Source organism: Notamacropus eugenii, chromosome 6 (genome assembly GCF_028372415.1).
Source record: "Notamacropus eugenii isolate mMacEug1 chromosome 6, mMacEug1.pri_v2, whole genome shotgun sequence".
Taxonomy (NCBI): Eukaryota; Metazoa; Chordata; class Mammalia; order Diprotodontia; family Macropodidae; genus Notamacropus; species Notamacropus eugenii.
In genome coordinates this window covers 17,993,086-18,137,264 of record NC_092877.1, presented here as the reverse complement: position 1 = coordinate 18,137,264, position 144,179 = coordinate 17,993,086, and the positions used below count along the sequence as shown (strand labels likewise).

General features: G+C 37.7%; 1 protein-coding gene and 1 pseudogene across 14 annotated transcripts; both read left to right on the top strand.

Moving 5' to 3' along the window:
* The first annotated feature begins 32,496 nt into the window (after nucleotides 1-32,496).
* Nucleotides 32,497-130,577, top strand: HIPK3 (homeodomain interacting protein kinase 3). 14 transcript variants are annotated; one of them, XM_072619210.1, is made up of 19 exons: nucleotides 37,755-37,952; nucleotides 48,266-48,307; nucleotides 69,694-70,768; nucleotides 97,649-97,772; nucleotides 106,030-106,149; nucleotides 107,022-107,108; nucleotides 108,023-108,207; nucleotides 109,769-109,928; nucleotides 110,252-110,351; nucleotides 120,072-120,167; nucleotides 121,872-121,993; nucleotides 122,221-122,348; nucleotides 122,436-122,597; nucleotides 122,745-122,807; nucleotides 123,104-123,397; nucleotides 124,097-124,237; nucleotides 125,485-125,705; nucleotides 125,987-126,114; nucleotides 128,745-130,577. In XM_072619210.1, exons 3-19 carry the CDS (start codon nucleotides 69,696-69,698, stop codon nucleotides 129,219-129,221), a joined length of 3,681 nt encoding a protein of 1,226 aa, XP_072475311.1. In that variant the 5' UTR covers nucleotides 37,755-37,952; nucleotides 48,266-48,307; nucleotides 69,694-69,695; the 3' UTR covers nucleotides 129,222-130,577. The 14 variants fall into 14 exon arrangements, with proteins under 14 accessions (XP_072475316.1, XP_072475310.1, XP_072475317.1 ...); XM_072619213.1 differs by having other exon boundaries at nucleotides 37,938-37,978; XM_072619215.1 differs by lacking the exons at nucleotides 37,755-37,952; nucleotides 48,266-48,307 and adding an exon at nucleotides 32,497-32,520.
* Nucleotides 130,578-137,045: 6,468 nt separating this feature from the next.
* On the top strand, nucleotides 137,046-137,860 carry LOC140511139 (cytidine deaminase pseudogene; annotated as a pseudogene).
* The last annotated feature ends 6,319 nt before the right edge of the window (nucleotides 137,861-144,179 follow it).

Here is a 144,179-nt window from a genome sequence, read left to right as displayed (position 1 = left end):
CGGCTGACCCAATCCCATCAGAGAGAAGAACCTTCATTACATAGGATATCAGCATGAGATCAGCTAGGGGAGGAATGGTAGGAATCAAGAGCGAAGACATCTCATGCTGTCCTACCAGTAGTTGCTCTGTCCATTGTAAACTCAGCCAGATCACTCCCTATCCCTGTCTTCCTCTGAGCTCCTGTTCAAACATATCCCTTCCACTATTGATATATACCAGAAAGATCCCTGAATTTAGTCAGACAGCTGAGTATAAATCTTAGGTCTGCCTTCTACTTTCTAAGGCCTCAATTTCTTCTAAATATAGCATCTGATCTCTATTCCAAAAGAGATAAAAAACAAACAAAGAAGAGGAAATGACCTATATGTACAAAAGTATTTATAACAACTTTTTTCTGGGGGCAAAGAATTAGAAACTGAGGTGATGCCCATCAATTAGGGAATGACTGAACAAATTGTGGTATGTAATTATGATGAGATAGTATTGTACTGTAAAAAATGATGAGCAGGATGCTCTCAGAGAAACCTGGAAAGACTTATATGAGCTGATGCAAAGTAAAACAAAGGACGAACACAACCTGAGTACAACAAGCTGCCTGAGTGGGGACCCAACTAGCTGGGTGACTCAGCTCATCCTCTCCCTTCTGTCTCCCTCTCCCCTTCCTTTGAGGTTTACTGGCTAGATGTCCCTTCCTTCCTTCCTTCCTTCCTTCCTTCCTTCCTTCCTTCCTTCCTTCCTTCCTTCCTTCCTTCCTTCCTTCCTTCTTTCCTTCCTCCCTTCCTTCCTCCCTCCCTCCCTCCCTCTCTTCTTTCCTTCCTTTTCACAAAACCTTAAACCCAGTGTACTCTGAAGCCCATAGGCTGGACTGCAGTAAGTCCCTGCTCAGGCTCCACTTAATGGATGGCTTAGAGTGATTATCATTAGTAACACTTTCAGCTGATTTAGTTATTTTTTCTGGGTTTATTAAAAGAGCTGTTCTCTGACTACTTCTTAAAGAGGCCTATTCACTCAATGACCATTACCTCCCTCTAAGCGAGTACCTGAAAAGGCCAGCCTAAAAAGGCCAAGGTCTCCCATTGCATCCTGGTCCATCTCCAGTCATTCTGATGCATATCTGGTCATTGGATTCAGATGGCTCTGGAGGAGAAGTGAGGCTGGTGACCCGGACAGCCCTCGCTCCTTCAAAACGAAGTCAAGTGCCAGTCATGTCAATTTCTCTGGTGGCATGGTGCCAAGCCTAGAGGCCTGTATTGGGCTACCCGAGTCTTTCTTACCTGTCCCAGGTCTTCGGTTGGCCAAACCGGATAAACGTATGAGAGAAAGGACGTTCCAGAGTCAAACAGGGGTTGAGCTTTATTTCAGGGTCCGGGTTACAAATGCAGGAGGGTCTTCCTTAGGAGGAAGAGGGGGAGATTTCCTAAGGAGGCTAAGCTTAAGGGATTGGAAGTAGAAGTACAAGCGGGGAGAGAGGGGGAGGGGAGAGAGGAAAGAAAAGAAGCGGAGCCCTACTTTTCTCTTTGGCTCCACACATGCTAAGAGAGAGCTTTCTGGCTTCCTCAATCCTACTTAATCTTCAGCCACACAGTTTGCATTTCAATACCATGCTGTTAGGTAACTAGGTGTGCTCCAATCCGGGACGACCTCGAGGGTAGGGAGACTCCACCCATCAGGTATCTCCGGGGGAGAGGCGGAAATACCCGAGCTAGCCGAGCTAGCTCAGTCTGACCTTCTTGAACCCCCGCTGTTCATGGAGGGCCTCGTAAGACTCTAAGATTTAGAAGTCCCACTTTTACCCGCCCGAGACCGTCCACACGGAATTGAGCTTCCAGTCCCAACAGCATGGTCTTCTTCAAAAACGAAGGCACGAACACAACAACAATAAAAAATGTACTGTGTACAAAGCAATAGCAACATGGTAAGATGATCGGCTCTAAACGACTCAATGTTTCTTAGCAATACCACGATCTGAGACAACTCTGAAGGATTTAGGATGAAAAATGCTCTCCATTCCCAGAGAAAGGACTGATGGTGTCTGAATGCAGATGGAAGCATACTTTTCTCTTTGAAGTTGTTTATGTCCATGTTTTCTTTCACATGACTACACATGTATAACTTGTATCAAATCGCTTGTCTTCTCAATGAAGAGGGGGAAGTGAGGTGGGAGGAAGGGAGAGAATTTGGAATTCAGAGTTTTAAAAATGAATATTATAAGTTGTTTTTGCATGTAACTGGGGAAAAAATACTAAACAAATTAAAAAAGGAAAAAAATGTAGCATCTGGGGTTCATTTGTGGGGCCCCAAGAAAATCCAACCCAGGTTCAAGCTATTCTAAAATTACGGTTTGTAAGTCCCTACTAATGGTTTCTTTTACTTGTCATCCAGAGGAAATGACTAGTTAAAAAACAAAGGTATTTAATGAAACATCGGTGTAAGGTAAACAGTATTAAATTATTCCTGTTCCCCTGTAAACTTGAGGCACAGTCTCCTACAAGCGTATATGTGTCATACATGGCTGCACCTAGAAAACATTTATATGATACACATGTAAAATTCCATGTAGTAAGGAACAGAAACAGAGGGTATGTGTGGCTAAGATACATATTTAAAGGGGACTACTTATGATTTCTTTGCTCTCTGGTAACTAATTTCTTCTAGTCATGTCATCATTCTACCCATTCTGGCCTGCTCCCTGATAATCAGGGCTATAATTTCTACTGGAAGTACTACCCCCTCGTAGTTCCCCTGCGCCCCAGCAGAGATTCCTTGTTTGGTCTTGTGGTTGCTTCTAGTTCTGATGGTTAACATGGTTGGAGTCTTCAGGACTACCTGCCAATCAGCTCAATTCCCATCTGCTAAGGAAAACTTCCCTGATAAAGGCAGATTGACATCTCTTTAGCCATAGCTAAAGACTATGAGCCATTGTACCCAGCCCAAAGGGCCTACTGAACAAAAAATCCAATATGACATTCTTAGGTTTAGGTTAAGTCCTTTCTTTTAAGTTCTTAATCTGGGGCTGAATTTCAGTTCTTTATTCTAGATAAAAAAATGATTTAGGGTTAGAAATTCACCAGTCCCTCTCCAGTTTGGCATGCAAATGAATTTGAGTAGAAAATAAGCAAAGTGAAATAGGTAAAGTCATCCTCTACACATCTGGCCTACATTTCTGCCTTTATTAGTGTAGCAAGAGCTGTCCCTACCCCATATAGCATAGGGCTGCCAGTATTTGGTTCAAAAAGAGGTAGAAAAGACATCTCTAGCTTCTTCTCCCTCCAGCCTTCTCCAAAGGAAACTTTAATTCCTTCCAGGAGGATAAGCAAGAGACTGGGATCTGAAGCCTGGCCAATCTGATCTTATAGAGAGGGGGTACCAGACTAGAATTACATATATCTGCTTCCTCAAACATTGTTAGTCTAGAGGATGCAATTTTCAGGTTTAAGCTAAACTTCTAATCACTGTTTCATTAATTGAGAGGAAGCAAGACCCAAGCTTTATGTCCCAGGCTGACCCCTTTCCCATCAAAAACAATTTCTACAATGAACAACACATGAAGCAATTAACAAAAAATCCATTTATCCAAATTAATAAAATCAGAAGAAGTAGACACAGGAGAATATGTCAGACAATACAGAGTGAAGGAGTTCTCCCATTTAGAACTGGTAACTCAAATCAACCAAGAGAGAGTCCTAGATTTCACCTAAGGGGAAGTTCTATTAAGTCTCTAGTGTAACAAGCTGGGGATAGGGACATGATGGAAACTGCCAATTCCTCTCATTTCCTCCCAGAGTCTTTTTCTTCAGTCACCTGAAGTGGGGTTGGAATTTTCCATTGTCTTGCTTGAAGCTGGAAGCCAGAAAGCACTGGAAGGGACAGCAGAGCCTCAAAGAACCTGGAGCTTTCCTCTCTCCCTCTTGCCAATTCCACCCTACCATCATACAGGTATGAGGGATTGGTCTTCATCAGGGAGGAGAGAGTCCTGTACCAATGGGCTGCTATACATTAGTTATAAATGACTGATAATAAGCCTCTCAGGCTCTGAATTGCCCTACGTGTAGAAAGAGGGGCAGTTAGGAGGCACAATGAAGAGAGTGCTGGGCCTGGAGTCAGGAAGACTTATTTTCATGAATTTAAATGTGAGCTCAGACGCTTACTAGCTGTGTGACCCTGGGCAAGCCACTTAACCTTATTTGCCTCAGTTTCTTCATCTATAAAATGATCTGTACAAGGAAATGGCAAACTACTCCAGGATCTCTGCCAAGAAAACCCCCAATAGGGTCATGAAGAGTCAGATAGGACTGAAAAGCAATTGAACAATAACAAATGAGCATAAAGAAGAGATAGGAGCACATGACCTCGAAGGTCTTAGTTTTGGTTCTAAATCTGTGATTTTATACCCTAGGCCTAGTGTCCCATTTTTCCACTTTTTGGTCCTCATTAAATTTCACTCTGTCCTGTCCAAGTCTTTATAGCCTTCCAGGTCACTGAATCCTTCTGGTAAGATCAGTACCTGATTCATAGTCTTTGCTCCAACCTTTGTCACCTTTGAAAATTCTGGCCTTCCAGGTTTCTGATTGTTTTTAACCATCATGACCTCTATCTCCAATCTACCTCAACCATGTACAGAAGGGGCTGTTCTTTAGACACTCCATCAATCACTGCTCCCTGTCCCACAGAACTGGTCCAAGAGTTCAAATTCTTAGTTATGATTCTGAGTCAGAGAACAAGGGTTTGACATCATACTAGCTCTATAACATTAGACAACTCGTATTGCCTCTCTAAGCTCCAGTTTCTCTGTGTATAAAATGAGGGGCTTAGCCTAGATGACTTTTAAGTTTTATTCCAGTTTAAAATCCATTTTTCATTCCTCTTACTTTTTAAATTTCTGCTGGGTCTATTCTCCCAGGAGATTCAGTATTCAGTTTAATGAAAGCAATAGATTTATCTCTAAAAGAACTTTCAAAAGTCTGCAAATTCCTGCTTTCTGATAAAGACTGAAAATTGCTGCTTCAGAAAAGTGGGGGTTCTATCTCAATCTATTTTTCCATAAATAACCTCCCAGTGTATTTTCCATTTTAGCATCTGATAACATCAACAGGAGAGGAGACAAGTCTATTTAGAGGTTGCAGTTTGTCAGAAGTCATGTTGGAAGTTTCAGAATTTGTCATTAAAAAAAAAGTCATAAGATTCCAGAAATGTGGTTAACCACAAATACAAATAAGAAGGCAAAAAAACAAAACAAAACAAACCTCAGGCCCAGTAGTTTTCAAACACTCTTTAAAATATTTCCCCAATCTGTTTACTTTCCTGAAATGAATGAAGACAACAACTTAGTCCAACACTGCAGAATGAATGTAAACAGAGGCAGTATTTCCTCCTCCTTCCCTTATCAGCAGAAAATGGCACTAGGATGTTTCAAGGCTATTCTATCCTCTCCTTTTCCTTCTCAGAGCTGTACCTATTCTGGCTGGATTTGTCCTATGTGTTTTTTCTGTTTTCTGAGGGGGAAATGCTCTTAATGTAAGTAATTACAGATGCATTTGTGTCTTAAGGGAACATTTTACAGTGCTTAAGAACCATATTTTGGATAGCTAACAATTTTCTTCAAATGTTAGAGAAGACATAAGAAAATTGAGACACTAATGCACTTTTGGTAGAGTTGTGAACTGACCCAACCATTCTGGAAAGCAATTTGAAACTATGCCCAAAGGGCTTTAAAATTGTGTATACACTTTGACACAGCAATGCAACTACTAGGTCTGTATCCCAAAGCAATTTTTAAAAATAGGAAAGGACCTATGTGAACAAAAACATTCTTCTTGTGGTGGCAAAAAATTAGAAATTGAGGGGATGCTCATAATTGGGGAATGGATGAACATGTTGTGGTATATGATTGTAATGGAATACTATTGTGCTGTAAGAAATAATGAGCAGGATGCCTTCAGAAAAATTAGCAAAGTCTTCCATGAACTGATGCAAAATGAAGTAAGCAGAACCAGGAGAACACCGTAACACAGTAAGCTGCAATATTGTATGATAATCAGCTGTGAATGACTTAGCTATTCTAATTGATGCAAAGATCCAAGACAATTCTGAAGGACTTTTGATGAAAAATGCTATCTACTTCTTTTTTTTCTTATTTATTTATTTAACTTTTAACATTCATTTTCACAAAATTTTGGGTTCCAAATTTTCTCCCCTTTTGTCCCCTCACCCCATCCCAAAACACCGAGCGTTCTAATTGCCCCTGTCTGCCAATCTGCCCTCTCTTCTATCATCCCTCTCTGCCCTTGTCTCCATCCTATACCCCTTTACCTGTATTTCTTATTTCCTAGTGGCAAGAACAGTACTTGACAGTTGTTCCTAAAAATCTGAGTTCCAACTTCTCTTCCTCCCTCCCTCCCCACCCCTTCCCTTTGGAAGGCAAGCAATTCAATATAGGCCAAATCTGTGTAGTTTTGCAAATGACTTCCATAATAGTAGTGTTGTGTAAGAACTAATTATATTTCCCTCCATCCTATCCTGTCCCCCATTACTTTTGTTCTCTCTTTTGATCCTGTCCCTCCCCATGAGTGTTGACCTCAAATTGCTCCCTCCTCCCCATGCTCTCCCTTCCATCATCCCCCCCACCCTGCTTATCCCCTTATCCCCCACTTTCCTGTATTGCAAGATAGGTTTTCATACCAAAATGAGTGTGCATTTTATTTCTTCCTTTAGTGGAATGTGATGAGAGTAAACTTCATGTTTTTCTCTCACCTCCCCTCTTTATCCCTCCATTAATAAGTCTTTTGCTTGTCTCTTTTATGAGAGATATTCCATTTCTTCCTTTCTCCTCCCAATATATTTCTCTCTCACTGCTTGATATTTCTCTCTCACTGCTTGATTTCATTTTTTTAAGATATGATCCCATCCTCTTCAATTCACTCTGTGCACTCTGTCTCTATGTGTGTGTGCGTGTGCATGTGCATGTGTGTGTGTGTAATCCCACCCAGTACCCAGATACTGAATAGTTTCAAGAGTTACAAATATTGTCTTTCCATGTAGGAATGTAAACAGTTCAACTTTAGTAGAGTCCCTTATGACTTCTCTTTGCTATTTACTTTTTCATGCTTCTCTTCATTCTTGTGTTTGAAAGTCAAATTTTCTTTTCAGCTCTGGTTTTTTCATCAAGAATGCTTGAAAGTCCTCTATTTCATTGAAAGACCAATTTTTCCCTTGAAGTATTATACTCAGTTTTGCTGGGTAGGTGATTCTTGGTTTTAGTCCTAGTTCCTTTGACTTCTGGAATATCCTATTCCATGCCCTTTGATCCCTTAATGTAGAAGCTGCTAGATCTTGTGTTATCCTGATTGTATTTCCACAATACTTGAATTGTTTCTTTTTAGCTGCTTGCAATATTTTCTCCTTGACCTGGGAACTCTGGAATTTGGCCACAATGTTCCTAGGAGTTTCTCTTTTTGGATCTCTTTCATGCGGTGATCGGTGGATTCCTTGAATACTTATTTTGCCCTCTGGTTCTAGAATCTCAGGGCAGTTTTCCTTGACAATTTCATGAAAGATGATGTCTAGGCTCTTTTTTTGATCATGGCTTTCAGGTAGTCCCATAATTTTTAAATTGTCTCTCCTGGATCTATTCTCCAGGTCAGCTGTTTTTCCAATGAGATATTTCACATTATCTTCCATTTTTTCATTCTTTTGGTTTTGTTTTGTGATTTCTTGGTTTCTCATAAAGTCCTTAGCCTCCATCTGTTCCATTCTAATTTTGAAAGAACTATTTTCTTCAGTGAGCTTTTGAATCTCCTTTTCCATTTGGCTAATCCTGCTTTTGAAAGCATTCTTCTCCTCATTGGCTTTTTGAACCTCTTTTGCCAATTGAGTTAGCCTATTTTTCAAGGTGTTATTTTCTTCGGCATTTTTTTGGGTCTCCTTTAGCAGGGTGTTTACTTGTTTTTCATGTTTTGCTTGCATGTCACTCATTTCTCTTCCCAGTTTTTCCTTCACCTCTCTAACTTGATTTTCAAAATCCTTTTTGAGCTCTTCCATGGCCTGAGCCCATTGAGTGGGCTGGGATACAGAAGCCTTGACTTCTGCGTTTTTCCCTGATGGTAAGCATTGTTCTTCCTCATCAGAAAGGAAGGGAGGAAATGCTTGTTCACCAAGAAAGTAACCTTCTATAGTCTTATTTTTTTTTCCCTTTTCTGGGCATTTTCCTAGCCAGTGACTTGACTTCTGAGTGTCCTCTCCACCCCCACTTTGCCTCCATATCCACCCAGCCAGCACTTGGGGTCTGAGATTCAAATGCTGCTTCCCAGTCTCAGGGCTTTGGGCAGGGGCAGGGCTGCTGTTCGGTGTGAGATTAAGTTCAGGTGCTCAGGTCAGGGCAGGGCCGCCTCACGGGCTCCGTTCCCTCAGGGGGTTTATGCAGAGACCTTCAATAATGGATCTGGGCTCCTGCCTGCTTTGGGAGCCCCGGTCTGCTCCCGCCTCCGCTGCTGCCTCCCGAGGGGGCCTGAGTTATGGGGCCTCCCCACTCCCCTCTCAACCTGCCAAAGAGACCCTCTCACCGACCCTTGTCACCTGTGGGTGGAGGGACCCGCGCGGCTGCTGGAGATTTTGTCCCTGAAGCCTACTCGGATCTGTTCCTTTTGGCACTGCGCCGCCGAGGCAAGGTTTGGCTCTGCTCCGGGTCCGGGCGCAAGGGACCTTTTGGAGAGGTTTTCAGGCTCTCTGGAGCAGAAATCTCGTCCGCTCCATTCTGTGGCTTCTGTTGCTCCAGAACTCACCGGTGGTTCTTTTTTTTACAGGTATTTTATGGGCAGTGGGTTTGGAGGTAGTGTATGTGCGTCTTTCTACTCTGCCATCTTGGCTCTGCCCCCGCTATCTACTTCTAAAGAAAGAACTGATGGACTCTGAATGCAGGTCAAAATATACATTTATTTACTTTATTTCCATTGGTTTTAGTTCTAGTTTTTGATTTGTGATTTCTTTCACAACACAATTAATATGCAAATATGTTTTTGCATGACTGCACGTATACACCGTATCACTTGCCTTTTCAGTGAGGGAAGAAGGGAAAGAGGAAGTGAAATTGGAACTCAAAATAAAAAAAATGTTAAGAACTGTTTTTACATGTAATTTTTTTAAATTAAAAAAAACAGTCTTCTTCCATTGATCTAGGTGTTGGGGCACTTTAAACTCAAAGCTACAAGGATAGACTTGAAGTCACCAAGACTTGGGTTCATGTGCTACCTTGGACACATTGTTAAACAAGTTACTTAACTTTTCAGTGCCCCAGGGAATTCCCTACAACTATAAATGGCAGAGAGTTGTCCACTGTATTCTGGTCCCTCCAGTGATGAAACCAGGACCCCCAAATCCCAAAGTTTATTCCTAACAATGGATGTCCTGTTACTCATTGCATTAACTTGCGGCCCATGGCCTTATTTCCTTTGAAAAAGAAATCACAGAGTTAATGATCTTGGAACAAGGACAGTACAACCAATAGAAAAGACCCAGAGGTCACTTTTACAACATTTCTCAACATTTTAAGAACAGTAATAACAGATTCTAATTTCTCGTAATCCTTCACTATTTTCTTCAGCAAAACGTACTGTCACTTCAAAGGAAAAACTTTTTTGCAAATTGAACATCTTGGTTTCATAACTTTTAAAATGAAACAATAGTTCATTTTGTTGCTATGTTTTGCTGGAAATAGTAAGATGTGATGTCCATTTGTAATGGAGTATTCCAAAAAGGATTTAGGATTCTTAAATGTCCATTTTCACAGGTTAAAATTTAATTTTTTTTTTTGGTTGTGACCTATAATTTTATGGGAGTTGTAAACTATAGTGCCTTTAGAATCAGAGGACCTGGGTTTACATCTTACCTCTGCTGTTTACCACTTTTGTGATCTTGGGCAAGGCATTTAATTTCCATGAGCCTCAGTTTCCTCATCTATAAAGTGAGGGAATTGGACTAGATGACTTCTGAGATTCCTTCAAGTTCTAGGACTATTATCCTATGAACTCCTAGGATGAAAATTTCCTCCACTAAAACTCCTTTCCTTTTAAAACTAAATGGAAAAAAATTCTGCCCATCTGTCTATCCACCCATCCATCTGTCCATCTATTTAAATCTCATGTGCTATGACACTGGCAACCTTGTAGTGGTTGGAAAAGAAAAAGAATAAATAAGTCTATGAATAGCTAAAGATGTTTGCCTTGTATCTTGCGATTCAAAACAGGGATGAAAAAAGATACATTCTGTCAGACACTATCCAGCTGGAAAGGTTTTGAATACAGGTCTAGAGATGGATCATATGCCCATTTTTGGACAGCTATGTTGGCAAGACTTGGAAAAACTCAAGACCATGTTCACTTCAGGGGCTGAATTATTTGGCCCTCTTCTAGAAGACCATCCATCTCCTATGTTGTGGTGGTACTGTCACCTGGATTGCTGCAGGAAACTCTTACAAAAATGAAATTTGGTTCCCTGGAGTAGTGATTTCTACTTTCATAGGAAAGGTCCTCAGGAAGTATAATATTCTAATCCATAATGCAAAACATGGGACTCTGTCTTTCAACCTGCTTTTCCCGCCTCCTTTTCCTTTGTACTAGATCTTAGGATTTGGAGCTAGAAGGGACCTCAGAAATCATATAGCTGTGGAAGAAAAGCAACTAATCCTTGGCTCTTTGGCTAAAATCCTTCAGAGACACTTTTTAATTAAATGTACAAACTAGAAGTTTGAGTTAGAGGGGGATAGAGCTACATGGTTCTTGAATTATTCATCAAAGTGGATGATGGAAAAGTGGGCATACCCTTGGGAAAGTTCTGCCCTCAGAAAACTAAAGCTCTAGTCACCACTAAACTAAGGCTACTCCTTATATTGATGTAGTTATGGCCATAATACCAATGTGCAATACTGGCAATGGCCAAATGCAATAAGCATTTATTAAGCACCTACTGTGTGCAAATAAGAAAAAAAGATAGTCCATTCCCTCAAGGAGCTTATAATCTAAAGGGGGAGGACACACAAAAGGATGTTGAAAGGATGGGGGCACTAGGGTATTCATGAAGTGGAAACCGAGTAGAACTCAAATGGAGAATTAGCTGGAAGGTTTCAAGCCCACTTTAAAGGAAGGCTTTGAGAGGAGTTTGTTGCTCCACTCTCTAGCCCTCCAATCAGAGGTGAGAGGCAACTGGGAGAGTTGAGGAGGAGTGAAGTATCAAAAACTGATTCAGTCTGCATGGTGATGAGATTTTAAGTGAATCCTGGAGGGAATGATGATGTTTTGTGGAGTGTAAACCAAATAGGGCTGCTAGTGAAAGATGGAGAGTTATCTGGAAAGTCCTGAGTCTTGACTTTTCTGGGAGTAAGAATCTATCTTGATTAGGCCCTCCATTCAAGGGAAACCAAGGGAGATACAAGATACCATGACCAAGTATGTCATGATAGCATGATTTTTTATTTTTTACAAGAGGAATCTTAGTGCTATAGACTTCCATTTCTCTACCTCCTCCAATTCACTAGATGAGATAACTAAAGCCTAGAAAGAAGCATCTTAGCCACGGAATTAAAAAAAAAACTTGGGTTTTGTTTTCTCATCTTAGTTCTGATTTTTCAGGTTTTCTTGGAAATTTTAGTTTGTGTTACTAAGTGTTAATGATAGTTAGGTGGCATAGTGAAGCCAGGAAAATCTGAGTTCTAATCCTGCCTCAGGATTGTGTGACCCTGGACAAGTCACTTAACCTCCATGAACACACCTACAAAACATGTAGAGGGCACACATATGAAAACTAACCTCAGTTTCCTCATCTGTAAAATATGGATTAGTAATGACACCACCTACCTCCAAGGATTGTTGTGAGGATCAAATGAGATAGCATTTGTAAAACACTTAGGATAGTGCCAGCATATAGTAGGTTATAAATGTTAGTTATTATTCTTAATGGAGACTTTTCTTACCTAGATGCAAGTTCTCCAATATAGAAAGGTTGGAATTCATTGTGACTCATTCCAGATTGAAATAGGGTTAAGGAGAGCTTCTCCTCCTTCTCCTTCTGCTCTTCCTCCTCTTCTTTCTCCTCCTGTTGGAGTAGTAGAAGACAAATTTTTATGGCATATATAGTATTTTAGGAGAGACATTTTAGTTTTAGCAGATAGTGGGCTGACTCTTGAATTAGGAAGTTCAAGGTTCGTATTGATTCCATTGCCCTGGGCAAATCACTTAACACTTTAGTGCCAGAGTGAACTCTCCAAGACCATACATTGCAAAATGACCATTGATCTGTATTAATGGAGGGGATTTCATCAGAGTTCCCTACACTGATGAGATCACTGATTCAGAAGGAGGCAAAAACTCATAGTTCATAAAATTTTGGAGCTGGCAGAAACCTTAGAGACTGTTTTGTCTGGGGCTTTTATTTCATAGATCAAGAGACTAAGACAAGAGAGATTTAATGACTTGTCCAAAGTTATGCAAGCTAGGGAACAAGATTAAGATCCAGGTATGGTTCTGAAAATGTGCTGTTGCACTTCAACATTTTTTAAAGCACTTTACAGAATATTGGTTGAATCATATTATGGAAGTACAAAGAGCAAGCAACATTATTGGATAGATTTAGACTTTCCACTCAGGATATCAGGATATCACTTTTAGCCCCTTCATCTCTCAGTCTCCAGCCATTTTCTCTGGCTGCACTCATGCCCGAAATGTTCTCCCTCCTCATCTCTACCTAATGGCTTCCCTGACTTCCTTTAAGCCTCAACCACAATTCCCCCTTCTACAATTCTTCCTTCCCAAACTTTCTTATGTCTAGTGCATTCTCTATCTTAATTATTTCTTTTTATTTTGTATTTAGCTTGTTTGTATTTATTAATTTGTGGTCTCTTTATCAGATTGTGAGTTCCTTGAAGACAAGAATTGTCCTTTATAGCTTTTGGTATCCCCAGCACTTCCACAGTGCCTGGCACATAGTAGGCCCTTAATAAATCTATATTGATTGATTGATTTTAAACTGGCTTAATAGATCCTGCCATTGTTCTTCTGTCTAGACTGAAATATAGACCATATTGAAGGAGAACACTGTAACATCCCTCATGGGATAGAAGGGGACAGGAAAGTAGTGATGAAACAGGTGTCTTGAACAAGCTGACTGCAATCGACTTTACTTGTTTGATCTTCAAGATGTGCTATGTTGCTATATGCCCTGGCTTTCTGGGGTTCATGAGGATTTCCATCAAAGAGGATCACTCACAATTCCCTACTATTCTCCGCTTTTCAGTGTCAGTAACTCTCATTGTCTCTTCCCTCCTTGACCTTTTTCAGAAGTCATAAGAAATGAAAAGGCTGAGGAACTCTAATTTTAAAAATTCTTTCACAGAGCACACTTGAATTTTTCCTGTATTATTTTAAATATTTGTTGCATTTGAATTTAATTGTATCTAACTGAATTATCCCTACATTTCTTACATTACAGTTGTATAATTCAAATCCTGCCTTAGACATTTACTAGCTGTATGACTATAGGCAAGTTACTTAATTTCTGTCTGCCTCAGTTTTCCCATCTCTATCCATAGGTTTCATCAGAGTTACTATAGAGGTCTATAATACAAAAAAGTTACAAATCCCTGTTTTTTTTAAGTTCATTTATTTATTTTTAGTTTTTAACGTTCACTTACATAAGTTTTAAATTTTCTTTCCCTCCTTCCCCTTCCCCTTTCCCAAGATGGCATGCAATTTGAATAGGCTCTCCATATACATTCCTATTAAACATATTTTTACATTAGTCATGTTGTATAGATGAATTAGAACAAATGAGAGGAACCATGAGAAAGAAAAAAGCAAAACAAAAAAAGAAAGAAAATAGTGCTTTGCTCTGCATTCAGACCCCATAGTTCTTTTTCTGGGTGTGGATGGCATTTTCCATCGTGAGTCCTTTGGAATTGTTTTAGATCCTTGCATTGTTGAGAAGGGCTAAGTCTATCAAAGTCACCACACACTGTGGCTGTTACTGTGTACTCCTGCTTCTGTTCACTTCACTCAGCCTCAGTTCATTTAAGTCCAAAGCCTTATGTTATACAGAATTAGGTGGACTTAAATCTAGGTCTCTTGATTGAGAGGCTTTTGTTTTAATTCATTAAGATGATTCTTACTCAACAAGCAGTAACTAAGGAATTTTCAAATAAAGTATTTTGCACGGATTGCCTTAGAATAGATGATAATACCTTTGTATCTGGTCTGGTGCTATCATGCCAGGAGGCCTGTCGTTCTGAAATATACTGTTATCTTTAGATGTTGGCTTTAATAGCATAAGTAACTTTAAGAACTTTGAAACGTGGAAACAAAGTGAAACAGACAAAAGTAAAAGTTAGCCCCTGTTATAACATGACTGCTGAAGACATATGCAAACCAGGAACACAATTTCCACAGTGTTTCAGCGGCTGCTAGAAATACTCTGTAACACTTGGCCAAAAGCCCAACCTTTGCTGAACTATGAATATTCTTGTTGGGTTTTTCAGCAGTTACAGTCTACAAAGTTTCAAAACAAACATTCTTGCCTTCCCCCCAACTCCAAAAAACATCTTTTAAAAATTAGATAATGTCCCAGAAGCTAGTTTAGTCTTGAGCCAAAGACTCAAAATAAGAATTAAAAATAAAAACCCTTAGTGTTTACAAATTCATTCAGACGCCTTTCTTTTTCTGAATATTACTCTGTTGCTTACAAGAAGGGAATGAAAGGAATGTTATATTCTGAGTAGTGCCAACTTGCTGTAATGTCAGTTTGGGAAAATTTTCCAAAAGAACATTAGCCCTTAGCAAGATGTTTATCTACTAGAAAGGAACACTGTGCCCAAGAGATTTTTTTAAAACACAATTCTCTAATTTATTGGATATTTATCACATGTTCTGTATGCACACACGCACACACAATTACTCATCATCCTTCCAAAAGAGCTCACTGTGAAGAGAAGGCCAGCAGTTCTGTATGAGCCCAAAATGATGCCTTTGACTTTTAGAAATATCTGGTTAAAATATATCCTTTTATATGTCATGAATTTCCTCATTTCAAAGATGAAATACCACTAGGCTGTGCTTCAAGAATCACTGGATATTTGTGTGTGAGTGTGTTTAAATACAGGAAAAACCCAACTCATTGGTTTCATAATTCATTCTGGGAGGTGCTGGGAGTTGCCCATATGTTTTTTAATTACATTGCCTCAAAGTGGATACAACCATGCCAATGACGACATGAGGATACATTCTTCTGCATGCTATATCTGAAGGGGAGTGGTGGTGAGGGAGTAGGAAGATCAATGTTACAGCTAATTCCTGGAGAAAAACTGGAACGCTTTATTCAGGAGGTGGTTGGGAACACTAAAGAGGTCATTAAAAGCCAGGCCATCCTCTGTAAGAAAAAGTCATGAAATCCCAGAATTAAACATAGTCCCAGAAACCCACTAGTCCTACCTGAAGACCTTCACAATGTGCTGTGCAACATACTCTGTGAACAATCTCTGTGCCTTTGTTTGAAGACCTCCTCTGAGGAGAGAAAAGGGTCTGTTCCACTTATGGATTGTGCTAATTATGGAAGTTTTTCCTCACCTTGAAGCTAGATTTCACACTGTGAAACTTCCGCACTTTCCCCTTTAGTTCTTTGGGATAGCACAGTGAAAGTAATCCCTCTTCACAGGACAGGCTTTCAAATACTTGCAGAGACCTGTCATTTTCTTCCTATGATTTTCTTCTAGCTAAACACCCACAGTTCCTTTAGCTAATCTGCACATGGTCATGGACCTTCATCATCCTTGCTGCCCTCCTCTGGACACTCTTCCATTCATCACTTTTCTTTCCAAAATGTGGCACCTGGAACTGAACATAATGCCATACACATACTGCGAACTGGAAAGAGCATAGTGATTTGATCTTGGTCGGACCAACATAACCTCATTTCTCCTTTTGATCAGGGAGAATGTCATGGAGATACTAAGCCTGGACTTTAGCAAAATAGTTGATGAAATCTTTCATGATTTCCTTGTGGGTGTCATGTGTTGTCATGACTTTATTCATATGAAAATGTTTTATAATTATGTTTATGTAGTTCCTGGGTTTATCTTGGTAGGTAGACTCCCAGGTATTTTATGCTGTCTATAGTTATTTTAAATGGAGTATATCCTCCTATCTCTTCTTGTAGGATTTTGTTAGTGATGTATAGAAATGCTGATGGTCTATGCAGGTTTATTTCATACCGTGCTAGTTTACTAAAATTATTGTTTCAATTAACTTTTTCATTGAATCTCTAGGATTTTCCAAGTATATCAATCAGCATATTGTCTTCAAAAAGAGGTAGTTTCATTAACTCACTGTCTATTCTGATTCCTTCAATTTCTTTTCCTTCTTATTGCTATTGATAGCATTCTAAGACAATATTGAGTAATATTGGGCAATAATAATGGGCATCTTTGTTTCACTCCTGATTTTATTGGGAAGGTTTCTAGCTTTTCTTCATCACAAATTATGCTTGCTGATGGCTTTAGGTAGATGCTTCTTATCATTTTAAGGAAAAATCCATTTATGCCTATGCTTTTAAGTGTTTTTTATAGGAAGAAGAGTTGTATTTTATCAAAAGCTTTTTCTGCATCTATTGATAAAACCATATGACTTTTATTACTTTGTTATTGATATAATCAATTATGTTAATAGTTTTCCTTATGTTAAACCATCTCTGAATTCCTGGTATAAATTCCATTTGGTCACAATGTATAATCTTTGTGACATGTTGTTGTATTTTCCTACCTTGTGTTTTCTTTAGTATTATTAAACTCATATTCATTAGTGAAAGTGGTCTATAATTCTGCTTTTCTTTGTTTAGATATCAGCACCATATTTGTTTCATAAAAGGGTTTTGGTAGGATTCCTTCTTTGCCTGCTATTGCAAACAATTTATTCAATGTTGGAATTTGTTGATATTTAAATTTTTGGTGGAAATCACTTGTAAATTCATCTGATCCTGATGCTTTTTTCTTCTATTTTTCCCTTTCTTCTTCCAATATATTCCTCTCTCACCCCTTAATTTTATTTTTTTAGATATCATCCCTTCCTATTCAACTCACCCTGTGCCCTCTGTCTATATGTATATAATCCCTCCAACTACCCAAATACTGAGAAAAGTCTCAAGAGTTACAGATATTATCTTTTCATGTAAGAATGGAAACAGTTTAACTTTAGTAAGTCCCTTATGATTTCTCCTTCCTGCTTACCTTTTCTTGATTTTCTTGATTCTTTTGTTTGAAAGTCAAATTTTCTATTCAGCTCTGGTTTTTTCATCAAGAATGCTTGAAAGTCCTCTATTTCACTGAATGACTATTTTCCCCCCTGAAGTATTATATTCAGTTTGCTGGGTTGGTGATTCTTGGTTTAACTTCTGGAATGTCATATTCCAAGCCCTTCAATCCCTTAATGTAGAAGCTGCTAGATCTTGTGTTATCCTGATTGTATTTCCACAATACTTGAATTGTTTCTTTCTGGCTGCTTGCAATATTTTCTCCTTGCCTTGGGAACTCTGGAATCTGGCTATAATATTCCTAGGAGATTTTCTTTTGGGATCTCTTTCAGGAGCTGATCTGTGGATTCTGTCAATATTTATTTTACCCTCTGGTTCTAGAATATTAGAGCAGTTTTCTTTTATAATTTCATGAAAGATGATGTCTAGGCTCTTTTTTTTATCATGGCTTTCAGGTAGCCCCATAATTTTTAAATTGTCTCTCCTGGATCTATTTTCCAGGTCAGTTGTTTGTCCAATGGGATATTTCACATTGTCTTCAATTTTTTCATTCTTTTGATTTTGTTTTATAATTTATTGGTTTCTCATAAAATCATTAGCTTCCATCTGCTCCATTCTAATTTTTAAAGAACTATTTTCTTCAGTGAGTTTTTGAACCTCCTTTACCATTGGGCTAATTCTGCTTTTTAAAGCATTTTTCTTCTCATTGGCTTTTTGGACCTCTTTTGCCATTTGGGTTAGTCTATTTTTAAAGGTGTTATTTTCTTCAGCATTTTTTTGGGTCTCCTTTAGCAAGTTGTTGACCTACTTTTCATGATTTTCTTGCATCACTCTTATTTCTCTTTCCAATTTTTCCTCCAACTCTCTTACTTGACTCCAAGTCCTCTATCTATGTATGCTCTTTCAAATTACCCTAGTAATGAAAACATTCTCTAATGGTATGCTTTGTTCTTCCTCCTCTGACAGGATGGAGGAAAATACCTGTTCACCAAGAAAGTAACCTTCTATAGTCTTATTTTTTTTCCCTTTTTTGGGTATTTTCCCAGTCAGTTACTTGACTTTTGAGTCCTTTGTCAAGTGGAGGGTATACTCTAAGGACCTATAAGTTCTCAGTTCCTCCAAGGTGGCACAATCAAGGGAGAGGAGTTTACTCCTCTCCTGGTCTGCACTCTGGTCTGGGAGCAACCACCAGCTTTTCTGCCCAGGATCTGTGAGTAGGATTCCCTCTCCACAACTGCCTTTAGCTCCACCACGTCAGTGCTCCCCCTCACCCCAGGGCCGCCACTCAGAGCTGAGATTTGGATCAGCCACTTGATTCCCCCAGGGTCTTTAGGCCAAGGGCTCTAAAAATGAATGCTGCAGCCACGTGGGGCCAGGGTGAGGGCAGGATCCTGCTCCCTTCTCATCCAAGTGAAAGAGCTTTCTCACTGACCTTTGAAGCTGTCTTTGGCATTAGTGGGTTAAAGAATCTGGGAACCACAGCTGCTGCCCAGGATTCTGTGCCCTGAAGCCTGCTCCAGTCCTGTCTGTGCTGCACCACCAAGACTGGACTGCACTCCTCTCTGAGCCCAGCACAGTAGACCTTTACTGTTGGTCTTCCAGGCTGCCTTGGGCTGGAAATTTCTTTCACTCTGTCGTTTTGTGGCTTCTGTTGCTCTATAATTTGTTTAGAGTCATTTTTACAGGCATTTTATGAGCTTCAAGGGGGAGAGCTACAGCAGGTCTGTCTTTCTATTCTGCCATTTTGGGTCTGCCTAAATGTGTTTCTTGTAAAGAACGTGTTGTTAGATTCTGATTTTTAATTCATTCTACTGCTTATTCTTTGTGGGTGAACTCATTGCATTCACATTCAAAATTATAATCACCAGGGCATTTTCTGCCATCCTATTTTTCCTCACTGTTTATCCTTTTCTACCTCTCTTTTTACCCTATCATTCCTCAGGCACCTAATTTACTTCTGACCAGGGCCTCCCTAATCCTCCTCTTTCTAAGAATCCCTCCCTTATCCTCTCCCCTTGCCCTCCTTTTCCTTAATCTACTCACCCTTCTAACAGTCCCTCCCTTATCCTATCCTCTCACCCTCTTATTTCTCTGTAAGTTATGAAAACTTTTATACCTTTCTAGGTATATATACTATTCTCTCTTTAACCTAGTTCTGATGAGAATAAGATTCTAGTACTACCTGCCCTCCATTCCCTCCTCTCCTCCACACTAACCATTCTTCCATTCATGCCTTGTTTGTATTAGAAAATTTCTCCATTTTGCCTCTCCCTACCCAGTTTTGTTGTTTAGGATTATCCCATCATACTCAACTCAACTCCAAGTCTTCTATCTATGTATGCTCTTTCAAATTACCCTAGTAATAAAAACATTCTCTTATTTCAGAAGTCATCTTGCTTTCATTTTTAATAATATTTTATTTTCCTAATTATATGTCAAGATATTTTTTAGCATTCATTTTTACAAGATTTTGAGTTCCAGATTCTTCTCCCTCTCCCTTTCCTAAAATCAATTATATATTTCCTTCTTAGTCTAGAGTTGAATTCATCAAAGTCAGCTGTATGTTCTTTTATGATCTCCCTACCTATGTTGAGTTTCAAATGCCCATTAGTTATTTTTCTTTTTTCCATTCCAGTCCAAAAATTATTCTCTTTGGAAGAGAAAATGGTAGTCAATTATATATGTGCAATTATGTAAAATACATTTCCTTATTAGTCACAGTTGTGAAAGAAGAAACAGATCAAAAGGAAAAAACCACACACAAAAATAAAGGAAAAAAAGTGTGCTTCAATCTACATTCAGAGTCCATCAGTTCTTGATCTGTATGTGTATAGCATTTTTCATCGTGAGTTCTTTGTACTTGTCTTGGATCATTGCATTGCTGAGAAGAGCTAAGTCATTTATCACATAATCAGGGCAGCTGATTGTTACTAATAAGTAACTGCTTTTTTTCTTTTTCTTTTTCTTGGTAGGTTCACCCAGATTCTGCCTTTGGTCTAAGGATATTTACACACCCACAAATCAAAAAGTTTTTGGCTGAGCCCTCATTTACCTAGTCCTTCCCTATTTCTCTTCCTGGTTGTCAGTAAAAAGCTTCTGAAGAAAATATAATTACTTTTCTAAATAACTTAATTGGATTTAGCTAAAAGCACATTAAAATGAGTATATATTATTTTTCTGATTCTGCTTATCCCATTTTGCATCAGTTCATGCAAGTTTTCCCATTGTTTCTCTGAATTCCTCATATTCATTGCTTCTCACAGTACAATAGCATTCCATGGCATTTATGTACCAAAATTTCTTTAGTCATTACCTAATTAGGCTGCCATTTTGCTTCTAGTTTTTTTTTTTTTTTACTACCATCAAAGTTTTTAATAGTTTACTATATGTGGTACCTTCATTTCTTCTTTGGGATTAATACTCAGTAATGGGATCTCTAGGTCAAAGAGGATGAACAATTTCATCCCTTCTTTGTATAATAACAACTTCTTTTCCAGAATAGGTGAACCAGTTCACAAATTCATGAAGAGTGTGTTTGTATGTCTACATGACCTATTCTCAATAAAGCCATGTTGTTTCTTTGTAATCACCACTTTCTTTTTTCATGTATTTATCTTTAATGCCTCTAATAATGCATCCTAAAATTGTTTCAAGAATCTAAATCAAAAGCCCTTGTCTGTAATTTGTAGACTCCCTTCTCTTCCATTTAAAAAAAATTGGGATGACATTTGTCCTTCTCCAGTGGCATAGCACCATTCTTTCAGTTAATACTGTCAATGGTTACATAAAGATATCTCCTACATTTTTAGACAGAAGTATTTAATCTGGGTCTAGAGTTGAATCCATCAATGTCAGCTTTATGTTCTTTTATGATCTCTCTACTTATGTTGGATTTCCAATGCCCATTAGTTATTTTTCTTTTTTCCATTCTAGTCCAAAGGTTATTCTCTTTGGAAGAGAAAATAAAGGTAAAATAAGGATTGAGTAATTCTGCTTTCTCTTAAACATCCATGCCCATCATTGTCTCATTTATCTCAAGTGGCATCCCCTCTCCTTGATTTTATTCTTATCTTTTCCGTAGTATAGATAAAATCTCTATTTTCATTGTTCAAATTATTGATTGTCTGCCTCAGCTCCTTCTTAATTTTAGTTATTCTGGTGCTCCTACTATAGGACCCTGCTGCTGTTTTGTATTCATCCTCTGTTAACTGTCCTTGTTTCTATTTTTAAAAAACTTAATGTTTAGTTTAAGTTCCAAATTCTCTCCCTCCTTTTATCTTCTCTCCCACTTAGTGAGAAGGCAAGGAATATAATATTAATGATGCATGTGAAGTGATGCAAAATATTTTTCCACATTAGCCATGTTCTGAAAAAAAAACCAAGAAAAATTAAGCAAAAAATACACTTCAATCTGTACTCTGAGTCAATCAGTTCTCTATCTAGAAGTGGATAGCATGTTGTATCATGAGTCATTTGCAGTTGTGGTGGATCATTCTATTGATCAGAGTTACTAAGTCTTTCACAGTTGATTATTTTTATTGCTGTTACCATGTATACAGTTCCCCTGGTTCTGCTCATTTCACTTTGCATCAGTTCATTTAAGTCTTCTTGGTTTTTTCTGAAACCATCCCCTTCATCCTTTCTTACAGGACAATAGTACTAAATCACATTCTTTTACCATAAACTCTTCAGTCATTTCCCCAACTGATGAGCTCCCCTTAGTATCTAATTCTTTCCAACCACAGAAAGAGCCGCTATAAATATTTTTGTTCATATGGATTTTTTTTCCTTTTTCTTTCCTCATTGTGGTACAGATCTAGTATTGGTATTGCTGAGTCAAAGGGTATGCACATAGTTCCACTTTGTCCTCCAGAATGGTTGGACTAGTGCACAACTTCACCAAAAGTATACATATAAAATTTGAAAATCTAAGTTGGTGAATGAGTTTTCTGTGCAATTTTATTAGTTTTTTAAAATAACTCCCCCTTTCCTTCTCATTGGAATTGTTTCTTTTTGTATCCCTTTTGGGCTAACTTCCTGGCATTTTCCATGTTTCTCCAATGTTTGTTTGTTTGCTTTTGTAGTAGGGATAAATTGAGAAAAATCATAGATGATATATCTGGAAGAGATTCTTTGCTTTCTAAATCTCCCAGGACTAAAGTCTTTATTGCTACCTTCAAATAATCAGATAATATAATTGCAGCATCCATTCTGAGTTTCTCCCCTCGCTTCCTCTACCCTCCCCTGTCCTCTTCTCCCTTCCCCTCCTTTCCTATTCTCTCCTCTCCCTCCTTGCCTGGGGTGCTTTGCCCAGGGGATGGTCAAAATCTGCCTTTTTTTCCTTTGAGTTTACTGGCTAGATTTCTTGCTCCAAGATCAAGCCTTAAGCCCAATTCACTCTGGAGCTCATAGTTAGACAACAGGTCCCTGCTCTTCTAGCACAAAGTGAACATAAATACTAAATAGTAACTGTTTCTCTTTTATTCAGGAATCTGGTTCTTTCCTCCCAGTTTGATTTTTTTTTTATTAAAAGGACCATCTCTTGAGTAACTACTTAAAGTGGCCTATTCACTGAAGGGGTGTATCTCACTCAAAGTGAGAATCTGATAAGACCTTAACCTAAAATGGCCAGGGTCTCCCATTGTATCCAGTTGTCCCTGATGAATATCTGGTCATTCATTGGACCTAGATGGCTCTGGAGGAAAAAGTGAGGCTGGTGACCTTGCACAGCCCTCCCTCATTCAAATCAAAGTCAACTGCAAGTCATGTCATCATCTTGATGTCATGGTCCTCTTTGAGAATGAAAGACAAACACAACCTCCCCATTGGTTACCAGCCAACCATACTTCTTTAACTTTTAGAAAGGGTCATTCTAAAATATGGTAGATCAAGAATTGTTACAAAAACATTCTCCCAGAAGACTGTGAGTCCATACAGAGTCCATACAGAGTCATTTGGAAAGTAGACTGAAGCTTAGAGCACATGGGACAAAGCACAATTCACAGCTCTTGGTAGAGTCCTGCAGCTGTATTTCTCTTTGCCTCCAAATAGATCATGCTCCCTAAAGGCATCTTTACTCAGTTTTTCTAGTTTGTCTTCTCTTAGTTCCTACCTGGATGTATCATCTATAATTGGTTCAGTCTTTCCCATGAGAAAGACAATGACTGAAGGCTAAGGGAGACTTCAACTCTCCCTCTGAGCTCAATTTCTTCTCTTTCCCTGCCCCCCCATCCCTTTTTGTCATCTGGATTTGGGCTCAGAGGCATGTCTGTTTCTTTCAATTAATCCCAAAATATTTGTCATACAATTTCATCTAATGGCTGGGAGCATTTCAATCCTTGAACCTAGTTTACACCTTTGATTGACTTGTTGATTCAATAGAGGTGGCTAGGAATTGTTCACACCTAATTTGCAGGTTGATCCATTCTGTAACTTGATGAAAGAAGTATTTTCTACTGATAAAGGTATCAGAATGTAGAGAAGCTTGTTAATTGCATTAGTCAGGTTGGGAGGAGTGTGTGCGAAACACCTCTCTTGCAGTGGTTGGACTGTGTTTTTTTAATGGTCATGGAATGGGTTGTAAGACTTCTGTTTGCTATACGAAAAGTATTCAGTGAAAAAAGAAGGCAATGGGTCAGACATCTCTAGACAGCTTTTCAAAGGGACTCTGGCCATCCAAATCATTGGCAAGATGGCCTTTTAAATTGTAATGAGACAAAGCAAAAATTATATTGTGAATTAGATGTTTATTATTAGCATATTTGTTTTAGATAGGTTGTATTTATAATACAGTAGTTGTGTCTTCATGAATCTTTTATACACTTTGTGGTATACAGAAGCGTTTCGTACAATCAATGAACATAGTACTTTCATATTCATTTTTAAGTGCTTTTACAATAGAGGGAAGTGTGATATTAAAAAAAAAACATTAAATTTGAAATCAGGTTGTATTACAGATATACTGAGATATAGCAATATGACTTTGGACAAGTCAATTAACCTGTGTGGGCCTCAGCTCGATTTGTCATATGAGAGACTTGGGAAAGGATCATTGTTAGGACTTGGAGCATAGTAACTTCACATAGCTGTCATGACTATTTTGGTGACATGTTACTGATACATCTATGATTGATTTGATGCTGAATCTTCAATTAGAATTTTAACCTACAATTATGGCATTATTCTTGTAGGGAAATATGATCATTACAATCTAATGTTTCCAGAAATGAACTGTGGTAATCAATTAGCACGCTGTTTTTACAATGGGTATGACAGCTGTGGCTGAGGGGTAGAAGCAGTTAATCTATACTAAAGGGTGACAGCTTTCATTCTAATAAAAATTTTCTTCACATTCAATTAAACTCTTCCCCTTTACAATGATAAATTACAGATGATCAGCATGATTGCTTGGTATGCCAGTTGTAAAATTTTGGGTTCAGCAACAATGGAAGAAACATTTATTATGTACCTATAATGTGCAAAAGGGTGACTAGGTGGTTCAGTGGATGTAGTTTTGGACCTGGAGTCAAGAAGACCTGAATTCAAATTAGGCTTCAGACACGTATTAGCTGTGTGACCCTAGGCAAGTCACTTAACCTCTATTTGCCTCTGGAGAAGAAAATGGCAAATCATTCCAGTATCTTTGCCAAGAAAACCTCATGGACAATATTGGCATGATATGGTCCATGGGATCATGAAAAATTGGTCATGTCTGAATGCCTCAACAACAACAATATAGGAAGTACTGTGCTAAGAGATCGGGATAGTAGGGGCAGCTAGGTGGTACAGTGGATACAGCAACAGCCCTGGAGTCAGGAGGACCTGAGTCAGATACTTAATAGCTGTGTGACCCTGGGGAAGTCACTTAAGCCAGATTGCCTCAACTTCTCCCCCCAAAAAAGAAAAAAAAACTCCAGGGACAGGAAGACAAAAGCCAGTGATAGTCCAGCCCTGAGATGAGAAAAGATTTAATGCTAATAGTAGAAGTGGAAGTTTAAAGGAAGAGGTGGATCTGAGAAATATATGAGATGGATATTTCTTATTTCAGGCAGTTCCCTTCTCCTTCTTTGGACAATTTTTGGTATATAAAAGAACTTTCAAAATTCAGACTTTTTCTTTTCATTTTCCCCCCTTCAATATTTCTAAACAGGTGGGACTTTATAGGTATGAGTAATCCTTTCATACCCTAGTTGAAAGTCTTCATGAGTTGCTGTGTCAAAAATAACCTATCAGTTGATGGCCAAACTTTTGGAAATGAGCCTTTCTAAACTTAGCTTGGTTAGTCGTCAGTTGACAGACAAACAATCCATCACTGCCCCTATACTCCCTGGTTTGTTAGGACCTGCCAGGGTTCAGACCTTATTAAGTATGGGTGAATTCAAGGTCATCTCCATGGCATGGTGAGGCAACAGGATAAGATTTTGGTGGAGGTTGGGTGGGATTCAAAGATTGATAAGAACAAGTTTCTGCCTTCTTGGAGTTTGAGATCTAGTAGGCAAAATAAGGCACAAAGATGAGAATTTGCAAAACATCAGTGTTTTCCTAAGTATTGGGAGCTCCTTCCAGCAATGTAGAAGGCAGTGTAAACTTAATTACTAGGGGGTTGCTTAAGGCACACAGAAGTTAGATGATTTACAACTAGTAATTGGTTGAAGTCCAGAACTCTATCCACTACCTTATTTTGCCTCCAAGAACTGTACATGGATAATGATTATTCACTCATTCAGCAAACACAGGCTCTTACTATGTGCCAGGCACTATGTTAGAGGTGCAGAAATGAAGAACAGTTCCTCATCTCAAGCTTTTTATAATCTATTGGGGGAAGGTATTCAATAAATATTCTTTAAAAGAATCATTAATAAACTAATTAGTGTTGAGCAAAGGTATCACACTTGCTCTCTGAAATAATCCCATATGTAGCCCAAAGAAGATTAAAATGTAGTGGGGATCTATTTAACAAAATAAGTAAAAGTACAGTATAACATAGATAATGTTAATAGATAATTTTCTAAGTCAATATGACCTGCAAGGATCCTTATGTACAGTTCAGTGACCCTAGTTTCTGTTTGAGTCTGTCAGTACTGGTGTAGAATTTGGATTCCAGGCTGGGGGTCTCAAAGGAGAATTAATGAAAAAGGCTTTGAAGAAAGGTTAAAGTCTTAGATGAATATGGTGAGGTGAGTGATCGAGTAGGGGGTGGTTACTGCCAAGATGAAAGGAATGACAGCAGCTAGGAAAACATCAAGTCTGTGTGCCCATTGGGAAATAAACTATCTTGGCTAGAGCGTAGAGTAACTTACAGGGGAGTGGTAAGAGACAAAGCTAAAAAGGTAGGCTAGGGTCAGATGGCAACTGGCCTTGTATGCCAAGCTAAAGAAACTGGACTTTTTCCAGTAAGATCTGGGGAAGACTCTTGAGCAGGAGAGCACAGAGATCAAAGGGAGATGAATTTGGCAATAGTATGCAGGATGGATTGGAGTGCCCTGTACTAAAGTGGGGGTGGAGACATCTGGAAGGAGGGCAGAGCCTAGGAAACCAGTTATAGTAGAGTCCTAATAACCTTAATTAAGATGGTAGCAGTGGAGACACAATCAAACATGGGAAACATCTGAGATAATTCTACCTCTCATTTTTTACTTCTTCCCCTTTTAAGAGATGACTTCATCTAAAAGTTGAACAATATGACAAGTATAGTGCATGGATCCCTCCTTCTAAAGATCTCTTATCCCTAGAGAATTAGTCTGAAGAGGCCTGAGAGTTGGAAGTATGTAGAGAACATATTTTCTGTTGTTCTGGGGGTGAGTTTTTTGCTGCCATGTTAACCTTTTCTCCTTTAAATTATTTATCCTTTTTTGGTACTTTCTACTCCTCAGCTATTTCAACCAAAAGCCACCAGAAGTTAAAGGAAAAGAATGCTTTACATTCTGTATCTCATCCAGCCTAGGTGCAATTTTGTTTATCCATTTTGGAGGTGCCTTCTTGTCTTTATATTTATTAATTTGGAAGAGTCAGATATTTTTAAGAAGCCTAAATTTTTATTTCCAATTGATGAAGAACCTACGATTCTTCCCCCCATCCCCCTTTTAAAGGCATCACCTAAAATCCTCTTGTCATAGGTTGGGAAGCAGCAAGTAATAAAAATTTCTTGTTGAGCATACAATGGTTTTCTCTTCTCCCTTAGTCCTGCCCTAGTTACAATAGTGATAAATGTGAGGAGATGATCATTCTGCAAGTTTTATTTCTCTTTGGGAAAACAGTGAGAGATATGATGGGTAGAAAAGATGCTGGACACAGGATCAGGAGACTTGGACTCAAATTCTACCTCAGACTCTTATTAACTAAGTGACCATTAGCATGAGCCTCCATCTTCCCATCCGCAAAATGGGGATAGTAACACATTAAACAGCACAGAGTGGTGGAAAATTGCTTTGCAAACCTTAAAGTATTGTAACATGGTGAATGGTTATTAATGGGAACTTTTCCATTCTGAAGAATTCAACTAAGTTAATAGTTATTAAGCGCCTACCTTGGGCCAGTCATTGTCTCAGGGACTGAAGGTACAGACAGAAAATAGAGCAGTCTCTGCCCTTGATGAGCATACTTTTTATTGGGGAGGTGAGGAAAATAATATGTTTGTGTAGCAGCCTTTCTGTGTTTCCTTTTTTTTTTTTTTAAACACAGGTTTATGTTGGTGGGTTAGATACCTAGAAGAGCAGGGAATTGCTCTTCTCAGGATTTTACAGGTAATCCTGAGTGGCTACAAGTTTCTTTTTTTTCTTTTTAAAATTTATTTAGTATTTTATTTTTCCCCATTACACATAAAAACAATTTCCAATATTTGTTTTTAAAACTTTGAGTTCTAAATTCTCACAGTTCCTCCTGCCTCTTCCCCCTGCCTCCCCTCCATTGAGAAGGCAAGCAATTCCATATAGGTTATGCATGTGTAGTCATGGAAAATATATCCATAATAGTCATGTCATAAAAGAAAACATAGACAAAAAAAAAAAAACTCAAGAAAAATAAAGTAAAAAAAAAATCTGCTTCAATCTGTGTTGACACCATCAGTTTTTTCTCTGGGGATGGATAGTATTTTTCATCATAAGTTGTCTTGGATCATTGTATTGCTGAGAACAACTGAGTCATCCACAGCTGATCATCTTACAATATTACTATTACTTTGTACATAGCACATTTCACTTTATATCAGCTCATGTAAGTCTTTCTAGGTATTTCTGAGAGCATCCTGCTCATCATTTCTTATAGTACAATAGTATCCCATCATAATCACATAACACAACTTGTTCAGCCATTCCCCAGTTGATGTGCATCCCCTCAATTTCTAATTCTTTGCCCCTGAAAAAGAACTGTTATAAATATTTTTGTACATATAGGTCCTTTTCCTTTTTGTTTTTATTTCTTTTGGGATACAGGCCTAGTAGTGGTATTGCTAGGTCAAAGGGTATGGATGGTTTTATCACCCTTTGGGCATAGTTCCAATTTGCTCTACAGAATAGTTGAATCAGTTCACAACTCCACCAACAATGCATTAATGTCTTATTTTCCCCACAATCCCTCCAACATTTGTCCTTCTATTAGGCAATCTAATACATATGAGGTAGAACTTCAGAATTTGTTTTAATGTGCATTTCTCCAATCAATAGTGAGAATATTTTTTCATATGGCTATGTGTAGCTTTGATTATTTTATCTGAAAACTGATCATTTTTTCTGATCATTTATCTATTGAGGAATGACTCTTATTTTCATAAATTTCACCCAGTTCTCTACATGTTTGAAAAATGAAGCCTTTATAAGAGAAGCTTGCTTCAGATTTTTTTTTCCAGTTACTATTGCTAACTATATTTCCCTCTCCTCTAGCTTCAAGTTTCTTGAATTGTTGCTTATGAACCCCTACTGGTATGCTTCTACTTGATTATCAATCAAACAATTATTTTTAGAAAGATTACTTACTAGGTAGGTATGTTAGGACAATTGTACAGAAATATCACCCATCCCCTAAACAGGGGCAAACCCTCTCCTTGTACACCCATGATTCCTAGGAAGAATAGGCATAAATTTAGAAAGTACATGTGACCAAAGAGTAAATTCACAGTTAGTTCCTGGTTTTTGGGAATCATCATCTTACTTTGTGGGGACCTTACGAAATTTTTATCAGATGGCGCTATAAGTATCAGTGTCTTTGTTGAATCCTGAAGCTGCCTTTCCTTGGTTTGTCTTATTTGTCCTTGTATCTCTTAGCTGTCGTTGCTTTGGGGGCATTGTTACCAATATGAATAGGAACTCCAGCTCTTCTGACCATTTGAAGTTCACAAAGATGTCATCAGGTCAATAGGGAGAAGGAGAAAAAGGATATTCTGTTTCAGGAGTCCTTCATCACTGCTGGATATGACTATCACTCAACTGGCCTACAACTGGAATGTTTGAAATTCAGGATGGTTTTGCTGTTTGAGTCATGGCCTCAAAGACCATGATTAATTCTTTTTAATCCATCACAAGACATTTCCAGGGTGAGTGGCATCATCCTCTAATGGAAAGAAGAGTGGCTCTGGAGACCTTGTGACCTTGGGCAAAAAACAGTTAAGCTCACTTGATGAGCATCAGTTTCCTTAAAAATGAATTGGGGTGCAGGTAGGAGGAAATAAGCATTTATGAAGCACCTATTATGTGCCAGGGAGTAAGCTAAGTGCTTTTACAAATATTATCTCATTTGTTCTTAACAACAATGCTACCAGATAGAGACTGTTGTTGTGACCATTTTACAGTTGAGGAAACTGAGGCAATCAGAACTTAAATAACATGCCCAGGGGCACATAGCTAGTAAATGTTTGAGGCCAGATATAAACTTGAGTCTTCTTGACGCTAGGCCCAGAGATGTATCCACTGAACCACCTGTCTCTAAAGCATTTTAGGTCTAAATCTATGAGCATATCCGATTTCATCCAATGACCTGAAGCCCCTATGATTCTTTCAAATAAGGGATTTCTTCATAGTTGTTTTACTTTTGGTTGATTTATTGAATTGAGATGTCTAGGTTTTCATGATTCATTGGGCTAGAGTGAACATTAATAAGTAAGTATGAAGTATATCCAAAATGTTTGAGTGGGAGAAGAATCAGAAAAGCTTTCTTGTAGGAGATGACTCTGGAGGTGAGCCTTGACAGGAACTTCAGGTTTCGAGGGGAGGAGATGAGGAGGGAGTCAATTCCAGTCACGGGGGACACCTTGTCCCTGGAGATGAGAGATTTATACCAGGAAGAGCAAGCAGGTAAGTTTGTCTGGAACTAGAGTTCTGGGGCGGGGGTGGGGAGGAAGTAATGTATAATCATCCTGGAAAGAAAAGCTGGAACCACTTTTGGGAAGTGGAAGGGAAATACAAATATTCCTCCAGGCGAGAGGACCAGAGAGAAAAGTGTTTCAGTTCTCAAATAAAGACTGCAAGCGTCAGTGGAAGTTACCAACTGGGAATGAGGAGATTTGGGTTATCATTTTTTTTTTCTGCTACTAACTATAGCGTTATGACATTGAGCAAGGCTCTTTATCTCTGGAAGCCTCAGTTTCCTCATCTGTAAAATGGGGATGATAATACCTGAAGAACTTAACTCCCAAGGTTGTAATAGATGAGATAGAGCAGGCACAGTGCTCCAGCTATTATCATCAGCATGTGCTATGCTCAGTGTTTTTCACAACAACCCTGGGAGGTAGGTAATATTATTTTATAATTGAGAAAACGGAGGCAGAAAGCTGAAATGGCTTGCCAAGGGTGAGGCAGCTAATAAGTGCCTGAGGCCAGATGTGGACTCTGATATTTCTGACTACAGGCCCAGTGCTCTATCCATTGTGCCATCTAGCTGCCTAGATGAAGACAGGGAACTTATTTCCTACTAAGGAAGAAAAAAGGATATAGTACAAATAAATATGTAGGATGTTTGCTGTGTAAAAAGTATCTGTCCACATGAATTGTCTAAATTCTACTTCTGGGAAAGCATGAATATCTTTGGAATATTACACACCCCTCTCCAAGGGAGATTTTGATTTCTGTCTATAGTGGACTGAAGAATGGGCTATGATTAAAGAATGAGAGAGAGGATGGGGGGCAAGGATAAAGACTAAAAATTTTATGTCTATCCTTCCCATCCCCCATCCGCAAATATTTCTAGGCTAGGGAAATGATTTTTTTTAAGGTTCAAATAATTTCCCTTGTTGTTATCCCTTAAAGGGATATTAAAGGGCTTGACTCCCCACTAAATGCTAGTTATACCAAAGACCATCTCAAATTGTGAATAACACACAAAGCCATTTACATAAGACAACAAACAGAAATGAAAGAAGTTACCCAAATTAGAATATACCAGAGAATATACAGAGTGAATGAGCTCTTTAGACAGGAGCAAGCTTTTTCAGATCTACCCAAACCCTGACGTTTTGGGGAAGATAAACTGGAAATCAGAGATGTTTTGATGTCCAGTTCTGCCTCTGCCAGTTCCCCAAATCCTTTTTTTTCCTCTCCATGGGTGTGGTAGGAACAAACTTCTAACGCATGCTACCATGCAAGTTGGACTAGTTTCTCCTTAAAACTTACTGAGAATATCCTTAGGACTTGGTTAGCTAAGGGAACAAAAGGCCCAGGCAGTTGTCATGACTTTCTGATTAACTACAAAACAAGAAAACCCCTAAGGCGGGGTGGGGAACCTTCGGCCTTGTGGCCACATGCAGCCTTCTAGGTCCTCAAGTGCAGTCCTTTGACTGAATCCAAATCCAAGAAAGTTTGGGTTCAGTCAAAGGGATGCACTTGAGGACCTAGAGGGCCACATGTGGCCTCAGGTTCCCCACCCCTGCTGTAAGACCTCTAATACTGAGCTTTTGGAAAATGATGGACAACTCAGGCAAGTCATTTAGCTTGGCTCAGTGGAATCAATCTGGTGTTCTCCATGATTATCTTTGTTGACTATCTCTCCCCCTCCCAAAGGGCTAAGTAAATCTTTTGCTGTCGAAAGATCTGAGTGTCGCATTGGATTCCCGCATTGAATCCAAACTCCCAGAGCACCAACCAGAACAGTGAGTCCGTCCCAAGCGAGAACCTGGAGCCACATACGTCTCTCTCTCTCCTCCACAGCTCTCGTGCCAACTTGTTTCCTCATACACTCTTTGTACCAACTGGATATCACACCTCAACGTCAGCATGAAAAGCCCTAAGCTTGGGAGCAGGTTACAAAGTAAATACAAGGTAATTTCAGGAGGAAGGGAACCTTAGCTGGGGGATAAGTGGGGGGCACTTTCTGAGGTAGGTGCCTTCTGGGCTGAACCCTGAAAGATCGGAATTCAGAGAGGCAGAGCTGAGGAGGGAGCAAATTCCAGGCGTGCTGACGGCTGGTACAAGGCGGTAGGAAATGGAACGGAGAAGGCTGGGACTGCTAAGGAAGGTCTTGGATATCGCAGTTCAAATCCAAGGGTTCAAGGTTCCTCGGAGCAGGGGGGCCGCTGCAGCCTCTGGTCTAACCCCCAGGACCTTCCTAACCCGGCTCGGTAACCATCACACATTGCTTCTAAGTGTCCGGTGCAGGACACAGCCAGAGGTGCCATCTTACCACCCCACTAATTTCCCTGCGTTCCCGAGCTGAGAAGGGTTCCTAAACGTGACCCAAGCCCGGCCCGCGGGAAGGACCGGAACAGCGTCTGCGCTGGTTCCGTCTCCAAGAAACAGCGGGATGGAAGGACTGCCAACGTCTTTCACTCGTGGACAGCAGCCGGGCGGCCGCGGCGGGCACCCCGCGCCAAGGCAGAGGCGGCCCCGGGGCTGGGGGTCCCCCTCGGGGCTGCGCTTCCAGCTCAGAGCTGCGAGTCTGTGGCTGGAGATGTCACCCCATCGGGGTCCGGAGGAAAAAGTGGAGGCGGCGGTCGGGGGCGGAGGTGCCCGGCTCCGGGCCAGCTCTGGGGGGGCGTTTCGTCTCCCCCTTCCCCGGATTGTCGGGTGCACTTGACCGTGGACGGGAGGGAAGGCAGGCGGAGAGGACTGGCGCCGCTCCGGGTGGAGGCTCCGGGGTAACGAGCTCGCACGTCCGGCCCCTTCCCGGGGCGCTCCTTCCCGGGGTGCCCCTTCGTGCACGCGGGGAGCCCCCCGCCCAGCAGCCAGACCCCCGCCCGGGGCGCTGGCGCGTGGCGCGGCTCCTGCCCAGGAGGAGGGAGTGGGCGAGGCAGGCTTCAAGGGCATCGCCGGGGAGGAGGAGCCCGGCCAGCCGACGAGTCGCGCCTCGGACCAGGGTGCGGCTCGGGCTCGCGCCCGCGCTAGGGAACACGGAGCCCGAGGGCCCGGCTCGCGCCCGGATTCGCGCCCGGATTCGCGCGGAGGGGAGGGGTGAGGGGAGGAGGAGGAGGGACAGTTCCCGCTCCTGTTGGCGCTCTGGCGGAGGCGGGGGTAGGGGGTGGGGTGGGTGCGGCGGGAGGGGGTGGGGTAGATGGGGAGCGGGGCGGAGCTGGCTCGCGCTAGGGCGGAGGGGAGGGGCGGGGCTGGCTCGCGCGCGGGCACGCCCGCGCACGCGCGCCGAGGGGAGCCGGGCCCGCTCTGCCGCGAGGAAGCCCTCGGTCCCGGCGCGCGGCGGCGCTGCTGAGGCGACGGCCGGAGTAGGGGGGCGAAGGCCGTCGGGCCGGGCAGGGCGGAAGAGGAGGAGGAGAGGGGAAGGAGGAGCCGGAGGCTGAGGGACGGCGGCGGCAGTTGCCCGAGCGGGGGGCTGGACGGCAGCAGCAGCCGAAGAGCCGCTCCGCGCTCTGCTCCCGCTCCCGCCGCCCCCTCCGCCTCGTTCTCGCTCTCGTTCTCGCGCGCGCCCCGGCGCCGCGCATGGGCCCCAACCGCCTTGGCCGCGGCAGCCCGCGCCGCCCGTAGGCCCCGCCGCGCCCCCGGGCAGGAAGATGAGGCGGACGGCCGCGGGGCTCCGCCACGGCAGCAGCAGCAGCGGGTGCGGGCCCGGGGCGTCGTCGTTCCGCCGTTTGCTCTCAGCCTCCGGCCCAAGATGGCAGCAGCCGCCGAGAGGGGCTGAGCCCGGGCTGGGTGGTGCCGCCTACTGAAGCGCTTGGCTCCGTGGTCGTCCCCGCGACGGACATGCCCCGGGCCGCCGCCGCGGCCGCCAGCCCAGGGGAGCGCGCCGGCCTCTAGGAAGGTGAGGACCCCCCGGCGCTCGCGCTTCCGGGCGGCCGCGAACCCCGGGCCCGAACTTGACCTTCCCCTCCCCCGCCCCCAGCCGCTCCCTGAACCTCCCGGAGCGCCCCTCCGGCGAGGCCGGGCCGGCCTTTCCTTCCCGCACGCCCGGGCCCGGAGCGGCCGCGGGGGACTTCGGCGGGCCCCCTGTCCGGCGGCGGGGTGCGCTCCCGGGGACCCCAGAGCTCGGACGGGGCGGGCACTCCCGCGGACCCGGGCCCTCCCTTCCTTAGCGGCCGCTCAAAGTTTTGTGTGGCCCTCGAAAACTCGATGCCCTTGTCATTCATTAGCCCAGACCCCCTTCCCTGTCCAGACCCTCCGTCCGACCCGGGAGTCCCCCAGAAACCCCCCATTCCCTGCCTCTTGCCTTGCCATCTGCCTTAGGACCCCCATGATCCCCCCTCTTCTCCCCCTTGCCGTGTCCCTGAACCCTGCCCCCCAAAACGCCTTCCCTTTGCCATTTCCCTTGACTCACCCCCATCGAAGCCGCCTCCCCTTGTCTTTACCTAGACCCCCCGTGAAAGCCCTCCCCCACACCCGGCTCCCCCCAGGTCCCTCCTCCCCAAAAGCATCAGGGCCCCCCGGGGCCGGAGCCCCGACTGCCCCTGCCCGCGGCGGGCACGGAGAGTGTCAGCCTCCCGGGGAGATGCGTGTGTGATTGTTGTGAAAGAGAAATGTGATCCGGCTGCTCGGCTTCCAGTGGCCGGGCCGGGCCGGGCGAAGGCGTGGCGGCGGCCGCTGTGGTCCGGCTTCTCGCCTTACCGGGGCCGCCGCCGCCGCCGCTTCCCCTGCGGGCGGGGAGGGGTACAAAAATGCGTCTGTCCTTGTCGCGAGGGGGACGGACGCCTTAAAATGGTACGTGGATTTGCGCTTTTACAGGGTGGGGTGGGGGTTGGGCGTCCGCACTGAAGCTCCTCTGGACCGGTGGTAGTGAAGTCATAACGTACCGAGTCCTAGAACCAGTTTTCACGAAACCGTGGTCGTCTGGTGGGGATTGCCTCTCCACCTGTCGTGTCTCAGTTCACGAGCTGCTTCAGGCCTATGAAGGAAGCTTGCTCCGTCCTGTTCTGTTCTGTTGGAAGCTCTCTTTTCTTGTACTTGGGGCATTTGGGGAGCTAAATGTTGGCTAGTCCAGGCTTTTATAGGTTCACGTCGTCATTTTGAAAGAACTGCTTAAATCCTTTTCTGATTTCTTTAGGTCTGTTCTTGCTGATGGTACTTCCCTAAGTGGAAGTACTTAGGTGAAAACTTTTTTTCCACTGCGAGTTCATTTCTGAAGTTCATATTGCTTCATATTAAAGATGAGTTTTTCCAAAGAAGGAAGCTTCTTGTCCGATTAAAGCTTTGAGCATGCTCCATAGCAATTTTTGAGATGATTTTTTAGAGCCTACTTTCATAGCAGCATACTAGATTTGATTTTTAAGAATTTGGGATTCTCCCATCCACCAAATACTTGATAAGACCAGATTCTGCTTAGGGTTGCAACTGCAGAGCTAATTTTATACAATGAGCAATGATAAGGTCTTGATAGGTCATAATTGAGCTCAAGTATTATACTTAGTGTTTAAAGTAAACAAAGTTCCATTAATTAGTTCTTATCTTTCCACTTATACATTATTCTTTTCTGGGTGCTGAAAGTAAGAAAACCAAATAAAGTTGCAAGACACCATTAAATCAACAAATTCTTTTTTACATTTATGGGCTTTTTTTCATTTGTGGAACATTATATAGAAGATCAGATTAAGTAGTGGTGGTTTTTTTTTTTTACATCCTCCAATTTTTACTTTAGAACTTTTTTTATTTTTGAAATTTATTTTAATGTTGAAGAGGTAAAAAGGTAAATTGGTGGTTCCTTAGTGTCAGGATATTAAAGTGTGCCAAGCACCTAAAACATATATTTTTGAGACTCCTGGATCAGTCTCACAAATGTTACCTGCAGTTTAGGCAGAGGAGAACTGCATAATAATTGAAATTCGTTTAATTTTCAACCAAATGGAATAAAGTAAATTAAAATTGTATTAGAATAAGATAAAATATTCATGAAAGTAAAGAACAGAGCAAAATGTAATAGATTATGGTCGTGTTTACTTATTATTAAATAGTTTGAATTCGTACAAAGACTCAGATGATAATTATATGACAGACAAGCAGATAGGGAATCAGTGTTATTTTATTTTCACATGAACTCTTTCACTAGTCCTTGTGACTTTAAGATAAACTTTGTCATTGGCATTTTAGGTTTGTATTCATGTATAATTTTGAGGTGGGAGTCCTTTGTTAATACTTTCAGAAAGATGCTTTAAGTCTTTTGGGGATGTTGCTTTTTTTTTTTTTTTTGTGACTCAGTTCGTGAAAAAGTCCCAAGTAAAATAATTGTAATTAGATTGATATAATGGCCATACATTCTTGTTTTTAACCAGTCTTTTGTAGAAACTTTAGGAAACAGCTTGCAAACTAACATTGACCAGTGCATTGGTGCCCTGATTTGTTTGTTTTTGTTTTAAATATCTGAAGCATGAACACTCAATGATAAGACTGTATGGGTTTAGACAGGTGTGGGGAAGAATGCAAGGGGGGAAAACATCAGTTTCAGAAATCTGGACCTGTGCATTAATGTTCCTTAAATTAACTAATGAGTAGATGTCTCCGGCCCTCCCCCCATTTTTTCTCTTTCTTTTTCTCTTTCTCTTTTAAATCAGGATGAAGTATAGTATTTTTTTTCACTGTACTTTTTCTTTTGGTCTTTTAATAACATAGGAAAAGTTAGTCTTCTGTTTCTCACTGCATACTAGCACTTTGTCAAATCTGTTTAGGACAGAAGTCCCACTAATTTGATTCAAAAGCATGAAGGTATAGCATTTTGAGGAGTCTTCAGAGTTGGGTTAGACAATGAAAAGATGTCATCACATAATTTATGTCAGAACCTTTAGTGGTCAAAGGAGTTTGTAACTTAGTATACTTGAATTTGTTACTCTTGCTGTTATAATTACATTATTATAATGTTGCCAAAATAAATTAGGATGTTGTATAATTCCAAAGTTGCAGCTCTCCTAATTTCCTAATGTCTTTTCTCACTAAAGCTTAGAATGTCTTTTTTTTTCACTTTAATATTGTACTAAGGTACAACCTTTTTCTCTGAAATGATCCTTGTAAATGGACCTTCTAAGCCTTTGTGACCTCCATTGTGATATGCTCTACATGGAAGCCACTCTTGAAGACAAAGTAGAACTTCAGCTTGTCCAGAATGAGACTGCCTGTCTGTGTCTCTCATTTTAAAGGCAGTATCCTCAAGCATGATATGGTATTGCTATTCACCTTTTAAATAATGTGAATTGCCTTAAACCATTAAGATCTTTACTATGGTCAACCATTTGTTCATAAGGGAAATTTAGATCAATAGAAATCTTCTATAAAGCTCTTTATGCTTCAGGATCCAGTTGCTGAAAAAAAAAAAGACCACCTCTTAGGTAATACTTTAAACAGTTAATATCAAGTAAGTGATGATACACTTTTGGAGCTAAACTTTTGAGGAATTGATGACATTTGTATCAGTGGAGGGGGGAGAAATACTTAGAATCTGTATCTTATGAGAGCATAGTCCACTTATTTTGGTTGATTTAGTTTAAATTAAACATACTTTTTTGGGGAAAAAATTGCCTGTTAGTACATAGTTTTTGTAGCTTTGTAATTTCCTTATTTGAGTTTCATTTGTGTGGTGGATAAAAGCTATATTGAATACATTTTAGTTAAATTAGATATTATGTTTTTTTTTTCATTAGGTCAAGCTACTCTCTTTGGTTGTTTAAACTGTCTCTATGTGCCATGGAAATTGAACCAAGGTAGTAATGTTGGTCATTCCAGTTTGCCATGATTAAAGTACAAAACATTTGGGATTATGAAAACATTGCTTGTATGGTGTTACAGACTGGCAGAGGATTGAGCCAATCATATTTTTATGGATTCAAGTTTGGTTTGCTATGGATTTATATAACTTGAGATTGGGAGATAGCTGTCATTTTTTTTAACCTACTTATAGATTATTGAGAAATTTTATTTACTTTAAAAATTAGTTATATTTTTCTGGTGCCAAGTTAATATTTCTGAAAGCTTTTATCTTTTTCTAGCCAAGTTAGGGCCAAATTGTTAGACATTTAAATGTGCTGTTAATTAGAGCCGAACCATTTATTTGGTGGCATAAAATGTGTTTTCATTTATGTGAACCAAGGACCAAATTTTTAAAACTCTTAAACATATGGTATTTTTTTTGTTGGTTTCAAACAGTTTCTGTGTGGGTGAAACATACTGTCATTTCACATATAAATATATGAAAGATCCTGAAAAGAGAACAAGGATTTTGGGTTGATTTGAGGAAAAAAAATGAGAAATGTTTTGGCCTAAAAGCTCAGATTTCTGGAGATCAAAGTTCATTTATTTATGAAGACAAAGTCAGTGAGCAATTGTGGTATCTGGAAGGATAAGAATAGGCCAGTGCCACCTGTTAAATGATCAGTCTAGTTGAAATAACATTAGCATCTCTGTTTCTCGTTTTATATTCCTTGGATTCTGCTTCCATCTTTTCTTTCTGTCTCCTGCTTCCTCCCTACTTCACTTCTCCCTACCTCTTCTTTTTGGATTACTTCTTCAGCATGGAAAGGATTTACTTATGGTATGGTATCTAGGAATGGGAAGATATTCTGAGTAGAGTTTTTAAAGGCAACTTAATTAAACACATGAACCAGAGAGCTTTAATTAAAACATAGGGCTGGTGTACAACCTGTCATTTGACAAGTTTTGAACTTTGGTACTCTGTTGTTGCTATTGTAGTCATCTTTTAATTAGGTTGTTTGGTTTAAGCTGATTTTTTTCCATTTTTATGATTTCTATTTTTATGTGTCATTTAGAAAATTTTCAGTGATAATTTTCAGTGCTTACTAAGTGTGTCTCTTTTGTTTTGACCTGTTTTTACCTTAAGGTAAGATTACTACTAGAAAGTTTGATTTTAATAAGTCAGGTTACTTTCCACATATTATTTGGAGGAAAAGTACTGCAGTTTTACTTCACCATACTTTCTTCCCCTATCAGTGGAATTGGTGTGAAAGATTGTATCACTCTTAGAAAAGTGACTACTAAGTCACCAGAGATTTGAAAAAAGGTTACAAAGAAAAAGAGGAATTACTTTATTTACAAATAGTAAGACTGATGTGGACCTTTTTCCTCCTTTACTGGTATCCTTTTCTGTAGGGAAGTATCTGTCTATGAAAGACTTCTTACTACAAGTCCTGGTGAAACACAAAGTCATTGTGCCAGCCATAAATATTTATTAAGCACCTTTTATGTGCCTGGCGATGTACTAAGCTCTGGTAATGCAAAGACAACCCCTACTCTCAAGGAGCTTACAGTTTAATGAGGGAGACAGCATGCAAACAGCTATCTACAAACTGTATATACACGATAAATTGGAAATAATCAACAGAAGGAAGGCACTAGAATTACGAAAAGCTGATAAAGGCTTTGTGTAGAAGGCAGGATTTTAGCTGGGACTTGAAAGCTGGGGAAATCCAGAGGCAGAGATGAGATGGTAGAGCATTTCAGATATGAAGGGACAGCCAGTGAAAATACTTGCAGTCAGGTGATGTAGTATCTTGTTTAGGGAACAGTTAGGAGGCCAGTGTCACTGGATCAAAGATTTGGGGTGGTGGGCATGAGGTGAGGTGAAGATCACCAGCATAGGAGAAGACTCATATATAATCCTTTGCATTTTGCATAACTACTTATCACAGGAACTCACATGTTCATTAAAATTCAATTTGGCTTTTAAAACTTTGGAAAAAGAGGGTTTTTTAAAAAAAATCAATTTTGTGTTTAATTATTTCGACATATGTTTCTGTTTGTGATAGACCATTAAATTTACTTGTAATCTAAAACCTGATAGGAAAAAAGAAAAATCTGTTTGGATTTTTGAAATAGTTTAATTTTAGAAATTTTAAAAAAATGAGTTGATTAAAACAATTGCAATAAATCCAAGTTATTTTGCTTTTTTCTCTTAAATGAAAAAAGAAAAAATTTAATTTTGTCAAATGATATACTCTGAAATACTTGCTGCAAGGACTTTGTAGAGCTCTATAAAACACTGATATTTATTTATGTTTCTACATATTGTTTTGTCATCTGTTTAATAATACAAAAGAGTCTCATAAGTTTGGAAGACTATATGACTTCAGATGTTTGCCAGTTTTAAATAATTAATAAGCCAGGTAGAGCTTCCATGCTAAAAATGGAATTGAATATCCTAGAGAAATATGTTCATTGTATAGTGTAATATACAATTTTGTTTCTGATGATCCTAAACTTTTGTTGAGATGAGGTAAGTTTCTTTCTTCTAGTAATAAAATTTAATGGAAGGATTTTTGGGCAGTTTGTCTGTAAGATGTGTGAATCTTTGTGATAACCTTAAAATACCTGGAAGATGTTTGTTAGTCTCAGGTGCTTGTGTATGGATAGCTAGAAAACTGTTGTGTTAAACAACAGAGCCACATCTTTTTGAGAATGAAAGTTAAAAAAATTTCTATAATCATTAATTATAATTTGGAAATATAATTATTGTACCACAACAAAATTGTTTATTTGTGTATATACAAGTAGACAAATTTTATAGTGATTACAACTCTAGCTGTAGTAAAGTAATTGATTACATCATCAAAATTAGTGTGACTTGCAGTATGTCAATGGAAAGTGTATTTAGACTTGAAAATTAATCTTATGGCATAGATGATCTTAATTTTAAATTATTTTCAGTTTAATGACACTAAATTTTGAACAGGTTCCCTCAAACCCCTTCCCCCTGCCTCCCCCCCCCCCCCCATTTATATCGCCATCTTGAAGCTTTATTAGCCGAGATCGGGAATTTTTGTTGATTCTCTGTAAGACAGTACATTTTTCAAATAATACTTGAACCCTCTACTCCTAAAGTTTTCAGCTCTCCTTCTATCTACCTCTTCCTGTTTTTTTTACCCCTTTTGAGCTTTTTCATCTTTACCACAACCTTCTGTCATTCCATCTTGCATTCCTTAGGACTCACTTTCTTTCCCAGTCTGGACTCTATAGTTAACCAGTTTAATTTACTCTTCCAAAATCTTTTGCATCCTTATCCTCACCCCACTCATGCCTTGCCATATTCCAGTCATAAGTTACATTCACTATCTTTTCCCCATACTTATACTTGTAGGCTACTGAACAGAACTGGAGGAAGTCTCACAACCATATTGACTGAGTACACTACAAATTTCTGTTATTTGATCTCAGCTTGGCCCTTACTGGAGCATTTGGCAATCCTTTTATTCTTTCCTCATTGACTTTCTCTAGTACTCCCCATAGTAACTATCTCAAACTTTCTTTCCCCTTAATTCTCCTATACCATTATTTCCCCCTTCATTTTCTCCCCTTTCAGCAGAGAACCTTGCTTCCTACTTACTGAGGAAATAGGGAACATGTGTCATACTTCCCCTTTATTTTACACTTCAAAAGTCCTTGACATCATTTTCCAGTCCTTACCGAGTAAAGCCCTTCTGCTTGTATCTTCAGTCCTATTCTCTCTCATCTCATCACCTCAATCATCTTCATTTGCTGATTCCCATTCTCTTCCTATCTACTGGTTCCTAGCCTTCTTCCTTTCAAACATGCCCAGGTCTCCTGAGCCTAAAACAAAACAAAACACAACTTCACTTGACCCTGCTATTCCCACAAGATATTATTCTGTATTTCCTGTCTTTCATAGCAGACCTCCTAGAAAAAGCTATCTGTACACAACTGCCTCCATTTTCCTCTCTTCCCACTCTTTAACACTTTGCAATCTGGTTTCTGATTTCACTTTCTTAGGTTTATCAGTGAGCTTATTCTTTCCATGGTTACCAGATCTCTCAACTGCAAAATCTGGTGGACTTTTCTCAGTTTTCAAACTTTTAAAATGCTCTGTCTCAGTGGTAGTGTGACTGCCCCCTCTTCTTGTGTACTCTTTCTTTACTCTCTAGTTTTTAATGAAATTGTGCACTGAGTCTTTTTTGCTGATCATCACTCATTTAACTTTGATGGACTTGCAAAGCTTTACCTTGGGCCATCTTCCTTTCTTTCTCTAATACTTTCTTCATGATATTATCAGCTCTCCTCCTTTCAGTTATCTTTGTTCTGGGTCATCTCCAGTCATCCTGATGAATATCTGGTCACTGGATTCAAATGGCTCTGGAGGAGAAGTGAGGCTGTTGACCTGCACAGCCCTCCCTCATTCAAAACAAAGTCAAGTGCAAGTCATGTTATTATTTCTCTGATGTCATGGTCTTCTTCAGCGACAAAGGATGAACACACACCAGTAAGACAATGCCCTAAACTCTTCTGCGAGCTATCTAGTCTTCACTCAACCTTTTGGATATCAACTGTCTCAAACTCAGGCATCTCAAACTCAGAATGTACTGAATGAAATCTTCCCTAAACTTCCTTATTTCTGGTAAGGCAACACTGCTTCTTGTATTTCTCAGGCTAATGCCTTGAAGTCATCCCCAGCTCTTCTCTTCATTACCATGTCCAGTCATTTGCCAAGTAGAATCTATCTCTAAAACATCTCTCTCATCTACCCTCTTTCTGTTCATAATGGCCACAACTAGTTCAAAGCTTCATTTTCTTTCATCTGGACTCCTGTAATTTTTTTTTTCTAATTCATCTCCTGGCTTCCATTTTTTCCCTGTTCCATATACCTTCTGAACAGCTGCTAAGACAGTTTTCCTTAAAGCTTGCCATATTACCCCCATGCTCAAGAACCTTTAGTGGCTCCTTTTCATCTTTAGGATTAAAATACAAACTCTTCAACTTGACATTCAAGGTCTTTTACTATTTAGCTCTTGCCTGTCTTAATTGGTTCATTTCACATGCTTCCCCTTTCAGTTGGGACCAAATTGACCTAATTGCTGTTTCCCATACTTAGCAGTTCATCTTCCACCTCTATGCCTTTATGTAGCTTATCTCCATTACTGAATTGTACACTCCAGATTTCTTCTTTCCAAAAGTTATTTATGTGTCACCTTCTGTGTGAAGCCTTTCTTTATTTCCTTAATGATTTCTGCTTTCTGCTTTCTCAAATTATCCTGTATGTGTCCAACTATATTTCTCCATTATAATATCAACTCTTCTAGGGCAGGGACTATTTTTTGTTTGGCATTTATATTGTCAATGGCTATTACTGTACTTTGTTTGTAGTAGGTGTTTAAATGTAATAGGGAGCTGCTGCTTCTTGAATTAGATGTAAGTTCAGAAGCTTTAAGATTTTTTGTTATATTTCACAGTTAAAATGTTTGTGGCTCTTTTTTCCTCAATTTTTCAACATTTTTGTTTAAAATCCCTCTCTGAGACAGTAAGCAATCAGATATAGGTTATACATATGCAATTAGGTAAAACATTTCCATATTAGTAATTTTGTACAAGAAGACTTGAATGAAAGAAAGTGAAAAATAGCATGCTTCAGGCTGTATTCACGCAATATCAGTTCTTTCTCTGGAGATGGATAATATTCCTGTCATTAGTCCTTTGGGATTGTCTTAGATCATTGTATTGCTAAGAATAGCTAAGTCATTCACAGTTCTTCATCAAACAATATTGCTGTTACTGTGTATAATATTCTCCTGATTCTGTTCACTTTACTATGAATCAGTTCATGTAAGTTTTTTCAGGTTTTTCCAAAATCACTCTCTTTGTCATTTCTTATAGTGTTTGTGGATCTTTTTGATTTAGTCAATTTAATATTTATGAGTGTAAAGCCAGAGAAATAATTCAGAGTCCAACAAGGTTTCCTGAAATTTTTGAAGTTTTGCAGCTTAGGTTGATTATAAGAAAATAGAATATTAAAAAAAAAAAAAAGCTTTTGTGTGGCACTGATCTGCATATAAACCAGCCTTTGCATGCTTATCAGTTTCTTTTATTGCTTGGAATTTCGTTTTTCAGGTTTTTTGTGTTTTTTTTTTGGTTAAAGTATAAATGAAAACTTCTTTAGCTTTAACTGTTGCAGATTAGTTTGCAGATCGCTCAGGTATTTTTGTGCACTAAATTTGGAAATGCCTGTAGAATTTGGGTCACTGAAACAATTTCTAACATTTTTTACATATTTGCCAGTGTATCCTTATAATGCAAGTTCCTTGAAGACCTGTCCATTTGTGTTTCAGAAGTAGGCATGTGGCCGATAGCTTATATGCTTGTTAATTGGTTCAGTGCCTTATCCACTTCTATTTTTGATTTAATGCTTTGATGGTACTTGCTGTTGAATTGTGTTTTTTAACTATTTTAAAGAATGAAAATAAAATAATTTGTTGAGCACTTACTCTCCTGAACATTGTGGTACTGGTACATATACAAAAAACTTAATGAAGATGTGGCACATCTTTGGTTTTACAATTTAATGCAGGTATGCATAATATTAAATAAGTGTATCAGAGACTTTCAAAACAGTACAATGTGAGATCAAAGGGGAAAAGGGGAGTTGTTATGTAAATGGGGAAAGTAGTATCTGGGAAGACTTCACGGAGGACTTCAAATGTGAGCTGAATTTAAAAGGATGAGTAGGAGAAAAAGAGGAGTACAGACATTTCAGGCATAGGGAGGGAGCAGCGTGAGAAAAAGCATGGAAGCTGGAGGACAGAGTTGTGTGTTCAGGAGCCAGAACTGGGCAGTTTGCTTGGAGGGCAAAGTGTGATGCCTTGCATTTCTATTGATAGGGTCTGGTAATTGGATAAGGTAGGAGAAGGAAGAGATACAGGACGCTCAGGTTTCTTGCAGAGGTCTGATGTAATATTTTAGGTCATAAATCTAGAGCAAGGAGTCTTAACCTTTTTTTGTGGCATGTATCCCTTTGGCAGCCTGGGGAAACTTATGGATATCTTGAAATAATGTTGTCAGATATGTAACATGAAGTTGTTAAGTTGGAAATGTAATTATTATAATATTAAAAAACAAGTTCACAGGCCCCAGAGTAAGAACTAATTAAGAGCTAAAAGGGACCATAGGAATCATCTATAAGTTAACCTCCTCATTTTACAGATGATTAAACCCTGGGAAAGGTTCCATTGTTTGCAGGACATCAAGGAGAAACAAGTGGCAGAGTCAGGATTTAAAATCAGCCCTATATCTCCAAGTTCTTCATTCTTTCCACTTCGTTACTTTGTACATTAAAATTTTTCAGCGGCTAGTATAAGTAGAACAAAAGCAGAATAGTCCTTGTTACACTCCCTCCATATTCACAGAAGCTTCCTTCACACCTAGTAGGTTAAGACTTCCCATATGCTACGGATGGCAAAAATCTGGCACGTTTGTTTTCTTGAAGGATGCCTGATTTCATTTCTTAACTATAGTGTTTGTTGCATTTTTATAACATTGACATCTTGAAACTTTTAAAAAACATATCAATAACATTTTATAGTATTTTATGAATTTAAGAATTCATGGTACTGGTTTACTACCAGTCTTCTCATGGCTGTAGGTAAATCTGTAATACTTTTGTAAGAAACAATACAACAATGTAACATCAGTAACGCTGAGATTGATGAAATCTGACTTATTTGACTGTTATTGTACAGTTGAATAGTGGAAAAATATTTTGCTTTCTTACTTTCAGAAATTACTTCAGCTGTTACTTATTGCCTAACCAACAAATTAATTTTGGACTTTTAAAATACAATTTAAAGGACAAAGTTATAATTTGATTAGTATCGTAGATTTAGAACAGGAAAGGATTTTAGAGGCTGTCTAATCCAACCCCTCCATTTTATAAAGAAGGAAACTTGAAGGTCAAAGAAGTTTAGTGATTTTTTCCAAAGGGTACAGATAATAAATGGCAGAGTTGGAATCTGAACCTTTGACTGTAAATCCAATGCTCTTTAGTGTCCAGTGCTGATGTTTTCATTAGGGTTGTTTTATGATTGCTGTTTATTCTTATGATAATAAGAAAGATCCTGGTGTTTAGATTTCTTTATTAATGAAAGAACCAAGTACCAATTTTTTTCCTTTTTTGCTCAGAGAAAAGAATGGTCTGCAAAATGCAGATGAGAAATTCTACTCTTCTTTTTTGATTAGTTTCATTATTGAAATTCAATATAATTAATATTATGTCTTTTCATTCTCTTTTATTCCTTTGACATCTATTTTCAAAGATATGTGGTAACCTGATGAATTCTTATGATGATTCTTCGTGTGGATGCAAGTTTTTCAGAATATGTTTTTTGAGATTTGATCATATGTTGTTTTGTTTGGATAAGAATTGAGGAAAAGAAAAAGATTTATTTGATTTGGCATATAATGCAAATTTATAAATTTATATTGACAAAATTAGTCAACCAATAATTTAAAAGCAGTGATAATCACTCTTTTGCTTTGAAACTGATGACCTAAAATGTTCATATCATTTCCTCCAGACATAACCATATGTCCTAAGGAGATGAAAAACAAAAAGAAAGACACTATATGAAGCAAAATATAGCAGCATTTTCCATGGTAATAAAGAATTGTAATGGTCATTGGTTTGGGAAGTGGCTAAAGTGTGATTCATGAATAATGAATATTACTGTGTTCACGTGAATGAGGAATAAGAAGAATAGAGAATCTTGTAATGACTCATACAAATTGATGCAAAGTGAAGCCAGAAGAACTGGGGAAAAAATATGCTTAATGCCTGCAACAGTATAAATGGAAAGAACAACAGCAAAACAAAACTTCGTGCTTTAAAATTATAATGATCAAATTTGGCTCCACAGAAGAGATATGAGCAAACACTTCTACCCAGGTCTTGCAGACCAGAGATATGGAACAGGGCATATAGCCCTATCATACTTTTTCAGTATGTTGGTTAATTTTGTCTACTTTTTTGTCATCCTCTTTTTAAATTACTTGTTATAAAAGATGGGTGCTAGAAGAAGAGTAAGAAATATAGCTGAGAAAAAACCAAGATATATCAATACAAATTTATTTTAAATAAAAAAGCCATTGCCCAAAAAAAAGAAAATTGATGTTCTCACTGTGTTTAGGACTTTTCCCCTATATAATATCAAAATTGATCATTAATATTTGATCAAGATAAATGTCTAAATATAATGAGTTTTATGAAACTCCTAATGCTGTACTATTTAAAATATATTAAAATCACTTAAGATTCCTTAAATGATCCCTATAATTTTTCTTGAACTTCATTTGGCTCTCTTCGGACTTTTCATACTTAGCCCTTCTTTCAAATCTCTGGAGAGGAAGGGCAAGAGAAAGGAGCACAATATTTTGTGATACTTTATAGCAGTGGTACAGTGGAAAGAGTACAGGATTTGATATCACAGGACTTGGATTTAGATCTTGGTTCTGTTATTTGCTGTCTTTACAACGTTGGGTGATTAATTCATTGAACTTAGGGTCTTAGATTTCCTCATTTTTAAAATGAGGGGGCTTGGACTAACTGCCTCTCCTCTAAGTTCCTCTAAATCTGTACTTTAAATGCCTTTACATTCTTCTTATTTGTATTGGGTCATTGTCTCATGAAGCTATTGTGTGGTCAATCCTTTTAGAAAGGTTATATAATAGAAGGTTTATAAAGACTTGTTGCTTTAAAAAATAACATATAAATGGGATAGATAGTTACCCCAAATTTGGAATAAATTGCATAAAATATAATTTTAGAGACATAGTAGTATAGGCTACATTGGGACCTTAATATTCTTTCTAAGACATAGAATATAGTTAACCATGTTTTGGCAATTTATTTTTCCAGGCCTCAAGATCTTCCTAGAGACCGATGTTTTCTAAATATCAGGTACCTTTTCCAAGTATATGCAGTTGAAAAGATGATTATTATAATTTTCTACCCCTTCCCCTTTAGTTTCTCATATATATATGTACACCAATACACTCACTTTATAGTACTTTAAATGCCTTGGACTGGAAGAACTTAATTTTAAAATCTCTGTTCTATATCTTAAAAATTACTATTTATTTTTAATATTAAAAACATTTTTTGAGTTCCCCATTCTTTCCTTCCCTTCAGCCACTCTCCCATCCATTGAGAAGGCAAACAGTAGCAATATACATGTGAAATCATGCAAAACATATTTTCATATTAGCCATCTCACAAAAAAGAGCAAGAAAAATAAAGTGAAAAAAATTGTGTACTTTATATTGCATTCATAAATTCTCTCTGGTGGTAGATAGCATTTTGTTATGAGTCTTTTAGAATTGTCTTAGATGATTGTATTGATCAGAGTAGCTAAACCCTTTACAGTTGATCATCATTACAATATTCTTTTTACCATATACAGTGATCTCTTGGTTCTGCTGACTTCATTTTGAATCAGTTCATATAGGTTTTCCTAGGTTTTTCTGAAACCATTCTCTTAATGACTTCTTATAGCCCAATAGTATTCTATCACAATTATATACCACAACTTGTTGAGCCATTACCCTGTTGGTGGGCATCCCCTCAATTTCTAATTCTTTGCCACAACAAAAAGAATTGCTATAGCTAGTTTGTTAGGGCAGGTAGGTGGCCAGTGGATGGAGTGCTGCTCCTGGAATCTGGAAGCCTCATCTTTCTGATTTCGAATCTGGCCTCAGATACTTAATAACTATGTGACCCTGGCCAAGTCACTTTGGCCATTTTCTTCAGTTTCCTCATCTGTAAAATGAGTTGGAGAAGGAAGTGGCAAACCATTCCAGTGTCTTTGCCAACAAAACCCCCAAGAGGGTCACAAAGAGTCTGACATGACTGAAAAGTGACTGAATGACAATAAATATTTTATGTTTTTCTTTGATCTCTTTAGGATACAGATATTGTAGTGGTATAGCTGGGTCAAAGGATATGCAGAGTTTTGTGACTCTGCCCATAGTTCCAAGTTGTTCTCTAGAATTGTTGGACCACTTCGCAGTTCCACCAATCATTCATTAATATACCTATTTTCCCACATACCATCCAAAAATTGTCATTTCTGATAGGTGTGAAGTGGTATCTCAGTTATTTTAATTTGCATTTTTTCTAATGAGCAGTGATGTGGAGCATTTTTTCACATGAATATAGATAGCTTTGATGTCTTTTTCTGAAAACTTTCTCCTCATTTCCTTTGACCGTTTATCAGTTTGGGAAGGGCTCCTATTTTTATGAACTTGACCCAGACATAAGGCTTGCAGTAAAAATTTTCAGTATTATCTCTTTAATTGGGTCTGGTTTTGCTTTTCTTTAACTGAGATCACAAGTGCTATCTCTGCCTTTCTTAGCTTAAGTTGGAGCATAATTGATTCTGCTCCAGCCCCTTATTTTAACTCTGTATGTTTTTCTGTTTCATATGTGTTTGTTTCTTATAAAGAACATACTGAATTCTGGTTTCTAACATATTTTGCTATCCACTTTGGTTTTATGGGTGAGTTCATGCCATTTATATTCACAGTTGTGAATCTTGTGTATTTTCCTTCATCCTGTTTTCTTCTGTTTTTTTGTTCTTTCTCTTTTTATCCTGTCCCACAACAAAAGTCTGTTTTCTTCTTCCTCCTGTCTCTCTTATTGACTCCCCTCCACTTTTTAACACCTCTCTCTCTTTCTCTCATCTCCTTCCCCTCCTACTGTTGGCAGCTAGGTGGTGCAATGGATAGAGCACCAGTGCAGGAGGACCTGAGTTCAAATCTCACCTCAGAGACTTGACACTCACTAGCTGTATGACCTTGGGCAAGTCACTTAACCCCAGCTGCCTCATCCTGGGTCATCTCCAGTCATCCTGATGAACATCTGGTCACTGGATTCAAATGGCTCTGGAGGAGAAGTGAGGCTGGTGACCTGCACAGTCCTCCCTCACTTAAAACAAAGTCAAATGCAAGTCATATCATTATGTCTCTGATGGCATGGTCTTCTTTGGCAACAGAGGACGAACACACACACACACACACACATTTCCTTCCTACTTCCCTTTTGGTAAGATGGATTTCTGTACTCAACAGAGTGTGTCTCTGTGTATGTATAACACGCGTGCGTATGCACACATATTCTTCCATCTTAGAACCCATTCCATTGAGAGAGAGAGAGGTTCCAGCACTGTCTCTCCAACCCCACCCATTGTCCCCTCCACTGTAAAAGCTCTTCTTTGCAGGTCTCTTTTATGTGAGATTATTTCCCCATTTGTCCTCTCCCCTTCTTTCAGTATATCCCTCTTTCTCATCTCTTCACTTTTTTCTTTTTTTGAGATCATCCCAACATAATTGACCTCTTTGTAGACATCTTTTAACTGCCATAATAATGATAAAATTCTTAGGCATTATATGTATCTTTTTCCCATATAGGAATGTAAACCATTAAACTTATTGAATCTTTTATGATTTCTCTTTCATATTTACTTTTCTGTGCTTCTCTTGAGTCTTGTGTTTGAATGTTCGATTTTCTATTCAGCTTTAGTCTTTTCATCAGGAATGCTTGAAAGTCTTCCATTTAATTAAATGTCTATTTTTTCCATTGAAAGATTATACTCAGTTTTGTTGGGTAGGTGATTCTTGATTGTAATCCTAGCTCCTTTGTCTTTCAGAATATCTTATTGCAAGTCCTGTACTCCTTTTAACATGGAATCAGCTAAATCTTGTGTGATCCTGACTGTGGCATCATGGTATTTTAATTGTTTCTTTCTGGCCACTTGCATTATTTTCCCTTTGACCTAGGAGCTCTGGAATTTGGCTATAATACTCCTGGGAGTTTTCATTTTTGGATCTCTTTCAGGAGGTGATCGTGGACTCTTTCCATTTCTTTTTTTTTTTTTTTTTTTACCCTCTGGGTCTAAGATAGGACAGTTTTCCTTGATAATTTCTTGGAATATGATATATAGGCTCTTTTTTTGCTCATGGCTTTCAGGTAGTCCAGTAATTCTTAAATTCTCTCTCCTAGATCCATTTTCCAGGTCACTTGTTTTTCTAGTGAGGTATTTCATATTTTCCTCAATTTTTTCATTCTTTTGACTTTATTTTATTGTCTTTTGATGTTGCATGGAGTCATTAGCTTCCACTTGCCTAATTCTTAATTTCAAGGAATTATTTTCTTCAGTGAGTTTTTGTATGTCTTTTACCATTAGGCCAATTCTGTTTTTAAGGTATTTTATTCTGTATTTTTTTGTGCCTTTTTTACTAAGCAATTAATTCTCTTTTCATAATTTTCTTTTATTACTCTCATTTCTTTTCTCAATTTTTCCTCCACCACCCTCTCTTTCTTTAACTTAGGGATTCTTGTTGGGCTTGTATCCAATTAGAAGGTTTTTTCTTTGAGGCTTTGCTTGTAGCTATTTTTATGTTGTCTTCTTCTGAGTTTGTGTTGTGGTCTTCCCTGCCACTGTAGTAGCCTATTACAGTCAAGTTCTTTTTTTGTTGTTTGCTCAGTTTTCCAGCTTATTCCTTGACTTTAGTTTAAAAGTTGGGTCCTACTCACTTATTGGTGGAAAGAGATCACCTCAAGCTTCAGGCTTTTTCATGCTATTGTTATAAGAGTTAGTTCTGAGGGCTTGTAAGCTTTTGGTACTTCCAAGGTGGTGTGGTCCAGGAAGAGGTATGATCATTGCTCTCCTTGCCTGTGCTTTAGTCTTTACCCAGTAAGGGCCCTTGCTGTCTTGTAGCTTCATATGCTAGTGTTCCTCTTCATCCTGGAACTGTGTGTGACCAGGTTCCCTGGTCCTTTGTGATAGAACACTAGTGCTCTTCTCTGGCCTGGAACTGTGTCCAGGACCCCTGCCTGCTCTCTTGTGACCAACCACAAGCACTCCTCTCCACCCTGGAACTGTGACCTAGAACTGTGTATGGGCAATAGAGTTGCCAAACAGCACTAGGTCTTGCACCCAGTGCCAGCAGAGGGTCCCCTATAATCACTTTCTGACCAATTGTGCAGCCTCCTTCCTTACCTTCTCAGGGAGGAGAGTTCCCAAAGCGGTTGCAGGTTACAGCTGCTTCCAATACCCACCACTGGTGCTACCCCTGCATGTGCCCTAAACTGGCCTCCATCCAATGTCACAGACCTCTCCTGCTGACCTCCTAAGTTGTCTTAGATTAGACAAATATCTTACTTTGACTTTTTCTCAGCTCTGCCCTTCAAAAATTTGATTTGAGTTGTTATTTTAAAGTTGTTTGGAGGAGAATGTTGGGAGAGTCCAGCTGGGTTTCTGCCTCTACTCTGCCATCTTTCCTCTGCTCTCAGGTGTAAGTGCTTTTAAAAAATGTTTCAGTTTAGGACAGGACAATGAAATGTTTTGTTAAAAATGCAGTATTGAATAAATAAAATTAGATAATTATGTAAAATTGATCTCTAGATAGGCTTGTTTTATGGAATTTGGAGACTTCTCTTCATTAAAATTCTTGCCTCTATTACCACTGTGAGAATATGTTTGAGTTAGCATATTTTTATCTTTTCCCCCTCCATTCCTTCCCTCTTTCACCTGCCCCACATTAGACATTTGATGTGGTTTTAATGAGTTACTCAGTATTTGTAATTCTAGTGACTTCAGTTTGTAGATTGGGGTGAAGAAGTCTTAGATACAGATCATTTGTATTTGTCCTCATTTTTCAAATATTCTTAGGTCAACTATAGTTTAGTTGTAAAGAATTTTAAGAGTAAAGGAATGGAGTAAAAAATACATTAAGTGTTTACTATGTGCCAGCACTGTGCTGAATATTGGGCATACAAATACAGTTAGGTCTCAATTAGTGTGAATAATAGCATTATTCAGATTCTCACTATTTAAAATTGTGTATAAAATATGGTAAATCTATTCTAACCCAATGGAAATATGTAATAAAAATTTAAAAAATTTAAAGTTTGTATTTATTTATCAATATAATAGCAAAGATAATATACATATCTGATTAAAGTTTATTTCAAAAATAGCTATAAGAAGCAAAATTTAAGAAAATGAAAAATTTTAAGTTATATATTATCATACCTAAATATAGGCCCATATTAACAATATGATTAAATGTTTTTCATTGTTGTTTAAAGTCTTTTAGCAGCATTAAGTGTTCTTTCTTTACATTTTCATATGTAACTGATAGGTGATGAGAGCTTAGCCCTTATCTCAGTGAATTTCTATTCTTACATTCTATCACTGTGAATCAAGTATAGTTGGTTTACCTGGGACATTAGTTAAAATTCATAATGCTTTAAATGTGATATTGTTGTCCTTGCAACATTTTCCTACACTTGTGCTAGGTAATTTGAAAAATGTTTTCAAAAACAGCTTTAATCATTACCCATGCTTTTTTATTTGATCACCAAAGATCTGGAAATGATAGATGATTATAACTTCTCAGAGTGGGAGAATTTTGAGACTGATAAATAAGCATTGGTATTTAAAACCCTCTTCATGACATTCTGACAGAAGGGTTAGGCTATGGTTAGACTCTTTAAGTCCAGATTTTTTTCTTTCTTAGACATGTAGAGTTTTTGAAGGTGTCCTTTACCAGAATAAGCCTGTTTCATATACATTAAAATGTGTTGATTGGTGTATATCCACTGCCTTTGATTATTTTCTTCAGAATATCAGAGTATTTATCTTCTCCTCATGTGCACTGGCTGTCTCTTTGGGAGTTTTAATATTATGTAATTAAAGTTGATTTTTAAAGTGATCCAACCAACTAACTTTTGCAGTAAAAGTTTCTTCATTACCCACTTCATTTCCATTTTCTTCTCTTGCCTTAAATCAATTTGAAACAACCAGATTGACTGCTCTGCTAAGAAAAATGTTTTTGCCTGTAATCTTCAGTCTATATGACTTTTTCTTTTATTCTGCCTGTGTGTTTTATAATTTTCCTTACCATAGAGTCAAGCATTCTAGCATTTCATACTATTTTAGAGTTGCTTTTATCACATTCATGCCGCTCAATTATATAAAATTTTTGTTCTAGTATGCTAAGCCTCCTTTTTGCATTGGCAGTGTATCCCTCTATAATTTCCTTTTGTTCATTTTGTTAAGAACTTATAAAAAACACGCACCTTTTGGTATTAAGGCATGCTGTTGTTAACACAACTCTAGGTAACCTCATATATAGCAGCACATCACATCCCCATACTCCAGGATAGAAAAATGCGGTTTGACAGTGGAGCAGTGAGATCTTAACTGCTTCACCCAAAATGTGATCTGGTATCATTTTACAGTTGGTACTAATTCAAACTTTGCATTATTAGAACTTATATTAATCATGATCTAGCTGTGCAAAAGAGAAGATAGTTCCTATTCTCAAGGAGCTTACATTTATAAATGGAAGTGACTATATATTCAAGGGAGTATCAGCCAAGTATTATTTTGGTCAGTAGAGCTTTAGTGGAGTAGATAAGACAAGAACACACCCTAGCTAGTTGTGTGACAATGTATTTTTCAGCAACTTTGAAATGTCCAGCATGTCATTTTTTTGTTCCAAAAAGTTATTCCAAAAGTTGGAATGTTTTGCAAAGTCAGATGAAGCTTGTTATTTAATGTGCTGATTGTGTTATAGTCAACACATTCTCTGAATGCTTTGGTCACAATACCACTGGAAAATGCCCAAGACCTGAGCATATCTTCAGTTACATGTTTCAGCATGCACATCTGCAAATTTAATTTATGAATTTTCAGGATATGTTATGGTTTATATACTAAAAAATGTTCAGATTTTTTTTTTTATATTATTAAATTTATTTATTTAACTTTTAACATTCATTTTCACAAAATTTTGGGTTACAAATTTTCTCCCCTTTTCTCCCCTCCCCCCCCAAACACCAAGCATTCTAATTGCCCCTATGACCAATTTGCTCTCTCTTCTATCATCCCTCACTGCCCTTGTCTCCATCTTCTCTTTTGTCCTGTAGGGGCAGATAGCTTTCTATACCCCTTTACCTGTTTTTCTTATTTCCTAGTGGCAAGAACATTACTCGACAGTTGATCCTAACACTTTGAGTTCCAACTTCTCTTCCTCCCTCCCTCCCCACCCCTTCCCTTTGGAAGGCAAGCAATTCAATATAGGCCATATCTGTGTAGTTTTGCAAATGACTTCCATAATAGTTGTATTGTATAGGACTAACTATATTTCCCTCCATCCTATCCTGTCCCCCATTACTTCTATTCTCTTTTGATCCTATCCCTCCCCATGAGTGTCGACCTCGAATTGCACTCTCCTCCTCATGCCCTCCCTTCTATCATCCCCCCCACCCTGCTTGTCCCCTTATCCCCCACTTTCCTGTATTGTGAGATAGGTTTTCCTACCAAAATGAGTGTGCACTTTATTCTTTTCTTTAGTGGAATGTGATGAGAGTAGACTTCATGTTTTTCTCTCACCTCCCCTCTTTATCCCTCCACTAATGAGTCTTTTGATTGCCTCTTTTATGAGAGATAACCTGCCCCATTCAATTTCTCCCTTTCTCCTCCCAATATATTTCTCTCTCACTGCTTGATTTCATTTTGTTTTAAAGATATGATCCCATCCTATTCAATTCACTCTGTGCACTCTGTCTCTATGTATGTGAGCGTGTGTGCGCATGTGTAATCCCACCCAGTACCCAGATACTGAAATGTTTCAAGAGTTACAAATATTGTCTTTCCATGTAGGAATGTAAACAGTTCAGCTTTAGTAAGTCCCTTATGACTTCACTTTGCTGTTCACCTTTTCATGGTTCTCTTCATTCTTGTGTTTGAAAGTCAAATTTTCTTTTCAGCTCCGGTCTTTTCATCAAGAATACTTGAAAATCCTCTATTTCATTGAAAGACCATTTTTTCCCCTGAAGTATTATACTCAGTTTTGCTGGGTAGGTGATTCTTGGTTTTAGTCCTAGTTCCTTTGACTTCTGGAATATACTGTTCCATGCCCTTCGATCCCTTAATGTAGAGGCTGCTAGATCTTGTGTTATCCTGATTGTATTTCCACAATACTTGAATTGTTTCTTTCTAGCTGCCTGCAGTATTTTCTCCTTGACCTGGGAACTCTGGAATTTGGCCACAATGTTCCTAGGAGTTTCTCTTTTTGGATCTCTTTCATGCGGTGTTCTGTGGATTCCTTGAATATTTATTTTGCCCTCTGGTTCTAGAATCTCAGGGCAGTTTTCCTTGATAATTTCATGAAAGATGATGTCTAGGCTCTTCTTTTGATCATGGCTTTCAGGTAGTCCCATAATTTTTAAATTGTCTCTCCTGGATCTATTTTCCAGGTCTGTTGTTTTTCCAATGAGATATTTCACATTATCTTCCATTTTTCCATTCTTCTCTCTTTGTTCTGTGATTTCTTGGTTTTGCATAAAGTCATTAGCCTCCATCTGTGCCATTCTAATTTTGAAAGAACTATTTTCTTCAGTGAGCTTTTGAATCTCCTTTTCCATTTGGCTAATTCTGCTTTTGAAAGCATTCTTCTCCTCATTGGCTTTTTGAACCTCTTTTGCCAATTGAGTTAGGCTAGTTTTCAAGGTGTTAATTTCTTCAACATTTTTTTGGGTCTCCCTTAGCAGGGAGCTGATCTGCTGTTCATGCTTTGACTTCATGTCTCTCATTTCTCTTCCCAGCTTTTCCTCCACCTCTCTAACTTGATTTTCAAAATTCTTTTTGAGCTCTTCCATGGCCTGAGCCCATTGGGTGGGCTGGGACACAGAAGCCTTGATTTCTGTGTCTTTGCCTGATGGTAAGCATTGTTCTTCCTCATCAGAAAGGAAGGGAGGAAATGCCTGTTCGCCAAGAAAGTAACCTTCTATAGTCTTATTTCTTTTCCCTTTTCTGGGCATTTTCCCAGCCAGTGACTTGACCTCTGAATATTTTCCTCACACCCACCTCACCTCCTGATCCTCCCAGCCCGTGTTTGTGGTCTGAGATTCAAATGCTGCTTCCAGCCTCAGGGCTTTTGGCGGGGGCAGGGCTGCTATTCAGTATGAGATTATGTTCTGGTGCTGAGATCGGGGCAGGGCCACCTCTAAGGCTCAGTTCCCTCAGGGGGTTTATGCACAGACCTTCCGCAATGGATTCAGGCTCCCGCCCGCTTGGGGAGCCCCTGTCTGCAGCCGCCTCTCAGCTTCTACCTCCCGGGGGGGGGGGGGGGGGGGGGGGGCTGTATTATGGGGGCACCCCACTCCCCTCTCGACCCGCCAAAGAGACTCTCTCACCCACCCCTGTCACCTGTGGGTGGAGGGACTTGTGCGGCCGCTGGAGATCCCGTCCCTGAAGCCTGCTCGGATCTGTTTCTCTCGGTGCCGCAGCCGTGGCCGCAGCAGGTCTGGGCTGGGCTTTGTGTCTGCAGCGCGACGGACCTTTTGGGAGAGGTTTGCAGATCCCTCTGTGGGTGGAGGGACCCGCGTGGCCGCTGGAGATCCTGTCTGTGAAGCCTGCTCGGATCTTTTCCTCTCGGTGCCGCGGCCGCGGCAGGGCTGCACTCAGCTCCCAGTCCTGGCGCCCAGTCCGCAGCGCGAAGGACCCCCCGCGAGAGGTTTGCAGGTCTCTCTGGAACAGAAATCTCCCTCGCTCCAGTGTTCCGTGGCCTCTGGGTGCGGAATTCGCCGTGAGTTACTTCCCTGTAGCCATTCTATGGGTTGTGGGTTCAGAGCTATGTGTATGTGCGTCTTTCTACTCCGCCATCTTAGCTCCGCCCCCAGATTTTTTAATCTTCTTCTCCGCAAGCTTCACCATTTGCCTTTTTCTTATTTTGTATTTTAAAAATAGAGGAAATGAGCAACATTAGGGCAAGATAAGGAATCATGGGTTTTTTTTTGGGAGGGGGGTAAATTAGCATTTTTGAGACATTTCATTTTATTCTCTAATTTTTACAGGCTGCAAATAGCCTTTAAGTAATTTCTCAGCATGTCCATGCCAGGTCTTCTTGAATTAATTTTTCATTGTAAAAGGTACTTAATAAACCCTTAAAATAATCTGCCACTAAAAAATTTGAAACACAATATGAAATGTGAATTTATTGAAAATTAAATCCTGAGTACTAATGGGAGGGAAAGATAGCTACAGTTATAGGTATTTGTAACTCCTAAAATTTGAATGGATTTGATTTTTTAAAAACAAAAAGTTAAAAATAAAATGTAGAACTATTTATAGAGTTCCTTTTAATCTACCCAAATCCATGTAAGTTATTGTATAACTTTTAGATTTGGAAGGTTTATTTCCTTACATTTATTTATGTTTGGAATGGGTCTGTCAAAAGCCACTTGAAATCTCAGACTTTGTGTTGGTTTAGTTTTTCTTGTACACTTTTTCATTCTTTACCGCACATGCGAGTGTACAGAAAGAAATTCTAACACTTCAGTGTGTAATTACAGTGTGAGAATATTGAAATATTATGGAATAGGTATAACTATATTATGGCATAGTTCTGAGAATTTTGTAGGGATATGTAAACCTGGTTGTAAAGCTTTAATAAAATTTGTGGTTTTAGAGACGCTGGTTATGTTTTCATTAGAGACACATCTGATGCTGGTGAAGATCTTGTTACCTTGTAAATTCTTTGCTTAGTAGCAGGTTGGGAATTAAGTGGGTGGCAACCTGATAAATATCAAAAAGGAATGGATGAGTCATAAATTGGTTTAGCTTTGTAGTCTCCCAGCTGGTACCTGGTTAAAGAAGTTCATAAAATAGTTGATTTTACTCACCAAAAAAAAAATAAGAAAGAAAATTTAAACAAAAAAAGATTAATTTAGGGGATTTTATTTTTACATGTTTTTTGAAAATTCTTTTTTATTAACTTGACAAATATCAACATGTACCCATGTTCAAAGATAAAAAGGATTGTGTATGAAACCATGAATTTTTATTATGTACAAGTTTTAAAAAATCAGCCCAGTAGAATTAAAGTAATGGTTCTAAAACTGCCCTGATTTTTTTTACTTCTGTTTTTTTTTTTTGGAGGAGTCTTCATTTTCATTACTCTCTGTTTTCCCTATAATATTCCCTCCCCATTAAAAAAGATAATCATCTTCCATTATAACAAGTACAGTTAAACAAAAAAACCCCTATATATTAAGTTTGTCTGTAATGTATTTCTCATTGTGTACTTTTAGTTCATCACTTTACTTCTCAAGAGGTGAAAAGTATGACTCTGTCTTTTGGATGTTCTTGTATTGATCAGAGTTCTGTTTTTCCTTTATAGCATTGTTATATAAATTTGTTCTGGTTCTGCTGATTTCACAACTTGTATCAATTTATACAAGTCTTCTCGGGTTTCTCTGAATCTGTATGTTAGATCATTTTATATATATATATATACATATATATATATATATGTTTCTGTCATTCTTGTACTGTAATTTGTTCAGTTATTGCCCAGTTGAAGGATACTCCCTTTGTTTCCAGTTTTCTACTGAAACAAAATGATGCTATAAATATTTTAGTACAAATGGTTCCTTTCCCTCTTTTTTTGGGGGGGGGGAATATACTGTATATCTAGTATGCTTAACTAGATATGATTAGTTAGTAGTGACTTTTGGGGGTATAGTTTCAAATTATTTTTCCAGAACTTTTGGATCAGTTCAAGACTCTACTAGAGTATATTAGTGTGCCTGTTATCATCCATACCCTCTGTTAATTTTCCTTTTTATTTTTTGTCATCTTGCAAAATATGATGGATGTGAGGTGGAACTTCAGAGTTGTTTTAATGTGTATTCCTCTTACTAATGATTTGGAGGATTTAAAACAATGTTTGGTCTAGCTTTTCTTTTTTACATAATCTATTTCCCCCCTCCCCCCATACCTCTCCCTTTCCTCCTTCCAGAGAATCCTTCTGTATAACAAGAATTTCTTTATGGAAAGAAAAGGAAGAGGAGACAAAGACCTAGTCTGCAACACTGATCACTATATTAAAAAAACTAAAAAAGAAAACATATGCAGTGTTCCACATTTGTGGACCTCTCACTTCTGCAGAGATATCTTCTCATGTCTCTTTGGAGCTATGCTTGTTCTTTGTAATTTTGTAACATTTATTTTTCAGTTGTTTTGTGATTCTTTGCATTTACACTGTGTCAGTATATATTGTCTTCTTGGCTCTATTTATTCTGCATCAGTTCCTGTCTTTCCATCCTTCTCTGTATTGATCATACTCATTATTTATAGCACAGTAATATTACATTCCATTCATGTACCACAATTTCTTTAGCTATTCTCCTAGTCAGTGGACATTGACTTCGTTTCTCTGCCACTTTACTCTTCTAAGCATTTTGCTTTCCTCTATCCATATACTTTAAGGTCCAGCAATGCTCTCCACTTTGCTTTTTCTCCCAAAAGATTTTCCTTTCTGCTGGTGCATTTGCAGTGCCTGTCTCTTGCTTATCCCTGGAATGTTCTTCTTATGAAAGGAGGATAACCATTCCTGACCAAATAAGTGATCTCTCACTTCTTTGGCACTTAGTTTGTGTTCTACAGTCCATGTTTTAGTCATTTCCTTATGTTTATGTTTTGTCAAGTTGCCTTCTAACTTTCCTGGCTTTCCTCAAGATGAGATCAAACTCCCACCTTTGGCTCGAGGCTTTTTCTGTGGCCATGAGAAGGAAGAGTCACAACAAACAATACAATAAAGAATTCTATTAGGGAATACTTTGCACAGCTAAATTCTTAACAAATTAGAGAAATGAAATATAGTAGATGATTTTTGACAAATGTATGAATTCAAATGCAATTAATAATTTAAGTAGATAATTTAGTAAATAATAATTAAGTAGAATTTAAACAGGCTGCTCTAGGAGGAGAAAGTAAGATATGTAATCAAAGAATTACTCTTCTTCCACTATGAACCCCCTTCCCCTCCAAAAAAACACCAACCAAACCACAAACACTTTCCAGGTTAATTCTTTTAAATAGTCCAAGAATAATAATTTCTATATTATTTAGTTTATTCATAATTCCAGAGAAAAACCACAGTTTATTTTATGTTAGGCAAATGCATTTTTTATTTTAAAACCAATTTCCTTAATAAATATAGGTGCAGAAATAAAAAATACATTTTAGACAATATAATATAGCAGTTATATAATTATTAAGTAAAGGTTTGAACCAGTTATGCAAGACTATTTCAATATCAGAAAAGTTATCAAGTTAAAATATTCTGTTACAGTGTTCAGGAAATCTTTTACAAAGTTGTCATTCATGATGAGCACATGAAATGCAATCAGGGGATTTTCCAGCAACACAATTTAAAATATTTGTCTAAATAAAGGTCAACATAACAAAGAAGAAACAGAAGAGGCATTTTTACTAATAATAGGTACAAAACCAAGTTTACAAGAATATCAAGTTTCATCACATATTTGTATAGCATTAGAAATTGCAAAATTGCAGCAAGAAAGGAAAGAGATACTATTAAGATTAATTAATGTTGAAAATAAAGAGTTAAAACTATCATTTGTAGATGACATGATAGCATATCTAGAAAATTTAGGCATCTCAAAAAGTTAATGGAGACAGTAAAATAGTTCAATAAGGCTGTAGGATACAAGATTACCCAGTAAAAGCCATTTGTGTTCTTATTTACTCATAATAAGTGTAAGGAAAGTAAAATAAGGAAAATAAAAAGAGAACCCTGTTAAATAAGAAAAATAATCAGGGAATTAGCCTAATTTTGTAATATAAGACTTACATAAGGACAACTTTTAATGATAATTAATGGAAGTTATGTCTAAAACATTCAATATTCATGAATAGATCAAATTATTACAATATAAAGGACTTAATTTTTACATTTTAATGCAATATCCACCAAAAATGACAGTATTTTTTCATAGGATTCAATGAAAATTGTAGGAAATTTATATTGAGAAACAAGTGGGTGTGAACATTTAGGGGCTGGGGAAAAAATAAAAATCCGCAAGACTAATGAAAGTGATCTTATATTTCCTAACTTGATGTTACAAACTAGTCATCAAAATTATCTGGACCTGGGCAAACAGAAATAGGTCAGTGGAATAGAATAGAGGTATCAGTCACACAACCGAATAGTTTATTACTTATCCAGTTCCTTGACAATAAAACTATCAAAGGTTTACTTCTAAGAGCTAGAAAAAAAGCAAAAAGTCGAGAATATCAAGGAAATTAATTTTTAAAAAGTGGGAGGAACAAGGAAGGAAACAGCAGTTCCAAACATCAAACTAGATGCTGCAAAGCAGTAATCATCAAAACAAGTTGGTTAAAAACAAAAGGTCAGTCAGTGGGACAGATTATGTACACAACGTACAGATGCAAGCTTTGTAATTTAGTTAGTATGTGATATGCCCAAAGTGCTCAGCTACTGGGGTAAGGACTCATTTGACAAAAACTGGAAAAACTGAACAGCAGTCTGGCAGGAATTAGATTAGATCACTACCTCACACCTTGTATCAAGAGAGAGTCTAAATGGAAACAGGACCTAAATATAAAAGGTCACATCATAGATAAAAAGAACAAGGAAGACTTTCACATGCATGGATGGGGAAGAGTTCATGCCTGCACAAGGAACAAAGGATCCCAGAAAATAAAATGGACAATTTTGATTGTATCAAATAAAAAAGTTTTTCCTCAAATGGAAAAAAAATCTTGGCAACAAATTTCTTTGAAAAAGGTCCCATTTCCAAGATGTACAAGAAAATAACTAAAATCTATAACATTAAAAGCCATTTGCCAGTTGATTAACAGTTAAAGACTGAATAGGCAGTTCTCAAGGGAGGAAATCCAAGCTACATATAGAATATGAAAAAATGCTCTACATCACTGATAATCAGATAAATGCAAATTAAAATCACTCTGCAGTTCTACCTCACATCTGTCAGATTGGTAAAGTTTACCAAAAAGGAAGACAGCAAATGTTGTAGGATCTGTGAAAAACAGGCACATTGATGCACATTAGTGGATCTGTGCCTTGGTCCATCTCTTCTGTAGAGCAGTTTGTGCCCCTAGAGTTACTCAACTGTGTTTGATCTTTGTCCTGTTAGTACTAGTACTCGGGCTATACCACAAAGAGATCAAAGAAGGAGGAAAAGTTCCTTTCTATGTAAAAATATTTGTGATCGCATTTTATGTAGTGGCAAAGAACTGATGAGGGTGCCCATCAACTGGGAGATGACTGAACAAATTATAGTATATGAATATTGTGCTCCTAGGTATGAGGAGGTGGTTTTAGAGAAACCTAGAAAGGCTTGTATGAACTGTTGCAGAGTGAAGTGAGCAGAACCAAGAGAACAGTTTTATTATAAAATCAGGATGTTAAAAAAAGTTCTGAAAGACTTCAGAGCTCTGATCAACAGTCAGCCATGGTTCTAGAGGACAAGTGATGAAAAATGCGGCCCACCTCCTGACACGGAGATGATGGACTAATATGCAGAATGGTACACATTTTTGGGTTTAGCTAATGTGGGAATTTGATGTTTTGGTTGACTGTACTTCTTTTTAAATCTTGTGGGAGGGAGAAAAAATAAATACTTGATAATTGAAAAAAATAATGACTAGAGATACAAATTCAAATAGTATTGAGATAGTTTAATAATTAAAATCAATGAAATATAACCTTTGAATTTGTGGAGAAACAGATGGTGTTCATTGCTGATGAAATTATAATTTTGCAGTATCTTTTTGAGAACCAATCTGAGCATTCTCTTTGACCTACTGATTCTCTTGTTGGTAATATACCCTAAAAGTGTTAACATAAAAATTATACAGAAAAACCTGTTTGTTGGAGATGTATAATTGCAAAATAGCTGGCTGCATTTTGGTTTAAACTTGTGATTCTATTAATGTAGGAAATTACTTTCTGAATTTTAGTAACTTCAAAGAGCAGGGCTATGATTCAGGAATTGTAAGAAAGGAAAAGATGGTCTGGTCAGGGCCAGGATGAGGGACAAGTGGTCAGTTAGAGTGCTCTGTTTGTACACTGTAGGAATCAGTGTGTGTGAGGAAGACCTTCAGCCTCAAGAGTGGAAACCCCCTATTCCCAACCTATTATGAAACTTATGGCAGCATGTGGACTAGAGTCCACAAGTGGGCAGGCATGGGTGGATTTTAATTTGTACTTTTGGGAGAGAATTTCCAAAGTGATAAGAACATAGATCTATTTGACATTTTTGAGGGAATTCTTGGTTTACAAACAATCTTCAATGCTGCAGGTAGACACAAATATGTAATTTCTAGTCTTAGAGAGTTTCCTGGGAATCTTGAGCCAAATATTGCCCTTTCTATGGTCACATAGCTAGCATCTCTCCAGAGAAACTAGAACAGAACTCTTCCTGATGTCAAGACTGACCAAGATTCTCTTCCCAGTGCTGTGATGCAAAAAGTTGTAAGCAATCTAAATATCTAGTAATAATGAAAGAAATTCAAATAAATCATAGTATTTTCATGTAATTAAGTATCTTTATTAGGGTAGAATGTAAGGGAATCTGGAAAAGCCTGTTATTCAATAAGGCTAAGTGAAAAAAAAAAAAAACAGAACCAGAGGTGCAGAATATAAGACTGGGATAGGATACATGAATGGAGAAAACATTCTCGATAGAGATCTGAGAGAATGACAAAACAAGTTTTGATTTTATGCATTTCATTTTTAAAATTCATTTATTTGAAGTTAGCAAAAAAGAAAGTGTGATAGGATGTATTTTTTCTATTCCATTTTATTTTCAATTTTGAATTCTTCCCTTCTCCCACTCATTAAGAAGGCAAGAAAAACAAAACCCATGTACTTGGGATGTCTTGCTGTTGAATATTTTAAATAACCTAAAATTTAAAAATAATTTGTTTTCTTAGAGTCAGTTTATGTTCATTTTCTCACTATGTCAACACCTTCCTTATATCCTGAAAAAGTATTCCATACTATAAGTATGAAGCTTCCGTCAACAGACCTTTGACTTTTGTTTTTTTAATCACAAACAATATTTTTTGTCATCTTTTTCTCCATGTTTCCTTAACATTGAAGTTACCAAATATTCAGGTATTTATTAACTTGGTTTGGAGGATATTGTTAAGTGCTTGGTAAAATTTCTCATTGGCAACTGATTTTACCATTTAAGCTGCAGTTTTCTGTAAGACTGAATGGTCTTTTTTTCTTTGCTCATCTTGAACCTGAAAGAAATATTACCATTTGTTTCATGAAACGATACTTCTTGCCTCTGTGTGCATGATGAAACTTCCAACTTCTTTATTTGCTTCTCTAAGGAGAAACTGTGAACTATCCTTCCTGTTTTGTTGCAACTTAATGTCTGCTGATTTCATTTATAGTGAAAACGTCAATATAATATGGTTGGTTTATTTCTTCTAGTAATATGTTAACCCATTTGTTGTTAGGGAGACATCTCATTTAAATGTTTATTGACTCTGAAAACCGAAATTGTTTCAAAGCACCTGCTGCCTCCTTTTATGTTTGTCCTCGACCATCACTGTAGAAGTAGAATGGGGCTATTTTATAATTGTTTTTTGTTTCATGTTTCAGAATTCATTATTAGTGAGTGGCCAGTCTAGTAGTGATGAACGGCTTTATACTTAGCTATGCTTTCCTTCAGAAAGCTGGTATAGGCTATTGAAAGCACAGAATTTGGCAGCTTTTCAAAGCTTGCTAGAGCTTGCCAGAATCTGTACTCTTTGTCATCTTCAAAGTCCCAGGACTGTTTTTGTTTCATATTGAGGTGTCAGTAAGATTCTTGTGTAGTTACTACAAAACTATGGTGGGGGGAGGGAGGAGAAAGCCTTTCTTATTTTTACAAATGGCTACGTTCATCAAAGTATTTTATTTAGCTCCATAATAAAACCAAGCAAGAAAATTTAATATTATTGAGTTGTAGGAAACTGTATTATAGGTTAGTGGTCTCTAAAGTCTGAACAGGGGCTCCCTGGGGAGTCAGAAAAATCATTTGAGGGGATTTGGGACCTTATCCTAAGGGGTGGGTGTGATTAACCAGTTGGAAAATGGGAAGACAGGTTATTTCCTATGCTCAGCAGGTAGCTAGTATTGGGATTTGTCTCCAACAAATCTACCTTTACCTCTTCTCATTACTTTTTACCTTCTGTGTAAACTCCTTGGTTGGCATTTTGCAGCTGGGTGGCACAGCAGATTGAGTTGGGCCTGAAGTTAGGAAGACTTGAGTTCAAATTTGGCCTCAGACACTTACTAGCAGTGTGAACCTGCATAAGTCATGTAACTGCTGTCTGCTTCAGTTTCCTCAACTATAAAATGGGGATAATAGCATGTACCTAATAGGGTTGTTGTGGTGATCAAGTAGGATATTTGTAAAGCACTTAGCATAGTAGCACATAGTAGGCACTTAACAAATGCTTGCTCCTTTCCTCCATGGTGTCTGCTTTTTTTTAAAAAAAAATCAGTAAGAGACAGTCTTGATAAAAATCCTTCCCCCATCTTCTGCCTTCCAGATCATTTTCTAGGGTGGCTCTGGGTTTGGAGATAGGGTCCAGTGAATAAGAGCTCTACTTTTCATTTTCGGTGGAACTTTTACTGAGTCACACAGGATTAGCCAGGCATGAATGGATTGGGATTTGGATCACAGATATCAATCATTATCTTTTCCCCCCAAACCCATCCATCTTCCAGACACTTCTGTTGCTGTCAGTTCTTCTAGTCACTCAGACTCACAACCTCAGTGTGATACTTTCCTCCTACGTAGTCAACTGCCATACCTTTAATTTCTCCCTTCATGATATCTCTTGAATTCATCTGCTCTTCACATAGCAACCATCCTAGCTCAGGTTCTCGTTATCTTGCTTTGACTATTGTAATGACCTCCTAATTAATTGAGCTCCCTGCATCAAGTCTTTCCTTTCTCCCATTATTCTCCACACAGCTGCCAAATTGATTTCCTAAAGTGAAGATCTGACCATGACATCTTACTACTTTTTAAATTCCATTGGCTCTCTGTTGACTCTAGAATCAAGTATTTTATCTTTATTTTATCCTTAAAATTTTTTTTGCTTAAATTTTAGAATATACCTAATTACAAGTATAGCAGCACACAAACATAATACCTAAATAAATAAATGTACACAATGAGGGGTGTGTGCTCAAAATTTTTTACATTTGGGGTATATGATCAAAAATGGTAAAAGATGTAGTGTAGACTATTGTAAATGTCTTTTTACAAGTCTTCTTGCCCCTAGCCTCTCTCCTTGTCAATCCATTCTTCATATAACCATAGTAGTTTCTGTAATGTGGGGGCTTGACTGTTCTAATAAAAAATGTTTGGGTGTTTTGTTGTCTGTGGGATAAAATTTTCTTTAGCCCAGAATATACAATCCTTTATAATCTGACTCTAAAATGTTTTTCATCCGTCTTTCGCTATGTCGTTGTGTACTCTTGTTCTCCAGAACTGAACTTTTAATGGTTGTTTCATGTCCTGCCATTTGTTGCATCTCTGCATTGGTTCAGATGATCCCCTTGCTTCTAGTGGACTTTCACCATATTCCTGCCTGTGTTCCTTTTTCGGGCCCATCTCAGGTGCCAGTTCTTCCTGGTTTTCTCTAGCTAAACATGTTTCTTTGGTCTAAATATTTCTTAGACCCGTTTGGCTTGACTTCTCATTTGTCCTCATATCCTACCTTATATTATACTTGTGCATACATAACACCCCGTTATTAGATTATAAACTAGTCGAGAAGAGGAACTACTACTGTAGTAGTACTATACTACTGTTTTTCATCTTTCTGTCTTAGCACCTATGATGGTACATGTGGAATCTTGCACATAATTGGCATTTAAAAACTTTTTTAAATGGCATGCATTTGTTTTTGATATTCCAAAGCCCAGGAGAACCTAAAAGATACCTCTTTCACCTTCTTATCAGTATTAAGAGTTCAATTAAGATAAATCCTGTTCCTCAAGCTGGTGGGAATTATGAAAAGAGAAGCAGTGGAAATATAAGGAATAAAATAGAGCTCTTTTCAAGGCATCTTAATATTGTGCTTTAAGAGTTGGATAATTTGGACTATTTCATATCAATGTTTTTGGTGTCAGTTAATATAACTTAATGGAAGATGTCTGTTAACTGACTTTGTATTCAAGTTATGCCAGATGGACAGAAGATTTAGAAATTATAGTGGGTGGGAGTGTGGGCATATCTTGCTGTTTCTGTGTTAGAACAACTGCTTAGCATTGATACAAATTTAGTCTTGCATGAGGACTCTACCACTTTGTGTGTGTGTGTGTACACATACATGTATGTTTTTATATTAATATATATGTATATATATTCTCCTGGTTTTTTTTGGCATATTGTCTTGAATTATAAGAGTATATCTGGTTTATGTACTTAGTTTTCTTATACGTGATTATTTTGGGATATACCTATTTGGGATAAAGAATTTCTCTGTTAGAAATAATGCTTTATTTTCTTTTTAGGAGCAGGCAAAATGAAAGTGACCAAAGAAGGATTCTCTTGACTGTTTAAACTTGACTTTATTCATCTTCTGATATTCTAAATACCTATGTTCCAAGTATAACTGAATTTTATAACTGAAATATTCTAAGAGCTTGTGTAAATTTGATGTATTATATTATTCCTGTGTTGAATATTTGAATGGGCTGGATATTATACTGATTGCATTACCCATAAATTCTAGATTGGTGAGTTGTAGGATACAATACCAATAAATGTTAGGTCCAATCTTTATACCTATGTTCAAATGATAAATTACAGTTAAATAATTTGTAAAATTATCTTTCAATTAGCAGTCTTTGTGCCTACAATCTGTAATCATCTGCACATATATACATTTCCTGTGGATATTTGATAAGTATTTAAAGAATTTTTAGAATTTTACAGGAAATAAAAGAAGTATGGAAAGACTCAAAGGAAGTAAATCAAAGATGAGAAAGAAAAGTTACTTAATAGTAAGATCTACATTGGTAGAAGAAGGTCCTTACTAGGAGCTCCTTACACTAATGAAGTTATAGATCTGATTACACTACCCCTTCCTTTCTAAGCTTGTTGGGTAAAAAGAAAAGCTTCAATTTGGCAGGCTTTGTAAATAGTTTGAAGATATATAGTACCACTCCGAGGAATGTTCAGGACCTCTGCGCTGTCTTCTTTGGAGACATTTTGCACAATACAGCGAATGCAGATGAAACTTTATGGTCCTGAAATTTTAATATATAGAAATATTTACGTATACTAGAAGTGTATTTGCTTTTGTTCATTTTAATAGGAACTTTAGCAGTAATTTTTCATGTCAGTTGATTTTTTCCATGAATTATAAGTTAATTATTTCTTATTTTTCTCCTTTTCCTCTCTAGGTATGGCCTCACAAGTCTTGGTCTATCCACCATATGTTTATCAAACTCAGTCAAGTGCCTTTTGTAGTGTGAAAAAACTCAAAGTAGAGCCAAGCAGTTGTGTATACCACGAGAAAACCTATCCCCAGACCTATGTGAATGGTAGAAACTTTGGAATTTCTCATCCTATTAAGGAGAGTACTTTTCATACAAAGATACCATTGAACAGATCACGAGGACATAACTTTTTGTTGCAGACAAATACTGCTGCTTTTAAGAACACTGCAGGTGCTACCAAGGTCCTAGCTGTGCGGGCACAGCCCTCTCATGTGGAGGCACCTCCATCTGGGACCCGGGAAAGTACCCAGCGATGGGGATTGAAGCGTAAGAGTAAAGAGCTGGAGAATCAAAGCAGCGCAATGCAGATTGTTGATGAACTGTCTATACTGCCTGCAATGTTGCAAACCAACATGGGAAATCCAGTGACGGTTGTTACAACTACAGCAGCATCGAAGCAGAATTGTACCAGTGGAGAAGGAGATTATCAGTTAGTGCAGCATGAAGTTTTGTGTTCATTGAAAAATACATATGAAGTCCTAGATTTTCTTGGGAGAGGGACTTTTGGCCAGGTAGTCAAATGCTGGAAAAGAGGGACAAATGAGATTGTGGCAATCAAAATTCTGAAGAATCACCCTTCTTATGCACGCCAAGGACAGATAGAAGTGAGCATATTATCAAGACTCAGTACTGAAAATGCTGATGAATTTAACTTTGTACGAGCTTATGAATGCTTTCAACACCGTAACCATACTTGCTTGGTCTTTGAGATGTTGGAACAGAACTTATATGATTTTCTGAAGCAAAATAAATTCAGTCCTCTGCCACTTAAAGTAATACGACCTATTCTTCAACAAGTAGCCACTGCACTGAAAAAACTGAAAAGTCTTGGTTTAATTCATGCTGACCTCAAACCAGAGAATATTATGTTGGTAGATCCTGTCCGACAGCCATACAGGGTTAAAGTAATAGACTTTGGATCTGCTAGCCATGTATCAAAGACTGTTTGTTCTACATATTTACAGTCTCGGTACTACAGGTAGGTGGGAACTATTTTTGGTTACCAAAGGAGTGCTCAGTTTGTGTTTTAAGAAGTGGTCATGTTTCCAGGATTGGAAAAGCATTTCTAAGACATGTATAGAAATCAAGATACACACACACACACACACACACACACACACACACACACACACAGAAAAGTCTGATGATTTTTTAATAACACACACCTTTTACCCTCCAGGGTTCTCCTTGCACAAAGTTTGCTTTTAAAAACTGGATAGTTGGGATTTAAACTTCTGGTTAATGGTGTCAAAGCTTATAATAATATTAGCTCACATTAGACAATAGTGCTTTAGTAGGAACATACTACTATTTCTTCTCAACATCTGTGAAATATGCAGGGCAAGGATGCCTGCTGTTATTTCAGAGCTGAGGGGCAGGCAGGTTAATTGCTTTGTTTGGGCTAGAAAACTGCTGGACTCTGTAGTGAGAGGGCTCTGGCATTCTACTTCCCTTCATCTCCAGAATTCTCACTTGAGGGATCACTTGCTTTGAGGAACCTTTCCTGATCTCTCAGCATTCACCTACCACTTCTTTTTGTAGGAATATGTAGGGCCTGTTTTCATGTTCATCTTTTTTTATTCCTCAGCACCTTGGATGCTTCTTAATAAATACTTGTTGACTGGCTACTGTCTGACAATAAATGGTTATTTGCCATTTTTCTGAAGAGTTAATAATAAATCACCAAAAAACTATTTAATATATGAACAGACATGTTCTTTCCTTAATGAGTTCTCAATTTAAGCTCAATTTAAACCTTTAACATGGATATTTTTATCTTGTCATTTATAGAGCATCCATCCTCATGATAGACAGTTTATGATTAACATTAAATATGATTTTTTCATTTGTATAGAAATATATATATTATTTTTGCTAGTGACTAGAATGTCAGGTTGAAGTTCTTGGTTTTGATCCCCACAAGAACAAGTCAGCAATCTTGTGCAGATGGTGTCCTGATGGATTAGAAAGGACCAAGCCTGGGGACAGTTTAGCAGAAGTTAATAAATATTACTAAAAAATAAACTCATAATATGTGCTTTTATATATACATATGTATATGTAAGATCATCTTTCTAAAGGAGAATACATTTTGTTTTGCTTAAGAGTAGTGATCCTCAAGTTAATTAAATTAAGCTAAATATTCTAAATATTTATTCTCTCTTTCAATTTAATCAGTATTAACCATGAAACTCAAACTTTGAAAATTTTTTGGGGTGGGGGCATGATGTAGATAAATATATCTACCATATCTCAACGTAAGTTAGAATAATATTTTTTTTCTGCATAGTTTCTACTTTAAAATTTTACCAGATTCTCCTAACTTCTTTTAATTCAGTTTCCAGTTGCCTTGCCCGTATATTTAGTTCACCTGCTATTTACATGACAGTATTATATTTGAGTCTTGAATTCTTCAGTAGTTCAGATTTAAGGACCTTTTAGTATCTGGAATTTTTTTTCTAAACTTGGAAATGTATTCTTTAAGAAGAAATGGGATCTAGTAAGTTTTTCCATCTAATATTTATTGAGTGGACAAAATGTGAAATATTTAAAAGAAGTGTAAATTGAAATATTTTTCCATTGTATACTATTAGCATAGCACTGGCAGTCTTTATCCTTAGTAAACTAGTAAAGTTGATTAAGGTAGTCTTACTTAGAATTTACATTTTATCCATGGAGTAATTGTTGAACTGTTAAAAAAAATTAAGACATCAATATTAATGTAAAATTATGTGTTTATGTATATACAGGGAATTAATCATAATTTTCTTGATCTTTAGGATCTTGATAATTGTATGATCTTTTTAAAGAACAAAATCTTTTCTGAGTAAAAAGGTGTAATTGTCATATAGTCAAGGAAAAAGATAGGAAATTTATCTTTATCCCAGTACAATTAGATCTAAACTTTCAAGGCATCATATGCAGTTGTTAAATAGAATTATAAGGAGAAAATAGGTTATATTTTATATTCTGAACTTGTGATTATATGTTATATGAAAAATATCATCTGGCCAGGAGTATATTTTACTAGTAGTTTACAAAAATGTAATGATGATGTTTAGAATTTGAACACCAGGAGTTAGCTGCTGCTAACACAGGCAGAAGCCTATGTGTTATATTAGTTCACATGGGGCCTAAATGGAAATTTTACCCCCTTGTTGTATGTTAACACCTTGATCTTTAAAAAATAGTGTAAACAGGAAATGGCAGTTGAGCTTCAGAGACTAACCTTAACAAGGAAACCTTGAGGGAAGGGAAGCAGTGTGAGCACAAGTGCTCACAATTCCCCTGTAAACAACCTGCACTTAGGAATAGCCACAGATGTTATTCTATCACTTTGAACTGTGCATCACAGAAATGTAGTGGGGGAATATCTTAAAATAGGCAAGGGGTGGTGGCCAGAGACTGTTTGACTACTATAGATGGCGAGGCTGTCTCACTGTTACAGTGAAAGAAGCCAGAAGTGCATGCTGCTAAGGGCGTTGATTGCTCAAGGTCAGCATGTTCTAAAGTCAGCTGCTATACTTATGAATGTGGCTGCTGTCAGGAGCATGTAGGGCTTTTGCATACATAAAAAGGCGTAGCAAGGAGGTGCCATGTTTGTGAAGTGGAGTGGCTGGATTCAGATCATGAATTTCTTTTTTAAAATAGTAAACTTTGGCAGTAATGTTCTGGGTCATTTCAAGACCTAATTCCCATTTACCCCTTTTCATTTGAAAGTGGAGACATGGAGAAATAACAAAACACAATACCACTTTTTGATTTGTTTTTTACTTTCCTGATTTTCACTAAGAACTTTTGTGTTTTCTTGATGCAACCTTTGAGTTGCCTTTACTTTTAACTTCAGTTTAATAATTCACGAATTTATCTTATCTGCTGCACCACAAATAGTTTAATTTATATTCTCTACAGTTTTTCTCATGCTATTTTTAATTCTTCTTTGAGACTGCTAGGTAGTGCAGGGAGGTGAACCCTTAGTCAGGAGGACCCCAGTTCGGATCCTGCCTCAGATACTTCTGTCAGCCTCAGTTTCCTCATCTGTAAAATGGGGATAAATAATATCTATCTCCCAGAGTGGTTATGAAAGTAAAATGAGATAACATTTGTAAAGCATTTTTCAAATCTTAAAACATTGTATAAATGCTAGCTATTTACGTGTAAATTTTCCAGGAAAAGGAAGATTATTGTGTTGGACAGCCTAGTAGAGGGTCCTGCTAGTTTAGCAGGCCATATTAAATGCTAAATTGGCAGTTACAACCTCAAAAAGCTAATTAAAATACATATGAAACATAGTTACAGAATCACTTATTTATAAACTGTAGTTGATTAACATTTTGTAATGCTTTACATGTTCAGTTTTATATTTTTCATAGCATCTTCACTTAAATTATCTTTTTTCTTTTTATTTTTTTTTTACTTAATTTGTTTTTAATTTTCAACACTCAGTTCATAAGATTTTGAGTTCTAATTTTCTCCTCTTTCCTACTCTCCCCTTTCCCCAAGATGGCATGCAATCTTATATATATACACATATACACACACACACACACACATTCATTTTAAACATATTTTCACATCAGTCATGTTGTAAAGAAAAATTAGAACCAGTGGGAGGAACCACAAGAAAGAAAAAACAAGGAAAAAAGAAAAAAGAGAGCAAATAGTATATCTCAATCTGCATTCAGACTCCCTAGTTCTTTTTCTGGATGTAGATAGCATTTTCCATCATGAATCTTTTGGAGCTGTTTTATATCCTTGCATTGCTGAGAATAGCTAAGTCTATCAAAGTTAGTTATGGCATAGTGTGACTGAGTAATTACTGAGTACAGTGTTCTCCTTGTTCTGCGTACTTCACTAAGCATCAGTTCATGTCAGTCTCCAGGTTTTTCTGAAATCCACTTGCTTATCAGTTCTTATAGCACAATAGTATTCCGTTACATTCATATACCACAACTTGTTCAGCCATTCCCCAATTGATGGCTATCCCTTCAATTTCCAGTTCTTGGCCACCACTAAAAGAGCTGCTATAAATAATTTTGTATATGTGGATCCTTTTCCCATTTTTGTGATCTCTTTGGGATACATACCTACAAGTAGTATACATTTTCTCTTCTGACAGATGCAGCCTGACATGCTGATAGAATGGTAGGGTTAGAATTAGGATAACTAGACTTCAAATCCTAACTCTGAAATTAGGAACTGTTTCCCTGTATTGTTTCACATAACCCAAGCATTTCTTGTTAAGCCATGCACAGGTTGTCTCTTGGTGAAGTGAGCTGCCATGCTAAGTCTTGCACATACTGAGGAAATCCCAGAACTGTGCAGTATTGGGGTTTTCTTATTTGATCCTCACATTGTTCTTTGTGGGAAAGGCAGGATAGATTCTAACACTTGAGAATCCTGAGCATCAACTATTTAAATGACTCTTCCAGTCATCTGGAGGCCACACCCAGGTCTCAGATCCCTTATTCCTAAGTTTGGAGCCTTCTTCACCTCTTTTCCCTCCCTTTTTACTAGTTGGAAATGAGCCTTGTTTTGTGACTACAGACTCAGAGAACTGCTGATACTATAACCTTGCAAATAAAAATTTATTCATGGCTTTTCAAGTAAACTTTTATCTGATCAAGTTAATCTTTTTCTCTGTAGTATAGACAAGTGGGGAGCAATTTTGCTGATTTTTCTCAGAAAACTTTTCCTGTTTATGATGACATTCACCCACTTACATTCATTTTCATTCATTCAGCATAAAATTTTTGTATATTTGTAAGGTATATTTGTGTGTGTATGTGTATATAAATATGTACGTATATACACACATATGCACACACACGTATATATAAACAATGATCTTTGTTAGGTAGAAGGGAAAAAAGTTTGAAAAAGAAGAAAAACTGAATTTGGCACATAATTACATGGATGAGAAGGAAGGAAAAACTTTTAAAATTTCAAATGAAATAATGTTTCATGCGGAAAATATTATTTCAGAAGTATTTATCAAAACACTACTTTTAATGTTAAGTATCTGAAATGTTGACTCAACCTTTCAAAAGAAAATAATATAGTGAAAAAAATTAAACCTCTGTTTTAGAATGCTTTTTTACATATATGTTTCATTCACATTATAGAAAGTTTAAAACAATACTAAATATAAGGTTTTTTTTTTGTTAATTATGCAGTTGCCTTATTTTGGCATTCTCCTAAATCCAGTTCTCTTCTTTCCCAGTTAATTATTTTAGTTATCTAAATATAATTTAGATTGATCATTGACCATCTCTAAAAATTGTTATTGGCTTTGTACCTTTAAATTAGAAGCAAAGCAGATTATAAATGAATGGGGAGGGAGGAATATTATCCTAACTGCATGCCAGAATTCTAGTCATGATCCTTGTTTTCCCCTCAAGTTTAAAAAAGGTATATGTATAATTTTAAAAATCAAAATATATAATTTACATTGTATCAAAGAGTATTTATTTTGAAACAAAATTATTAAAGAATATTAGTGAAAAGTCCAAATTTCCTGAATCCTTGTATCCTTGTATCTTGTAGATGTTCCTTATTCAGTAGGTTTTATTTAATGGTGGAGGGTTGGGGACTTAATCATCATTTGATCTTCTGGGTCTCTTAAGCTTTCATGATCCCTTTTGATATTTTTCAATTTTTTTATTAGCTGCCATGACCAATTTCCTGGGTTTGTTGGGTTTGTTTGCTTTAGACATCTTTCAAACATTTTAATATACAGCAACCCTTATATTGGACACCGGAAGCATATTAACAGTAGCTTTTGGGGAAAAGCTTTCCAACTTCTGTAACTAATTTTAGATCACCTTGAAATATGTTTTTGTTTGTCTTTAGCACAATATAAAATCTTTAAGTTAGATGCAGTGGTAGAAGATTATTTTTCCTATTCAGTCATATTTTAAAAAATTGATTTAAAAATTGTTTTCATTTCTAGATGTATTGATATGGAGAAACCATTAGGTAATAAAAGCACTATATATCATTAGAAAAATAGTCATATTATAATAGCAAAGGTATTTTCTAAACTTGTTTCCTTTTCATATTACTTCTTTGTATATCCTACTCCATGAACATTTCTCTTGATTGTATATTGTCTATCAGAAAGAAATTGAAGGGTTTTGTAGACTGAAATCTCACATTGACCTAATAATTTGAGGGTTGTTAAATCATGTTTGAGGGAAATAGGAATCATTTACCTTTTAAAATTGGACCAATATGTAAGTGATAGACAAATAAATCACCTAGCTGTAAATTAGTATGTCTTGCTTATGTTGATACTATGGTTCTTAACATGCAGGTTCTCCTATTTATATAACTGTTGTGTTTATGCAGGGCAGCTAGGATATTAAAATAGTATTTATTAAGTCCAGCAAAATATTAAGCTGTGCTTATAATCATCCTCTTTATTACCAAGACTAATTGTTGGCTTTTAAGAAGTTTTTTTTCCAATATGTTGAGAGCTCTTAGGGAAAATCATTAACTTGAGAACTAAATATTGTGTAAATCACTTGTCTAACATCACAGAATTAGTAAATGCACATATAGCAATGCATAGTTCAGGTTTTCTAATAGAAGTTTCAACTTGTTGATCAAGGATGGCTGTTCATTTAGTTAATTAGGATAGGGCAGGCACATTATCAAATGCTAAAGTCATGCCATTTAACCACATTGCCTTGTGGATTCATGCTGTGGGCCTTTATAATATAGGTATGGCATAGGAATGGGATTCTTTTACTACTTCAGCGATTAAATCCACTTTGGTGGAATACAAAGAATAATTTGCCATATTTTAAGTTCTCTTCTACTGGGAGTAATATTAGAGCGGGAATAGATTAAATAAACCTTAAAGCCCTTTTCAGCTTAAAATTTTAAGATTCAATAGACTTAGTGACTTTTTTATAATTTTGAATAAACAAAACTAAAGTGTTGTGGTATTCATAATATCAGAAGTCTGTATTCTGTTCACAGTATAGCTGTTCTTTTCAGTTCAAACAGTTCATACTTTTTTTCTTCTTACTGTTTAATATCCACTGCTGTGACTCTTCTTTTGCCTCCTCAGAACCGTCTTCCACTCCCAATTTTATATAATGATAAAGCAATGTAGTTGATTTAAAGAGCATTTAAAAATATTTCATAGGTAACTTTTGTCTTTACTGTGTAGTCATTTAAAAAAAAAAAGTCAGAGAGCCTTCTTAGTAACATTATAGAAAAGTTAATATGACTTAATTGAATTTGAATAGTACTAGAAATAAGGAACCTTAAATTCAAATCAAATTCTGCCACTGACTCATTGTATATAACTTTGAACAGGTTGCTTAACTTCCACATTACTAAGTTTACTCATTGGTTAAAAACAGATAATAGTTCTCACTCATCTTCCTTGAATGAGTGATGTTAGGAGTATAAAGCCACATAATATCTAAATGCCAAATAATGATGGAGTGAAAAATATTTTTAAAGGCTTACTAGCATAGTGATATTGTTGTTAATTGTATAGTCTGTACCCATAAAATATGCTACAAATGCAAGCCTTTTTTTAATCAGTTTCAGACTATGATGCCTATTAAATATTCATTTGCAGACGGAGGAAACCTTAACATTTTTTCATTGATTTATTTTCATATAAATTCTTTTTGTGAATACTTAAAACCATGTTTAATTTTTTATCTTTATGTTTGCCCTTCCATAAAAGTGACATTTGCCCATGCTCAGGTATGAAATTTCAATATGATAGTAAAATTTCATGTTTATGCTAAGGAGGGAGTTCTAGCACTTATGTTCCTATATGTTTTTGACTCCTCAGCATTTTAATTGACAGTGGAATTCATTTCCCAGGATGCTGTTAGTTGGAGTAAGTCTTAGAATGGAATAGTGCCAGTTCAGTGGTCAGTAAATAATTTAGGTATCAGCTGGTATAACAAGATTGTATTACTTAAGACAGAGAATGTAATGTGTGCTCAACTTTAGTGATTAAAGAGAATGGAATATTAAGAATTAATAACCTGAAAGCAAAATTACAATTTTTTTTGACTATGGTAAGTGTACTGTATTTTACAAAATAATCACATGTTAGTATCCTCTATCTTATGTTATTTCAAAATCCTTTCACTTAGGTAGTAGAAAGGTCAAAATTCATTTTAGAAAGAGGATATAGACACAAAACATGTATTTTCCTCCATAGATTCTTCTCCTGAGATGTTTATTGTAGAAGAAAATCTTGAGTGACTGAAAAATTGGTACACATAATATATATCATATGGGGTGTGTGTGTGTGCGTGTGTGTGTGTACTTACACAGGTAGTGGTAGAACCAGATGACTTATCCGCACAGTTAATTATGAGAACCAGAACTTGGATCTTTCATAGAAAGATAAGTAGACACAGTTTATACATAGTGAAAAGGGTCATAGGTTGGTTAAAATTGCTTTGTTTATAGTTCACTTAGGATTACATAGACCAAGTCCACTTGGTATTTTTAAAGGTTATCTTTGATACATTTTGTTATAACACGCAAACAGATCTCTCACAAAACACATTCACCAAAAATAGTTAAGGAAAATCACCTAATATTGTGATTGTAATTGATGGCAGTTGTCATTTTTTACTTTGGAGTTTATTTTAGAACAGAATTGATGGCTGTGTCCTTTAATGTTTGGTATTTGATCTGGTGATGAATTCATTCTTTGTATTTGTATCCCTGTTGTGTTCATCCTTTGTTGCCAAAGAAGACCATGCCATCAGAGAAATGATGACTTGACTTGCACTTGCCTTTGTTTTGAGTGAGAGAGGGCTGTGCAGGTCACCAGCCTCACTTTTCCTCCAGAGCCATCTGAATCCAGTGACCAGATATTCATCAGGATGACTGGAGATGACCCAGGATGCCCTTGGGAGACCCTGGGCCCTTTAGGCCAAGATCTTTGCAGGTACTCGCTTAGGGTGAGGCAACGCCCATTCATTGAATAGGGCCTGGAAAGTAGTAATTGCTTAGTTGTCACTTAATAGTTTTATATTGATTATTTCAGAGTCTGAGCATGATAAAAATTTGTCAGGATTAAAAGTTGCTTTTCAAAAAGATCCCTGGCTTTTAAAGTAAGATTATGAGTTGAATTTCTTCTTTAAACTGCTTTTTAAAATATTACAATATAATACTGCTCAGGTTATTTGATGTTATAGTCCTCCCTGTTCCTGAGTACCTGCTCATTTTTGTGTGTGTTTTATTCAGTGTAAATCAGAGACCTAATGAAAGACTAGTAGTAATAGTTTGGGCATTACTTGTTATAGTTAGGCCTTTAGCCCTTGAATAGTGCTTTCTACCTAGAGAGATTGCAAAGATCAGTCAAAAGATTAGAATGCTACTTTGGAATAATCAGAATGTTGTTGTGTGCCTGTTATGTATTCAGAAACATTTATTTGTTTGTAACATGGTCCTGAAATAATATTAGCTCCAAATATTTTAATGAGGAGGAAGAAAATTCCTTCTCCTGTCTCCCCAGTCTCTAAACTAGTCCTGTAATAGGAAACTTTGTGATTGAAGCTTCAATTAAAAATTCTTTTGACTTTTCTCCAGATTGTTCTGAGTATTTTCTATTTCCAGTTCCCTTTTACTACCATTGCTGTACTTAAGGAAGGCTGAAATGTAAGTGCATGGACAGCTGGTCTAATATAGCTAAGTGCGGCTTTTGTTTTAAACAAGTTTTTGTACTTTCCCAGTAATATCTCTGTTGCTAGAGAGAGAGAACATTGTTAGCAAATGTTCTTGTGGTAAGTATATGCGTAAATTCCTCTGGCACCAGACTTCATTACATGGTGGCTAATTTTCTGGCCCTCCTGAAATTTTGTAGGACCGATTTCTAGACTTGTACTTGGATACAGCCTTTTCTAGGGTCTAGACAAAGCTTATGTGACTGCAGCTAGAACCTAAACAGTACAGGCATAATGAGGAATTGGAGTAGAATTTTTGTGGATATCTGTTTAACACCAGTAAAAAGAGTTCCTGTACCAGTGACATCTCCATCCTTTTATAAAAGCACCGGGGAAGCGTGCTCAACTCTGAGTTAGCATGTTACTATTATTTTCAGTATGTAATATGGATAGTTTGCATCTGAGGAATCTGTAAGGTCAAAACAAAGTACAGTGACATCCTTTACAAATGCTGAATAGTGCAAAGTTGAAGTTGGAATTAGTGATCTTATAAAAATTAACCTAACCAGACAGCAAGATAAGTTTTTGCTTTAATATACTCACCGTTAAGAACATGTAAGAAAAAAATAACCATTGAGAGAACTAGCACTGGAGTAGTGATACACAGTATATGTGTTGGACATAATTGAGAATTTTATTTTTTATTTAAATGACTTTATATTATGGTATAATCCTATGGTATAACCAAAGAAAATATCTCCGGATTCCTAATAGGTTTTGAATGTATAATGTGTTCTGACAGCTGATTAGGATTTGCAATTACACTAAAGGCTCTTTAATTTTATTAGCTGAAGAAATCCCAGTATGGAAACTTCCTCTCCCAATGGAGATAGATCCCAACTCTTCTGCTGCTTTGTAGATCATCCTGAAGAGTTGTCTGAGACACATGAAAGTTATGTTATTTGTTCTCAGGGTCATATATCTAGTAAATACTAGAGGCCGGCTTTGGACCCACATCCAGCCCTTTCATCCAGGTCATAGTACAGTGCTAACTCATATGGTCTCCAAAAAGCATTAGTAATTTTCAAGTCAGCTATTTGATAGACAACTCTTCATTTTTTTCCTTATTTCCTTAAAATGTAATTTTAAATTTTTTCCTTTATTTTTTTAAAGTTTATTTATTTTTAGTTTTCAGCATTTCTATAAGTTTAAAATTTTCACCAATCCTTTCTTGTCCCTCCTTTCCCAAGACGGCCTGCATCTGATACAGGCTTTACATATACCTTCCTATTAAATATATTCACATTAGTCATGACGTGTAGAAGAATTACAACGAATGGGAGAAATCATGAGAAAGAAAAAACAAAACACATAGAAAATAGTCTGCTTTGCTGTGCATTCAAATTCCATAGTTCTTTCTCTGTATGTGGGTGATGTTTTCCATCATGAGTCCTTTGGAATTTTTTAGGTCCTTGCATTGCTGAGAAGGGCTCAGCCTATCAAAATCGGTCATCGTAGACCGTGGCTGTTAACTGTGCACAGAGTTCTCTTGATTTTGCTCCCTTCATTGAGTATCAGTTCATATAAATCTTTCTAGGTTTTTCTGAAGTCCGCCTGTTCATCATTTCTTATAGCACAATAGTATTCCATTATGTTGATATACCACAACTTGTTCAGCCATTCCCCAATTGATGGACATCCTCTCAATTTCCAGTTCTTGGCCACCACAAAGAGAGACAGCTCTTCATTTTAGAGTCATTTAAATCATAGATTTTTAGAGCTGGAAGGGAGTTTTGAAATCTAGTCTCATCATTTCATTTTATTGGTGAGAAAAACTGTCTCTTCTCCCTGGCCCCAGGGAATCACAGTTCCCATTACCTTAGAGGCAGCTGTAGTGGGGATATTTGTGATGAGGCAGGTTTCTAAACATAATATTGCAGTAGCATGTGCTCTCAGCTGCACAGGCCTAGGACAAAATGTTAATACTATTCCAGGAATTTTAGAAACGTGATCCATTATGGAAAACCACAAATGGTTCCTAGTTTATTATATGTAATCTTTTGTAATTTATAATCTTTTGAGTTCTTAATATTAAAATCAACAGACAAGTGTAGCACCAATGCAATACCCACAGCAGCCATTATGGATATGTATGTGTATTTCTTGGGTAAATACTCAAAATATAAACTCTCTTCCTCAAAGAGGAAACCAAGATATTTATTCAGATACCAGAAAGCCAATTCCACCATGGTAATAATGAAGTTTGTACACATTACTAATAAAGGGGAGCAATGCTATCCCTAAGCCTTTTCTCTGTTAGGCCTCCCCACAAACAAGCTCCCCTAGGCAAAATTCCACCTTCGGTCACTCAGGCTAGCTGCTTTGCCTCAGGTCTGCTTTGCTCCCTCCCTTGCTGTCTCCCAGCTCTGCCTTGCTCCTGCTCCATCGTTCCTGCTCCACCTGTTTGGCAAGCTCCTCCCATGATAGGCTTCATATGATTTAAGCTGGGCCAAAGCTCAGAGCAGGTCACATGGGCCTGTTAAGAATCAGGGACACTCTTCAAATTCCCTTACCATTACAAGCAGTTATACCTACTTCTTTCATAAATCAAGCTTCTCTTTCTGACTGTCTTTTCCCATGGTAACTTATTTTTCCTTTGAACTCATAAGATTTATACTATTCCATTCATTCATTTAATATTGAATTATAAAAGAGTTGGTAGCATGTTGCAAAGTTGGAAATACTTTACATGTATTTACAGTACATTTTCAGTATTCCTTTTATGATCATTAAATATTTATTAGGTTGCCCATTTTGTACTAGGCATTGACAACACAAAGATAATAGTCCTTGGTATCGAGGATATAGAGTACATAAAATATAGCATGAAAGTTGTGGAAATGAAAATGAATACAAAAAGCAGTATGTAGTAAGGATGATAAGAATGTAGCACATGCCTGCAAGAGTTCGAAAGAAGCAAAAGTCACTTCCAAAGAGGGGATTCAAGGAAAACTTAATGGAGAGAAGAGGGTGATTTTTGTGGAATTAGGCAGAATGAATAGGGTAAAAAAAGTGACAAGACTGTGGGGAGTAATGCCAAATCTGTTCAGAGAGTGAAAAGTAGGATATATTTAGGGGAGGAGTCTGCTGAAAAAGGGAGCTTCAGGACAGATTATCAAGGATCTTGGTGCTAGACTAAAGAGTGTGAACATGAGTAAGTAGGCAGTGGGGGTGCGGAGTGATATGAAAGTTAAATTTGACCACTCTTCAGGATGGATTGGAGGGTGGGGCATGGCATGCAGTTGAGAGAAACATGGTTTGAGATGGTAGAAAAGTACTAGATTTAGACTCAGAATTCCTGGGTTTGAGATCCAACTACTTAATACCCAAGTGAAATTGGGCAAGGCATTTCACCTTTATGGGACCTTAGTTTCCTCATTTGTAAAATTAGAGCATTGGATTAAATGACCTGAGGTCCCTTTCAGCTCTAAATTTCTGATCCTGTGTAGGGCTTCAGGTACCCTGGGAGTATTCTGGCAGTACCAGGACTTGGACCTCAGGTAGCTCTTTTTTTCCAGCCCTGTGCTTCTTCTTTTACACCTTGTTTTAGTTCAGTTTGGAAATGTAAAGCATTGGTAGTATCACTTCATAGTTCTTGACTTGAATGTTAGTAAATTCATTCTCTGTATTTGTGAACAGCTGTTTTCCAAAATAATATTTTCTGTTAACTGGTGTGGGCTGATTTGTTGGCTTTCATGCTTTGTCATGTTTGGGTTTTGACAGTACTTATTTATTCAAGTGCCATAAATATAAAGCCAGAGTTTCCAAAGGAGAAATAGAACTTAAGAAAATTACTCCTGATGAAGTTGGTACCACCTATCATGCTGCTGTTTAAATTTAACACATATTTTTGTGAATTGATACCTGTGATTTTATTTCGCCGTGTACTCAATTTCCTTCTTTTGGGGGGAGGCAGGGTTTGGGGAAAAATTGTTTGGTGATTTTGAGTTCTGATGTTGTTTGAGTTCTGAGCATAATTATCCTCCTTATGGGTTGCTTTTGGCTTCTTCCTCAGCAGCGTGCTTCACCCCTCAAAAGGCCAAATAAGAGCATTTGGGATCTACATACATGTTAGCTTTTATCATTTACTTGGAGCCAACAGGTTGTAATTAAATGGAGTTGATAACTTTTCATTTACTGTTGCTGTAGGGACCTTAGGCAAGCTGCTACACCTCTTCCAGCTCCCAAATTCACATAGTATGCTAATGATACTAATTGGGTTGAGAAATTCAAATGAGATTATTTAAAGTGTTTTGCGAACCTCAATTATATCAGCTATTTTTTTCCCCACTCTGGCTGATTCTATCACAAAGTATTTGGTAGTATTAGATTAATTGCCTTTAACTGGTAGGTAAAATGCAGTTTATAGTGCTGTATGTAAAAATAATACAGCCTCTCCATTCCCTGTTTTAGGGAAATATTTCCTAATCATTAGTAGGTTGAATCTATTTAAACTGTTAGCTTTTCTAACTTCTGGCTTTGGCTAAAAATTGTATATTGGTATGTAATGTTGAGCTTATGCCTTCCTAAGTTTTTTCCCTTTTTCATTTGACATATTTGTTAAAGTTTCTTTTTTGGGGGGGGGAGTGGTTACCAATGTCTACTACTTTTTATTGGGCTTTTAGTTTGTATCGCTATCCAGCATATGTAACAGATAACATAGCCTTTTTAATTGTAATATAATTTGCCTGTGGCTAAAACTATAGTTTAAGAAATGTCAAGTCTCTGAGACTTATGTTGATTCTATTTCAAAATGTACCTGAAAATACTGGAAGAAAATTTTAAATTACACCAAAAATAAATCTACCCAGATTCAAAGAACCAATTTTGTTATATGATGCGATTTCTTTTGGTGAAGCTGATGTTTTAGAAAGATTTTCTTTTTCATTAAAAAAGGAGAAATAACATAACAGTATTTTTTATTAATTTATTACACTGCCTGGAATATTGCAAACAAAACAGAAATACTGTACTAAATAGTACAAACTTAGATAATGGGCAACTAGCTAGCTTAACTCATCTGTCTGTGGAATGCACAGTATTGCTTAACTATCACAGAAGTTGGCCATCTAGTTCAACTCATATCTGAACAAGAGTCCCTGCTACATACCAGAAAAGTCACTAACCAATGCCTGCCCTGTGACCTAGTAGTACTACTTTGAGGACTAGACCCCTAAAGAAATCAAAGAAAGAGGAAAAGGACCCATATGTACAAAAATGTTTATAGCACTTTTTTCCATACTAGCCCCAAATTGGAAACTAAGAGACTTCAATTAGGGAATATCGAAATAAATTCTGATATCTGCACTTAATAAATATTATTGTGGTTTAAGAAGTGACAAAATGAACAGTTTCAGAGGAAACTGGGAAGATCTATGAATTGATGCAGAGCTAATTGAACAAAACAGTTTTTATACAGCGAAAACATTGTAGAGAAAGAGCTTTGAAAGATTGTAGAACCCTGGTTAATGCAATGATAAACCACTAGTCTGAAGGACTAAAGATGAAGTATTCTGCTCACTTCCTGCTGAGGAGGAACACATTTAAGTATTTTTGTGCATGACCGGTGTTGGGAATTTGTTTCACTAGACTATGCATGCCTGTGATGATGGAAAGATTATAAAACTAAAAATGAATGAGTTTATCCATTTTTATTTTTGCATTTTTTTAAAAAAGAAAGTTACTTTGGCACCTGTGTTGAGAAATGGATTAAAGTGGGGAGATTTTTGAGACAAGGAGGTAAATTTGGTAGTCCAGATGAAAGTATTTGAAAGGATGAAAAACACATGCAGATGCAAATATATGTAGCAGTGACTGACTATTATCCTTTATTGGTATTCTCATAATATAAAGAGATCTATGGGAATAACCCCTATGAAGGATTTATAGGAAGATAATGAGTAAGAGAAGTACTCACTCAAGTCAGTGTCTGACATGTAGGAGGCACTTAGTCAATGTTAGTTGACTGACTGACTCATTTGTGCCATTAGAAGGCTGTGAATATCAATGAAATCATGGAGCATTCAAAGTATTGAACTATATCAAATGATAATATATAGATTTGGTTTTTTTCCTCAGGTGATGACATTTAAGATGGATATAAAATGTTTACTACTAACCTTAATTTTTTATTTTTCTATTTGTTTAAATTTTGTATATTAAAAAAGGTTTTTTATAAAAAGATTTTAAGTGTATGCTACATCTTTTAGATTATAGGCAAAATAAGTCTTTGTAGGAATATACCTACCAGTTATTATGCTTTTTAATAGGAAAGTTAATTTCTTAGTTCTAAACATCTGACTTAAGTGTGAGAGCCAAATTTTGGTCCATTTCTCCTTCACTTGAAGTCCAATGCACTTTTCCATTTACATCCTTGCCTCTCATTATTAGTAATATAGTTCATGTTTGGAGTTGTTAAATTAGATCTGAGGAAAAAAGTTACTAAGTATTTTGGCTGCTTAAAGAATGAAAGATTGGGAAGGAACCAAGATGGAAGAATAAAAGCAGGGTCTCACCAGAGCTCTTCCCCAAATCGCTCCAAATACCTGTAAAAGATGACTCTAAATGACTAAACAAATTCTAGAGCAGTGGAGACAAAAAGACAGAGTGAAACAGATCTCCAGCCCAAGACAACCTGGAGCGTTGACAGGAAAGGTCTTCTGTGCCAGACTGAGAGAGGAGCACAGTCCAGCACAGGCTGCACCAGCACAGACTGGGTCCCAGCAAACCCAAAGCAGGCCTTGGGGGACTGAGTCACAAACACCAAAGACAACTTAGAAGGTCAGTGGGAAGGGGCTGTCCGACCTGGGTGAGGGAGGAGCGTAGTCCAGTCCTGGCCCCAACACAGCCCTGGCCCTAGCAAACCAGGAACAAGCCTGGGGAGCGACTGAATTAGCAGTCGTGGTAGCTATTTCTGGAGCTCTCAGCCCACAGATTGTAAAGAGATTCTTTAACTGGTCAGAAGGAGATTACAGGGGTCTCTTTGCTGGCACTGAGGCAGGCCTCTATTGCCTTGCCCATACTTGGATCTGGATCGCAGTCCTGGGTGGCCGTCCTGGGATGAGGAGGAGTACTGGCATAGCAGAGCTTGTGGCAGCAGCGGAGAGGGAACCCTCCTCACAGTTCCAGGGCAGGAAACAGTGCTTGTGGTCTCTCACAGACCAGAGCAGAGGCCAGCAGAAGAGTAAACACTTCTCCTTACATCATGCCACCTTAGAAGAACTGAAAGCTTATAGGTCCCTAGAAGTATCTCTGAAAACTGAAGTATACCCTCCACACTGGAAGCAGAGCCCTGCCTTAACAAAGAGTCAAAAAGTCAAGAAATAGGTGGGGAAAATGAGCAAACAACAGAAAAAACCTGAAGACTATAGAATCTTACTTTGGTAACAAGGAAGATCAAAAGACAACAAAAACCAAACCTCCCACATCCAAAGCCTTCAAGAAAATATGAATTGGTCTCAGGCCATGGAAGAGCCAAAAAAAGATTTTGAAAATCAAGTAAGAGAAGTAGAGGACAAATTGGAAAGAGAAATGAGAGTGATGCAAGAAGATCATGAAAAACGAGCCAGTAGCTTGGTAAAGGAGACCCCCTCAAAAATACTGAAGAAAGAAAGAATAGACTAGACCAAATGGCAAAAGAAGTCCAAAAAACCATTGAGGAGAAGAATGTCTTAAAAAGCAATATTAACCAAATGGAAAAGGAAGTCCACTGAAGAAAATAATTCCTTAAAAATTAGAATGGAGCAATTGAAAGCTCTATGAGAAATCAAGAAATTATAAAACCAGAACTAAAAGAATGAAAAAGTAAAAGACAATGTGAAATATCTCATTGGAAAAACAGCTGACCTGGGAAATAGATCCAGGAGAGATAATTTTAAAAATTATTGGATTACCTGAAGGCCATGATAAAAAGAAAAGAGCCTAGACATCATCTTTAAAGAAATTATCAAGGAAAACTGCTCTGATATTCTAGAACCTGAATAAAATAGAATTTGAATCTGAGTAAAATGGACATTGAAAGAATCTACTGATGACCTTCTAAAAGAGATCCCAAAATGAAAATTCCCAGGGATGTTATAGCCAAATTCCAGAGTTCCTAGGTCAAGGAGAAAATATTACAAGCAGCCAGAAAGAAACAATTCGCATATTGTGGAACCACAATCAGGATAACACAAGACATAGCATCTTCTACATTAAGGAATCAGAGGGCTTGGATATGATGTTCCAGACGTCAGAGGAGCTAGGATTTAAACCAAGAATCACCTGAGTATAATCAGTGAGGGGAAAAATTGATATTCAATGACATAGAGGAATTTAATGCATTCTTAAGAGAATATCAGAGCTAAATAGAAAATTTGACTTTCAAATACAAGACTCAAGAGAAGCATGAAAAGGTAAACAGGACAGAGGAGTCATAAGGGACTTATTGAAGTCGAGCTGTTTACATTCCTACATGAAAAGATGGTATTTGTAACTCAGGAGACCTTTGTCATTATTAGGGTAGTTGGAGAGAATATATGTGTGTGTTTATATATGTATATATATATAATGACAGGGCACAGGGTCAATTGAATATGAAGGGATGATATCTAAAAAAATAAAGCTAAGGAGTGAGAGGAATGTACTGGGAGAAGGAGAAAGAGGTAGAATGGGATAAATTATTTCACATAAAAGAGGCAAGAAAAAGCTTTTATAGTGGAGGGGAAGAGAGTGGAGGTGAGAGGGAATGAATGAACCTTACTCTTATTGTAATTGGCTTAAAGAGGGAATAACATACATACTCAATTGAGCATGGAAACTTATACGGGGAAAGAGGATAGGAGTGGTGATAGAAGGGAGGACAGATTGGTGGAGGGGGTAATTAGAAACAAACACTTTTTTTTTTTTTTTTGGTTAGCCTTGTGGCTAACCAAAGGACAATTTTATTAAGAGAGAAGGACAATGATGTTCACCTCAAGAAACAAAGCAGGCTGGTCTACACACATATGACCCTTTGGTTCAAAACATTATTCATTAAATTCAATGTCAGACTTGATTTAAAAAAAAAAAATAGGACATGACCTGTTGAGAAAGACAGAGATTGCATAGATGAATTATTGTAAGTGTGCAATTTACACTGAATGAAACTCCAAGTTCAAGCAAGGGCAAAATAGGATGTTGAGCAAAGCTCTGTCACCCAGCCACTAAGGAGACATCTGGTCAGTCACAAACACCACAACAAGAATTTTCCTATTAAGATCTTAGCAAGGAAATGTTCAGTATGTGGTGTATGGCAGCCAACTTGCTGGCCATGGCCCCAAGCAGGAATGAATGGAAAGAGGTTCATCCATACCTGCCAGCAGGTAAAAAGACACCTTAAAGTCAGTCATTCATTGCTGCTTCTACTAAAGCTTCCCATCATGTGTCCATCACAGATACATTTTCCTGTAGGTGAAAACCGTAGTTTGGGAGGGGTACCTTTACTGAAAATTCCTACCATAGTTTCTGCATGTTCCTTGTGGCCTAAGTACTATTAAATATATCCTACGAGGATGTTCATTGTGTCAGTGTTTATAGAGTGACCATTGAGGCCTCTGGGTACTGTTTTGTCCTGATTTTAAACATTTTAACATCTTAAAATTTCACAGAGGTCCTTTAAAATCATCAGACAAGCTGTATCTACTGTCAGGGTACTTCTAGCCTGAGCAGACACACATGTGAGTAACAGCTGATTTTTTCAATTTCTAAGAAGGTCTGCCCTACACCCTCCTCTTGCCCCATTTCCAGTACTTCAGAATTGGAACTCATAGTTACTCCCATCATGGAGCATATAGGGCAATATAGGGCATTAGGCAGACATGTTTGTCTCAAAATCTCATTTCTAGGAACCCTTATTTTAAAAAGCTGCTCCCCCTCCCTTTCTCCCATTTCCTTTCAAGGTTTCACCCTTCAGAAATGAAAACTTATTCAAATTTTTAGCCAGCAGTCAATAAGTCAATAAACTAATTCCTTATAGGATGTGTTGTGAATACTGAAATAATGTAATTTGGCTTAGGCTTTACAAGGGCCAAAGAGACAGCTTCAGGAGTCTCGGAGAACAATTTCATCAAGAACATGAAAAGAACTCAGCAGTCAAAAGATGCCTTTTGAAACACAAGAGCTGGAAACTCTTTAGAGGATGCTGGGCAATGGATGGACTGATATCCTGTGTAGTAAAAACAAAATACCCCCTATAGGCAGGGTCAAAGCATTTCTTTGCTAATATGCATCCCCATGCTGCCTCTTCTGTTTTTCCAGAAAGGTGGCAGCTCTGAAACTCTCCTAGTTGATTGTCCCAACTAGTCATTTAATTCATCTACCCTCTGCAGAACAATCCAGATTACCAGGAGACAGTGTTCAACACGCCATTACTTTAAGTGAGCTCCTTAATAGCTATTAAGTGTGGAAAGTAAATATAGACACATAGGCACTCCCTACCTCACACGTGTATTAGGGTTAATAGTTCATGAAAGCAAAGCTCTAGATGGCTTGCCAAATTCCTTTATGAGTTCCCAGTCCTATGACTGTAATGATGCATGTGAGACCAGGCAGTGCTGCTGGATAGCATTCGTAGAATATTTAAGTGAGCAACAGTTATTATACACACTTTAATGGATAAAAGTGATTATTTACATAGTTGTTTTGTTGGATTGTATTGTATGTGTGTTTATGTGTGTGTATGTGTGGCACCAATAAACCTTTCAAAACAAACTTGAGTTCACTCTGTCTGAGAACAAAGTTTGACCAGTTTTTGTCTGTGAGGAATAATGGTGGGAGGAGGGGTTTTCTTTATATTCACAATCTACCATTTGAAATAAAACGAGTTCATTCATTCCTACCTCTCAAGGGTGAGTAAGAAGTCACCAAAAAGAGAACAAAGAACTTAAATTGATGCTGTAATGAGTGCAATCAAAATTCAGTTATTTTGGAACTGATTATCTGAAATGTGAGAGACTCAGGTCACTAAAAATTTATACCTCTTTAAGGTTATCACTGCATTCATTCATTTTATATTTTCTTACTATTTACATGCATCTCCTCACTAGAACATAAGCTCCTTGAGGGAAGGGACTCTTTTACTTTTACATTTGTATCCTCAATACCAAGAAAAATGACTGCTATGTATTACCCCCTTAAAAACTGTGTATACAATGGAATTGAATTTCTTCCTTCAATGTGTATTTTCTTCATTGAACAATTAGAAACAAACACTTTTGAGGAGGGACAAGGTGAAAGGAAACAAAAATAACTATTATGGAAGTGTTTTGCATGATTACACCTGTATAACCTATATCCAATGAAGGTGGGTAGGGAGGGAGGAAGGGTGAGTGGAACTCAAAGTTAGAAAAATGAATGTTAAAAATTGCTTTTTACATGTAACTGGGAAATAAGATACACAGGCAATGCAGTATAGCATTCTATCTTACCTGATAGGAAAATAGAAGGAGAAAAGTGGATAAGCAAAGGGGTGTATATGATAGAAGGCTGGGCAGAGTGAGGGAAGGAGTAATCAGAAGCAAAAGGTTTTTGAGGAGGGACAGGGTGAAAGAAGAAAGAGTAGAAAAATGAGAGTAGGGAGAATAGGATAGAGGGAAATACACTTAACAACTGTAACTATAAAAAAAACAACTGAGCTTTTCTGATTTCTCATTTCTTTAACATATAGAGAACTGTGTTGTATTTATAAAAATAGGAGTCATTCCCCAATTGATAAATGATCAAAAGATGTAAGCAGTTTTCAGATGGAGAAGTTAAAGCTGTCTATAACCATATGAAAAAATATTCTAACTCATTATTGATTGGAGAAGTGCAAGTTAAAATAATTCTGAGATGCTACCTCACACCTATTAGATTAGATAATAGGACAGAAAAGATAAATGACAAATGTTGGAAGGGAAGTGGGGAAAAATGAGACATTAATGTACTGTTGTTGGAGTTGTTAATTGATTAAATCATTCTGTAGAGCAATTTGGAACTAGGCCCAAAAGACTGTAAAACCATGCAAGTCCTTTGACATAGCAATACCACTACTATTGTCTGTATCCCAAAAGAGATAAAAAACAAAAAGGAAAAGGACTTGTATGTACAAAAATTATTTATAGCAGCTCTTTTCTGGAGGTGAAGAATTGGAAATTGAGAGGATGCACATCAATTGGGGATTGGCTGAATAAGTTGTGGTATGTGATTATGATGGAATGCTATTAAGAAATGAGAGCGGGATGCCCTCAGAAAAATCTAGAAAGACTTACATGGGTTGATGCGAAGTGAAATGTACTGGGTACAAAGTAATAACAATATTGTAGGGTGATCAGCTGTGAATGACTTAGTTATTCTCAGCAATACAACAATCCATGTCAGCTCTGAAAGACTTATGATGAAAAATGCTATCCATCCCAGAGAAAGAACTGATGGCATCTGAATACAGATTGAAGCAACTTTTGTGTTTTTTTTTTCATTTTCTTTAGTTTTTTTTTTATCTGTTTCTTTCACAATGTAACTATTATGGATATGTTTTGCACCACTACATGTATATAACCTATATCTAATTGCTGGCCTTCTGAAGGAGAGTGGGGAGAGAGGAAGGGAGAGAATTTGGAACTCAGAGTTTTAAAAACAAGTGTTAAAAATTGTTGTTTACATGTAAGTAAGAAAAAATTAAATACTAAATAAATGCAAAAAAATAGGAAAATTATATTAAATGAAAAATTATTTTAGGTGTGAAACAATGTTTGGATATATGTACGTATGTACAATATTGCATATTAGGGTGATTTATTGAGAGCTCTTCTTGCCTGTATATTACATATAAAACTCACTCAGATAATATATTCTGGTTAAAATATGTTCTGTTCTGAAGTGACACAGATTCAGAGTTGACAGTTTAAAAATTTGCAAGGTAGAAAAGTATATGGTCTTGACTTGCTAAGATAAAATAAATTAGTAGTAGTACTGATCTTGGCTTTTTTTTTTTTTTTTTAAGAATGTTGCCTTGAGGGAGGAAATGTATATCTAGCCATCTATTTCCATTCACTAAAGTGAACAAATTTGGAAGCGCTTATATTAATAGTAATGTTACTTTGTAGTTTATATAGTCTTTCTTCTATCAAACTCTTACAGCCCTTATGCCTAGGACCTTGCACTTATTTCTAAATTCTGTTGTAGTTATGCAATATTATGTGTCATGTGTAAGTTTTATGGTGTGAGTTTTATGTTTTATGTGTAAGTTTATTTGTGATGATGAGGACAATCTTAACTAAACTTAGTATATATAGTAATATGCAGTATTCCTGAGCTTAATGATCAGCGTTTGGAGAACTGTTAAAATACACAAACAAAACCCAGCAGCTCTATTTTTGTCAAATTATGTATCTTTATAAAGTTTTGGATGACTCAAACCTCTTGATATGATTAACAGTTAATACTTTTTCCTCCCTTAGATTCTTCTTCATGTGAAACCATAACTCTACTATGTTAATGAAACATATATATTGTCAAGCACAGTGCTACACAGTAAACTGTTAAGTAATGTTGATTTGATTTGATCATTGCGTTTGAAGTGTATCTACTACAAAACAGAGAATACTTTGACCACTGTTGCTCAGATCATTTTCACAACTTCATTGTTGTCCTTCTCGTTTTAACTTTCTCTTATCCCCAATATGGGGTGTAAGGTGTGTTCAGGGAGAACTAGTACCTTTGGTGTGAGGGCTGCTGAGCTCTTTTCAGGGCTGTTTTCCACCTTTGATGTCCACCTGATTCTTCCAGCTCTCACCTGTGGCTCCAAGAAAATATAGCATGCATAGTGGCCACACTCCAGTAAACCATTCAGTCGTCCAATTGAGGGTAACCAAGGAGTCTCAAATCCTTTGGTGAGTTAGGGGGTTTCTACTCCAATCATGTGAAAATTTCTGCCAGCATATGGGAACAATTTGTTCTGATGGCCATGAGGGTGGCTGAAACAGGTGCTAAGAGCACTTAGAACTTGGTTAAACATTGAAGACATCAAGATCATCCAGTGTCATCACCAGTCATCTTGACTTTTGTTTTGCCATTGGACTTTGATAACTCTGAGAGAGTGAGGCTGATGACTTTGTGTAACTCTACCTCACTTAAATCCAATTGATACATGAACCAAAAGACATCACCCGTAGCATTTTAACATTTTTACCTACCTTAAGGTTCTATGGCAACAGGCAAGTGACAAAGCAGCAGGTGCAGATACACTGGGAGCTATACTCACAACTCTGTATACAGGTGGCCCAGGCCATAGAGTTGTCTTCTCACTTGCATGAAGCAGCAGTGGGATACAGCAGTCTCCAGGTCTCTGAGCAGCCTTTTTGAAGAACTGCTCTGCTTACCTCCTGACCTGAGGAGGTGGTTAGAAAAGATGACCTGAAAATTGTCTGCTTCATCCACCCTTTGCCTGCTTACTGAAGCAGGCAGGGATTTCACCTTGTGGTTGAAACACACAGAGGCACAAAATTTTTTGCAAAGATGATTCCTCTCACCATTGGTTCATGGTGTACACATCTATGGATAACACAAAATCTAGTAGACCTGAAAGATGAACAGCTCTTTTTGTGAGAGTTCTCAGCAGGTATGTAGCAGCCCTCAATTGAAACAAGGCTAGCAAATGAAGATCTTAACGAAGTTAGAGCTGGATACATGTTTTTCTGGAGTAGCTGTAATGAAGGGGCGTGCCATGAAACTGGTGTAGGTTTGGCAATCAGTTATATATGCCTACCAAAAAAGAGTGAATGACTGACTCATGAGAATATGCCACTTGTAGGAGAGTTACAGTCCCCTCATCAGTGCATATCCTCCCACCATGATGAACCTGATGAGATCAAAGAAAAATTTTGTGAAGACCTGGAGACCCTCATCATCAGTGTGCCAAAAGAAGACAAGTTTCTAATTCTGAATGACTTTAATGCAGGAGTAGAGACAGACTACCAGACATGTCAGGGAGTTCTTATAGGAGGAACTTACTACTGAAGACCTGTGTGTCTCATGACCTCATCACCATCACTGTCTTCTGTTTACCTAAATGCAGTAAAACTTCATGGATGCACCCTTGCAGCAAACCTTGGCATTTTGTCATGCTTGTCCTTTGTTGCCGAAGAAGACCATGCCATCAGAGAAATGATAACATGACTTGCACTTGACTGTTTTGAGTGAGGGAGGGCTGTGCAGGTCACCAGCCGCATTTCTCCTCCAGAGCATCTGAATCCAGTGGTCAGGGCATTTAATAGACTGTGATTGTAAGAAGAGACAAAATGTGAAAGTGATGAAGGCTATGTGTGGTACAGAATGCTAGACTGATCACAGACTTATCTTTTCCAAGCTAAATTCTTGCTTTCAACAAAAGTGATGCCTCCAAGGCGAGATGACTGTCAGAAGATTTAATGTCAACAGATTCAAGCCCTTTTCAGAAGTGAATAGTTCATTATTAACTTGGAGGGAAAGCTGACCCAACACACAATTGGCAACAGTGGGGCAGAAAAGGACTGGGCAGCTAGCTTTCAGAGATTTGGTGTATAGCACTGCATTTACTCGTTTTGGGCTAGAACATTCACAAGCATCAAGATTGGTTTGTTGCAAATAATGGGGAAATTCAGAAGTTCTGAAATAAAAAAATGAGAACTCTATAAAGTTTACTAGGTTGATAGTTCATCTGTTTCTAAGCCCATTCAAAAGGAAAGTGCAGGTGAAGCTTAGAGAGATGTGGGATTCTTGTCTCACTAAGAAGGCAGATAATATCAGTTTTATGCAGATAATATTCAGTAATAATCCAGAGTGCTTTTATCATGCCCTGAAAGCTGTTTGTGGGTCAAAGATCTATGGTGCATCTCTACTACTCAATACTAATGGAGCTACACTGATTAGTGATAAGGTCATGATCCAGGAGAGGTGGGCTGAAGACTTCCATCTTGTTCTCAACAGATTGTCATCAATCAATGCTGAAGCCATTGACTAACTGTTTGTCTGAGACTGAAGTCAATCCCTCTCTGGCCAAATTTCCAACTGAAGAAGAGGTTTTGAATGCTGTTAGGTTCCTCTTCTGTGGCAAAGCACCTGGTGCTTATTCTGTTCCAGCTGAAAGTTACCAGGTTGGGGGGGGGGGGTGTCTATTTGTACAAAAACTGAAATTTTCAGGGTTATATGGCAAGAGGGAGTTATCCTCCAGGATATGTTTTTGGTAAAAAGATTTACTCTTTAGTTGGGGATGGAAAAAGAGTGCTTTAGTCTGAAATTCCCTGGTGGTCATGTCTCCAAAAGGAAAGTGTTAATAGATCTTTATGATTCTGTGTCTAGCATTCTGGTAAAGATCAGGTCAAGATTTAACTTGAGGTATCATTGGGTGTTTTTGGGAAATGGTGGAGTACTTGGTGTGGATATAATTATAGATAATGAAAATGCTTTTTCAAGGGCCAAAAGGCCTTTTGTTTTAACTGTTCTGATAGGGTTTCTAAATTATATACTTTTAAAATTTAATTTAATTTTTAATTTAATTATTCAGTTTATATTCACTTTATTTTTATGGTTATTTAATTTTTATGTTTTATTTATTTATATTTATTTTATTTAACTTAGTATTTAATTTTTAAATTCATTATTATTCACAGTTATCATGACTATCCATTATTTTACTCTGTGCTAAGAGAGATTTTTTTGTTTTGTCAACTTTCAACTATCATTTATTTTTGTTACTACCTAGTGAGTGGTTCCAAAGGTTTCATTTCCTTCTTTTTCAATTTTCTGCTTGTAGTCTGCTATGATTTAGGAAGGTAGGTAAACTTATTAAAATTAAATATAAAGATTAGAGCTGCAGAGTCTGACAGATACTTTGGAGTATCAGATACCTTTGGTTTTAGATATGTGTTCAAGGGAATTCTGACATTCAGGTTTACAAAGGCCCTTTCTTAGAGCATAAGAGAATCTCAAGAAACAACAGATGAAACACCATATTTATCATTTTTTAAATAGAAAGAGGTAAAACATTTTCTCTTATCAGTGGATATTTTACTTAAAGTCATTTTAAAGTAACAAAACTGTTAAACAGTTATTTTGGATTTTGGTTTTAATTTAGTAAGTTCATCAAATGTACTTTGTTTGACTTTCAGAGCTCCAGAGATCATATTGGGGTTGCCATTTTGTGAAGCCATAGACATGTGGTCGCTGGGTTGTGTGATTGCTGAGTTATTCCTTGGATGGCCACTATACCCAGGAGCATTGGAGTATGACCAGGTAGTAGAACTGTGAAGATTTTTGCCAACACATTTAAATATAAAATTTTAAATAATACACAGATGTGTACTCCTAACTATCAGACATGGTCGATATATTGGTTGATTCTGCTGAACAGCTTTTTTTCTCTTTTAAAAATATCAATTATCAAGGCATAGTTCACAGAATAAGGGAAAAATGTCTTTCCCATGTGAATATATTTCTTCCATATGAAGGTGATGTAAAACAAGATCAGTAGAACAGGATTTTAAAAATTTTTCCAGGAAAAAAAAATACCTAATCTTTCACATGCATTTTTTTTTTTCCACCTTGGGAGTCTTCTGAAATAAATCAGCAAATTCCAGGAATTAGAAAATTAAGATAGAAAACCTTATGTACTAGTATTTTGGATATTCATATTGATAATGCTATACAACGTCTTCATGGACAAAGCTATTAAAGCTTAGGTCCTGATGTCAGCACTAGAGAATTTTTTTTAGTTTCATCTGAAGTATAATAGATTCTGCTTTAAGCCCCTTACCTTTACTTCTGCGTTTCTAGTAAACAACACATTGTAGGATTCTGGTTTTTAATCCATTCTGCTATCTGCTTCTGTTTTATGGGTGAATTTATACCATTCGCTCTCAGTTACAATTACTAACTATATTTCCCTCCATCCTATTTTCCCTCTGTTTATCCTTCTTTCTCTTCCTTTCTCCTTTTACTGTCTCTTCTTTTGCTCCTGACCACCATCTCCCTCAGTCTGCCCTTCCTTCTATCAGTCTCTCTCTGCCCCCACCTTCTCTTAATCTCCTTCCATCCTATTTCCCTGTAGGGCAAGGTAGATTTGTATACCAAACTGAGTGTGTATATTATTCCCTCTTTGAGCCAGTCCTGATGAGAATGTTCAAGTGTTACCCTTTCCTTTCCCTCCACTGTAAAAACTCCTCCTCTTGTACCTCTTTTTATATGATATATTATACCCCAGTCTACCTCTCCTTTCCCCCTTCTCCCAGTGCATCCCTCTTTCCTACCCCTTAATATTATTTTTTTGAACTCATTCCATCATAATCAGCTTACACTCATGCCCTCTGTCTATGTATACTCATTTAAATGCCCTAATAGTAATGAAGTTCTTAGGAGTTACAAGTATTATCTTCCCATCTAGGAATGTAAACTGTTTAACTTTATTGAATCCCATATGATTTCTCTTTTCATGTCTACCCTTTTATGCTTTTCTTGAGTCTTATATTTGAAAGTCACATTTTCTATTCAGTTCTGGTCTTTTCATCAGGAGTGTTTGAAAGTCCTCTGTTTCACTAAATGTCCATTTACCCCCCTGAAGTATTATACTTATTTTTGTTGGGTAGGTGGTTCTAGGTTGTAATCCTAGCTCCTTTGCCCTGTGGAATATTCTATTTCAAGCCCCCAATCCTTAAATGTAGAAACTGCTAAATCTTGTGTTATCCTGACTGTGGCTATATGAACTGGCTACTTGGAATAATTTTCACTTTGACCTGGCAACTCAGGAATTTGGCTATAATATTCCTGGGAGTTTTCATTTTGGGATCTCTTTCAGGAGGTGATTGGTGAATTCTTTCAATTTTTATTTTTCTAATTCTAGGACACCAGGGCAGTTTTCCTTGATAATTTGTTGAAATATTATGTCTATGCTCTTTTTAAAAAAAAAAAATCAGGTAGTTCAATAATTCTTCAGTTACCTTTTCTAGATTTATTTTCCTGGTTAGTTGCTTTTTTAATGAGATATTTTATATTTTCTTGTACTTTTTCATTCTTTTGATTTTGTTTAAGTTTCTTGATGTCTCATGGAGTCATTAGATTCCACTTACCCAATTCTAATTTTTGATTTTTAAGGGATTATTTTCCTCAGCTTTTGTACCTCCTTTTCCATTTGCCCAATTCTGCTTTTTAGGGAGTTATTCTCTTTGGTAGATTTTTGTACCTCTTTTGCCATTTGACCAGTTCTTTAAGGTGTTATTTTCTTCAGTATTTTTTCCTCTTTTTTAGCAGCTATTACATTTCTTCATAATTTTCTTGCATCAATCTCATTTCTTTTCACAGTTTTTCTTCTACTTTTTGAACTTGATTTTTAAAATCCTTTTTTGAGCTCTTTCAGGAATTCATTTTGGGCTTGTGACCAATTCATATTTCTTTTTGAAGCTTTTCATGACACTTCCTTGTCTTCTGAGTTTGTCTTGATTTTTTCCCTGTCACCATAGTAACTTTCTATGGTCAGGTTCTTGTTTGTTTGCTCATATTTGTTGCTTGCTCATTTTTCAGCCTATTTCTTGACTTTAACTTGATGTTAAAGTTCGTCTCTGCTCCTAAGGTGAAGGGGGCACTGTCTCAAGATTCAGGTTTTTTGTGCAGCTGTTTTCAGAGATAATTCTGGGGACCTGTAAGTTTTTGGCTCTGCCATGATGATGTGATCTAAGAAGAGATGTGATCACTGCTTTCCTGACCTGTGCTCTGCTCTGTGAGTGACCATAGGCACTCCTCTTCACCCTAGAATTGTGCCCAGGGCCCCTGTTCCCCTGTGGCCACAAGAGCTTTTGCTTCTTATGACCCTGGAATTGTGACTTAGGCTCCTGTTCTCCTGTGGTCTCAAGAGTCAATACTCCTTTTTGCCTTGGACCTGAGACTAGGACCCCTGCTTCCTTGTGAATAACCATAAGTGCTCTTGTCTACCGTGGAACTGTGACCAGGGTTTCCACTCTCCTGTGGCTGCAAGCACAAGTATGCTAGCACTGTTCCTCACCCTCAGACCTTGATCTGAAACTGAGTATGGGCAGTACAACAGAGTTCTGCACCTAGTGCTAACAAGGGTCTCCTGTAATTTCCTTCTGATTAGTTGTTTAACTCCCTTACCGTCTATGGGTTGAGAGTTATAGAAGCTACCACTCCCCTCTTGTAGCCACCCCCAAGGTGTGACCACCACCCTAGTGAGAGAGGCCTTTCCTGCTACTATTCCAAATTGTCTTGGGCTGGAAGATTTAAACTTTTTAAAAGTTGTTTGGAAAGAAATTTGAGAGAACTTAGGTGAGTTTCTGCTTTTCCTCTACCATCTTGGCTTTGCTCTCTATATTTTAAAAATATTTGTTGTTAAATGATGACTGTTTTCCCTTTCCTTTTTCCTTTCCCATTCCCTTCTCTTTTCTTTTTTTTTTGTGTTGTCATGTTAGAAAGCCACATCTGAACACATTGGTTCACATCTGAACCAATTTAATTTAGCTGATGTGTGTATCACTTGCAATTATAGATAGAGTTTTAGGTACTTCCAAGGATATTTAAAAAACTCAAACCCTTACTCCAGACCTTCAGTTAGGAGAGATTGGGTTCAGTTTCTATCTCTGTCACTTTGACTAGGGGGCCATGGGCAAGTCTTACCTAAGTCTTTTCCTTTCCATGCTAACCACCCCAAGTTTCTTCTAGTGAGGTACATATTGTATGATATTGAGGCCCTTTGCCATCTTATTTATCTTCCTGTTTTATTAATGTCCTTTTTAAAATGTCATACTCCTTCTCCCCAGTGCCCATTTCTGCTTCCTGATGTGATTTGACAAGGTCAAAGTGAAGCAAGACTATGGCATCCTTTGCCCTATATGCTAAGTTTCTCTTAATGTACTCTTCAAGTTGGATTTGACTTTTTTGGTTACCGTGTCATACTGTTGACTCATTAAGTTTGTTGTTCACTAACACATCCTTTTCCAGATTTCTTTTCTGAAGACTTATTACTTTGGTAATGTCTGCTCCATCTTTTACTTTTAAATTTGGAATCCAGGTAGAGGCAGCTATATTTGGTATATGAAATGTGACTTTTTTTCTTACTTTGTTTGTTACTTGTAGGAATGATAGAATCCTAGATCGCTTCTTTCTCCCTTCCTGACTTTTCTGTTTCTGTCAAAGGTATCACCATCCTCCCATCCCTTGAGTGTGAAGCCTCTGCATTATCTTTGACTCCTCATTCTCCCTTACATTTCATAGCCAGGCAGTTGCCAAATCTGGACGTTTTTACTCCAAAACATCTCTTGCATCTGACCTTTCTTCTCCATTTACAAAACTACCGCCTTAGCTTAGACCTTCCTCACTTTTGGCTTATATTATTGCACTGGCCTCCTTGTTGGTCTCCCTTTCTTAAGTCTGTCACCACTCCAGTCCATTCTACACTCAGTTGTCACGATGATTTTTTCCCAGATGCATCTCAGACCATGTGACTTGCCTACTCAGTCCACTCTAGTAGCTTCCTGTTGTCTCTAGGATAAAATATAAATTGTTCTTTTTAGCTTTTAAATTCCTGTGCAGCCTGGCCCAAATTTATCTTTCCAGACTCATTTGATATTATTCCTTCTACTGCACTGTCTCATCCAGCCAAACTGACTTTTTGTCTTTGTTCCTCACACATGACACTCCCATTTCCTTTTTCCATGCCTTGGTATTGACCATTCCACATACTCTTTGTAACATTCAGATTCAAATCATTGTTTACAATTGTGGCATGGAAAAACCTGGAGATCCCAGGCCATCCAAGGCTAAGAAGGAGTCCGTGTGGTAGGGCTGCTTTTTAAACCACACTGTGCTACTGTTACCTACAAATGTGATACAGTAGAAAGAAAAAAGGAACTTAGAGTCAGAATACCTAGGCAATAATTATCCACATTTAATACAGCTCTTTATGTTTACAAAGTATTTATCTGCATGAAACTTCACAGCCATGTGAGGATGACAACCACCAGGATTATCATCTTCTACAAATGAGGAAACCGAAGTTCTTTTTTTTTTTTACTTTAAAGTATAAGACTTTACATTTGTCCCTACTAAATATCACTTTATTAAATAATAGTCTCTCATTCCAACCTATTAAGATATTTTTGGATCCTTCTTCTCTCATCCACCATCTTTGTTAAGACCACTAGAACTAGCTTTGTGTCTTGTGCAAATTGGATAAGCGTGAACTTGCCATCTTTGCTTTTACTCAAGTAGAATTTCAATCTCTTTGATTCCTCTTGACTTTTGAATATTTTTCAGTAGATTTATGCAACCTCTTTTATTTATGATTTTATAACATTATATAATCAAAAAAAAGCATTGCACAGATTCTTAGAAATAATGGAAAAGGTGTAAAGAATAGTGTAATCTGATCTGTCTTACAGAACGTCACTAAGGAAATTCCTTCCAGCATTTTATCGGTCCAGACAGGCAGTCACACTGTCTCAGTGGTGTTGTACAAACTTAATGCTTCTGTTTATAGCATTTGGTTCCAAGATGACAAATAACATCAGAAAAACCTTCATACCATTAAAAGTAATTGATGAATTGACTCAGAGTGAAATGAGTAAAACTAAGAGAATGATTGCTCTAGGAACGTTATTTTTTTTTAATTGCTTTGAAAGACCTGAGAACTCTGATCAATGCATTGACTAACCGCTCTTTCAGAGGACTGATGATGAAGCAGCATGCTCCTTACCTCCTGACAAGTGATGAACTCAGGATGCTTGATAATACACATTTTCAGGCACTTCCCTAGTGGATTGCTTAACTTTGTATATTTGTTTCAAGGGCTTTCTTTTTCTTTTTTTCCTTTTTAATGTGGAGTGACTGGGTGTCAGACTGGGTCTAGGAACAGAGTAGCTAAAAAGCAAGAAAAGAGGCTCATTATAAACACTTGAGAAAAATAATGCACAAATCAACTGTAGGGAGGCTAGGAAGAATCAATAGGTAATATGAACAGCTTTGAAAGTTACTTGTGAAGTTTGTTATTTGTTTAAAAATAAAAACAAGCTGTATGTAGTAGTCATTACACTTTAGTGAACAGTTCTCTTTTTCTTTTTGTGTATCAAAATGCTTATTTTATTTGACTTTTAAGTTCAGAATTTTAAAAATTTAGACAATAAAAACAAGTAATGCCTTTCTTTAGAAGCATCCACTCACAATAATATCGCTTCTAGGGCTATATTCCAACAAGATCATAAAAGTGGGAAAATGACCCACATATACAAAAACATTTATAGCAGCTCTTTTTGTGGTGGCCAAGAACTGGAAATTGAGGGAATGCCCATTAGTTGGGGAATGACTGAACAAATTGTGGTATATGAATGTAATGGAATAATATATATTGTGCTAAGAAATGATGAACAGGCAGACTTCAGAAAAACCTGGAAAGACTTATATGAACTGATGCTGAGTAAAATGAGCAGAACCAGGAGAACATTGTACACAGTAACAGCCACAGTGTGCGAGGACCGTTTCTGATAGACTTATCCCTTCACAGCAATACAAGGATCTAAAACATTTCCGAAGGACTCATGATGCATAATGCCAGCCATATCCAGAGAAAGAACTATGGAATTGAAACGCAGAATGAAGCAGACTATTTTTTCTTGTGTTCTGTTTTGTTTTGGTTTTTCTGATGGTTTCTCCCACTCGTTTTAATTCTTCTATGCACCATGACTAATGTGAAAATGTGTTTAATAAGAATGTATGTGTAAACCCACGTAAGATTGAATGCCATCTTGGGGAAGGAAGAGGAGAAAATTTAATTCTTATAGAAGTGATTGTTCAAAACTGAAAACAAATTAATAAACAATATTTTAAAAAAGCATACATTCAGTAAATATTGGTATTTTGACCCCTTAAATTTCTGATGGAGTTTAAAATATTGTATAGATTGGTCTAAACTTAAATTGAAGAGAAAGTCATATCCTTTCCAATAATTTTTGGCCTGTTTTTAATCTTTTTAAAGAAAAAAGTTCATATTTTTTCAGTACCAGGTAATAATGTTGAAGATAATATATATTATTTCCTGGTATTCAACTCAGTAAACATTTATTAAGTGTGTGCTACTTTCTGTCTAAGCCCAAAGGCACAAAAGAAAACAGTCTTTGCCCTCAAGGCACTTATATTTCACTAAATGAACACAAATCATGTCACTAGAGGAGGGAAGAAGGAGAGATAATAATAACTCAAGTGTTTAGGAAAGGCTTTCTGTTTTGTTATAAAGGAATTATTGATAAAAGCAACTGCAGTGACAGGGAATAATTTAGCATCTAGTCTAACATTATAGTTTTTATTGCATCTTTAGTCATTATTCTCTTATTATGTAGCAAAGAAGTTTTGAGCTGTTTGGTATTTTAAGAGGGTAAATATAATTATGGTAAAGATAATTTCAAAGAATTTGCATGATAGAAAAAGAAATAAACGAAAAAAGCTGTGATGTCTTAGCTAGTCTATCAGTGTTAAGTCAGTATGACCACAGTGAATTCTCTTCAGGAGTTGTGTGTACAATAGATGTCTTTGTTTTCTGTTCTTCTGGTAGAGAATTTCTAGAGGATGTGACCTAAGAGGGCTCTTCCAAATTGTTCAGCTCAGTCCTCTCATTTTATAGATGAAGAAACTGGAGCCGAGTAGACAAGTAGTTTTGTTCCATAGTCCCACAGCAGGTTAGTGGCACAGTGAAGGCTAGTTTCACCTCTAGTTCTCATGATCTCTGATCTATTGCCTTTCTCTTGACCAGTATTTATTCAATACCTCCTTCATTGAAGGCAGGCGGGGGGGGGGGGGGGGGGGGAAGGTGATACATTGTACCCTCAGTTTGCCTGATATTTAGTTACAGAGAGAAGTTACAGCTGAATTGAATTCCATATGTTTGTTTTTTGGCCTATTTAAATAGTAATAATTCTTCAAATCTGAGTAATATTTAGCCTCTACATTTTCCTTTTTGTGTTGAGCATGCCATTTTTGTAGTCACTGAGGTTTGCAAGTCATCTTGAGCTTTTCTTCCCTAACTATTCGCCCTCCAATCTTAATCCAGTCACTTGCCAAGTCTTACCCAATCTACTTCTACGAATTTTTACTTCCAGTTGTCTTCTCAGTAATTTCTTCTACAGTAGTTTCTTAATAGCTCAGTTTTAAATGGATATTTTTATATACTACAGAGTATTTCCTGTATTTTCAAAGGTTATGCTAGTGGAATGTTAGCTCTGAAAGGTCTTACCAAGCTGGAAAGGCTTCAGATGTTAGCCCAGTAACTTTGACTAGTTTTGTTGTTTGAGCACCATCCTAGGGTAAGCTCAAAGAGACTCACTGCCAAGTTGGAGGAGGGTGATGATTATTTGGCCACAGTAACTCTTGAACATTTGCTAAGTTGTACAGGGATCATGATTTGTTGGTAGAAGGGAATACCCACACTAATGAGATCACAAACCTTGATGCAAGATTCAAAGTTGAATCTTAATTAAGAAATTTTTTGTTTGTTTTTCAGATTCGTTACATTTCACAGACTCAAGGTTTACCAGGAGAACAGTTGTTAAATGTGGGGACAAAATCTACAAGATTCTTTTGTAGAGAAACAGATATTTCACATTCTGGTTGGAGATTAAAGGTAATGAATAAAAATCTTAAGAAAATTCTTTGCTTAAACTACCCTTTGCTTCTCCTGTACTTTTTTCCCCCTACTGCATCTGTTCCAATTTAAGAAACCTTCCCAGTTTAACTCAGCCTATTCCCTCTCCCTCTTCCTTTCCATTTCTTTCTCCTTATCCTCTCCTTTTTTCTAATTTAAGTCTTCCTCTATTTCTGTAAAGGGTGTTTTATAGTTGTAGTCAAATTTGTCCAGACTGTGCCTTGGTAAAATGACTCTCAAGTATTTTATACCATTTTGTAGTTGATTTAAATGGAATTTTTTCTCTCCTTCTGGTTTTTTAAAATTTCAGTTTTCTTTTCAGGCCTGAATTATCTCCCTCCCCTCTCCCTTTTCTTTATCCACTAAGAATCAGCCCTTTCTCTAACCTAATAATGGAGTCACTGGTCTTTTTCCCCTTGGTGCACATTTATAATTTTGTATTTGTAATTTTTTTGATTATATGCTTTTCTTATAAAAATTTTTAATGATTGAGAGTGGAGGACAAAGATTGGAGCTGCTCTGTGTGTGTGTATGTGTGTGTACACACATACATATATATGTATATAAAAAACTCAAACTCATGTAACTTACCTTGTTCTTGTGAAGTCAGTTGGTGTTTTGTAAGTAATCATTGACTTCAGAATTGCACATTCTTAATCTTTGTGTTTATGTAATTCTATAGCATTTGAAAGTTTTTCCCCATTCATTCTACTTTTAATCTTAATATTATACATTATTGCTAATTACTATATGCTATTTTGAATTTCCATTGCCTTAATATACTTAAAATATTTTAATGTTTATGCTTTAAGAAAATGAAATAAAACTGTTATTTTTATTTATTGAATAAGACTCTTGAAGAGCATGAGGCAGAGACAGGAATGAAGTCTAAAGAAGCCAGAAAGTATATTTTCAACAGTTTGGATGACATAGTGCATGTGAGTACAGTGATCTTTGTCAGCCTTATGTACTTAAAATGATGGTCTTTAAATGCCCAGTATGGCAAAATACATTCATCATTCTTTTGGTTTAAATTTGAAGTCCTTGGTAGCTTTGAATAAATTTGTCCACCCTAACCAATCAAAATCTAATTGGTTTTGGTTGCTTTAAAAAATGAAGTTGCAACTTTGCTTCTCAAACTTAGAAGTTAGATACTCTGTTTTTCAGTTAAAGTTACTTGCTGTCATGCTGCTTAGATTGCTATTTGAAAAAAAAAATATTAATTTAGGGCTTCATTTTTTTGTTACATGCTCTTCTGGGTCTGACTCAGGCCAGTCCCCTGGTAGTTTAGGCTCCATATTGAAACAAAATGAGACATTCATAGTTCATTCAAGAGTTAACAAAGTGAGATTTACTTACTCATAGCAGGAAAAGGATGTTCAACAAGGAGAGTTATTGAGAACTCCTTGAGTTGATTCAGCTGAACAAAGTTCCTGTCGCAGTCCACCAGCCAAGCATCTGAGAGCCCCTCCAGTTCCTTCCTGCTTTGTATTCAGGAAGTGAGGATATGATCATAAAGGAACCACCTGAGCCCTTGGTCCCTGGAACTAGCCAACTCTTGAGAAAGATCTCAATACCTTTTAAGGAAAAACCAGCCTGACCTGCCTGGGGGTGTGTGGGATGTGAGTTAGGAGTATGGGGAATATAGAGAGTAGGACGTTGCTCTGAAGCACCTGTCATGAATCCTTTGTGGCGCTGGAATAGACTTTGTGCCCCTTAATCTGAAGGTGTCATTGTGCTTTGTGTTCTCTTCCATTTTTAAACCTTCATAATATACTTTATTCAATTTCTTATTCTAGTGTAAATGTATTTTCCCTTCTCTGTTTTTTTATTTGAAATTCTGGTTTTTCAGGTGAACACAGTGATGGATTTAGAAGGAATTGATCTTTTGGCAGAGAAAGCTGATAGAAGAGAATTTGTTAGTCTGTTGAAGAAAATGTTGCTGATTGATGCTGATTTGAGAATCACTCCAGTTGAAACATTAAACCATGCTTTTGTTAACATGAAACATCTTCTAGATTTCCCTCATAGCAACCAGTATGTTCTATACAAATGTATTTTTGATATATTTCTGGGGAAAATATGACATTTTTCTAGAAAATGACAGTAGTCATCTATTCTAAACTCCACATTTGTTGAATAACCCTCTCTGAACCTTAATTTCTTTAAGTACCTTTGTAAGTGTAGTGGATAGAGCTCTGAGTTTTGTGATTTAAAAAAATCTGGTGTCTGATTCTGGCTCTTGCTGCTAATTTAATTGTGTAATATTTGGTCTGTCACTTATCTCATGTTCCTCATTTATAAATTGAAGGGATAGGACTAGGTTAGAGGTCAGCAATTTTGTATTTAAAAATGTAAAACTATTCTTTGTTCTCAGGCCATACAAAATAGGTGGTGAGCTAGATTTGGTCCTCAGGCCATCATCTGCCAACCTTAGGATTAGATGATGTCCAAGGATCCTTCTAGCTCTATGATTCTGTCATTTTCTAAGATCATACAAGTAATTAGACCCCAAATTACACATATACGTATACACATATGTATGCATGCATAAACACACATGTTTTCATATACGTGTGTGTTTTCATTTTTGTTACATAACAAGAATGGAAGAATGACAGTTGTTTGATGAAGTATGTTGGTTGATGATTTTAACTGGATTTTCCTGGGTGCCAGTGACACCAGTTAGTGTCAAGTCCTCCTGGTCTCTTTCCTTTTCTTCCATCTTGGCCCTCCCTAATGAGGGAGCTGGAAGTATGAGAAGGTGTGAAGATGCACAGAATGGGACCCTATGGAATAACTGTGCCTTTAAATGACCATAACACTCGTCTGCTACGTTAAAAAAAACAAAACAAAAAAAAGGAGCGGTGAATGGGCTGAAGACAGGCAGCCCAGATGAAAAACTCCATAAAATGTCAGTCTTTTGCATCTTAGAGCTTGGGGGTGGCTGGGGGTGGCTGGGGGTGGGTGAGTTGGGGGGAGAAGGTTCATTTTAGGATTTCATTGTTGCAGGTATTTCCTTGTGAGGAAATTCCCAGGAAATTCCCCCTCTGCAAATGAACATCTTTGACTTAGTTTTGCTTGAGGCACTGAGAGGTTGACTTACCCTGGATTGTACATACCTATGTTTCAGAAATGGGTCTGGAAGGCAGGTTTTCCTGAGTCTAAGGCCCGACTCTATCCACTACCAGATACTGCCTTTCTTTATTGAGAAGTCTTAAAAATAGTAAGATACCCACATACACCAGACAGTTGTTTCAGACAGATGTCTAGAAATTCAGGAACAATTCTTTTTCTAGGGAAACAATATTGGATGCAAAATAGTTATTACTACTATTTTACTATGTTCAAAAAGATTACAGTAATAAAATTGCTTTTATTGACTTTTAAAATCTTCTATTGTATTTTCTAATGAATGTTTTTTGTTTTTGTTTTGGAAACTAACAATATCCCTTGTACATTCTTACTGGGTCTCTCTTTGCATGTGAGCTTTCTATTTTTTTTCTTATTCTTTTGAGAACTCTTTATGTATTATTGTATGTTTATTTTTAAATACTATGCATTCGATGGTACTTATAGTTACTTTTCTATTTTGCAGTGTAAAATCTTGTTTTCATATTATGGATGTTTGCAAATCTCACTCAAACTCATATGACACAAATAATCGCAATAAAACTTCACTTATGAGACCAGTTGCCTCAGGCAGTGCTGCTAATCTGACTGCAAATTTCACCAAAATAGGCACATTAAGAAGTCAGGTAAGAATAAATATTTAAGAATTTGTATTTATATACCCTTTTTAAGTTATTCAAATTTAGATTTAGGAATATATAGAAATTTCATGCCTTTATTTTCCTAAAGCACTTCCCTATGCTTCTCCCAATTTTTTTTTCTAGTTTATTTAGAATCTAACCTTCTGATTTTGGGTTTTATCAGCCTCTGTTATGCTAACTACTAGGTACATTTTATCACTCCATAGGAATTGCACTCTTGGGAAATAGTGTGATTTTTTAAAATATTGTATGTATATGACTATGGAAACATTGATTTGAGCAAAGCCATTTCACTCTGATTATTTCAGGCATTAACCACATCTGCCCATTCAGTTATGCACCATGGAGTGCCTGTGCAGACTGGGACCACCCAGCAGACATTGATTATCTGCCCACCAGCAATTCAAGGTATTGTTCTCTTAAATTGTGTTTCTTGTTTTGGCTTATGGCTATATTCCATAATTTCTAGGTGTAGATGTCTTTGAATTTTGTTTTCTGTTTTTTATAGCTTCTGGGTTTTAGTGCTCAGTTACCTGACCCTGAAACTATATTTATAGTCACCATTAACCAAAAATGCCATGTCTTCGGTATACTTTGAAGAATCTGTTGCCACAAGTAGTGTGCTTATATAGAAATTAGCGGTCTGGAAGAGCTTGCGGGTAGTTTGGCAGAGTTGTGTGTGTTCATTCTTCATTGCCGAAGAAGACCATGCCATCAGAGAAATAATGACATGACTTGCACTTGACTTTGTTTTGAGTGAGGGAGGGCTGTGCAGGTCACCAGCCTCACTTCTCCTCCAGAGCCATCTGAATCCAGGGACCAGATATGCATCAGGATGACTGGAGATGACCCAGGATGAGGCAATTGGGGTTAAGTGACTTGCCCAAGGTCACACAGCTAGTGAGTGTCAAGTGTCTGAGGTGAAATTTGAACTCAGGTCCTCCTGACTCCTGCACTGGTGCCCTATCCACTGCACCACCTAGCTGCCCCCTACTTTGGCAGAGTTACGTGCTACTTGAAAGTCATGTGTGTTCTGAGAATCATTGCTTTAGGTTTTCAAATTTGTATATGGTATCATTCATTGGTACTGTCCAGCAGAATCCTACCTCTTGCCTACCTCCTTATAGTGCAGGGATTCTTGAAGGCCCAGCAGTCAACTCTGCTTTTGTTTTCCAAGTACTTACCCTAGCTAATTTTGCAGAGGATTATTTCCAGATTGGTAGCAAGATGATCAGTTTTCAGCCAGAGCAACTCTAGAAGACCACTTATTAATTTTTAGGGAGCCATAAATTTTGCATTAAGTACCCATACTTATAAAATAGATCTTCAATATTTTGATGGATGATCTATGCTTTAGAATTTTAGTCAGGAGGAGGTTTGTCCATATAGTTTCTTAGTAATAGAAAAAAATTATTTGACAAATTTTTTTTAAATGGAATAATTTTTTTCACAGTCCTTCATTTATATTTACACTTCATTTATATTTACAATCTAGTTGATTGGCTTTTTATATTTAAAGGCAAAGAACAGGTAATTTTAATTGGAGATTATTTCTCTAATTGGTACTACTTTTGTACTGTTTCTTACCTTATTAAAACAATGTGCAATGAATTACATTATTTGGACTACAAGCATTTCAGTGTAAGGATGTGAATTGGTTTGTCTGAAGCTCAGAACTTGCTAAGCTACTTCACTTTAATTGACTTTATTCACAAGACAGTTCTAAATTGCTTGGCTTTAACCACCAAATATCCTAGTACTTGAGAAATGTGTGAGATGGGTAAATTTAGAGACATCTACACTCCAGATGTTCATATGAACTGTTTGTGCCTAACTTGTGGTAGAGCCTCTGAGCTCATATTGGTCTGATCAGCCACAGTTGGGCATGCTGTACTTTCACCCCCATGTAATGATGTCATTGATCCTTTTAGAGAATGAAGGACAAGCAACCAATTCTAGTACTTGCATAATCAAGTTTCCATGGTTTTTCACTGTTTTAACTGTAATAAATAAAGGTGTATTAAAGGCAGTCTTCCACTAGTAAAATTACACCACTTCTTTGTTCAGGTTAGATGTGATTATATTTCCATGTAACTCTTTCTGAGAAGAAGTGTGCTAAATTTTTATGTGCTGCACTGCAGTTTATAAAATGTTTCATTATGATGCCACCCTAAGTTATGAAATGTCTGCCTAAAATCCAACTTAAAATATCTTTTAATTTTGTAATTGTTAGCAAGCATGATTATGCACTGTTAAATTTGTCACAGGTGGCAAAAAGAGCATTTATGGCAATACATGGTTTGAGATAATCTTAAATCTGATTTTTCTTCATCATTTTTAGTTGAACATAAGAATTGAACTATACTTTCTCATAACTTCAAGCAGTTAAGCTTATTGGATACCTGGATAAATGCTGATTTTATAAAGAAAAACTTAAGTATGCATCATTAGTTAAATCTGGGAGTTTTGAATCTACCTTTTAAGGTATTACTCTGAGCGTCCAGGAGAAACCTGACATATTTTCATGCTTTCAATGTAAATTTTTACCTTGAAGTTTAGAATTTTTAAGTTTTGCCTATTTATGTGTTATTAGAGCTAAAGCTATGTAGTGTGGTACAACCTTTTTGATTCCAGAGGTTTGGGAGCCTTGAAGTACGTTAGAAGTGCTGTTAGAAGCCCATAACTTACTGGCACAAGATTTGCCTCTCTGCGTGATGTCAGTCTTTTGGTTTAGATTGTTTCTTAGAGTTAACATTGTGTCTTTGAGTCCCCTGGAGGTACAGTGGAGTTCTGAGTGAGTTTCAAACCATCTCTCAACCCCCAAGCCTGTGGATCTCTTTAAATTATTCAGTGGTGGCAGCAGAAAACTTGAAGACTATATGAAGAGTGGGACCTAGAATGAGTCTCTCCTATTCTCAGGTCCTCCCTTTTTGGTAGTATCCTTTCAGACTATTTTGTTATATTTTAAAGTAATATAGAAGCAGTGTGCTATAGAGAAAAGAGCATTGAACCAAGATTCAGGAGGCCTGGGTTTTTGGTCTTGGTTTTGCTCCAAAAGAATGCTTCTCTAAAATTAGCAAGTTGGACTGACTGGATAATCCCTAAGATCCCTAGGTACGTGATTCTAGGGAGAGGCATAAGGATGGGAACTTTGATTCTATTTATATGGGGAGTGGAATTCCAGGTAAGGAAACTTTCAGGCTGGCCTCTTGTCTGCGCCTTGTAGGCTAGAGAGTTAAATAGCTCACTAAGAAGTCAAGTGACTTATGTGGGGTCAGTCATTTAGCTAGTAGGCATCTGAAGTAGTACTTCAAGCTGGATCTTTTTGGCTCTGAGTCCAGCTTGCTATCCTGTGGGTCCTGTTGCCTCTCGACTGTGAAACACTTGTAAAAAATCCAGCTTAAAACATCTCTGAATGGTGTGATCCTTAGCATATGCGATTGTTTTCTTGAGCTATCACCAACAGTCACAAAACTCATGAATGTCACTGCTTCTGTGAAAAAGCGTTTTCCATTTTTAATTATTTTCACTCAAGAAATGGGTTAGTTTTTTGTAGTAAAGGTGTTTATTATAATACTGTAGTATCTGTATGATACTGTAGTATCTCTGCCCTTGGTTCTAATGTTTTCATAATTAAGTTATTAATAAAAATCAGAGCAAAAATTTTATTTGCATCTTACCCCCTAGAAACTTGAGAAGTTTAGAAACTATATCAATACTATTTTATCCTAACTCCAGAGGTTATGTATAATACAGATTTTTTTTTAAAGTGTTTGGCAAATACTCTTTAGCTTTTAAGATGGTTTATAAGTGATAAAATGTAGGTCACAGAGGACAGAGAAAGGGCAGGGATTTTACCTGATATTAATCAAACTGTTCATAGGTTGAATGGTGCACAAAAACTCTTTTGAAATAGAATGGATGACAAAACTTAAATCTCTGGGTTTACTTTAAAGGACAGACAAGTTGTAGGGGGAGAAGGCTTGTAAGGACATCTGGACTAATGTGCTCTTTCCCACCAAGGAGAAATGAAGACTTCTGAACCCAACAGGATTTTAGGGATAGATAATAATAGCAGCATTACCTGATTCTCTAGAACTTCATAATGTATGTAAAGTTTTGCTAACTTTAAAGTGCTATACAAATGTTAAATGTGATTATCATTAGACAGAAGTGATCCTCTTCTTTTGGGGTAAGTGTTGTAAACATTTGAGGCTGACCACTGAAGAAAACAGGAGTAGTTCAGTCACAGTTTCACTCCCTCAGCAAACATTTATTCAGTGCTTACTAGCTGCCAAGCCTGGTGCTAAGTGCTGAGGATACAGAGAGGCAAAAAAAAAAAAAAAAGTCCCTGCCCTCACCAGGAATGTACACACTAATTGGAGGAAGCAAAATGTAAATAATTTGGTTACACACACAAATATATACAGCATGGTTGGAAGGTTATTCTGAATTTGTCCTTTGGGCAATTTTCTGAACTTTCCATTCCCCTTGAACCTGAGTTATTCTTTTACTTCATAGCATGGTCAAGGCAGTTCTGTTCAGCAAGTATTTAACAAATGCCTACTGTGTGCCAGGCACTCAGAGACAAAAAGCCCCTGCTGTCAAAGACCTGCTGTTTTACCAGGAAGAAGCAGCAGGTGCTCACACACTAAGTACAGAGTAGTTTTGTGGCTTTGGGAGTAGCAGTGAGGAGAATCAGAGAAGACTTTTCTGAGGTAGGGGCTCCCGAAGTCAGCTCTTAAGTGATTCAGGGATTCCAAGTGGGGAGGGGTGGTAGATGTGGGAGGGTCAGGGATCCAGGTGATCAGTCTATTTGAAGCTACTGAGGGAGGAGAGAGACAGTGTCATGTTCAGAAAGCAGTAAGAAGGCCAATTTAACTCCAGAGAAGAGGGAGTAAGGGGAGAGAGTAGTCTGCAAAGACAGGTGGGAGCTAGTTTCTAGTAGAGGTTCCCAGAGTGGGCGATACCACCAGCTGGGAGATGCTAGAATGATCCAGGGGGGCAGTAGTGCAACTTGGGGAAGTTCAGTAAAAATAAGGAGGCAGTGGAAGCATATGGAAAGAAGAGAAGAAAAATTTGAAAAGTTGTACATGTTTCATCTGTTGTGTAACAGAGGTAAAGTCATAGTGATGACATTATTTTCTGAATAAACACACACAATGAAAGTTATAATCCATCAGTGGTCAGCAGGTCTTAATAAGCAGGTGTTGGCAGGTGAGCATGTGTCACACCTTGTTGGGAAGTCCAGCATGAATCAGCAGGAATATGTGCATGTAATGACTTGTTTCCAGTATGATACTATACAATTACATAATGCAATATTGCATCATCAAAATTTCATACAGGAAAACCTCCACAAATTTACAATAAACTATTAAATTTAAAATGCATCATTTAAAAAAAATTACATTTATTACATATATATATTTTTGAAATGACACAAATTTTTTAAAAAGCTGTTAAAAGGTTAAAGAAAGTAGATTTCGAGCACTGAGTATTTTTTTTTAAAGGGGGTGGTAGGCCAAATAAGTCTTGGAATATCTTATGGGTTTTAAGTGAGAAGCAGAAGACTGTGTATAGAGGCCATAGGAAATCCCAAGCAGAGGTGACAAGGTCAGATGTAGGCTTTCAGAATACCAGATTAGCTGCTAGAATAGAGGATGGAGTGGAGAAGGATGGGGACAGCGTGGAGCTAATGAGGTCGAATGGAAAGAGCACTGACTCTGGGGTCAGAAGACCTGAGTTCAACAGTACCTCTGACAATACCTGGGAGACCCTGGGCAGGACATGGGACCTCTCCCCTTTAATTTTCTTATCTATAAAAGAAGAGGATTGGATTTGGTGGCTTCTGAGATTGCTTCCAGCTCCATAGGGTCCTGTGACCTCAGGCAACTCACTTAATCTGCCTGGGCCTCATTTGTATCATCTTGAAGCTGTCAATAGCTATGTGAAAAGAAATTCTAAATCACTAGTAATTAGATAAATTCAAATTAATACGACTATGATGTTCTACCTCACACCCATCAGATGGGCAAAGTTGACAAAAATGGAAAATGACAGGGTCAGCTGAAAACCAGGCATATTGATGCACTGTTAGTAGATTTGTGAACTGGTCCAGCTGTTCTGGAAGGCAGTGTGAAATCATGCTCAGAGTTACTCAAGGGTGCAGACCCCCTGATACAGCAATGAAAAACAAAATACAGCAAAATACATCAAAGAGATTAAAGGAAGAGGAAAAGGAGTCAGTGTACAAAAATACATATAGTCTTTGTTTTTGTAGTAGCAAAGAACTGGAAACCAAATCCGGGAGAGGGCTGCCCAAATCATGGTGTATGAGTGGTGTGGAAAGAAATAATAGAGGAAACTTAAAAAGACTTGTGTCAATTAATACATAGTAAAGTGAGCAAAACCAGGAAAAGTTTATACAGTGACAACAAGGACATCATAAAGACAACTTGGAAAGACTTGAGAACCCTTATCAATGCAATGACCAATCCTGACCCTAGAGGACTGATCATGAAACATTGTAGTTACCTTTTAACATAGAGGTTAAGGTCTCTCAAAGCAGAATTAGATTGAAATTTTTGGACATAACCAATGTGGGAAGTTGTTTTGATCAGCTCTGCATATGTGTTACAAAGGCTTTTTTCTTTAAGGGGGTGGGGTGGAAAGGAGGAAAACAAATATTAAATGAAAAAAATAAAAGTTAAGGAACTAACATGACCATTTTGGACTAGAAAGCTTCTGAGGTTCTTTCTTGGTCAAGATCTATGAGTAGACCTTGGCAGCAAGTTCAGTTACTAGTCTGGCAGTACCATACACTAGAGATGATGGGCCTCAAATGTGAAGGGGAAGAAGGTGGCTCTGGAGAGAGAGAAAGAGATGCTTGCAAGAGATATTATAGAAGTAGGATTGAGAAAACTTGGCAACTGACAAGACATGGGGTAAATGGAAAGTCAGGGATAACTCTAAGGTTAAGAATTTAAGTAACTAGAAAATTGGGAGTCCCTCAACAGAAATAGGGAAGTGTGGAAGTTGGTTAGGTTTTGATGAACAGATAATGAGATCTTCAGTTAATGACACCCTTGATTCTTCAGTATTGAATATTAAGTTAGATATGAAGAGAGGGTTCTTAGAAGATGGTGGAGCAGGTCAGAAAATTCCAAGCTCAAGATTTCCCCCCACAAAAGAGATGAACTAGTGCCCCAGGGTGAATATTGAGCTGGTAAAAATAAATAAGAGTAGGGCCAGAACCAGGCCCCTCCTGGGACAATAAGAGAAGATGTGAAGAAAAATCCCAGGATGAGGTTTAGTCCCTGTGAAGAGTAAACACCTCCAGGCTAGGTCCTAGGTCCACTTAAACAATAAGTGGAAAGCCCTGGGATTAGCTGGGTTGGGAAGCTGTTCTTTAGGCTACAGTAACTGGACAGTGAGGGATATTGGACATGTGAGCTGAGGAAGATGAAGGGAACTTACACTGACAAGGAACCCCAGACTGAGCTATGCTGCAGAGACACAGCAGGGGTGAGATGGAACCAGCACATGCCTGGTAAGTGCAGAAGCAGTGGGGTGGGGAGATGCCACTGGCTGTGGGCACTTATAGGAGGCTGGAGAGCTTGATTCCAGTTCCAGGTCAGAGGGGAGAACAGAAGGAGGATCTGATACCAGAAGCACCATTCACCACACCACAGGACTAGAGGTGATTATAAAAACTAAGCTACTACAAATAAAAAAATGCACAGGCAACGGAGAAAGAATCCAACTATAGAGAGTTACTATGGGAATAGAGAACACCAGGGTTCATCTTCAGAGGATACTGAAGCAAAGAAACCTTCTTTTACCCTAAAGACTAACATCAAATGGTCCCCTGCTCAAAAAGAATTCATGGAGGAACTTAAAAAAAACTTTAAAAATCAAATGATAGAGGTTGAGGAAAAACTAAAGGAAAAAAATAAGAACAATCCAAGAAAAGCAAAAAGATTATGAAAAGAAAGTCAACCAATTAAAAAAAGAGATCCAGAATCTTAAAGAAGAAACAACTCCTTGAAAATCAGAATTGGGCAAAGGGGAGGCCAGCCAAGTTATAGGAGATGAATAAATAAAAAAGCAAAATATAAAGAATGAAAAAATAGAAGAGAATGTGAAACATCTCAAAAGAAAAACTCATATAGAGAACAGATCAAGAAGAGAAAATGTAAAAATAGACTACCTGAAAGCTTATGATCAAAAATAGAATCTTAATACAGTAATATAAGAAATGATTAAAATAAATTGTCCTGAAGCTTTTACAAGAGGGGTAAGTAAAAATAGAGAAAATCCTCTGATCACCACCTGAAAGAGATCTTGTGAGGAAAACCCATAGGAATATTATAGTCAAATTTTGAAACCTGTTGCTTAAGGATAAAATATTATGAGCAACAAGAAAAAAATACTTTAAATATGGTGGTGGCACAATTAGAATCACATTAAGACATAGCAGTGGTGACGCTAAAAGATCGCGGGTCATGGAACACCGTAGCAAAGAGCAAAAGAACTGGGGTTCTGTCCAAAAATATCATAACCCAGCCAAGCTCAGCATAATCCTAAATGGAAAAAGTGAACATATAACAAGCTATCAGACTTTGAGGACTTTGTTAAAAAACACACACACAACCTGAACTTAATCGAAGACTTATCCTACAAGAGCCAAGAGAGATATAAGGTACATTCAAAGAGCAATTACAAAGGACTCAATAAGGACAGACTGTTTAACTTTTATGTGTGTAAAATGTAAAACGCATGTCCAAGGTTGTTATTAGTAACTGGGTATGTTGTGTGAAAGATTGGGGTAGACCTGAATATGACATGACTTTAAAAAGTAAAATGAGTAGTTATTTTATACAAATGAGATGTGAAAGGAGGAACCGACACAGAAGAATTCCAGCTGTTAGTTCTGGAACCCTACTTTCATCAGGAATGGGTTCAAGAGGAAATAATACATATATTTCTAGAAGAGTAGAAAAGTCTTCTAAATCAAGAAAGGAGTAAAAGGCTAAGGGGACAGGGAGGAAGGAGAGAATAATGGATGGATCTTTAGAGGTAAAAGTGAGGGAATAGGCTAACGTGGGAGATACAGAAGGGTTTTTAGATTTTTGGGAATGGGAGGATAAGGGAGGGATCCTTGGAAGAAGGAGGTAGGTTAAATGAAGGGCAAGGTGGTGGGTAGAAGTAAAGTAGAGGAGTTAGGAGGGATAGGAAATGAGATAAACACAAATAAAAGCAAAGATAAGTATAATTTGTTAGGGAAGTATATGTCTCTATATACACACGTGTGTATGTGTGTATCTATATATTTATATATCAATATATCTGTGCTTAAGTGTAGCCTTCTGGGTAGGAGAGGAAGGGGGAGAAAAGAACAAGGTAAAAAGTACACAGAGAACAAAAGAAAACTAACAAGGAAGCAAAGAAAAGATGGACAGTTCTCAACACAACATGTAGTATTTACTATGTAGACTTTCTTGAAATGAAAATTCATTGCTTTATATTTTGAATCCTCTCATGTTCTGCTGTGTACATAAATTGCTCTTTTTCTTATTTTGTGCTTGTTTCAATATTAAAGTTTTGTGTTTCTTTTTTCTTTTCTTATTGTGTATTTAAGTTAAAGTAATAAAAAAGCAAAAAAGTACTAAGATAGAAGATTGAAGAGTATGTTATTACTTAGTGACAAATGGATTTTAGTATCTTTCTCAACAGTTTATCTGAATTTAGGGCATGTTCCTTGTACAAATGTTTGCAGTTGTTTATGAAAAGTAACATTATAAATCACTACTTGTGAGATATTTAAATGCATTACAGCAAAGTTCTCTTCTTTTACCACAGCACTGATCATACTTTCTAAGCACTTATTAAAGCAAACATAATTAACCAGTAGTAAGGATTTTAGCTAACCTAATAGATTTGTAGTAAATTGAAATCTTGCTCTTTGCTAGAAAGTCACACTTCGTAGTGACCTTGACAAAAGAACTCTCTTGTGGGCAATAAATTTTGGAATTTAGGGTTTGGTGATTTTGTATGGTGGGTTTGAGAATAATTGGCTCTGCCCTGTTACTCTTATCAAAGTCAATTCTGCTTTTTTCTCTGAAGAGATTATTCATTGCTGCAATGTACCTACAGTGCCTGGGTGTGCTTATATTCCCTTTCTTGGAGAATTTGCTGATCAAGACATGCTTTTTGGAAGCGGTAAGGAAGATCAGTACAGATCTATAGATTTTTTTTGAAATAATTCACACCTACTTATGAGATACTTACAGAATCCTTAGTAGTTCTACAGAGGCAAAATATTCTCAGACCATAGTATATAGGACTGTGTGAAGAGAATACACAAGGGAATATGGTGTTAATGTGCTCCTTGGGATTACCATTTGTGATTTCTCTGTGCAATCAAATTTTCAAGATTACACTTTAACAGAAAAGGAAAACACATTTTGGCTGTTGAGACTGTCCAGAAAAATCACATGATAAGTTGCTTTCAGGGATTGGTTGTTTTTGAAATGTGCTTGTTAGTCCATATGGAAAGTAACTTATGTGATGAACTGGAGGTCTAGAAGTGTTTCTTCTAGTTTATTATCTTGTACAATCTTAGAAAATGTAACTGAAGGTCTCTTATAGTTGTGAATTGAAGATCATTTACTTATTTGTCACATAAAATTGTTCTGATGCTTAATATTTACAAAATGATTTGCTGTGTTTAAGACATTAACAATAATGTTTTGTGGATTAGCTTTAGTGTCTTTACTTGTATCTTTGATTCTGGGATATCATGCATGCATCTGTTCGCTTTGTTTCTTAAGAGAAAATCCCTTTTCATTACTGTCTGATATGTAATTGGTTGGTGTCTTATGTACTTTTTGTTTTAAACTAGCTTAACTTTGTACACTAGATTAGAGAAGAGGTGACACTTTTATCACTGGCCTCTTGATGTTTCTTCTTTCCTTAGGATTAGGGCATATTGGCTATAATCCCAATTTTATGTGAGAAACAGTAGAAAAAGTCTTTTCTTGTTTTCCTGCCATTTTTCAGATGTCTTAAAGGGAAATTTTGTTAGAGGTATTTTTCAGGAGGAAGAAGGAAGTAGGGTAGGCACACAATCAGACAAGATCTTTTGAGTATTCTGGTATAACACATATATCCCCCATTTTCCCAAATGCTTTCCTGTTTACATTACATTAAATTAAAAAACAAACACATAGGAATGCTGTATAACATTACCAAGAAGATCCTGATGTCACAATTTTAATGGTAAAATTGTAAGAAAATGCAACTAAATAATATCTATTTTTGAAAGAAGAGTGTTTGGTGTTTGGGTCATTGAGGTAGTTAGAAAAATCTTCCATTTCCATGGTAGCCAGAAGAATGTGGAAAGTAAAACTACACCGTATGCTTCAGTATTTTAATAAGTCCATGATCTTAACTGGTGTGGGTACTCCCTTTGCTAGTGGAGATCATAACCATTATTGTCATCCTATTTGATTCTTATCCGTGTTTTATGCAATTGAAGCAGAGATCTACTCAATGTGCCAGGATCCTTCTTAAGGCTCTTAAAAAAAAAAAAAAGGCAGCAGTCTTAATAACTAACTTTTCATGGAAATGATAAACTTTTGAGGGCTGAAAATGAAATTCTTTTTTTGCAGCATGGATTTTTAACAATAGAGATAAATCAGTTTGAAAAATAAATTGGTAATCAAGTGCTTGAATAAGTGGACACCTCTTTTCTAACAAATTGCATTTGTCAATGGTATGAAAAGCTTGTGTGCAGACAACTTACCATGGTGGTTATTAATCCCATCCAGTTGAATTTAGTTGGCATTTTAAAAATGTTTTCATTTTTCTTCATTGTAGTACTTTTATGAGCATAAGTTCTTATGAAGATTTTCTCTTTCTTAGGTATTCCTACAAACCCTACTAAAACTGGCAGTTATTCGTTAAGGGTAGATAATGCAGTTCCACTGGTAACTCAGGCCCCGGCCATTCAGCCATTACAGATCCGGCCAGGTGTTCTCTCTCAGGTTGGTCAGTTTAGCATTTTAAACTTATTTTCTTTCCTTTTCTTATGAATCTCCATCTACTAGACTAGCCCTGTGACCATGAAAACTTGTGGAAATTAGTGTTTATGGTGATTGAATACTTCTGTAAAGTGATTGGATTTTGACATTTGTTGGTTACTAGTTTTTTCTTAAGATTTTAAGTTTGTATAAGGGATTACTCGCTGCTTCATGAATGGTTATTTATTCAGCAGACTTGGTCTAATCGAACTCAGCAGATCCTAGTACCCCCCTGGCAGCAAGTAGCACCTGTAGGCCCTTCCACTGTAACACTGACTTCTGAGACTGTGGCAGGTCCACAAAGACTTGGAGACTGGGGGTAAGTTAAAAAGGAGAGATTTTTGCTAAACTTTCAAAATTGATTTTCCTTCAGAAATTATTTAATATTTCTAAAATTTCTCCCCAGGAAAATGATTTCACACAGCAGTCATTATAATTCAGTGATCCCTCAACCTCTTTTAGCCAATCAGATAACTCTTTCAGCCCCTCAGCCAATCAGTGTGGGCATCGCACATGTTGTCTGGCCTCAGCCTGCCTCTACAAAGAAAAATAAACTCTATCAGAACAGGTTGGTATTTAGTATTGTTGACTAGGTGGCTTAATCATTTGGGGAATCAATTTTGCATGTGCACAAAAGGGCCACCTATGTTGTGTTAGAAATAATCTCGTTTGTTTAAAAACAAACACTAAGCCAGCTCCCTTTTTAATTTCTCAGAGGTATTTTGGTAAAACTAATGGAATGGGAGCCGGGAAGAGAGGAAATAAATGCTTTCACTTGGTAAGATTGCTTTTATTGCACTTTTGATCTGTTATTTGCCTTTACATTAGTAATTTAGAGCGTTAAAATATATCTACAAAAATGACCTTTTGATTTGGGCATGAATATTTTACCATTATTGGTACTTATGTTAATTATGTTTTATTAATTATGATTATGTTTTATACTTGTGTAAAGACAAGCTCTGTATGTGAATGTATATCATATGCATGGCCCTTTATTTTGTTTATTAAGATATCTTAAAAATGTCCATTAAATGAGTCTAAGAAATGAATAATGATTAATTTTCTTTACAGGAGTAATTCTTTGCAGAATACCAATATCCCCAATTCAGCGTTTATTTCTCCGAAGATAATAAATATGAAAGCAGTTGAGCGAGTTAGTTGCACAGAAACACAGGACAATCATAACTCAGAAGAAGAAAGAAATGGTTGCAAAGCGTCCCTGAGAGAGGACCCTGATTCGTCGACTTCAGACAAGCAGCGGGAGGCTATCCTCATTACAGACACCCCGAGTCCTGTAGTGAGCGTGATCACTATTAGTAGTGATACTGATGAGGAAGATGCAGCACAAAGTCATTCGGTTAGAAAGTAAGTGTCCTAAAACAAGCATTTCTACTGTTGTTCTTCAGGATGTTCCTTAGAGAGAATGGTGGTGCCCTCTAGTGTGGGGGAAAGGCTGGTTATTTTGTTTCAGTGATATTCCTTGTCTGTCAGGATCTTTGGGGTAGATACAGAAAAACCGTTACTTAAGGGACTCTGACTGTGCTCATCTTCCCAAATTCAGATTTCATTATTTTAGAACTAATGAAAAAGTTAACTGTAAAGTTAGTCTGTTCCCTTAAACTTCCTTTAATGAAGGTCCAGACCTGTGATTTTGTTGATGAAGGGAGATCCTAGTGAGAAACTGCTGTCAATGCCCATCAACAGCTTTGCTGCAGTTTACAATTAAGGAGTTTCCTGGGGCACTCTGAGGATAAATGACTTGCCCAGGGTCACACAGCCAGTATGTATTGCTGGCAGAATTTAAACTCTAGTCTTCGTGACTCTGAGGTTAGTTCTTTGTCCTCCATGCCATAAATAATGTTAGAAATTCTTCATATGAAAGGACTGGGTCCTCAAAAATGCAGAGGCAGTAGAAAGCATTTAATAGGATGAATGCCACAGTTTCTAGGTCCTTCAGAGATCACTTACTTTCCTTGGGTGGCTGCCTATATTTCCAAATGTGTAATGGGAATAAAGAGTCTTTACTTTCAGCCTCTTTGACCTATGTTCTCTCCTCTGTTTCAGCTGTAAAGGTAGTTTAGATTGTGAAGCTTGTCAGAGCACTTTGAATATTGGTCGCATGTGTTCGTTAAGCAGCCCCGATAGCACCTTAAGCACCAGTTCCTCTGACCAGTCCAGCCCATCTCCTGGCAAGAGACTGAACAGGTAAAGGAAACTCAGCAGAAGACCTGCACCTAGGTCATACCCCTTCAAAATAAATTGTAGTAAAAATCCTGAGACTTGGGAAGTGCAAGGGATGCTGGGTCTGTGAAATAGTCTTCCTGGTGAACCACAGATGGAAAAGAATTCTGCAGCAAACTGGCTTTCTGTTACTATGCTGACAACTTCTCTCAAGTAAACTGGATTAGATAGTGCTTTCTTTGTAGGGAAAGATATTAATTGCCCCATTATCTCCTGGGAGAGGTTTTGAATTGCTTTATTTCTTAACAGTGGTGATTGATTGGCATTGCTTTGTGAATATTCTTGTGCTCAGGCCTCTTGAATGTGGAGGCATATTTTTAATGCTTCATTCAACAAATACTGCTTACTCTGAATAGCATCAGTGAGCCTCCCCTTAACCAGCATAACTCACTAACTCTGAAAACTGTTCAGAAACTTAAGTAAAATAAATTGACCAGCTCAAAACAATGAGTGTTTAAGTGGCAGCTGAGATTTAAATTCAAATTTCAACCTTATTTTTTATGCATTTGTCTGTTTTTTCTCAGTACCCCATTAGTAGATTTATTTATTAAGTGCATACTATATTTACAAGGCACTGTTAGTTGTTGTAACAGTATAAAGGGTTCCTCACTTTAAATTGGATTGTAATCTATATAGGGACACAAGGAGTATACATATGAAATTATATGTACTGCCCTGTGTGATATACTGCAGTAATTGGTAATGTAATGATGTAATATAATAATTGGTATGTACACTTATACACTAAGTACTTAAGGAGTTCAGAAGAGGAAGAAACCATTCTGGCCAGATGAAATAGTATCTATGGATGTGATTATTTGGGTTGCAGCTCATTCAAAAAAAAAATCCATTCTAATTTTCACTCATTAGCTATCTATCTTCCCATGATATTTATTGGTATCCCTGAAGGCATAGTTCACATAGCCCATGAAACCTTCTGGATATTATGGAAGGGTAAAGAATTGAGGATGGTAATCTTTTTAAGGGAGGAAGAATGTGGAGAATTAGACTTCCAATTAATTAAACTGTTTGATAAGGATCTACTATAAAAATAATGTAAAGAAATTGACTGCATGATAAGCAAAATCCGTATCATATGCTGAATAACCTGTTTGGGATTCAGCATTCTGGTTGGTGCCTAGTTTTCATATAGGCTACGCTTGTTGCTAATATTAGAGAAGGTATTTTCATAAAAATACCTTTTGTTTTAGTATGTCAGATGATGAACAGGAAAGTGGCTGTGATACCGTGGATGGCTCGCCAACCTCCGACTCTTCAGGACATGCCAGTCCATTTGTAGATGACTCCCCTCCAATGACAGAATCAGTAGCAGCTGTTGACACAGAAACCAAACCTGCTGTCTGTACTGTGGTGGTACCTCCAGTGAGACTAGAAAATAGACTTGATTCAGATGAGCATATGGCAAATACAGGTAAATTAGACTCTTCTCTCTCTCTGATCTTTTTCCTTGTTCTTTTTAAAAGGACTACAAATTTTCTTTCTGAAACAAGTGCCTTGTTGCTGATGTATGTTTCTTTCCACTAGTTTCCTATGCCATTGTAAGGTCTGGAAAATTATGCCCATAAAAGCCTTTTTCTTTCTTAATTTTAGGATTTTGGGTAACTGTGCAGAATACCAAGAAATCTAAAAGCCATTCAGATTTTTCTTAGAGAATGAAATGTACCAAGTCTGTAATATTTTCTTTATTGCCAGATTCCACATGTCAGCCATTAGGAAAAGGTCGATCTGCTCCTGGAAGATTAAACCAGCCTTCTATTATGAGTAACCGTCAGCAAAAACTGACCACAGCATCCCAGCAGCAACATTTGAATTTCAGTCAGGTGTGTTTATTTGTGAACTCTTTTGTTGCTATTGGGTTTGTGATTCATTGACTATATCTTATTTTGTAAACAGGCCCTAGAAATGTGTGATGCATTGATAAGATTTTTTTTCTCACCTTTTTCCTTATCTTAATTCAAGTATGATAGGCACAATAGTTGGAAGATTAGATTAAGGATCTAGATTATGAATACTTCTATAAAAAGTTCTGCTCTTTAGATTGTCAGATTATTTTACTCTCTTGTTTTTTGTTTTAAGCACTTTGGTCTCAATATTCTGATTCACTTAGTATAGGTTGCATTATTGGTAGTTACGTCATTTTTCTAGTGCTTAATTATTATGTTTAACTTATCCTAGTGTTTAAGCATTTTTAAAAAATAATAAAATTATGTATAAATCAGGACTTTTTTGTCTTTGTGGTTTGATGGAAGGATCACTGGGTTTGGAGTATGAGCTCCTAGGAAAGACTTCCAGCTCTTCTTACTACCTGTGTGACTTTGGTTATGCTTATTTGACAGTAATTCCATCTACAGGTATTAAGCACCAACTATGTGCCAGGAATTTTGCTGGGCAGTGGGGATTTAAGACAAAGAATGAAACAATCTCCACTGTCTGTGAGATCTTAGGAAAGACAAGAAGTATATATAAGAACCACATTCCCATAGCCTAAGTATAAAGTGAATAAATCCAAATATATACAAAGTCATTAAAGACAAGGTAGTGTGGGAGTGAGAAGACTAGCTGTTGGGAGGCTCAGGAAAGGCTCATGTGGAAGATGGTGCCTAAACTGTCAGGGAGGAAGAAAGTTGCTGTGTGAAGAGGAGGTAAGGAGGAGGGCCCTTCCAGGCATGCAAGAGCAGCCAGGCCAAAAGCTTTGAAGATGACACCTGGGCTGAGAAAAAGAGATGATCACAGAATTAGGGGAAATAATATTTAGTGAGTTGGGAGAGGTTGGGTCCTTGTTGTGTGGGACTCTTAAGTACTAAAGAGAATAATTTATTGTCTAGATGTGTTAGGGAGCCATCGGCATTTGTGGAATAGGGAAATGATGACATGGTTGGATCTATGCTTAAGGAATATTACTTTAGTGACAGTGTGCAGGATAGCCTGGAGTGGGGAAAGACTTGAGGTAGGGATAGGGATGCCAGTGAGGAGATGTGTTATAATTTAGGCAAGAAGTAGTGAAGGCCTAAAGTAAAGTGATATCTGTGTGAGGGAGGGCAAAGGAGTTGGATGTGAGAGATGCAACCGAGTGGATATACGGGATGAATGAGAATGAGGAGTCCAAGATAATCACGAACTTTTTGGGCCTGAGGGTCTAGGACAGAAACTTAGGGAATACTTGTAATTTTGGGTGATGAGCCAGCCAAGGTAGAGGAGAGGTGGTCAGGCAGATAGGAGGGAAGCCAGGAGAGAAGAGTGTATCTAAAGACTCAGACAGGGGGAGTGCTTAGGAGGAAGCAGTAGGCTGCAATATCAAATGCAGCAAATACATTCAGAAGAACTAGGACTAAGAAAAGATCAATAAGATCATTAGTCACTTTGGAGAGAACTATTTTGGTTGAGTGATGAGATCAGAAGCCAGATTGCAAAGTTTTGGAGGAGTAAGGGGAAACAGAAGGAAATGGGGGCAGGAGTTTGTCTGAGAAAGGGAAGAGAGGTTTAGGGTGATGGCTTGAGGAGATGGTAGACTAGATACACATTTTTGTGAATTGGGGAGGACTGAGAACGTCTGAAGGCAGCAAGATAGGACACAGTTGCAAGGAAGAGGCTGAAGATTTGAGGGAATGGGCAATGATTGAGGATGTGTTCTTTTGGAGAAGGCAGAAGGGGATGAGAGCTGGTGTACAGATAAGAAGTTGGCCTTGGCAAGGAAAAGAACCACCTCTTTGTCACAGATTGGAGAAAAAGAGGGGAGAGAATTGGAGATGAGGAAAATGGGGAAAGAGTGAGTTCAAATTGAATGGTCTTGGTTTTTTTAGTAAGGTGTGAAGTGCAAGGCCCTCACCTGAGAGGGGTGAAGCCAGAGACATTTCAGATAGCTTCTTTGGGAAATAAAATAAGGAATCAGGGAAGAAGGGGAGGACTGCCTTGTTGTAGGAGAGGTTCAGTTGAGATCGGATAATGTGAGTTTGTAATGGTTACGTTACAGTTATGAGACATCCAGGCCTCGAAGTCCTCAGTTTCTTCTTTTTGATAATGAGTGAGAGTGAACTAGATCATCTCCCAAGGTCCCCTTAGAGCTCTAAATCCTACATCCCTGCTTAATCAGTTATTAACATATGGACCCTTAAATTCCCCTCTAACTCCTCATCAGAGCACAGCCTCTCCTACCAGGCTCTAACGTATTCTTTCCTAGACCTGGTAATGGACAGTATGTCTTGCATCTAAGGACTTGCAAGCCTAATTAACTTCAGAGATAATTAGCTCACAGGATTAGCCACCCGGGAATGATTTTTTCTTTTGGCCCCTTCAGCTGACAAGTACTGTCTTATTTAGGCAGAGAAGGATTGTGGATTATCGAGGCAGTACATGTGTTACCCATCCATGAACTTATGTCTTAATTTTGCCACATTTCTACAATTAACTTTATTCTTATGTGTAATAATCAGTCATTTTTCTCCATTGACAGGTTCAGCACTTTGGATCTGGGCATCAGGAGTGGAATGGAAACTATGGACATCGGCGACAACAAGCTTATGTCCCAGCTCCTGTCAACAGTCACCCCTTTGCCCTGTCACAGGGGAGCCCAAGCCACACGGTGGTGCGTGCTCCTCTGGCTGGGACTGCACCCCGCACAGGGCAGCCTGCTCTTCTTCCGTACCCACCGGCTGCACCCCTTGCTACCGCTGCACCAGTCACTCACCTCTTGGCCTCTCCGTGTACCTCAAGACCCATATTACAGCATCCAACCTACAGTATTTCTCATCCCAATGGCATAGTTCACCAAGTCCCAGTGGGAATAAATCCCCGTCTACTATCTTCCCCCACCATTCATCAGACTCCGTACAAACCAATCTTCCCACCACATTCTTACATTGCAGCATCGCCTACTTACACTGGATTTCCGTTGAGTCCAACAAAACTTAGCCAATATCCATATATGTGAGAACTCAAATACAGTATATTGAGGAAGTTCGGTGATGCAAATGTTGGATTAAAAACAAAAACATGGTATTTAATAAATATTAGCCATGGCACAAGAAAATTATTTTTTGAATCATGTAGACTTGGGTGCAATTTAAACAACTTTGAGCTTTAAAAAAACTCACTTTTAATGTGTTTTGCACATTTGGTATAACTTGTCTTTGGTCATGTTCTCTTATATAGTTACTTAGGTGACGTGGGAGCTGAAATCTGGTTTTGCTCCTGTTATTTTTTATAAAATTGCCTTCTACTTAGTGCAAGACACGTCTACGTTTGGGAAGCCATTCAGTGTACAGATTTGGAGCAACAGATGCACATGTGTCAGACGTACCATGTACAAGTAACCTGTTTGTGTCATTATCTGTGTCTTGTATTTAAATGTCGGGTCACTTATCTAGAAAGGCGAGCTCTGTTCTCACATCTGCATGTGTCTGCATGGGCAGAATGTTGCCTAGACATTGTTCTTAAATGTTGTCCTAATAATCTGAGCTGCGTTGTAAACCGTTCCCACACATAGTGCCTTAAATATTGGAGGTTGTTAATGTTCCTACATATATAGAAATGTTGAGGACTGCAGCACTTAAAATTCAGATCTGCTGATTTGTTTTGATAGAGTGATGTTCACTTTTGGTTTTGTGTGGTATAGTTTTTGGTAGTGGGTGTTTTTTTTCCTTATTAGGAGGGTAGGATGTTTTGCTGTAGCCAGATTCTGCTGTCTGATTTTTTTTTAATGGTCTAGCTTCAAGAAAAGCAGTTAGTAATGCTTATGAGAAGTTGATTCAGTATCTTATGGGTAAGTGATAAGTAAACTGACAAATCAGCATTTTATGTTGCTTAGTGGAACCATAGTCCAGTCTAAGGAGTTTATTTTGGAAGGGTTCAGTCTAAGTGGCTTTCCTAAAACATTTAGAGGTGCAGGAGGCATGACGTGGACTAGGTAAGGAAAGAAATTACAAAATGCTTGTTGATTCATGATGTGGTTTCATCTTAGCTTGAGCAAACCATGCAGTATTTAATAAATAGTAGCAGAATATTTGTTATTGAAGCTTGAAAAGATGTGAGTCCTTTGTGTGAAATCTTCATTTATGCATGTGAGAGCTTTGAACCGTTTTACACGATGGTGTTTGTTTTTGCCTCTTGGTGATGTGTGCTTATTTAATACATTCCGTCAGGGACAAGAAATTTTACGTGCTTTTTTTTTTTTTCCCACAAAGTGTGTCTTGGGTTTCTTTCTCCGTGTGTGTGTGTGTGTGTGTGTGTGTGTGTGTGTGTGTGTGTGTGTGTATGTGGTTCTGTTTAAATGAAGTTGCTTTTGCAGCACCAAAGACTTAATCATCCATTTCCTATAAAAAGGTAGCTACTTTTTTGCATAGACCTCAAGTATATCATAGTTTAGAGATGGGATTTAGGGAAAGATATTAAAATGAGGCTGTGTTTTAGCTTATGGGCAAGTAATAAATCGTATCATTTATCTTGAATGTATCATAGATAAGCTGCTATATAATGATTGCCACTTCAGATAGCTGTGAAATTAGATGATTAACTAGTTCTTATTTAGCTTTCTAATTTCTGTATAAGTCTGATTGAATGAAATAGAAGTGGGGATTTTGGTTTATACTTTGCTTTCTTGTTTGGAGTGTCATTGTAACTACTGTATTGTAAATGATGGAAGATGATTGCCTATGTTATTTTGGGGTGTGTTACTTGCATCAGTATTTTATCAATTTTAACTTTTGAACTCATCGCTGCATATACATGGGATATATCAATGTAACTTAAATATTTTTACGTTTTCATACTGGCATTGCGTAGACACTTGAGAAGCTGTATCTTGCAGGCTTGACTTAACTTTCTTTTTAAGAAACAAAATCTGGAATACAGTCTTTAGAGCATTTACTGGAATAAACAGTGCAAACAAAGCATTTGAGCTTAAAACTCCCCAAATGTTTTGAAATTAGAGCATTTCTTTAGATGAGTGAGTTTCATACCACTAGTACAGCTGTCTTACCGAATTGTCAGTAAGCTAATAAGGGATATATTTTTCTTTACTCCATTAACACAAGCAGTGTTTTATTTAATGACTATCTAGGTGAAATAAATGTGCCTAAAATTGATTTTTAAACAAAAGCAAACAACAGTATTAGATCACAAAATAATACCAGCAGTACATTTTTAGATACACTGAAAATGAAGGAGCTTAATTTTTCCCACAAGTTTCAGTGTTTTTAGTAATCAACTCTATGCATTTTATACAAAGATAATTGTATATAAAATATGCATCAAAAAATGAGTAGCATAAGATGAATTTAAATATAATTTTCACAGGTAAGCAAGCATAAATATATGGAGTCAAGAAAATATCTAAATGAACTTGTCATATGCCTTCACAGTCTTATTTTATTTATATAATGCAGCAAATTGTTTATTTCTGCCACTTGGTCCTGGGAATCAGATTTTCTCAATGCAAAATCCATTGCTGGCAATGGTTGTGTTGGGGACACCAACAGTGACAGTTTTCTTTTTGTTTGGGGCCATGCAACTTTCATTGCTCTAATGTATTTTATTTTCCTGTGTTTTAGGTTGTAAGGCTGTGATGATGTTACATTGACAAGTGAACTCAAAACCTTATTGTTGTCTTATAATACGATAGCATTTGTTACAGATATCCCCCAGTTAAGTATGCTACTCTTTATAGATTGTAATCATGGAAATCTTTTGCATTTTGAAGAAATGCAAATTTCTTTGGAAATTCTTTCATCTAAATTAAACAAATGGATTTTTAAAAAAACTTCTGGAAAAATATTACCCTTCTCTAAACCATTTATAAACATTTTCTTTGTTGATTTTAATGCCTTTTTAAATAAAACACTGCATGACTACAGAGTTGCATATTTGCATACTATTTTTAATTTGCAAATTATTTTTATAAAAATGCCTGATCAATTTTTATCCTTCAGGGTGTTTAATCAGATATGCTACTGTATCAGCTAAATCTTTTGATTTTAATGTTTAAATTTCTACTGCTAATTTTAACTTGATTTTTGTTATGTAAAAGTTAAATCACACTGCAAGGTGCAGGAAGATATTGTTTGAATAAGCCCAATGATGTAGACTTGATTACTGAATTTTAACTGTTACCTGTGTAACACTTTGTAGACTTGTGGCTCTCTCTCTCTCTCTCCCCCTCCCCTTCATATCTCTCTCCCTCTAGACTCTCCTTCCCACCCACACGCCCCTTCCTTTCTCTCTCTCATTGGTTGGTTGGGTTTGCTCTTATTTCTATGCTACACTAGTTTGTCATGTAGCAGTTGCACTGTGCAATATTACAATAAGGACTGGGAAAAAATTTTTATGGCTGTAATGTGTCTTAGAGTTTGCGATAGTATTTCTCTCTAGTTCTCAGTGATTTCAATGTGACCAAGCCTTCTGTACTTTGTCACAAAAAGCGGGTTTTTCAAGTGACTATATTTTGGTGAGTGTCAAAAATGAGAATTTCTGGTGTATCACTGTCAAGACTCACTTTGAATTAAAACATCCATCGCAGCAAATGCTTGGCTGATTTTTTTTTCCGCTAACACAAGTAGTGCTTACGTACTTGAAGTGAGGGATTATAAGGCAGTCACATATTTATTTAGTGAAACAGTACCAGTCTTACAGGGAGAGTCAGGATTGTATGGTTTGCTTGTTGACAATGCCACTGTGCCAGAAGCTACTGTAGAATGGATAGCCCTTTGAGAGTACCAGGAATGGTTCCTTTCATCCATTTTTTAAAAAATTCTTTTGGGATTGCAGAAGAAATCACTTGTCTGACCCATTTGATCAGTGAATAGTTTTCAACATACTGTAATGGAATTTAAAAAAAAGATAATTAGAGATGAAATTATTAACCAAATATCTTGAAGTTATCCAATTTCTCTTAAACTAAAAGAGAAATTTGGCTTATAAGATGAAGCCGTGGCATTTGGAAGAAATGGAAGAATCCAAACTATTTTCAAATGTTATAGGAAAATAAAAAAAAATTCTCAGTATCTTATGGTCTTTCTAAATATGACTTCATTTTATTTTATTTTTTTAAGAGAAGTTATTTGTTTGGTTTTTTGGTCACTGTCCATAACTGGTAGTTGTCTTCATCGTTATCTGTTACTCCATTTTTTATCTGTTACTCCATTTTGTTTCATTACAGATTTCAGTTTGAGTATTATACTAGCCATTTTCAGAAGACTCTTCCTGTAATCTTAAGTGGATCACTTAGGTTTTTATGTATTTTAAAATCAAAATGTATTTAAATAGTACATATTAAGTGCATTCCTCTTGAAAGTAAAATAAAAAGTACACTGTACTCACCCAAAATGATTTTTAGAAAAAAAAAACATGAAGAAATAGCATAGTTATCTGTCATATATAATCATTTATTGATTTCCATTTTTGAAGTGATTTTTCCAAAATAAATTTTCATAATTAAAATCCAGGTTCCTCAAATAGAATTCCCCCCACCCTCCCTCTTTTTAAAACAAGTCTCTGATAACACTGAAGTCCCTGTACACTGGTGACTGCCATTTCTGGCCCCAACTGTGCTGCTCTCTACCTGTTTCTCTTTTGTCCCACGTATGGCTCACTTAAGATGTAGTTTTGCTTTTTCACCTATAAGACTATAATAATGAATTCGCTGCTTGGATGTAATTTTTATGATGATTGTGCAGTATATATTGCTGTCAGCTTGTTTAGAGTTATATATTTTTAGCCATATTAACAGAAATATGTTTTCATGCTCTTTGAATTTTAATATCATGGAGTACTTTAGATATCTCTTTTCATGTTATGCCTTTTAAGATTGTCTATAACCCAGAAAACTCCTGTTTTTTTCAAAGAATTCAAACTTTTAAAAATGAGATAAGCCCTTTTTTCCTCTGCAAATTTTTTCTGATATCATGTTTTTGTAAAACTCTAAATTTCTGAATATTTTTCCCTTTCTCCTTTCCAGAAGGTTGTTCCTTGTAACAACAACAAAAAAGAGAGAAAAAAGAAAACAGTCTAGTAAAAACCAGCTCATTAGCTGAGTTAGACAATGTATAAAATATTCCATACCCAGAGTCTCTGACGTTTGCAAAAATGGGAAGGAAGTCCATTCCCTCAATTCTTCTTTAAGCTTTTTGGACATTATAATTTCACAACATGCCATTTTTTTAATTCAAAATTTCCTTCTGTATCATATATATATTATTTTCTTGCTTCTACTTCAGTCAGTCAGACAATAAACATTTATTAATCACTTAGTCTGCCAGGCACCATGCTGAGACTGCCTCATATTCACTTGTTATGATTCTGCAGTATTCCATTACATTCATGTATCTATTCATGTATCTAAATCTACTATTTAGGTATTCCCCAATCTGTGGTTGTCTACTTGGTGGTCAATTTTTTGCTACCACAAAAAATTCTGCTCTGAATATGTTGATGTATATGAGACTTTCCTGTCTATCTTTGATTGGGGTGTATACTTAGCAGTAGGGGGTCAGCTAGATGGTACAGTAGATAGAGTGCAACACCTGGAGTCAGGAAGATTCATCTTCCTGAGTTCAAATCAGGCCTCAGATACTTACTAGCTGTAGGCCCTAAACAAGTTACTTATTCCTGTTTGCCTCAATTTCCTCATCTGGAAAATGAGCTGGAAAAGCAGCTGGCAAACCATTCCAGTATCTTTGCCTGAAACAACTCCAAATGGGGTCATAAAAAGTTGGACATGACTGAAACAACAACCACCACCTAGCAGCAGATGTGGACATTGTGGTCACTTTTTCCCCCCCTTTTTTAGCCTAGTTCCACATTGATTTCCAGAATAGTTGGAATGATTCTCAATTCATTGCAGTCACTTTTTCCCCTTCTTTTTAGCTTAGTTCTACACTGATTTTCAGAATAGTTGGAATGATTCTCAGCTCTACCAACAGTGTATTAATGCTTACTCTTTTTATATCCCCACTCTCCTCCCAAGGAGGACTGTTTCTGTCTTTTCTCCTTGTCAGTTTGCTACCTGTTAGGTGAAGCCTTACAACTTTTTGATTTGCATTTTTCTCATTGTTGAATTGGTGAAGTCTTTCAGAATTACAGGCATCATCTAAAGCAGTCCAAACAGGACAGAGATCTCTACTATTGCCTAACTAGCAAGTGTCCAATTACTGCTTCATGTTAGGAAGCTGTTCTAGGGTGTTCCATAGACATCTCAAACTCAACATGTCCCAAAACAGACCTTAGCTTCTTTTCCCCAAAACCCTTTGCACTATTGTAGAGGATACCACGAATGTCTTAGTCGCTCAGGCTTGCAAATTCTGTCATCCTCAGCTCTTTCACATCCCTTTTAGTTGCTGATATTTTATTCATAATATCTCTGGAATAAATTCTCTCCACCCAGCCAAAACCCAGATGTAGGCTTCACTTTATATATGGATTATTGCACATTTTTTCCTTGTCACAAGTGTCTCCTCATTGTCCAATAAACATATATTAGATGCTCACTATATATGCACCAGGCATTGTTCTATATGCTAGGGACACAAGAAAAAGTTCCTGCCTTCACGAAGCTCAAAATCTAATAGAGGAGGAAGAAGAAGGATTTCTCCATTATGGGGGGTACACAGTGCAGAGGCATGATATTCTGTGGAATCCAAATGGAGCTCCTAATGGAAAAAGTTCTGAGACCTGTAGAAAAGAGGACTTTGGGAGGAAACTATTACTCTGCTCTCTAGTCAGGGCGGAGAGGCCACTTGATGAATTGAGAAGCCTTAGAGTCAGAACACTGAGTCAGTCAGCATGGGGATGAGATTTCAGGTGATCAACATTCCTGGAGGAAGCATGATGGATACTCCTAGCAATGGAAACAGATAGAAAATGAAGAGTTACTGCTCAACTGACAGTGATTTTCCTAAAGCACAGCTCTGATCATGTTTTCCATCTACTTAAGTTTACTCCAGTGGCTCTGTATAATTTCCAGGAATAAATCTAAATTTCCCTTACATTTAAAACACTTTACAACTTGTCCCCCCACTCTATCCCCACCTTTCCAGTATTTTTTAACTTTACTCCTATACTTTAGGTATCCATCTTACATTCCAGCCATACGTGAGCCTTCTTGGTCACAAGCATTAACAAGTATTTACTATGTGCCAGTCACTGGGGATACAAAAAGACAGTACGTAGAAGGTCTATACAGAGTTGATGGAAGGTAATCTCAGAGGAAAGACTATCAATGGGAGATCAGGAAGGCCTCTTTCAAAAGACAGTTTTGGGGCTATTTCCTGAAGGAAACCAGGAGGCAGAGTGGAAGATAGTATTCAGGATACCAGTGATAGCCAATAAAATGATGAGTCAGGAGATGGCATGCTGTGTGCATCAACTTCCAGAGGACTTGTGTCACTATTTTGCAGGAATACATGAAGGACAGCAAAGTGGAAGGTTAGTTGTGAAGAACTTCAAAGTTAAGCAGATTTTGTATTTGATCCTGGAGAGTCTCTGGAGTTTGTGGGGGTGGGGGGAGGTAGTGTGCATTAGACATGATCAGACCTGGGCTTTAGGAAGATTGGCAGCTGAGAGGAGGATAAATTGGAGTGATGAGAAACTCAAGGTAGGAGGACCAACTGTCCATTTCAGTAGTTCAGATGTGAGGTAATGAGGTTCCCACAACGACATGGTGTCTGCATGAATGGAGAGCAGGGGATGGATATGACCTATTAGAAAGGTAGACACTTGTTAATAAGACTTGCCAACAAGTTGGGGATGTTGGGTGAGTGAAAGGATGACACTGAAGTTGGAAGCCGAGGTGACTGAGAGGATGCTGGTACCCTCAACAGTAATAAGTTCAGAGGATGACAGATTTTAGAGGGAAAGATACTGCTTTGAACATTTTGCATTTGAGATGTCCAATAGGCAGTTGGAGATGTGAGATTGGAGCTCAGGAGAGGGGCAGCTAGGTGGCACAGAAGGTGGCCAGCCCTGAAGTTAGAAAGACCTGAGTTCGGCCTGCTCTCTACGTGCTGCTAACTTGAGAGAAGATCCACTCAGGGACAAGGAGATGGCTCAAGTGCCCATTGGTCTGGCAAGGGAACTTCCGATCCAGCCCAGATTAAGCAGCTCATTTGCAAGTGCCAAGAAGCCAAGGAGTTTGCCTACTGTCTCTATGGTAACTTCCCAGTGTGGGCAGCTCTCCTGATTCTGGACAGAAGATTTTTTCAGAATGCAACATAGAAAAAGCATTCTACCCAGAAGGCACCTGTGCAGAACACACCACCATTCAGAAGGCCATCTGGGAAGGACACAAACAGTTCCAGGCCATTGCTATTACCAGTAATTTGAAGGATGACTTTATTGCACTATGTGGAGCCTGCAGACAAGTGATGAGAGAGTTTGGAAAACACTGATATGTCCACGTGACACAAACAGATGGCACATATGAACTCAAGATGGTCCATGGACTACTTCCTGGATCATGTGGACCAGATGACCTAAAGAAGAACTAGTGACCCCTAATGAGGGAATTATTCAACTGAGAGCCTTTTCAACCATGTGAAAAGATTCTCAGTAATGTTGTCCAGTAGCATCATCCCCAGAGCAATACTGATATGAAACAACCTTGGTGCTGAGTAGGTCCTAAGCACTGACTGCTCCTGCATCTCTGGCTCATTTTAGGGATCTCTTTGCCATTTATGTTTGAAGCACCTTGAACATACTATATGGTGTTAGCAGAAGAAACACCAACCTGGGAGTCAAGAGACCTGGGTTGTATTCCCAGCTATGCCTCTAACTTCCTATGTGGCCTTATAGTAGTCATTTAGCCTCTCCAGGCCTCAGTTTCCTTTTCTTTATGATTAGAATGTTGGCCCAAATCAGGAATTCTAAATATTATTAATGTCCTGGACTCCTTGGGCAGTCTGATGAAACATATGGACCCTTTCTCAAAGGAATGTTTGTAAATGCACAAAATGAAATACATAGGATTACAAAGGAAACCAATTATACTAAAATACTAATAGAAAAATATTTTTTAAAAAATAAGTTCACAGAGTCCAGGTTAAGAATCTTTGACCTAGATAGTCTTCAAGGTTCTTTTCAGCTCAAATATTCTGTATGTTAAGGTCCATCCTGTGTGTTATAGCTCATCTCTAACATTTTATGTTCTCAGACCCTCCCTGGAAACTGTAGCCTTCATTAAAACAAGATGCCAATCAGGAATCCTGCTTACGGCCAAGATCCTTCTCCCTGTCTCCACCTTCTATTATGGATGAGGTCATGAAGTAATGTAAAAGAATTATCCAGTTATTATATTAATTCTGCTTAACTGGGACCAAAATAATAACCCTTTGGTGACCATCCTCTTCTGATGACTTTAGGGGCCAAAGTCACGGTATTCATGGCTTGACTGCAGCTTCCTCTCTGGATGCTGTACCTCATAATAGATGAGCACCATCTCACCTCAAAGCCAAAGCCAGAAGGTGTGGCTCCTCCCCAGTTGTCATTCAACCCATAACCACCAAGAAAGGACATAGAATTCTGATGCTTAAGTGACAAATATCAAAACTCTACATCCTTTCTGAGTTGTCATATATCATAATTTGCATTGTCTTACACTGGTCCCATCCAAGCCCAGGCTTGGGAAGAAGATGGTTCTCCATGGTCCTAGTAAGTGCTACTTTGTTGACTTATCACTGCATCAATTTATCCTCTGGTTATCTTGACCTATCGTCTTTGGATTCTGCATTGTGGCTTTCTTATATCCATCTTCCTGTAGCATCTGACTAATTTCATGTACCAGCCCCATGAATAAAGGACTATCTAACTTTTCCATCTGTCATTTCTTTTCCTGAATCCTTGATATAATATACTTGGAGTATTACATTCTTAAAGGTAATGAAGTTATTGTAACTATCATAGAGGGGCCTCAACTAGCCTCTTCTCACCCCAGCCCATACCTAGTTTAACCACTTGGTCACCATAATACTCCCTCTCTCTTTTGTAAGTCCCTTATGACTTCTCTTTGCTGTTTACCTTTTCATGCTTCTGTTCATTCTTGTGTTTGAAAGTCAAATTTTCTTTTCAGCTCTGGTCTTTTCATCAAGAATGCTTGAAAGTCCTCTATTTCATTGAAAGACCATTTTTTCCCCTGAAGTATTATACTCAGTTTTGCTGGGTAGGTGATTCTTGGTTTTAGTCCTAGTTCCTTTGACTTCTGGAATATCCTATTCCACTCCCTTCGATCCCTTAATGTAGAAGCTGCTAGATCTTGTGTTATCCTGATTGTATTTCCACAATACTTGAATTGTTTCTTTCTAGCTGCCTGCAGTATTTTCTCCTTGACCTGGGAACTCTGGAATTTGGCCACAATGTTCCTAGGAGTTTCTCTTTTTGGATCTCTTTCAGGTGGTGATCAGTGGATTCCTTGAATACTCATTTTGCTCTCTGGTTCTAGAATCTCAGGGCAGTTTTCCTTGATAATTTCATGAAAGATGATGTCTAGGCTCTTTTTTTGATCATGGCTTTCAGGTAGTCCCATAATTTTTAAATTGTCTCTCCTGGATCTATTCTCCAGGTCAGTTGTTTTTCCAATGAGATATTTCACATTATCTTCCATTTTTTCATTCTTTTGGTTTTGTTTTGTGATTTCTTGGTTTCTCATAAAGTCCTTAGCCTCCATCTGTTCCATTCTAATTTTGAAAGAACTATTTTCTTCAGTGAGCTTTTGAATCTCCTTTTCCATTTGGTTAATTCTGCTTTTGAAAGCATTCTTCTCCTCATTGGCTTTTTGAACCTCTTTTGCCAATTGAGTTAGCCTATTTTTCAAGGTGTTATTTTCTTCAGCATTTTTTTGGGTCTCCTTTAGCAGGGTGTTTACTTGTTTTTCATGCTTTGCTTGCATGTCTCTCATTTCTCTTCCCAGTTTTTCCTCCACTTCTCTAACTTGATTTTCAAAATCCTTTTTGAGATCTTCCATGGCCTGAGCCCATTGAGTGGGCTGGGATACAGAAGCTTTGACTTCTGTGTCTTTCCCTGATGGTAAGCATTGTTCTTCCTCATCAGAAAGGAAGGGAGGAAATACCTGTTCACCAAGAAAGTAACCTTCTCTAGTCTTATTTTTTTTCCCTTTTCTAGGCATTTTCCCAGCCAGTGACTTGACTTCTGAGTATTCTCTTCACACCCACTTCACCTCCAGATCTGCCCAGCCAGCGCTTGGGGTCTGAGATTCAAATGCTGCTTCCCAGCCTCAGGGCTTTGGCAGGGGCGGGGCTGCTCTTCAGTGTGAGATTAAGTTCAGGTGGTCAGGTTGGGGCAGGGCCGCCTCTCAGGCTCAGTTCCCTCAAGGGGTTTATGTGGAGACCTTCAACAATGGATCTGGGCTCCTGCCTGCTTGGGGAGCCTTGGTCTGCTCCCGCCTCCGCTGCTGCCTCCCGAGGGGGCCTGAGTTATGGGGGCACCCCACTCCCCTCTCGGCAAGCCAACCTTTGGGGCCCATGGGTGGAGGGACCCACGGCTGCTGGAGATTCCATCCCTGAAGCCTACTCGGATCCGCTCCTCTCGGTGCCGTGCAGCCAAGGCAGGGCTGGGCTCGGCTCCGGGGTCCGCAGCTCAAAGGACCTTTTGCGAGAGGTTTTCAGGGCTCTCTGGAACAGAAATCTCGTCTGCTCTGTTGTTCTGTGGCTTCTGCTGCTCCAGAATTTGTTGGGAATTCTTTTTTACAGATATTTTATGGGCTGTGGGTTCGGAGCTAGCGTATGTGTGTCTTTCTGCTCCACCATCTTAGTTCCACCCCCTACTCCCTCTCTCTTAACAAATCCAATAGAATAAGGATGACCAACAAGTAAGACAAGTTAACAAGAATTTATTAAGTGCCTACTTAATGTGCTAGGCACTGTGCTAAAGGCAGGGGATACAAAGAAAGGCAAAAAACAGTTCCTTCCCTCAAGGAGCTCAGTCTGATGAGAGAGACAACATAGAACTATGTACAAATAAGATAAGATTGATAAATTACTGGTAGTCTCAGGAAAGCACCAAGATTATGGAGGACTGAAGTAGGGACCTGTGATTTCATTGCTAGACTGAACCCTCAGAAAAGGAAATTCCTTCTACCAAGGCAGGTCAGCCCCTTTCCTGCAACTTTATAGCATCAAAGAGTAGTTTGAGGCATTGAGGGCTTAAGGAATTTGCTTAGGGTTCCACAGATAGTATGTGTCAGAGGCATGCCTTAAACTCAGATCATCCTGGCTTCAAGGCTAGATCCCTATCTACTTTGCAGCTCTACTTCACCAAATGTAAGAGTAAATGCTTATTATACATAAGAAAGATAGTACATGGTCTAGAGTCCCAAACTGGTTGCAAGCTATCGGTCTGCATCATCTCCCAATGTATTTCACCTGTCATTTTTCTCCTGTAGATGCCATGAGGCCACCCTTCATATACTTTATTTTCTTGTTTTTGAGAGATAGAATAAAGTGATCCACCCAGGGTCATATGGCTAGTACATGTCTGAGGCTGGATTTGAATGCAGGTCCTCCTGACTCCAAGGCTGATACTCTATCTACTGCTTCATCTAGTTGCCCCTCCCCCTCATATACTTTAGAGGAAGGGATGGGAGGGAGGGAGAAAAATTTCGAACTTAATATTTTGTAAAAATGAATGTCAAAAATTGTCCTTACATGTAATTGAAAAAATAAAATACTATTTAAAAAAAAAAGAAGAAAAGACCCAAGTTCAAATTTGGCCTCACACATTTACTAACTATGTGTCCCTGGGAAAATCACTTAATTTCTGTTTGCCTCAGTTTCCTCACCTATAAAGTGGGGGCAGTCATAGCATTTACCTCCTAGGATAGTTGTGAGGATCAAATGAGATAATAATTGCAAAGCTCTTAGTCCAGTGACTGGTACATAATAAGTGCTATGTGATTGTTAACTGTTATTATGGTAGCTTCTTCTGAATAGACATTATGATTGAACCCATGGGAGCTGCTGACATCACGAACTGAAGTAATATAATGGGAGAACAGTTCCCAAAACAAAGCCTTGGGGGACGTGTTGATAGACGTGACCCATATGAAGAATGGGCAAAGGAGACTGGGAAAGTTTGGTTAAGAGAATAATGTCACCAAAAACCTAGAAAGGAGAGAATGTTCAGATGCTGATCAAATGTCAAAAGCTGTGGAGAACTCCAAAATGATGAAGATTGAAGAAAAGGCAATGAAATTTAGCAATTAAATGATCATTGAAGAGATCATTTGGAGGAAATAATTAGAATGATGAGTTTGGAAATCAGGTTGCAGAGTCCCGTAGAATCCTGTAAGGCAGCCACTGTCAATCAACCATCAACAGCTCCTTACTTGTCAGGCACTCACTGCGCCAATCACTGGTGATATACAGATGTGCAAAGGAAAGTCCCTGCTCAAGGAGTTTATAGTCTGTGAAAGGAAAGCAGGTGGAGGTGCTGATGAGAGACAGTTTTCTCGAGTAACCCCAAAGGGGAGAAGAGATAAAGGATGATGACAAATGGCAGTGATCAGATGAAGTCTTTTATTGTGTTTTAAGTAAGGATGCAGTAGGTTAGAGTGAGGATGATAGATGGGATCAGTTGGCTGGAAACGATGGAATGGTATCAAGGAAGGCATCATGTGGAAGGGCTTTGACTTGGCAAAGAAAGAGTTCACTTCTGTGTGAGATGCATGAAGGAAATAGGAGAATACATGAATAATACTAGAGGAGGAAAAGAGATGACCTTGATTATATAGTAATATATAAAACAAAGTTTTCAGCCAGGGGTAAATGGGATGAGAGAGGGACGCCTGGGAAAATTTGAGCATGAATTAAGTGAATTGGAGGCAATTGCCTCCCTCAATAGACTTCTTTCCAGTCACTTATGATCTCCTTGAATTCATTCTTCAGTGGTTAGCATACTCCCAGCCTGCCTGCCTCTCCCCATTCCAAAGATTTTAATTCTCTCTGGTACTCACTGTTCAATTTCTCTCCTATCCTCCACTCCCTGCTCCCTTTTCCCCACCCTTCTCAACTTTGAGCCCTGCACGGTTGCACTCCAGAACTACCCACCCTTTCTATTGTGCTTTCTGGAATTTCTGCTCCATAATTAATAAGCTTGATTTCATCTTAAAACTTCTCATTTTTTCATCTTCTTGAATTCACTGAGACTTTGTTTCTTCCTGATGACATGGCCTCCCTGACCACCAGCACTGGTTACACTTTCACTGGTCATGGTGGTAGACTTAGGATACTTTGTTTCCCTTTGCTACTTTGTCTGTTTCTCCACAACCATCGTTCAGTAACTTCTCCTCCTTTGAGGTTCATTTAATCCATGTTTATCACCCAATCAAGATTCTGGTATCTGTTAAATACCAACTCCCAGGATAATCCTTCCTTTGTCTATGAGTTTAGTGCCTGGCTCACATCTTTACCTCTCAACTCCTGCCCATATACTAGGGGACTTCACATACATACTGATAACTCCCTCAAAAACTTTAACTTCCTACTTCCTCAGCCACTCATTTCCCATGTCCTACTCTCTGCCTCACCTTGCCTTTGATCAAGATCAAGACCTTTGATCCAGGCATCCATCAAAATGTTCCACTTCTATGTTCAGGAACTCTGAAATGCCTTTATTTGATCTCAGTCTTTAAAAAATTTTCTCTGCCTTATGAGACCTAACCCTGTTCATCATCCTCATCATGACCTCCAATCTCTCCATCCCTTAGGTTTTTTTCTTAGTCTTTCACCCTTACGCTCTCTTCTCTTCCCCATCTTGATACCTTGGTGAGCCAGTTCAGCTCTACACTGTCCTCCACTTTCAAGTTCGTTGCCACCTTATCCTATTGCAAATCATGCCCTGCCAGGACTCAGTTTTGGATTCTTCCCACCCATCCTCTGCCTTTACTCCTATT

Coding starts and splice junctions, on each gene's coding strand:
- HIPK3 (XM_072619207.1), top strand. CDS start 37,907: ATGCTTCAGGATCCAGTTGCTGAAAAAAAAAAAGACCACCTCTTAG. Junction 70,769..97,648: donor TTACAGTCTCGGTACTACAG/GTAGGTGGGAAC, acceptor TTTGACTTTCAG/AGCTCCAGAGATCATATTGG. Junction 124,238..125,484: donor CCTGGCAAGAGACTGAACAG/GTAAAGGAAACT, acceptor CTTTTGTTTTAG/TATGTCAGATGATGAACAGG.